The sequence below is a fragment of the Rana temporaria genome, chromosome 10 (assembly GCF_905171775.1).
Source record: "Rana temporaria chromosome 10, aRanTem1.1, whole genome shotgun sequence".
In the NCBI taxonomy this organism is placed as follows: Eukaryota; Metazoa; Chordata; class Amphibia; order Anura; family Ranidae; genus Rana; species Rana temporaria.
In genome coordinates, this window is record NC_053498.1 from 22,183,077 (window position 1) to 22,327,255 (window position 144,179).

Here is a 144,179-nt window from a genome sequence, read left to right on the forward strand (position 1 = left end):
ATGCGTACACAGTATACACACATAGTATGCATACACACACTGAAAAGGTACTGGAGAGGCGGGGCAGCTATAATCTTGGGATTTTTAGACCAAAAGGATGTCGGTAAGGCCCCTTTCACACGGGGCAGATTAGTAATGATCCGTCCCGTGAACCTCCGCTTGCTCAGTGGGGATCGCTCCGTTGATCCCCGCTGAGCCGGCGGATGACAGGGCGGTCCCCGCACACTGTGGGTCGCATGTCAGCGGGCATGTCACCGCTGACATCCACGGCTCCATAGAGGAGCACGGAGCGCCCGTTCAGGTCCGCCTAAAAAAATGGCAGGCAGACCTGAACGGCCCGCCTGTGTGAAAGAGCCCTAAGGGACATTTTAGGGACAGATGTAAAAAAACACACATTTTAACATACTGTCCCTGGTTTTACTGAGGCTGGCAACCCTGATGGGGCCCCCTAGTGCCCGAATGGTCAGTCCGCCCCTGGGTAAGGGGGTGCACTGTGATGTAAGGGAGAGTCTAATGCAAGGGGAGGGGATGCGCTGGACATCTAATCTTACAGATACAACTAGCCCCCTTGAAGGCAATCATAATGCTGATGCGGCCCACAATGAAATTGAGTTTGACACCCCTGGCTTAAAACATTATCTAAAAACCACAAGCATTGAATGTTAGCTGCTCTGTCTCTACCCTTACCAAAAATAAATTAATAAAAAAGAAAACAAGAGATTTTTGCCATGAACTATATTTATTGCATGAAACTATTAAGCTCTAATCTAAAGTCATAATTAGGTTGGTAAGCATAGAACAATGTGCACTGTAGGTAACTCGATGGAGGCTGTGTATAATAGTACGACATCAAAATCTTTCCTCTTTCCATTTTATTTTTATTTTTTTTTCAGTTATATACCCTTTGCAGTTTGTAAATACATTTTCTATATTTGTGTATTACATATTCAGGCGGTGCTTCCTACATTTTACATTTTGCTGCATCTCTGCTTAAAATAAATTGATCACTTGATATAGAAGTTGTGCAGCTAAGATAGCCATTTACACTGTTCAATACACAGATATCCACTTTAATCCAGTCCTTTCTCCAAAGGAGCTTACAATCTAATATCTCTACCACAGTCATCCAGGCTCCCTTTGTTATAGTTATAATCGTGAGAAGAATCCAAAATATCCAGTGCAGGGGTCTCAAACTGCTGTTGTGAAACGACAAGTCCCATGCATGAAGCATTGCAAGGCATAAGCCTCATACACACGGTCGGAATTCAAACAAACTTTTCCGTGGATTTTTGTTCACAGGGCGTTGGCCGTGAACTTTTTCGGTCTGTGTGTATGCCCCATCTGACTTTTTCCGTCTGAAATTCCGAAAACATGCATCCTCGGAAACAATTTGACACATGCTCGGAAGCATTGAACTTAATTTTTTCTAGGCTCGTCGTAGTGTTGTACGTCACCGCGTTTTTCGACGGTCAGAATTGTGTATGCAAGACAGCTTGAGTGGAATTCCGTCGGAAAAAACAGTCAGAGTTTATCCTGATGGAAAAAACGGTTGTGTGTACGTGGCATAAGATGTCTTTGCTCACTCTAGCATTAACAGTACCCTTCACCGGGAACACCTGAACTCAGTCATGAGAGGTCGTATACTTTTGAACAAATAGTGTAGAAGGCCATGCATTGAAAAACCTTTGGCTGGACAGTGAACGTAAGTTGGCCAGGTGTTTACCAACCTTTTAGCTATATAGCAAACCGACCGTAGTGGAAAATGAATGCAGCATTCCAGTGCTACATGGAAAATATGTGAACTGTTTGAAATCACATATACTGTATACTGTATATTCGAGTATAAGCACATTTTTCTGTGCTGAAAATGCCCCCCTCGGCTTATACTCGAGTCACCTTTTTGTGCCTGAACTCCCAAAATTTGGGGACCCAGTACCGACCGGCCGTACGTCTCCTGGATGCCAAACCTGGCACACATGTAGCCCCACCCTTCCTCTACAAGTGTGCAAAGTTTAATGTCCAGGGGACCTACGGCCGGGGAGCACCGATTTTTCAAACACGGTGACTTTGGGGACCCGGTACCGGCCAGTCGTAGATCCCCTGGACCCGGAACTTGGCACACATATAGCCTCATTTCTACTCTACAAGTGTGCAAAGTTTGTTGTCTGGTATACGGCTGGGATGGGGAGCACCGATTTTTCAAAGCTGGGCACCCCTTCCATAGACTCCCATGTTAAACGTCAGTCTAGTCATGGACACAGTGAGGCATGGGCATAGTAAGGCATGGACACAGTGAGGCATGGGCACAGTGAGGCATGAACACAGTGAGGCATGCACATGGGCACAGTGAGGCATGGACACAGTGAGGCATGGACACAGTGAGGCATGGACACAGTGAGGCATGGGCACAGTGAGGCATGGACACAGTGAGGCATGCACATGGGCACAGTGAGGCATGGACACATTATGGCATGCACATGGTCACAGTGAGGCACAGTGAGGCATGCAGATGGACACCCTAGGCTTATACTTGAGTCAATAAGTTTTCCCATTTTTTTGTGGTAAAATTAGGTGTCTAAGCTTATATTCGGGTCGCTTATACTCGAGTATATACAGTATATTTATGCCTATCAACCAGCTAATGTTACAACTGTAAGATTATTTTATCATTATATCTATGACTTAGAACTAATACACTGCCTTTACTAATATGTATGCAAATTTGCTTAGCATTTCTTGAACCAGGGCAATTCAGTTTTGTGGATATTATTCATGTATTATTAATTTGATGGTTTAGTAGTTTCAGGTTTATAGCACGTGTGTTCCAGTTGCTTAGTTATTTTCATACCAATCAGTGCGCTGTAGTCCAATTTGCAAGCTTCCTTAGAACTGCACCCTTTTCCTGAGAAGTCAACATCCTTCCCACCTATGAAAAGAAAATACTCATCAAACCTAATTTGATAAAATAAATACACACACAAACAAGGAAATCACTATAAAGATAATCAGCATGCTTCTCCCCCGGGCTGCGGACCGCCTGTTGATGATCAGGCCACACAGCAGGAGATGAGTGGCATCAAGGTCTGCACAGGGCTATCACAGAACGTGCTCGTCGCTGACCTCTTGCTGTGTGGCCATGCCCGTGTGTCCTCTCCTAGCCAACTATGTCACCCAATCAGCAGGGCATGGCTGGGAGGAGCTGCAGATCGCCCCCTGCCCTGTTGATCGAATGACATTGTCGGATGGGCGGGGTGGCCAGGAGTAGACACACAGGGCCAGATTCTCAGTCATCGGCGTATCTTTGCCCGGGCGTAACGTATCCGATTTACGCTACGCCTCCGCAACTTAGACGGGCAAGTGCTGTATTCCCAAAGCACTTGCTCCGTAAGTTGCGGCGGCGTAGCGTAAATCGTCCGGCGTAAGCCCGCCTAATTCAAATTTGGATCAGGGGGGCGTGTTTTATGTAAAACAACTGTGACCCGACGTGATTGATGTTTTTGCCGAACGGCGCATGCGCTGTCCGTGGAATTTCCCAGTGTGCATTGCTCCAAAGTACGCCGCAAAGACGTCATTGGTTTCGACGTGAACGTAAATGACGTCCAGCCCCATTCACGGACGACTTACGCAAACAACGTAACTTTTTCAAATTTCGACACGGGAACGAGGGCCATACTTAACATTGACTGCGCCTCATATAGCAGGGGCAACTATATGCCGGGAAAAGCCTAACGTAAACATCGTAACTTTACTGCGTCGGCCGTGCGTACGTTAGGGAATTTGCGTATCTAGCTAATTTGCATACTCAACGCGGAATTCGACGGAAGCGCCACCTAGCGGTCAAAAAAAAAAATGCAGTTAAGATCCGACGGCGTAAGAGACTTACGCCTGTCGGATCTAATGGATATCTATGCGTAACTTATTCTAAGAATCAGGCGCATAGATACGACGGGTCGGATTAGGACTTACGACGGCGTACATGGCGCTGCACCGTCGTAAGTCCTTTCAGAATCTGGCCCACAGACTGTTCACAGCCTGGAGTCCTGTGCAGAAGAGGCACAGGTTAGCAATGTGTGATGTTAGAGAGAAAAGAGGGGGGGGGCAGACTGCAGGGGCAGTGTCATGGAGGAAGCTGTGATTGCTAGGGGCACTGTAATATAAAGGGGGCTGCACGGTAAAGGGGCATTGTAATCATTAAAATTCCCCCTTTACAGAGCAGTCCCCTCTTTACATCACAGTGCTCCCTTTATAACACAGTGCCCCCTTTACAGTGCAGCCCCCTTCACATCACAGACCCCTTTACATTACAGTGCCCCCTTTACAGCGCAGTCCCCTTTAGATCACAGCCCCTCTTTACATCACAGCACCCCCTTTATAACACAGTGCCCCCTTTAGAGTGCAGTCCCCTTCACAACACAGTGCCCCTTTATATTACAGTGCCCCCTTAACAGTGCAGTCCCCTCTAGATCACAGACCCCCTTTATACCACAGTGTCTCATATACAGAGCAGTTCCCGTTACATTAATTTAAAGGGGCACTGTGATGTAAAGGCGACTGCACTGTAAAGGGGCACTGTATTGTAAAGGGGGCATTGTGATGTGTAGGAGAACTGAGGACCCTGATATAAAAGGGGGGACTATGCTGTAAAGGGTGGTTGTGGTGGGAAGGGGGGCTAAGGACAGACCCTGTAAATATCCCATCCCCCCTACCTGTCCCCCCCCCCCCAATCCTTGGGAAAACTAGCTGCCATGAAACCGGTCCCTGGTTTCAAAAAGGTTGGGGACTGCTGTAGTAAAGCATATGCTTTTGTTCAAAGCAGCAGGGGAAAAAATTCCTTCCTGATCCCCCGAGAGGCAATCGGTTATTCCATGGATCAACTTTACCTATAAATGTCAGTACCCAGTTATATTCTGTACATTTAGGAAAGAATCCAGACCTTTCTTAAAGCAATCTACTGAGCTGGCCAGAACCACCTCTGGAGGGAGTCCAATCCACATTTTCACAGCTCTTACTGTGAATAAACCTTTCCATAAGTGTAGCAATATGGTTACATATTAACCACTTAAGACCCGGACCTTTAGGCAGCTAAAGGACCTGGCCAATTTTTGATTCGGCACTGCGTCGCTTTAACTGACAATTGCGCGGTCGTGTGACGTGGCTCCCAAACAAAATTGACGTCCTTTTTTTCCCACAAATTGAGCTTTCTTTTGGTGGTATTTGATCACCTCTGCGGTTTTTATTTTTTGCGCTATACATAAAAATAGAGCAACAATTTTGAAAAAAAAATCAATATTTTTTACTTTTTGCTATAATAAATATCAGCCAAAAATATATATAAAAAAAATGTTTTCCTCAGTTTAGGCTGATACGTATTCTTCTACCAATTTTTGGTAAAAAATTGTGACGCGATGTATGCGACGGAAGCCTGTCAATCAAATAGGAATGCCCAGTCCCGCAGACCATACCCGGAAGCGGCGGAGAAGATCGCTCTCTAAAACGGTAAGTACTGCTTAGATTTAAAAAAAAAAACACCCAATTCCCCTTGACCAAACGAGCCTCAATCTAATGTTAAAAATGTACTTTTTGGGTGAACCTCCACTTTAACAAATAATATTGAACAAACACTTACCAGGTGGTTTAAGAGTTCCACGAAAACGTACACACTCATCATCTTCTCCTGGACAAACTGATGATTTTGTTGCATTACAGCCTTGCATGGTGTTAAACGCATAGCATGTTGGACATAACCTGCCTTTCGGTTCAGTCTGATTTTCGGTTGGCACTAAATAAAAGGAATAACATTTGTCTTTTTAAACAGATTTGGTGAACCCAGTGTCAGAAGAAAAAATATGTTGATACTGTATACCCCCTCAGTATAATTGATCTCCCCAGAAACAATAGATCCCTGTGATCAACTATAGATTCCCCAACAAAAAATAGATTCACCCCAGCAATAATAGACCCCCCCACCAGCAACACTAGATCTCCCAGTAGCCAGCATTAGACATGTGCAATACACTTAGTTCTGAATTTGTTTTTTAAACACATTTTGACAAATTAGATCATTCCGAAATTTCAAATATTTCAAATTTCCGAATTTTTGAATTTCAAATTTCCGAAATTTCGAAAATGTGGGAAAAAATGAAATTGAACATTTCAGAAATTCGAAAGTTTCAAAATTTTGAAATTTCAAAAATGAGTAAATTAGAAAATTTGTAAATTCAGAAATTAAAAAAAAAAATGTATTCGGAAATTAGAAAATTTAGAATTTCGAAAGTTTGAAAATTCTTAAATTCGAAAATCGGAAAATTAGGATTTTTCGAATTTCTGATTTTCCGAATTCTCTTATTTTCGAATTCCAAATCTCCAAATTCAGAATTTTCGAATTTCCAAAAAAATATAAAAATGAAACAAAAACAAACAAATGTTTGTCCTACTGACACCATCTACCGTTCTACTGACACCAATCTCTGTCCTACTGACAATGTCCACTGCCCTACTGATACTGCCAGTACAAAAACACACACACACACATATGTGTTGGAGCTTTGGGGTGCACACCTATGGGCATTGGAAACACAGACAAGAACAAAAAAGTGCACATATGCCATACTTACTATTATAGTTACCAGAGTTACACAGGGGTCCACTACAACAATCCGTATTAAGTCTTAGATAAACATCATTGCCTGACTGAACATGAAAAGTTGTGTTGCAAGGAAAGTTCAGTGCACATCGTTTATAGATGGATGCAGACTTTTTACCTGTCCAAAAGAAAGATTGTGCATTAGAAGATTTAAGATTGCTGCTCTAACACACAAGGAAGCTCTCCCATGGTTCAACACCCCCCCTTAACACTGCTCCAATCAACAGTGCTGCACTGGGAGCCAGAGCATTGCTGATTGGTAGACATGTGCAATTAGTTCATTCCGAAATTTCCAAACTTTCGAATTTATGGAACTTTTTCAATTTAGAATTTCCTAAATTTTCCAATTTCCGACATTTCAAATTTCCGAAGTTCAGAATTTGGGAAATTCTGAAATTTGAAAATTTAAAATTTCAAAAATTCGAAGATTTGAAATTCGAAAATTCCAAAATAAGAAAATGTGAAAATCGGAAAATCGAAAATTCCAAAATTTTTAATTTCGAAAATCGGAAATGAGAAAATTTGCAAATTCAAAATTCCAAAATTCGAAAGCGGTTAAAAGTGATTAAACGCCTCATCATAAGACATCCCACCTGTCTCAATTCCTTTAGAATGGCCTCACCCCCATTTCCTGCCCACCCTCACACACATTGACTAAGACTTAGCTCAACTAGCCTAACTACAGTCAGGTTGGGTATCCAATGGGTATTCTGCTTGTAACCTTGCAGGTGGTCATTGGGCAAAAATTCACATTGACAATAGCGCCCTAAAAAGGACATTAGTATACAATATAGTGCTGTGATGTCAACCAGGGGATAAATTAAGTCAAGTGTGTTTGTTTAGGACTCAGGTAGGTCTAAGTTTGCAGCATGTTACAATGTTACAATGAGAATGCTTGTAATCCAAAGCACTCGCATATCAAAGCGTGTTTCCCCATAGAAGTCAATGGAAACTAAAATAATTTGTTTCACATTGAGTTCTATGGCATGCTATACTGTATGTGGCCAGAGGTGGGGGGGAGCCATGTGTTTCTGAGTATTTCCGAAGGGCTCTGAACGGCGCCGCACCTCTGGCAAAATACGGTACAGCACACCGCAGAGGCTTGACTCTTAAGGCTTCATTTCCACTGACGTTTTTACAGCCACCTTTCTGAGCGTTTTTTACAGCTTAAAAACGCCTGTCCATGTTATTCTATGGCATCATGCCCACATAGGCGTTTTTGAGCTGCAAATGGCATAGGCGTTTTTGAGCTGTAAAAAAAAACGCAGGACCAGGGCGTTCTGAGGCTCCATTCACACCTAGGCGTTTTAAAGCCTGAAGCCCGACGCTATTGCAGCCTGTAATACGCTGGAGGGGTGATTTAACATTGTCGGCTATGGAGATGGTTCACATCTTCTCGCCGAACGCCGAAACGCCATACGCCTGAAGCTCAAAACAAGTCCCGGACCCCTTTTTTCAGGCGACTTTCGGCGTTTGGCATAGCCGACAATGTTAATCACCCCTCCGGCGTATGTTAGGCTTAAAAAACGACGTGTTTTGTAGCTGCAAATCGCAGGACAAAACGCTGCAATTTGTTGCGGCAAATCGCGGTACAATACGCCGCGTTCAGGTGTGAATGCAGCCTTAAGCTCCAGAGTAGAGCTGTAAAAATGCCAGACGTTAAAAAACGCGTAAAAACGCTCAAAAACGCCACTGTTGCGTTTTTGATCTCCAGCTCAAAAAAATAAAAAAATACAATTAAAATAAATAAATAAACATGGACAGGCGTTTTTAAGCTGTAAAACAGTCTAAAGAAAGTGGCTGTAAAAACGTCCATGGAAATGAAGCCTAATTGTTTTGCGAGACAACACTCGCAAACCAAGTCAGGATTTTTTTTTTAAGAATTGCTCGTATTGTGAAACGTTTGTTAACCGCGTTACTCGCAATCCAAGGTTCCACTGTATAGCTATTCTCCATTTCCATCTCCAGAGATAACAACTGTATGAACTTCAACCAGTCATTGGTGAAGGACACGGTCAGTGTGGGTAGGATGCAAAGTTTTGACGAAGTATGAGGCCTCGTACACACGACAGAGGAACTCGACGTGCCAAACACATCGAGTTCCTCGTCGAGTTCAGGGATGAAGCCGCCGAGGAGCTCGGCGGGCCGCCTTCTCCCATAGAACAACGAGAAAATAGAGAACATGTTCTCTATTTTCTCGACGAGTTCCTCGGCGGCTCCATCGGGCCAAAAGTGTACAGACGACAGAGTTTCTCGGCAGAATCCGGCTCTGACCGAGTTTCTCGCTGAATTCTGCCGAGAAACTCTGTCGTGTGTACGAGGCCTGAGAGAGAATAAATATTTCAAACTTACCAAGGCTTCCAAATTCTTCAGAGATGGTGATGCAATCACTGCCTTCTTCACATTCCTTTTCTTTTTCTTCACAGGTTTTGGAATCAACACCATGGCAGACATAGCATTTTGTCTTCTCAGCTAGAACTGCAGCATATGTATTATGGGTTAATACATTTATTTTATTATTTTATTTTATTATTTTACATGTGTATACCGTAATGTGGTTTTATTTACTGTATGTATAGTGTATTGAATTTTTAAAAGGAATATCATTTATGATGCATCTGGCTATTGCAATACAATTGGTTGGTTTGTTTTCTTTTTTTTAATTTTTTTTATATATTAGGTAATAATGCATAGCAATTGGTCCCTCTGTGTCTTATCCTCCTGAGGAAGCAGGTTATAAGCCCTGCGAAACGCTTAGAGAATTACTGATTTGTATTAATGAAGGACAACATATATTAAGCAGAACGCAGTCGCTTTATTTTCTAACAGTAGAGCTGGATCATATACGATTGATAAAAAGGAATGGTCTATGCATGTTTTAACCATTTCTGCCCCGGAAGGTTTTACCCCCTTCCTGACAAGGCTTTTTTTTTTTTGCAATACGGCACTGCGTCACTTTAAATAACACATGGAACACTGTACCTAAATAAAATGTATGTCCTTGTTTTCCCACATTTTATCACCTCTGCAGTTTTTTTGTTTTTTTTTTGCGCTATAAACAAAAAAAATTAAAAAATCGTATTTCTTCATCAATTTAGGCCAATATGTATTCTACATATTTTTGGTTAACAAAATCCCAATAAGCGTATATTGATTGGTTTGCGCAAAACTATTCTACAAACTACAAACTATTATTTTTTTATAACTAGTAATGGCGGTGATCAGTGATTTTTAGTGGGAATGCGACATTGTGGGCCAGATCCACATACATGTAGAACGGCGCAGCGTATCAGAGATACACTACGCCGCCATACCTTACCTGGCGCATTTTCGAATCCTCAGCGATTTCGCGCCGTAAGTTACGGCGGCGTAGTGTATTTCTGGCGGCGGATTTGAAATTGGGCGGGTTGGGGGCGGGTTTCATTTAAATGAAGCGCGTCCCAGCGCCGAATGAAATGCGCATGCGTCGTCAAGAAATTTCCCGCCGTGCTTTGCGCAAAATGACATCGCAACAACGTAATTTTTTGAACTTAGACGTGAGTTACGTCCATCCCTATTCATGGACGACTTACGCAAAAAAAATAATTCAAATTTCAACGCGGGAACGACGGCCATACTTAACATGGCAAGTCTATGTATACGCCGAAAAATACCAGCTTTAACTATACGCCAAAAAAAGCCGACTACAGATGACGTTAGAAAATGTGACGGCCGCGCGTATGTTCATGGATCGTCGTAAATCGCTAATTTGCATACCCGACACGGAAAACGCCACCCAGCGGACACCGAAGTATTGCATCTTAGATCCGAAGGCGTACGAAGACGTACACCTGTCGGATCTAACCCAGAAGCCGTCGTATCTTGTTTTGAGGATTCAAAACAACGATACGACGCGGGAAATTTGAAAGTACACCGGCGTATCAGTAGATACGCTGGCGTACTTCGTCTGTGGATCTGGCCCTGTGTCTACAATTTTTTTTTTTAGGGCATTTGTATTAATTTTTTTTTTTTTACTAGTAATGGTGGCGATCAGTGATTTTTAGTGGGAATGCGACATTGTGGCGGACAAATTGGACACCTAACTGACATTTTTGACACTTTTTTGGGAACCAGTGACAGTATTACAGTGATCAGTGCTAAAAATATACACTGTTACTGTACTAATAATACTGGTAGGGAAGGGGTTAACACCATGGGCGATCAAAGGGTTAAGTGTGTCCCTAGGGGGTGTTTTCTAACCGTGTGGGGAATAAACTGACTGGGAGAACACAGAGATCCGCGTTCCTGCTTAGCAGGAACATAAGATCACTGTGTTCTCCCCTGTCAGAACAGCGATCTGTCTTGTTTAAATAGACAGATTGTTGTTCTGCCTCTCTGGGGAACAATCGTCAGGTTCCGACAGACATCACATAGCTTTGCTATAGAGGATTCAGGTACATAATATACTAAAGTGTAAGGGCCATATTCTCAGTGAAGTTACGATGGAGTAAGTCAGATACTCCATCGTAACTCCCTTTTTTGGCCAGTGTATCTATGCTCCTGATTCTCAGAATCATTTTTGCATAGATACACTTAAGATCCGCCATCTGTAAGTCACTTACACTGGCGGATCTTAAATGCAATGACGCCGGCCGCCGCTAGATGGCATTTACGTGAAGGAGTCATTTGCATATGCAAATGATCCTTCTACGCCGATTCCCGAACGAGTTTGCGTCGCGTAACCGTCGCTAACGTCGTTTGCGTAAGCGGAAATTTAGTCCTGCTATATGGAGGATTAAATTTCCGCAAGTCTCGCGTAGGCCATGTTACGGATGGCGTCGGGTCCCCGTCGTGTTTTTTCGTCGGGTACGTCGTTTACGTAAGTCGTTCTTGAATACGACTTTACGTCAATGACGCACACGTCGGCGTCATTGACGTTTTCCGCCGATAACTGGAGCATGCGCACTGGGCTTTTTGCAGCCCGGCGCATGCCCAGTTCTTTCGCATCGGGGGCGCGCTTCATTTGAATAGAAGACGCCCCCTTGGAGATCCGCCAGGCTACGCCGGGACACTTACACTCCGCTGTCCCAACTTATGGAGCAAGTGTTTGGGGAATACAACACCTGCTCCAGTAAGTTGGGACAGCGGAGTGTAAGTGCCCTAAGCGCAGCAGGCGGATATTTTTTGAGAATATGGCCCTAAGTGTTTCTATTATTATTGGAGATCAATTTGGTATACATATACACTGTATTCCCAAAATTATTGGGACACTGGCCTTTACAGGAACATGAACTTTAATGGCATCCCAGTCTTAGCCCTTTGGGTTCAATATTGAGTTGGCCCACCCTTTGCAGCTATAAAAGATTCAACGAGGGGACGGGATCCCTCGTTCTGGTAAAACTAGCATTCGTTATGGAGATGGCACTGTAACAGACAGAAAAGCACAAAACGTCTTTTACTAACACAAAATCAGCTAAAGCAGCCCCAAGGGTGGCACCATTGGATTTGAACTTCCCCTTTATAATGCCGTCGTACGTGGTTTTTGTGACTGCTTTCTGACACGATAGTTTTTTTTAACCGATGGTGTGTAGGCACGACTGATCATCAGTCAGCTTCATCGGATAACTGATGAAAAATTCCATCAGTCCGTTTTCATCTCGTCATTCTCAAACGCGGTGACGTACAACACGTACGACGGCACTATAAAGGGAAAGTTCGATTCCACTGGCGCTACCCTTGGGGCTGCTTTTGCTAATCTCGTGTTACCGCGTGTTAAGTAAAAGTTTGGTGAGAGACGATTTGCGCTTTTCAGTCTGTTACAGAGTGACGAATGTGCTATCACCATTACGAGCGCTAGTTTTACCGAAGGTGCGCTCCCGTTGTGATAGACGTGAAACTAAAATGAAAATTTTATGTTATGATTAGAAATATTAAAGTGTATTTCGGTTAATATTTCTTTAGTATACTGCTTATTTTCCTTAAAGAATTTATATCAGGAATGATATATAATGATTTTTAAAAGTTACGAGTCCAGCATTGAAAGACTTTTTTTATCAAGCACAAATGTGCCCAAGCCGCCTTCTCATTTCCCTTCTATACACTTTGAGGCTTGTAACGGACATTCAAGAAGAAGCTTCCCCAGCCCCCACTGCATTTTCTGTATAGCTATCCATAGCTTCAAGAATAAACTGTGACTTTGCCTTCCCCCACATCCTGCCTGCAGCCCACCAAAGGAATTATATGTAAACTGTGTTCTATGTAAACTGGTCTGCTTTGCTGAGCTGACAAGGAACTTTCTTATGGATGAATGACACGTGTGGATTTTTTCAAGAACAGGGAATGGACTTGTGAGATTTGAAACCATCCCTTCTATGAACTGGCCAATGAGAGGCTTCATGCCAATGATGGACTCACAGGGGGTGGGTGAAATGGGTGTTTCTGTTTAATGTGAACCAATGAAAATGCATTTTGTGCTTGTGTGCTAAAAATAAAGGCAGCTGCTCATACGGCAGCCATTTTCTTGTTCGTTGAACGTTGGAAGGTGAGGATGTCAAATCATTCTGTGTCTAGATGGCATTTTTCTCACCATAGCTTTTTGAAATCATCCGGCAGTATGGGTAACCCTGAGTTTATCATCAATTAAGTAATGATTCCTCATCACCGTCTCATACTTTATTCTGAGCATGCACGGGTTTCTAAGCATACACACGAACGTGTTTCTCATCATAAAACCAGCCCGACGAGAACCGCAACGAAAAAATTGAGACTCCCGACGAGAAAAAAGAGAGCATGTTCTCTTTTTTTCTTGTCGAGATCCACAACAGTTTTCTCGACGAAAAACATACACACAACCGTTTTTCTTAGCAAAAACCATCAAGAAAAACGCTGACAGAGCTTTTTTGCCGAGAAAAACGGTTGTGTGTATGTTTTTCGTCGAGAAAACTGTCGTGGATCTCGACGAGAAAAAAAGAGAACACGCTCTCTTTTTTCTCGTCGGGAGTCTCAATATTTTCGTTGTGGTTCTCGAGGAAAACGGTCGTGTGTATCAGGCATTAGGCTTTGTTTAGTTAACAACATTTGAATTATAAAGTGATAGTGATATAAAGTGATAGTTTTGAAAATATGATATTGTTTAATAAAAAGCATTTTTTATCATAAAATGTTGGGTGGTAAGCTTTTAGGCTGATCTACTGACATCAAAGAGTCACTAACCCGACCAGGAGTTTTGATTTTTCTTGATACATTCTAGCTGTGGGTCAAAATATGAGAAGTGTTGAATCCACAGAATAAGTGATACTAAATAGATACATCTATACCAAAGTAATAATACATATATAAAATGCTCAAACTACAATATATGATTTTAAAAGAGAAAACTTACTGAGTGGGAGCAGGAATAAAGAAAGAAGGAAGACACTGAAAATTATAGACTTCATTTTTCGTTGGGTTTGAGGTGCTCGTTGGTGTTGAGCTTTGGGTGCTTCTCCAATTGTAGAAGTCCTCCTCAGCTTCTGATATTTATATCATGTTTTATGGTTTCAGGATATTGTTACAGAGCAGTACGTCATTTCAATGTGCAATATTGTATATGTACACATAAACATTTGCAATTAGTCAATTCCCTGTACAATACACTCAATGAAAAAGTTATGTTGACAATACATTTGTACGTATTTAAACAGTGATACTCCCAGATTTAGCTAACAAATATTTAGTTGAAAAATAATTGCTCATGATTTGTTTGATAAGCCTCAAGCTGTAAAGGTGTTTTTCCATAGGATAGATAGTCATGTAGCCTGTGTAAAAAAAAACAAGAATAAATCTGCGCTATCTGTGTGAAAAGCTGCCACAAACAATCTAGTGAAACAAGAAAGTGATGAAAATATACAAAAACAATTAAGTGGCGCTAGAAAATTATGATATTGAAAAATGTTATAACAAAGTGAATCGTATAACAATGTGAACAAATAAAAAATCCATATATAATAAATCAAAAAACAGTGAGTCACTGGAAAGGTGCACCGCCAATAAATAATCTCCTATGATGGACGATTGTAAACACCACGGTGAAATGGAAATGGATAATTGTGTGAAAGAGTAACCACCACCGGGAGGGGAGGCTTACCGGAAATATTGAACCCTAGAAAGCATACGCTTAAAGGGTCAATATAGACTGTATGTAAGCCTCCCCTCCCGGTGGTGGTTACTCTTTCACACAATTATCCATTTCCAAACGTGGTATTAAATTCAAATTCATGGCGGTCTGATCAGCAAAATTTTCATCCAGCAGAGGTCTAAATCGCATGTTTGTGCAATGTCTCAGATCCTTCCCATCACAGTCCCCCTCATTGTATATCACAATGTCATCCTCAGTCCACCAAACATCACAGTCCCCCACTTTACATCAGTTTCCCACGGGTAACCACGGGTCTGGATGGGACAGTGACTCAGTCTAGATCTGGACCGTGGTCCGACATTTAGTGATGCCTGTTTTAAAGATAGTCTACCATCACCACACTCTGCACTTCCCTGGAAATTGTTGTTACCACCTTTCAGAGGCAACAAAAATAAAAAATAAATTATTATGCCATTTTAACTGTAGAATGTAGTTGTGTTTCTGTTTCACAAATTGTTGCAGAAATCTTTCTGAATTTATTTAAAAAAATATTTATTTAAAATTTTTAGAAAATGGGAAATAATTTAAACACAAACATTCCCAAGAGTGTTACAAAAATTATACATAAAGAGACATCATCAGGGTTCTACAAACAAGATGGGATGGGCAAAAAACCCTATCAAACTAATAGCAGAAGAAAATGCCTTAAACCCAACCATGAATACGGAGAGGTGCAGGGGGAGAGAAGGGGGAGAGACAGCAAGAGAGGGGGAATATAACAAAAAAAAACACCATGAGTATGGCATCAAAGCCCATCCAGCTCCAAGGTAAAAGAAAAGGTATACATAACAGTATGAAGCATAAAAAGTAAAACATAACTTAACAATTCTCTGTAGTTACAACGGTAATTGTTTATACAAGTCAGAGGAATGAAAATATATCTATAAGGCCCAACATTTGTAGAATTTTGAGAAGGTGTTGTTGGTGCAACGATGCCTCCACTACTCCCCCTCCATAATATCTTGTACCCTCAATAGCCATTCCTTAAATGCAGGGGCCACCGGCGATTTCCAGTGGATTGTGATAAGATAGTTGCTATCATTGAGGAGGTGAGGCATCAAGGAGTGTTTATAGGACTCCTCCGATTTCACTGTGTGTTGGGAAATAACATTGGGAGAGGGTCGTCTGAAATCTGGTAGTTTGTCACCTTTAATAATTAGGTTACGGTCTTCAACCCAAAAAGGTCAGATAACAGGACATTCCCACCACAAATGTAAGAAGGTGCCTTTCTGTCCGTAACCCCTCAGACACTGATCAGACACTGTGAGGAAAATGCAAGACGTTTTTTTAGGTACCCTATACCACCATGACAAGAATTTATTACAACATTCTAGGGCTTTAGAGTTGACTGAAGAAGTGTGAGCTAATCATTAGATAGCCCTCTACCCATTCCTTAATGTAATAGGGGTCCTAGTGGTTAGCTTCTCTAGTAAAAGTTTATACAATTTGGAGAGTAAGTGGGTTGAGTCATCTGTATCAAGGCACATAACCTTGAACTCAGTTAGGGAATCACTGGGTCTCAGATCATCCCGTAGTGTTTAAAACATTTGTTTTAGCTGGATATGTTTCCAACCATCCCAGGACGACGTTCCCCATTCTCTACTGAGGTCTTTTAGGGATTTCAAGTTAGTACCTGCCATAAAGTGGAAGCAATGGATTTCTTGAGCTCCTCCTCAAGACTTAAAAAAGGACAAATCTTCCCCTGGGGTACACTAAGGATTAGTGTTGCTCACGAATATTCGCATTGCGAATATTCGACTCGAATATAGCATATTCGAGAAATCGCGCTATATTTCGAATTTCGCGGTGAATATTCGCAATTCCGAATATTCGCATTTTTTCAATTTGATTTTTAAAACAGATCACATCCTATCGACGTCTAAAAGCATTGCTGGTATGATTAGGGACCCTGGGCCGAGTAGCTAAGCTGAGGCGATCCTTTTATGTTGCCAAATTGAAAAAAAAAAAATTGCGATTTTTCGCTATTGCGAATGCGAAAATGATTGCGAATTTTCGATAACTGTGGTAGGAGAACTCTGATTGTCTTTGATGCAAAAGGGGGGGGCTTTGTGTATGTGTATGTTATGAATATTTGTATGTTTGATATTATTTTTTTTTGTAAGAAGGAAAAAATTGCGCATACCTTAAAAAAAGGGGAGAATACAGCAGCAACTCAAAAATGTTATACAACATAAATTAATACAAGACAGAAAATGGAGTCGCTCTACAAGAATAAAAAATATGTCTAGTGACAAGACATGTGGGCAAATTATAAAATAAGCAAGCGCAAATAACTTGTGAAATACACAGTGAAACAAATATATAAAGAAATATAGTCCCAATAATAGAAAAATAATCTTTCATAAAAATGTCTTTGATATGTGAAGTGAAAAAAAGTCCAAAGCATGCAGCATGAACGTGTTCAATCTTCAAGGTGTTTGATTGACAAACGGCTGTGACAGATGGATAGAGTAAAGAATCACCACCAATGCAAAACACTTTTTATTTTCTATTGTAAAATATCAAGAATATTCTGAGCCAATCAGAGTGCTCCTTCCGCATTTGCCGAATATTCGCAATTATTTTGTATTGTAAAATATCAAGAATATTCTGAGCCAATCAGAGTGCTCCTTCTGCATTTGCCGAATATTCGCAATTATTTTGTATTGTAAAATATCAAGAATATTCTGAGCCAATCAGAGTGCTCCTTCTGCATTTGCCGAATATTCGCAATTATTTTGTATTGTAAAATATCACGAATATTCTGAGCCAATCAGAGTGCTCCTACAGCATTTGTCGAAATTGCGCAATAAATATCGCATTCGCATGTTGCGATATTTCGATAAAATATCACGAATATTCTGAGCCAATCAGAGCGCTCCTCCAGCATTTCTCGAAATTGCGCAATAAATATCGCATTCGCATGTTGCGATATTTCGATAAAATATCACGAATATTCTGAGCCAATCAGAGTGCTCCTACCGCAGTTATCAAAAAATCGCAATTATTTTCGCATTCGCAATAGCGAAAAATCGCAATCATTTACTTTCGATAAAATATCACGAATATTCGAATTTAGCGAATATATCTCGAATATTCGAATATATATTCGAGATATATCGCGAAATCGAATATGGCATATTCTGCTCAACACTACTAAGGATAGCTTCCCAGTGGGGAAAGTGGCACTGGATTTTATTTAAACAGTGAAACATGTCCTGTGACATGTTCTGTCTCGCCAGCTTTTGCTCAGGTATTAGGAGCTTTGGGACCTACCATTCATTACCAACTTCTATGCTACTGTATGAAGAAGCATCTTACCTAGCATGGCCACAATGTCTTCATGAAGGTCTTCTGGTTTTGGTTAACTACTCCACTTTTCCTTAGCGTACCCAGTCACCTTCTAGGATTGTTTTTTATCTGTCAACACAAGTGTATGAACAGGGCACTAGGAATAGAATATAATAATTTTTGCCTGAACCTGTAACAGATTTTATTATGACACTAAGCACTGTGGACATTCTATTTTCTGCCACTATTTTGAGAGAAAAGAGGGGCTTGAAAACGATATTATTCTATGGAATTATTGCAGGTTTACAGTGTGTGGGACTGTACACATATGTATCATATCATAATCAATTAACTCATTTTATAATGAATAGCATTTATATTGGCTAAACAGTTAGGCCCCTTTCACACGGTCGGACCGTTCAGGTCCGCCTGTCCAGTTTTGTTTGTAGTTTGTAGTTTGTAGTTAAAAGTGTGCATCCACAGCATCCAAACATACTCAAATTCCAGCAAATGTCCACAATCTCTGTGTAACAAGTACCAGAACATGGAGTATCAGTGATTCGACTCCAGAGTGTGCCACAACAGGGAGGAATTGGTGGCAGCACAGAATCATGTGATATACATTCCATTATTGTCTGGAGCGTCCCTTAACCTCCTTGCGTCTGCGCTGAAGCCAAATGATGGCTACAGCGCAGAGCTACATTGCTGGGACGCCGTCATATGACATCCTCCCCTTTGCACGCTCCCTGCGCTCTGTGATCATCGAGTCAATGAGACTCGGCTGATCACAGATCAGAGTAAGGGGCTGATTCCGGCCCCTTACTACATGATCAGCTGTCAGTTAATGACAGCTGAGCACGTGACGTAAACAGAAGATCAGTAATCGTTTTTTAAAAGCCGATCACCAGCTTCTGTGAAAGCTACATCGGTCCCTACGAGGAAGAGCCACAGCCACCTCATCTGTGCCCACCAGTGCCGTCTGCTAGTGCCAACTGCCAGTGTCCACCAGTGCATATCAGTGCCACCTATAAATGCCCACCAGTGCCACCTATCAATGCCCACCAGTGGTGCAAATCAGTGCACATCAGTGCCGCCTTATCAGTGCCCATCAATGCAGCCTCATCTGAGTACATCAATGAAGGAGAAAAATTACTTGTTTGAAAATTTTTATAACAAAATATAAAACAGTTTTGTTGTTTTGGTACAGTGTTGCATGACCGCGCAATTGTCATTCAAAGTGTGACGTCGCTAAAAGCTGAAAATTGGTCTGGGGAGGAAGGGGGTGTAAGTGCCCATTAAGAAAGTGGTTAAAATTAGGGTTGTCCCGATACCACTTTTTTAAGACCGAGTACAAGTACCGATAATTTTTTTCAAGTACTCGCCGATACCATTTACCGATACTTTTTTTTAATGTCATGTGTCAGTATTTTTTTTTATTTTACAATTTTAATTCTTCACAATTTTTTTTTTATAATGCTTTCTTAGGGGGGGGGGCTGGATGGTGTCAGTGTGTTTTTTTATTTGAATATGTATTATTTTTTACAATTAATTATTTTTATTATTTATTGCTATATTTTTTTTCTTAGCCCTGTTGGGGGGCTTTGAGTTATCAGGGGGTCTTAACAGACCTCTGACATCTCCCCTTTGAGACAGAGAAAGGGACTAAGGACACAGATTTCCCAGTCCCTTTCTCAGCTGCACTGACAATGAATGGACAGGAGACAGAGGCTCTTCTCCATTCATAAACTGAAGCATTGTAAACACAGGTTACGATGTTTCAGTTATATGAATGAACAGAGTCAGTGATCACTGACTCTGTTCATTCAGAAACGGTAGGAGCTGGGTTTAGCAGCTCCTACCGCCGCTCTCCATCCTGACAGAGGTGGTGGAGGAGGACATGGAGGGTGACACCAAGCACGGAGGGGGAAAGCAGCAGCACGGAGGGGGAACACGGAGCATGGAGGGGGGAGAGCAGAATGGAGGAGGACAGCAGCGGCACGGAGGGGAAGAGCAGAACGGAGGAGGACAGCAGCGGCATGGAGGGGGAGAGCAGAATGGAGGAGGACAGCAGCGGCACGGAGGGGGAGAGCAGAACTGAGGAGGATAGCAGTGGCACGGAGGGGGGACACAGAGCATGGAGGGGGAGAGCAGAACCGAGGAGGATAGCAGCGGCACGGAGGGGGGACATGGAGCATAGAGGGGGAGATCAGAACCGAGGAGGATAGCAGCAGCATGGAGGGGGAGAGCAGAACGGAAGAGGACAGCAGCGGCACAGAGGGGGAGAGCAGAACTGAGGAGGATAGCAGCGGCATGGAGGGGGGACACGGAGGATGGAGGGGAGAGCAGAACGGAGGAGGAAAGCAGCGGCACGGAGGGGGAGAGCAGAACCGAGGAGGATAGCAGCTGCACGAAGGGGGGACACAGAGCATAGACGGGGAGAGCAGAACCGAGGAGGACAGCAGCGGCATGGAGGGGGGACACGGAGCGTGGAGGGGGAGAGCAGAACGGATGGGGGAACTGGAGGAGGATACAGGGAAAGTCAGGTATCAGGTGAAGTATCGGAGCATTTTCTCCGAGTACAAGTACTCTGGGAAATGCTTGGTATCGGTCCCGATACCGATGCTAGTATCGGTATCGGGACAACCCTAGTTAAAATCATCAAAAGACATGTGTTTTCCACTAATAGCTATAATACTGCTTTTTAAAAGCATGAATGAAAAATGAATAAAGTTTTAGAAAAGGTCATCTTATTAATGTACATACAGTATATTTGCATGTGTATTGTATTGTGCGTGTCCTTTACAATACCCTAAAAAAAAAAATGATACATTTCCAATGGCATGTTAAGAAGTCAACCTGCTGGGCTATTTGTGCATCCAGATCCTGTAGTCTTAAAAAAAATGTATACTTGGTATTTATTCAAAGCAGACTACAGCCAAAGTTCAGGAGGCAGATTGTGGTCGTTTCCTATTGTGTTCTTGTAAATATACAATGTCTTGTGGCGTAAACAGCATGGTGAGTTGCCTCTGTAGGCTAACAAGTGCGTGCAGAAAATGTTTGGTTTTCCTGGGGTTGTGTATGTATCCAACTGTTGGCTTCTCACTGCCAACAGGATAGAAGGCAGAGACATTTTAAATGTTCAAAAGCAGTAGAAATTGAATTAAGCCTAGGTTCACACTGCTGCAAATTCAAAATCGCGGTAAAATGCGCGATTTTACCGCGATTTCGCGGCCGCGATTTTGCCGCGATTTGCCGCGATTTCGGCCGCAATTTAATGTAAATCGCAGCCCGAAATCGCAAAAAGTAGTACAGGAACTAATTTTTGAAATCGCAGATGCAGCGTCGCACTGATTAGGACAGTGCCATTGCCGACAATTGCCGCCGATTTGAGATGCGATTTGACATGTCAAATCGCATCTCAAATCGTTCCAAATCGTACCCAGTGTGAACCAGGGCTAAATGAAATGTAATTAAAATTAATTGAATAGATTTGTGTGTGGCCACTATAATGCTGGTCATATGGCAAATTGAGACAATTCTGAAAGCTTTCAATCACAGCTCTCTGCCATCCTTAGTTGATATTGTTTCTAGTTTATGTACAAAGAGCCTACCAAAAAATGTTGTGTGAATTGATACAAACCAAGACTGTATCAGCTAAAAGAATTAAAAATTCTACTTCGGTATTGAGTGCTTTGTTGCTCCAAACTTATAAATGACTTGCATTGTTGTAGAATACTGAGGTTAGAAGGTGATGAGGTGATGAAAAGCTTCAAAAATTGCAACACATTTCCTAACTGTAAATTCATTATAAATTATATCCCTGCAAAATCAGTTAATTGATTCCTATGTGATACAGTCTAGCACACTGGTAACCTGCAATAATTCCATAGAATGCCTGTATTAGACTTTGCCACAGTGCTTCATGTCACATTGAAATCAGTTACAGGTCCAGTATCTACAATAATGCCTCGTACACACAACCGGTTTTCCAGACGAGAAAACTGCCATTTTTTAGATTGGCCGGGAAAACCGGTCCTGTGTAGGCTACATAGCATTTTTTCCGACGAGAAAACTGCCATTTTTTTAGATTGTTCGGGAAAACCGGTCCTGTGTAGGCTACATAGCAGTTTTTCCAACGAGAAAACTGCCATTTTTTTAGATTGGTCGGGAAAACCGGTCCTGTATGCTCCATAGCAGTTTTTCCGACGAGAAAACTTCCCGCAAAAAAATTACAACCTGCTCTATTTTTTCAGTCGTGTTTCCCGTCAGTCTTTTTCTCGTCGCAAAAACGCTTGTGTGTATGCTTTTCCAAGGGGGGAAAAAACGCGCATTCTCAGAATCAAGTATGAGACGGGAGCGCTCGTTCTTGTAAAACTAGCGTTCGTAATGGAGATAGCACATTTGTCACGCTGTAACGGACTGAAAAGCACAAGGCTGAAAAGTGCGGATCGTCTCTCACCAAACATTTACTAACACGAGGATCAGCAAAAGCAACCCAAAGGGTGGCGCCAATTGAATGGAACGTCCCCTTTATAGTGCCGCCGTACTGTGGAGGAAGAATTCCCTTGGGCTTTCTACGCAAATCCACACCGCGCCAAAATGTGCACTTCCAGCGTCTCAATGCACACAAAGCACCAAACAATTCCTTTGTGCTTAAAAGCACGTTTGTATCAAGCTTTTTGGTATAAGGAATGTGAAGTACTTCATGGCTCCAGGTAGAATCAGAAACAATGCTGCTTCAAACTGGAATCTCAAGATTCTGCCCAGAGCAGAAACAAAAGAACAAAAGAATAACAAAGCAGGAAGCCCCAACAGCCAATCACTTCCCTTAATACAAAATCACATGACAGGAAATGACATGACTGCGCATGCTCCGTTTTTAAATTCCCGCCGTGCTTTGCGCGAAGTGACATAATTTTTTTTGAACGGCGACGTGCGCAACGTACTTTCGTATTCCCGGACGTCTTACGCAAAAATTCTTTTTTTTTAATTTGACGCGGGAACGACGACCATACTTTAACATGGCTTGTCTAAAGTTAAGCCATGTAAAAACAGGCTTAACTTTGCGATGGGGAAAAATGACTAGCGACGACGTAACGAACGCGAAAACCTTCGTGGATTGCCGTAAAAGCTCATTTGCATACCCGACGCTGGAAAACGACGCGAACTCCACCCAGCGGTGGCCGAAGTATTGCAGCCTAAGATCCGAAGGCGTACGAAGCCGTAAGCCTGTCGGATCTTAGCCAAAGGCCGTCGTATCTTGTTTGTGAATCACAAATTAAGATACGACGCGGCAAATTTGAAAATACGCCAGAGTATCAGTAGATACTCCGGCGTATCTCTTCTGTGAATCTGGCCCTGAGTTTTTAATCTAAGAAAGAGAATGAGTGATTGTGCTTCATTTAGATGTGCTTTTCCTTTTCGCAAACCAAGGACTTGGTCTACAGAATAATGTATATATCCTTCACTGTATGATGGGGCACCCTTTGTGGCACCAGAATAGGTTTTGTATTCTATTTGTATGGTCTACATAGGCTACGTGACTTTCTCTCCATTCAGAAAAACACCCTTATAGCGTTAGGGCTTATCAAATAAATTTGGGGCAATTGTTTTTCAACTAAATATTTTGTTAGCTAAATCTGGAAGTATCACTGTTGAACTTAGTACAAATTTATTGTCAACATAAACTTTGCATTGAGTGTATTGTGCAAGAAACTGGCTAATACACAGAGGATTGTGTATTGCAATTATTTACTATGCTGTAACAATATCCCAAAGCCATAAAACATTGTATAAATAGCAGAAGCTAAGGGGGACATCAACAATTTGAGAAGCATCCAAAGTACAACACCACCGAGCAACTGAAACTCAACGAAAAATGAAGTCTGTCATTTTCAGCGTCTTCCTTCTTTTTTTATTCATGCTACCAATCAGTAAGTATTCTCTTTTTTTGTTCATCTATTTAGAGCATTTTATGTATTTATCATCATTGTATGTACTTAGCATAATTTGAGTTCAGTTCTTTTCATATTTTTGACCCACAGCTAGAATGTAGCAAGACAAATTAGAGCTCTGGCTCAGGGTTTCAGGACAGTGACATAGAAGCTTTGGTGTCATTGGATCAGCCTAATAGGCCAAAACCCAATTTGTATACAGTTTTATATAACCGCTTCAAGAATTTCCATTTGCAAAGGGCCGGGGGTGCAATTTTAAGCTAAAAGGGCCGGCGTTTTTATGACATTTTGGATAATTTTTTGGCTAAAAGGGCAGGGCCATTTTCGGATCATTTTTGATGAAAAAAGGGCCGGCAGGGTGATTTGGGTAATTTTGAACCATTTTTGGGGCTAAATCTGAAGCCGCGTACACACGATCAGTCCATCTGATGAGAACGGTCTGATGGACAGTTGTCATAGATTAACCGATGAAGCTGACTGATGGTCCGTCGCGCCTAAAAAAACTATTGTGTCAGAACGTGGTGACGTAAAACATAACGACGTGCTGAAAAAAACGAAGTTCAATGCTTCCAAGCATGCGTCGACTTGATTCTGAGCATGCATGGATTTTTAACCGATGGTCGTGCCTACTAACGATCGGTTTTGACCTATCGGTTAGGAATCCATCGGTTAGGAATCCATCGGTTAAATTTAAAGCAAGTTGGCTTTTTTTTAACCGATGGTTAAATAACCTAATGGGCCCACACACGATCGGTTTTGACCGATGAAAACGGTCCATCAGACCGTTGTCCTCTGTTTAACCTATCGTGTGTACGAGGCCTTAGGAGTAGATCTAAAATGAGGGGAAGCTTTGCTGACTTTATCATCCAATCTTGTGCAAGCTAAAATGCTGTTTTTTATTTTCCTTGCATGTCCCCCTCAGATCTACAGCGACTGCACTTCCAAGTGCACTTTCAGTGCAATTTCAAGTGCACTTTGCACTTGTAGTGCAACGTGGATTTGCCTTTAATAAATAACCCCCAATATCTTTTACTTTTTGCTATAATAAATATCCCCCAATTAAAAAAAGAAAAAAAACGTCATCGGTTTAGTCTGATATGTATTCTTCTACATACAAACAAAATTGATGTTCTTTTTTCCCCACAAATAGGGCTTTCTTTTGGTGGTATTTGATCACCTCTGCGGTTTATATTTTTTGCGCTATAAACAAAAATAGAGCAACAATTTTGAAAAAAAACAGTATCTTTTACTTTTTGCTATTATGTTTTTTTTCAAAAAAACTATTTATTTTCCTCAGTTTAGGCCGATATGTATTCTTCTACATATTATTGGTAAAAAAAAAAAAAAATCGCAATAAGCGTATATTGATTGGTTTGCACAAAAGTTATAGCGTCTAGAAAGTAGGGGATAGTTTTATGTTATTATTATTTTTTTTTTACTAGTAATGGCGGCGATCTGCGATTTTTATCGTGACTGCAACATTATGGCGGACACATCGGACACATTTGACACTATTTTGGGATCATTGTCATTTATACAGCAATCATTGCTATAAAAATGCACTGATTACTGTGTAAATGACACGGGCAGGAAAGAGTTAAACTCTAGGGGTGATGAAGAGGTTAGGTGTGTCCTAGGGAGTGATTCTAAGGCCCCGTACACACGTCCGAGGAACTCGACGTGCCAAACACATCAAGTTCCTCGTTGAGTTTAGTGTTGAAGCCGCCGAGGATCTCGGCGGGCCGACTTTCCTCATTGAACAACGAGGAAATAGAGAACATGTTCTCTATTTGGCCCGACGAGTTCCTCGTCGGCTTCCTCGCTGAAAAGTGTACACACGACCAAGTTTCTCGGCAGAATCCAGCTCCGATCGAGTTTCTGGCTGAATTCTGCCGTGTGTCGTGTGTATGGGGCCTAAGTGTGGGGGGGCTGGGATACAAGTGACACGACAGTGATCACTGCTCCCGATGGCAGGAAGCAGTAGATCACTGTCTTGTCACAAGGCAGAACATGGAAATGGCTTGTTTACATAGACATCTCCCCATTCTGCCTCTCCACATGGCAATCGTGGGCTGCCAGCGAACAGATATTTAGATGTTCAGTGAACAGATTCAAAGCAACATACAGGTACGTAACTTTGTCTGCCCATGCCATTCTGCCGACGAATATCGACATTAGCCGGTCGGCAAGTGGTTAAACAGACAGGCCCCTGTCTCTCAGCACCCACCTCTGTTTCTCAGCCCCCCTGTCTCTCAGCTTCCCTGTCTCTCAGCTCCCCTGTCTCTCAACCCCCCTCTCTGTCTTTCAGCTCCCTTCTCTCTCTCACCCTCCCCTCTCTCTCACTCACTCCCTCTCTCTTACACTCACCCCCATTCTCTCTCTCACCCACCCCCTCTTACCCCCTTTCCCTCAACCCCCCTCTCTCTCACTCCCACCCCTCTCTCTCTCACTCCCACCCCTATCTCTCTCACCCCCCTGTCTCGCCCTCTCATGATATACAATAATGGATATGGGGGCCTTTTGGTGGGTGTGATTTCTTTTTGGGGGGGTGGGGGGGCAGCAATTTATTTAATTAAAGTGAGGCAGTCTGGATGAAGCCCAGGAACACATTTTTGTCCCAGTCCAGCCCTGGTGGGGGATACAACCCCACAAGGGAGCTGGGCCTACACTCCCTAATCAAACCCCCAAGAGATAAAGGCTCTATCGCGCTTGTGCCATTCTGCCGACGTATATCGGCGTGTGGCGATCCTTAAGTGGTTAATTGGGCTATTAGTTTTTGTTATTTTTTTGGAGGGGGGGGTGGAGTTCAACTTCAAGGTGGTTGAAAGTAGCACATTTTTCTCTATAGGTCTAACTTATCCATGTAACAGTAGGTACCGTGTTTCCCCGAAAATAAGACCGAACGATATTTTCCAAGATAGCTGCAATATAAGACCTACCCCCGAAAATAAGACCTACCCCGAAAATAAGACCTAGCGTTATTTTCCAGGAGAGCTGCAATATAAGACCTTCCCCGAGAATTTGCCCTAGTTTAAAATGCTTGTAAAATCCTATAATCCACTCTATTACAGTAATATATAATGTACAATGTGTGTGTTTCTGTAATATAATTGCGGGGAAGAGAGCTACGGTGGGTCACAGAAACGCAGAACGATGCTATAATGAAGGTATTTGGCACAAATATATTACAGAAACACGCACATTGTACATTATATAATACTGTAAAAGAGTGGATTATAGGATTTTACAAACATTTTAATCTTGGTTCACACTGGGGATTCCTGGCAGGCCGGGAGAGTCGAGGGGAGAGAAGACAGCACATTACATGGTAAGACCTACCCTGAAAATAAGCCCTACTGTGTCTTTTGTTGGCAAAATTAATATAAGACCCGGGCTTATTTTCGGGGAAAGACAATATACATGTATATACACAATGCAAAGCAACAATATTAACCCTTTATATATTTAATGCAGTTCTAGCTGAAAAGGACATTTGCTATACTTGTGATGCCGTCAATTCTGAGACTTGTGAACACAAAGAAGAAGAATGCCCAGAAGGCAGTGAGTGCATGATCATCTCTGAAGAATTTATAAGCCTTGGTGAGTATAAAATATGGACTCTCTCTTATATTTTACCCAAACTTTGCAGACTACAAACATTGATCATATACTGCACCAATGGCATAATTCCTGTGTTAAGCCTCGTACACACGACCGAGTTTCTCGGCAAAAAACAGCAAGAAACTTGCTGGAAGATATTTTTTTGCCAAGGAAACCAGTCGTGTGTACATTTTCGTTGAGGAAACTGTCGAGAAACTCGACGAGCCAAAAAGAGAGCAAGTTCTCTATTTCCTCGATGGGAATGGAGAAACTTGCCTTGTCGAGTTCCTCGACAGCCTGAAGCCTCGTACACACGTCCCACGAACTCGACGGGTGAAACACATAATTTTCCTCGTCGAGTTCCTTGTTAGGCTTGTCGAGGAACTCGACGAGGAAAACGATATGTGTTTCGCTCGTCGAGTTCCTCGGTCGTGTGTACGAGGCTTGAGGGGCGTACGTCCTGGACAAAAATATGGCCCTAAATGTGAATACCACTCAGAACAGCATCCAACTGCTCCATGTATTTCAGCCTTTCAAAGATTTTGGCAGGTTGGTGGCAGTGGGGCTGGATGCATCACCTTTGCCTCCTTGGCACCTAAGAATGTCAAGAAATGACTCTAATGCTCTGTACACACGATTGGAATTTCCGTGTGTATGCCCATCTGAATTTTTCCATCGGATATTCTGATGGAATTCCGTCAGAATTTCCGATTAATGGGCCAAACCAAAGTATCCTGACTTGTAAAAAATATATTTTTTTAACCACTTGCCCTCCAGAAGGATTTACCCCCTTCATGACCAGGCAATTTTTTGCTATACGGCACTGCGTTGCTTTAACCACTTAAGACCCGGACCATTATGCACGTTAAGGACCTGGGCAGTTTTTGCGATTCGGCTCTGCGTCGCTTTAACTGACAATTGCGCGGTCGTGCATTGTAGCTCCCAAACAAAATTGGCGTCCTTTTTTTCCCACAAATAGAGCTTTCTTTTGGTGGTATTTGACCACCTCTGCGGTTTTAATTGTTTGCGATATAAACAAGAATAGAGCGACAATTTAAAAAAAAAAACAATATTTTTTACTTTTTGCTATAATAAATATGCCCCAAAAAAGATATACATTTTTTTCCCCTCAGTTTAGGCCGATACGTATTCTTTTACCTATTTTTGGTAAATTTTTTCGTGACTGTGACATTATGGTGGACACATCGGACAATTTTGACAAATTTTTGGGACCATTGTCATTTTCACATCGAAAAGTGCTATAAAAATGCACTGATTACTGTGAAAATGGCAATTGCAGTTTAGGAGTTAACCACTAGGGGGCTCTGTAGGGGTTAAGTGTGACCTCATGTGTGTTTCTAACTGTAGGGGGGACTGGACGTGTGACGTCATTGATTGCCTTTCCCTATATCAGGGAACAGACGATCAATGACATTGCCACAGTGAAGAACGGGGAAGCTGTGTTTACACTCACCTCTCCCCGTTCTTCAGCTCCTGTGACCGATCACGGGACACCGGCGGCGATCGGGTCCGCGGGTCCCACAGGCGCGGTCACAGAGCTTCGGACCGGGTCGCGCGCGCGACCCACGGCTGGGCTCTTAAAAGCGACGTACTTGTACGTGATTGTGCACAGCCGTGCCATTCTGCCGACGTATATCAGCGTTAGGCGGTCCTTAAGTGGTTAACTGACAATTGCGTGACAGTCTGATGCTGTACACAAATACAATTGATGTCCTTTTTTTCCCCACAAATAGAGCTTTCTATTAGTGTTATTTGATCACCTCTACAGTTTTAATTTTTTGCGCTATAAACAAAAAAAGGGCTGACAATTTTGAAAGAAATATATATATATTTCTTACTTTATGATCTAAAACATATCCAATAAAAAAATGTAAAAAACTCTGGGCCAGATTCACAGAAGAAATACGCCGGATTATCTACTGATACTCCGGCGTATTTTCAAATTTGCTGCGTCGTATCTTAATTTGTGATTCACAAACAAGATACAACGGCATTTGGCTAAGATCCGACAGGCTTACGGCTTCGTACGCCTTCGGATCTTAGGCTGCAATACTTCGGCCGCTGCTGGGTGGAGTTTGCGTCGTTTTCCAGCGTCGGGTATGCAAATTAGCATTTACGGCGATCCACAAAAGGTACTCGCGTGCGTTACGTCGTTTTTTCCCGTCGCAAAGTTAAGCCATCTTTTTCATGGCTTAACTTTACACCAGCCATGTTAAAGTATGGCCGTCGTTCCCGCGTCGAATTTTAAATTATATTTTTTTCCGGCGTAAGTACGTTATGCACGTCGCCATTCACAAACACGTTGGGGCGGCGTAATTTTGCGCAAAGCACGTCGGGAAATTTACTAGCGGAGCATGCGCAGAACCTAATTTAAATGGTACACGCCCCATTTGAATTAGGCGGGGTTGCGCCGGACGTCTTTACGTTATTCCGCCGCAAGTTTATACTCAAGTGCTTTGTGAATCAAGCACTTACGAGAAAAACTTGCGGCGATGTAACGTAAAGACGATACGTTGCGCCGCTGCATTTGTACCTGAATCTGGCCCAAAATGTTTTCATCAATTTAGGTATCCTGCTATAAAACCCCAAGAAGCATATATATTGATTGGTTTGCACAAAAGCGTCTACAAACTTTGGAATAGATTTATGATTTTTTTTTTTAACTAGTAATGGTGGCGATTGCAGCGGACAAATCAGACACTTACTCCGCGTACACACGACTGTTTACATGACGAAAAAAAAGCAATTTTTTAAATTGGTCATTAAAAACGACCGTGTGTAGGCTCCAGAGCATTTTTCTCAATGAGAAAAATGGGCATTACAAATTTAGAACCTGCTCTATTTTTTTTTTTGTCGTTTTTCACGTCGTAGTTTTTCTCGTTGTGAAAAACGGTCGTGTGTAGGCTTTAACGACGGGGAAAAAAATGTGCATGCTCAGAAGCAAGTTATGAGAAGGGAAATTTGCATAATCAGCTCAAAGGGTGGCGCCATTTGAATGGAACTTCCCCTTTATAGTGCCATTGTACGGGTTGTACGTCACCGCGCTTTGCTCAAGCATTTTTTATCACGATCGTGTGTATGCGAGGCAGAAAGTTTGGAGACCCCCGATATACAGTAATAAATAAAGATTGTTAATCTGGACATTACAATCCCAATAATTTAGGGTCATTTTTTTATTTGCCTCTCATTATTATTATTTTTTTTGGACAGGCCAAACATGCCGCTCCATTTCTAAGCGATGCGCACTGAACTTGCCTTGCAATAGAACTTTTTGGGGAAATGTAGGTCTGGATGTTTTTGTAAAAGTTTCTCAGCAATGTTGTAAAGGACCACGGTGTAACCCTGGCTTCTTTCAAGGTAAGTACACAAAAGTCTAAATATAAATAAATAAATAAATATATATATATATATATATATATATATATATATATATATATATATATATATATATATATATATATATATATACTTCTTGTCTGGTTTCTCTTGTATTATGGCTAAAATTGAACTATATATTCATCCCCCCCCATTTTTTTTTTGGCCATCTGTATCCCATTGGAGGAATCCCTTACATACAACAGATAGTGAAAAGAAACGTCTCCAAAGGGACACTGAAACATAAGTCCCTACTGTAAGATTTCCCCTCATTTCCTGTGTGAAGACAACTCTAAATTTAGGATAACCCTTTTACTTTGAGTCCCGGTGACAGTGATCAGCAAGATGAATAGAGATAACTAATCATCCTGTTGGCAACATAGTGCTGGCTCCTCCACTTATCTAGTGCCCACAATAAAAAGTTGCTTGCTATGGGGGCACCAGTGTGCGCTCACTCCTGAGCCTGCTTTATGTGTGCATACGACACATAGAGCAGTGGCTCGGCCTTACCCCTGCTCTCTCCTCATTGGCTCACTGACTGTGATTGACAAAAGTGGGAGCCAATGGATCCCGCTGCTGTGCCTCAGCCAATGAGGAGAGAGAGACCTGGGACAGCTGAGGCTTTCAAAAAGAGGCTCAGGTGAGTATAAGGGGGGCTGTGGGTTGAGCAGCACATGGACCTTTTTTTACCTTCATGCATAGAATGCCTGAAAGCAGACCTTTGTTTCTCAGAGAATAGGTGAAGGAACTCCCCCTTTACCCATACAACAAAATACCTCCCCCCAGCAACAACAGGTCTCATAGCAGACAGCAACAATAGACCTCTCCCTCAAAAGTAGATCTTTCCTAGCAACATAAGACCCCACTGCCAGCAAAAATAGACCTACCCAGCAACAATAGACCCCCACACAAAAATAGAACCCCACCAGCGAAAATGGATTCTCCAGCAACCAGCATCAATAGACCCTCCAGCACTCCTTGCCATAAAACACATTCAGTGCTGGAGGTGCCGGAACTGTGTTCTTCTATGTTCCCACTGAAAACAAGACCTGCATGAAGGTAAAAAACCTTCAACATTTACAACCACTTTAACTTGCAACTTCGGCCTCTGTGTGAATCTATCTACAAGCCACAGCCAAACCTGGGAACTATCCTAGCAATCATGGTCTGTGTAAATCTCGTTGTCAAGCCCAAGAAGGAATGAGGGCCAGCATGTGGATAACCCTCATACAGGAAAGTACACTTGGGCTGAGAAGTACGTCTACACATGAAAGTCGGTATAACTTGTAGGGTGACCTGGTAACACACGAGGCAGCCTGGGCCACGCTTCCAAATTGGTATTGCTTCAGAAACACATTGGTTGTCATTTTGTTTACTCTAAAGTAAGATGACCAGATTTTTTTAATTAAATCCGGGGACATTTTTTATTTTAATTTTGGCAAATAGTAAACTATTTTATAAGCATATTTTCCTCAAATGATATATGCAGTGTATGTGGTATGAGTTTTTGGAATGATTTGTGATATATACATTATTTCTCACATTTCGTTCGTGAGATAAAAAAAAAAAAAAAAAAAGATAGTTCTTAGAATTTTGTGGGAAATGTTAAGAAGAGAGGGAGAAAAAACGTCATAAAGTATTAGAAGGGTGAGGCGGGTATGGCGGTGGGTGGTATTTACAGGAGAGGGGTGTGGAATGTATGGCGGTGGGTGGTATGTACAGGCGAGGGATGTGTATGGTGTGGGTGGTATGTACAGGAGAGAGGTGTGGAGTGTATGGCGGTGGGTGGTATGTACAGGAGAGGGGTGTGGAGTGTATGGTGGTGGGTGGTATGTACATTAGAGGGGTGTGGAGTGTATGGCGGTGGGTGGTATGTACAGGAGAGGGGTGTGGAGTGTATGGCGAGGGTGGTATGTACAGTAGAGGGGTGTGGAGTGTATGGCGTGGGTGGTATGTACAGGAGAGGGGTGTAGCGTGTATGGCGGTGGGTGGTATGTACAGGAGAGGGGTGTAGCGTGTATGGCGGTGGGTGGTATGTACAGGAGAGGGGTGTGGAGTGTATGGCAGTGGGTGGTATGTACAGTAGAGGGGTGTGGAGTGTATGGCGGTGGGTGGTATGTACAGTAGAGGGGTGTGGAGTGTATGGGGGTGGGTGGTACGCACAGGAGAGGGGTGTGGAGTGTATGGCGGTAGGTGGTATGTACAGTAGATGGGTGTATTGCGGTGGGTGGACACTGTCCCCGGATTGCAGGGGCAAACAGGTGGCAAGCAACCCTAAGTCCGCCCCACAATCCGGGGACAGACATGCTCCGGGGACTGTCCCCGGAAACTGAGGACGTCTGGTTACCCTACTCTAAAGAAAAAATGCAATTACTGACAGCAAACAGCAACATAAATAAATAGATAATTCTGCTGTAATAAGTTCAGATTACTTTATTTTCATAACCTGCAAATCCACGTATAAGGTTCTATTACTTCATTCATTATTTTTTGACACCTTGTTCCTCATATCTGTTTATAAAGACATTGTATTCGTCTTTTTTAGTACCAGACATTCCTACTCAAGCCAAAGGCATTTTATGTCCATCTTGCTATGCGTTTAATACCACGGAGGACTGTACTGCAACAGGTTCGACCATTTGTTTAGGAAAAGACGATCAGTGTATACGGTTCAGAGGAGCTATGAAGCTACCTTGTAAGTTTTTTTATTTCTTTATTTTTTTATTTTATTATTTGTTAAATGTTAATTTTTGCTCCCTTCTGATCTGTTATATATGTTACTTGTGTTCTGTCTGTTCAATAAGTGCAAAAAATATCTGTAGACCCAGACAGAAATTCAGTGAGCTTGTTCTTAGTGTAGCAATACACCCAAGCAGGAATTTTCCACACTCTCTCTCTCAAGAGAACAGTCTAGGGGTTTTGGTTGTTGTTTTTAAGCATGAAGAACTTGGGTAGAGTGTGGGGGTACATTTGGTACCCAGAGCTTGAGGAACTGTACATTTTGAACAGCAAATGAGGACCTACTAATCTCTCTGACTACCCTAATCCAAACTATAGAGCTAAGCGGCAACAACAGTAGGAGTAATAGCGCAGCAATAGCAAAGCAACATAGTTCAAAAAACAAAAGTAAATTAAAGAGACAGTACCTGGTTGTATTTTACGGTACCTGGCTACTCTATGCTCATCCATCCAGCAACACCCACCCGTGCGTGCGCACGCACGGTCGCACACAGCCACCCCAACCCCTCCCCACCTGGTCAGTGGAGCGCACTGATCCAGGAGGACCCCCGCCCACTTTCTGCCCAGCACTTACCCCATCTAAGTGGTGGGTCAGGCAATGGGTGAATGGCAGCAAGATGTGTCCTGAGAGCAGCTCTGTTTCCTTTCAGTCGGTGGATGGGTACCAGAGCCGCTACCCAATTGGCCAGGGGGAGGATCAGTGTTGCAACAGCGAATATTCGTTCACTGTTGCAACACATCTGTTTGGGCATCCTCAGCATCCTAAGCCTACCCTATTTTGAAGCCTATTAAAAGAAAAAACCCAGCCGCTGACCCGAAAGGGGCCGGACACAGGAATAGAGGGCGGCAGTAGATAGATTCATGCTATGCAGGGTGCTATACCGTCACCACACGTCCTGCCCCAGTGTGAAAGGGGCCTTACTGGCAGATCAATTAAAAAAGAAAACAAATACAACCACCACATCTAAGGCATGATAATGGCCCATTTTGAATTATTCCTGTATTGGGTTTAGGTGCCTTTTCAAAGAGGGAGGCTTGCCCCACCCCCTTGTAAGATATTGGCCCAATGTTAAATACATGTGGCCTGATATGGTTCAGGTGGGGAGAGCGCACCCTTGCTTTTCTCTGCATGTTCTTTGTTCTCTGTATGTCTATATAGCGGTTTTACATATGTAATATCTCCTACAATAGCACAACTATATAACAGCGATCGGCCTGTATATATGAGATTAATGGTTACCATAATGAAGTGAGGTCTAACAAAAGAGTGATCCCTGAAGCAGTAGAGTGCACTTAAAGTTTTTCTATTCGTTTATAATCCTGTATGTCGACGATTTTCTTTTCACAGGTGGGGGCGAAGTTGACTTCTCGGCACAAGGTTGCAGTTCTAAGAGTTTTTGCGATTATGGCTACAGTGAGCTGATTGGTCTGCAAATAACTAAAAAACATGAAAGCAAGTGCTATGTACCTGAAGCTTCTCCTCCATCTATAAATCTTCCAAAATAATGAATTGTCACGGATCAAGAAATCCAAATCAAATTTGCATAAAAAGTAGTATAAGCATAAAAAAATAAATGTGCTTCTGAAATCGATCACATATTGGTTACGTAGCACTGGGGTGATGCAAGAACTTCCCATCAAATTTGCTATACTAGATACCAAAATGTTTAACCACTTCAGCCCCGGGAAGATTTGGCTGCTTAATGACCGGGCCATTTTTTGCGATACGGCACTTTAACTGACAATTGCGCGGTTGTGCGAACAAAATTGATGTCCTTTTCTTCCCACAAATAGAGTTTTCTTTTGGTGGTATTTGATCCCCTCTGCGGTTTTAATTTTTTGCACTATAAACAAAAAAAAGAGCGACAATTTTGAATAAAACACAATATTTTGCAATAATAAATATACCCATTTTTTTTATTTTTTTTAAAAAGCATATTTTTTTCTAAGTTTAGGACGATATGTATTCTTCTACATATTTTTGGTAATAAAAATCGCAATAAGAGTATTTTTATTGGTTTGCGCAAAAGTTCTAGCGTCTACAAAATATCGGAAAGATTTATGGCATTTTTTTTTTTTTTTTTTAGTAGTAATGGCGGTGATCTGCGATTTTTGAAAACAGAGGGACAAGGGGCCGGTCATGGACTTTGTGGGCACCATAGTAAAGTAGGGATATAGTCAAAAATTATATTATAAAAAATATATTACAAAAATTACATAAAAAAAAAAAATAATGTTATATGTAATTTTTGTAATACATTTTTTATAATATAATTTTTGACTATATCCCTACTTTACTATGGTGCCCACAAAGTCCATGACCGGCCCCTTGTCCCTCTGTTTTCAATCATATTAGAACGTGGCACACCGAATATTGTTTATTGTATCCGCAGTACCACTCTGCGTATCAATACCTTTTTTCCTCTATTCGATCTGCGATTTTTATCGCAACTGCAACATTATGGTGGAAGGATAGGACACTTTTGATACATTTTTGGGACCAGTGACAATTATACAGCTACCAGTGCTATAAAAATGCACTGATTACTGTATAAATGTCACTGGCAGGTAAGGGGTTAACACTAGGGGTCGATCAAGGGCTTAAATGTGTTCCCTAGTGTGTGTTCTAACTGTGGGGGGATGGGAGTGACTAGAGGAAAGGACAGATCGTGGTTCCTAGCTAGTAGGAACTCACAATCTCCATCACTATGGCCAACAAGACAATATCAGGAGTTTACAAAACCTTTGCCATAGTACTGTATATATATTTTGAATTTGTGTTTTACTTGTGTTTGTGTGAGATCCCTTTGGGTACGTTGGACTCCCCCAACAGTTATAATTTTAATGAAGTGTTCATAATGTGTACTTTGTCTGGATGACTGTTGTGGGAATATTAGATTGTAAGCTCCTTTGGAGAAAGGACTGATATAGATGTGGATTGAGGTAGATATCTGTGCACCAGGCAATACAATTGGCATTCTTGCTGCATAACTACTGTATTAGATTCCATGTTCTAGAAGCCAATGACAGTACTCTGTCCACCTAAAGGAAGAGACACAGCAAAATTACAATACAACAAGCTCAGCCAGAATATGAAATGTACAAATACAGAAAACATATTTACAAAAAGGCATAGAAGACAACGCTGGGAAAAAAGAAAACGACTGAAAAGAAGAATTGTGATGTCATGCTAATGTACGCATCGTCCATAGAATTACCTTTACTACATTGCACATTGTTATATGCTTGCTTTGTTGCTATCCAATGATGATAGTTGAGAAAAGAGCTTAATTACTAACATGCAATAAATATAGTTAATGGCAAAAATGTCTTGTTCTTTTTGTAAGTATGTAGACAGAACAACCAGTAATATGATTATTATGATTTTAGTGCATTGTGGTATGTTGCACTGTGACACATCTTTTGGGCCATTTTCAGGGCTGGACTGGGACAAAAATGTGGCCCTGGACTTTATCCAGACCGGCCCACGGCACAACACATCAGGGTACAGTGTACATCAGGGCACAGTACAGAGCTCAGGGCACAACACGTACAGGGCCCATCATAGCACATCAGGGCTCGGGGGCACATCAGGGCATGGGGCACATAGCACATCAGGGCACAGGACACATTATGGTGCACATTGTTTACCAGCCAGCATGCACAGTAGCACAGGAAGCATGTGTAATATGTTCGCTCTCCTGTCACGGCACTCACTCGGCTCCCCGGTGGCCCCTCCTCTCTTCTCGTCCATCCCAGATGATGTCACAAGCAAATGGGGATGGATGAGAAGAGAGGAGGGGCCACCGGGGAGCAGAGCGAGTGCCCTGACAGGAGAGAGAACATATTACACGCGCTTTCTGCGCTGCTCTGCATGCTCGCTAAATCTCGATCTAACGGTCAGGCACCAGCTGTCGGTGATTGATGGGTAGATTGCCGTGAACCTCCGACCGGCCCACTGAGCCATTGGCCCACCGGGAATCTCCTGGTAGTGCCGATAGCCAGTCTATCCCTGGCCATTTTAATGCATTGGAAACCCATTATTTTTTATTGGCTTCCTTAACTGAACAGACATTATACGGCTTCCAAAAATTGTACATGTGCCCTCTGCTCAAACATTAAATTTACATTGCATATACTAACTGGCTAGTGGCAACTGTTTATACCAGTGGTTCTCAACCGTTCTAGTGCAGTGACCCCTTGATAAAATTTCCCAAGTTGTGGGAACCCCTAAGACCCGGTTCACAATGGGGCGACTCGTCCGGCGACACAGCCGCCTGACAAGTCGCGTCCCATTGTAGTGAATGGAACCGTTCTAATAGGAGCGACGCAAGTCGCTCCGACTTAGAAAAAGGTTCCTGTACGACTTCGGGGGCGACTCGGGGCGATTTGCATTGACTTCTATACAGAAGTCATTTTGCAAATCACCTTAGAAGTCGTCTTCAGGTCGCCTGGCTGAGTCACCCCCGAAGTCGTGCCGCCCCTGTGTGAACCGGCTCTAACAGTAAAAATTTTCATAGCGTAGGTTGTCAGCACCCAAGACCAAACAAGTAATTTGCTCCCCTAACCCTTACATTTGTGAAGTATTAAAACCCCTTATGGTACATTTTAGTATGTACCACTCTTTGTTCTCCTTTCTTTCCCTTTTATCTCTCTATCCTAATTCCCACCCATCCCTCAATCTAGCAGTCTTTCTTGTTCTTTCTCTTAATATTTCTCTCCCTTTTTATTTGTTGTTCCCCCTCTTTTCCTTTCCTTTCCACGTATTCTCTATTTTTATTCCTTCTCTTACTCCTTGGGGATGTGGAGTTGGGATCAGTGGCAGTGGGGGTGGGAGAGTTGGGATGAGTGGCAGTTCTGGAAGGAGAGTTGGGATGAGTGGGACAGTTGGGATGAGTGGCAGTGCTGGTGGGAGAGTTGGGATGAGTGGCAGTGCTGGTTGGAGAGATGGGATGAGTGGCAGTGCTGGTGGGAGAGTTGGGATGAGTGATAGTGCTGGTGGGAGAGTTCTGATCAGGCAACATAGGTGCTCTTGATCAAGGTCATTTGCTGATCTGAGAACTGTAGTGGGGACTTTTAATGGGAACTATAATCACAGGTAGTGTTACTCACTATGTCTCCCACTTCACATTCCTCACCAGTCAGCTGACCTAGAGTCTCTGCCCCCCCCCCTCAGCCATGTTGTCAACTGAATGGGAGGCTGCAAAGAGGCTAAGTGGGCGGCTGTGGGCTCCAGGGACAGCCCTGTTGGGTGGCTGCAAAAGAGGTGAGGGCTTCAGGAACAGCCCAGGATTTGGTGACCCCTGGCAAATCATCATTTGACCCCCGAGGGGGTCCTGAACCCCGGGTTGAGAACCACTGGTTTATACAGTATGTAGCCCTAAAATCAGGGTGAAAAAGAATTTCAGTATATCTGTGCAATACATATACAATATCCATGTCTTCTTGCTCAAAATGTTTATTGGATTTCAGTTAAGTTAAAATAGTTGTTGGACATACACTGCCCTGAAATTTTCCACATTTTGTCATGTTACAACCAAAACGTAAATGTATTTTATTGGGATTTTATGTGATAGACCAACACAAAGTGGCACATAATTGTGAAGTGGAAGGAAAATGATAAATGGTTTTACATTTTTTATTTTTACAAATAAATATGTGAAAAGTGTGGGGTACATTTGTATGGCGCCCCCCCTGAGTCAATACTTTGTAGAACCTCCTTTCACTGCAATTACAGCTGCAAGTTTTTGGGGATGTCTCCACCAGCTTTGCATATCTAGAGAGAGACATTTTTGCCCATTCTTCTTTGCTAAATAGCTCAAGCTCTGGATGGACTGGATGGAGAGCGTCTGTGAAAAGCAAATCTTGCCACAGATTCTCAATTGGATTTATGTCTGGACTTTGACTGGGCCATTCTAACACATTCTAACACATGAATATGCTTTGATCTAAACCATTTTATTGTAGCTCTGGCTGTATGTTTAGGGTCATTGCCCTGCTGGAAGGTGAACATCCGACCCAGTCTCGAGTCTTTTGCAGGCTCTAACAGGTTTTCTTCTAAGATTGCCCTGTATTTGGCTCCATCCATCTTCCCATCAACTCTGACCATCTTCTGTCCCTGCTGAAGAAAAGCATCCCCACAACACGATGCTGCCACCACCATGTTTCACAGTAGGGATGGTGTGTTTAGGGTGATGTGCAATGTTAGTTTTCAGCCACACATACCTCTTTGCCATTAGGCCAAAAAGTTCAATTTTGGTTTCATCTGACCAGAGCACCTTCTTCCACATGTTTGCTGTGTCCCCAACATGGCTTTCTTTCAACAATGGCTTTCTTGCCACTCTTCCATAAAGGGCAGATTTGTGAAGTTCACGACTACAAGTTGTCCTGGGGACAGATTCTCCCACCTGAGCTGTGGATCTCTGCAGCTTCTCCAGAGTTACCATTAACCTCTTGGCTACTTCCCTAATGAATGCTCTCCTTGCCTGGCCAGTCAGTTTAGGTGGACAGCCATGTCTTGGTAGGTTTGCAGTTGTATGTGGTGAAGAAAAAAGTATTATAATAATACATTTTCCAAGAGAAAATGGACTTTATAGGCACATTGAAGTAATATAAAAATGGATTTAATAGTACATAAATAGTTACATTGATGCATCTATAAAACATTGTTAACAGTGTAACAGAAAAAGAACCAAACAGGTCTCCCAGAAATTCCAGACCAATAGCCCCAGAGACTTGCTGTGGAGCTGTAATATAAACACAGATCCCACGCTGGGTGGAGTAATGGTTCCTGGATAGATCCAAGTCGATTCTTAAAGCATTAAAAAGGAGCTCAACATGTGTCATGATTTTGAATATATATTGCTTCATCAGGAGCCTTTAAAGAAAGCACAAAAGCTTTAATTAAAATACAAAGTCAATCTGTACAGTAAAGCAAACAGATTATTCATATTTAACATGTAAATTCAGGGCCGGCCTTTGGGGTGTTCGAGCTGTGCGGCCACACAGGGCGCCATGGGCAACAGGGGCGCCAAGGACTGTGCACCAAGTCCCACAGGGGGGCTACACTAAAGGGGGTCTACACTGAATGGGGGGGTCTGCATTGAAGGGGTGGATACACTGAAGGGGGTCTGCACTGAAGGGGGGTCTGTGTAACATGCAGGGGGTCCAGAGCTGCAGGGTGCTGTGTAATGTAAAGGGGTCCAGAGCTGCAGGGTGCTGTGTAATGTAAAGGGGTCCAGAGGCGCAGGGTGCTGTGTAATGTAAAGGGGTGCAGGGGGCTGTGTAATGTAAAGGGGTCCAGGGTGCTGTGTAATGTAAAGGGGTCCCGAGATGCAGGGTGCAGTGTAATGTAAAGGGGTCCAGAGATGCAGGGTGCTGTGTAATGTAAAGGGGTCCAGAGATGCAGGGTGCTGTGTAATGTAAAGCGGTGCAGGGTGCTGTGTAATGTAAAGGGGTCCAGAGATGCAGGGTGCTTTGTAATGTAAAGTTAAATTAAAACAAATTATTTGTTACAAATATTTTTTTGCTCTTTGTGTATGTTTAGGTGACCAGGGGGCGAGGGGAGAAGATGGGGGGGGGGGCGCCACAAGATTAGCTTGCACAGGGTGCCTGAACATCTAAGGCCGGCCCTGTGTAAATGAACAACATCATGTATATTTGTATATGCACACTCATTATTGGTGCTTGATTTAAATTAGAGGCAATTGCCCTGGTTCATACCACTGCACATGTCTGCATATGCCCCCTCCTTAGGATGGCAAAGGGAGGGAAAAGCAATGAGAACCTCAAGGTCCTCAATACCACCAAAAAACACTGAACGCATGACACCGATGGGAGGAAAAACGGGGATGCAACTGGTAGCACTAGATAAATACATATAAAGATTCAAAGAATGAGCTTTTTTATTATTAAAAAGAACGCCAAGGTGAATAAACCATCTTAGAACACGCTTACCGTGTAGCTCTCTCAAAGGAAGAGAAGCTGTCCAGAAGCCCCTTAGAGCCAAAAATAATTCCACAAATATGGTACATCATCTGTGAAAAACGGAGGAACATTAATGTAGCATATTGGCATTTACAATGGCTTGATACCAAAAGTACCAACAAATTGGCCATTTGTTAAATCTAAAAGAACAGACAGGTATAACAATATGTACCTGTGGTAATATGGTTGGAGCGTAGAACGGTGTTGTTGGAGATTCCACACAGATAGCAGTAGAAACTCTGCCAAGGACTGTGCACCAAGTCCCACACTGCCGCAAGTCTCATCAATACATAGAAGAAATCATAATAAGCTGGAATCAAAGATGTTGTACTGAAAGAACACATCATCCAGTTACGCTGCATCTAATATAAAAGCCTACCTTCCAAAAAGTGTTCCCAATAATGCACCGTCACAGAGGGCATTTGTTAGTGTCAAGTAGGGATGAGCCGAACACCCCCCCGTTCGGTTCGCACCAGAACCTTCAAACGGACCGAACGTTCACGCAAACATTTAGAACTCCATTGACATCAATGGGACTCGAACGTTTGAATTCAAAAGTGCTAATTTTAAAGCCTAATATGCAAGTTATTGTCGGAAAACAGGTTTGAGAACCCAGGTCTTGCCCCAGGGAACATGTATCAATGGAAAAAAAAGTTTTAAAAACAGTATTTTTTTCTGGATCAGTGATTTTAATGATGCTTAAAGTGAAAAAAAATAAAAAATTCCTTTAAATATCGTACCTGCTGGGTGTCTATAGTATGCCTGTGAAGTGGCACATGTTTAGAACTGTCCCTGCACAAAATGAGATTACTATAAGAAAAAGGTAATTTAAAACTGCTTGCGGCTTTAATGTAATGTCTGGTCCCTGCAATATGGATGAAAATCATTGAGAAAAATAGCATGGGTTTCCCCCCACTGCCCCCAGGTCGTTACAAGCCCCTTTGGCCCTATATACTTTGAACAACATTATACAGGCAGTGCAAACAAGACAGGCACTGTAGGTTTGTCGTTAAAGGGGAGTTCCAGCCATTTGTATGTTTATTAAAAGTCAGCAGCAACAAAAAGTGTAGCTGCTGGCTTTTAATAAACAGGCACTTACCTGCTCCAGCGCTCCAGCGACGCGCCGGCCGGGGCTCCGCTCCTCTCCCCCCCTCCCCGGCCGGCGTCTTCATCTTCAGTGTGGGCACCCGGCCGTGACAGCTTTCGGCTTCACGGCCGGGCACCCACTGCGCATGCGCGAGCGCGAGCGGCGCGGCACTGCGCATGCGCGATCGGCGCCGCGCCGTGTAATTGGCCAGGAGATCGCCTAGGACCTGTGACGTGTCCTAGGCGATCGCCTACAGCAGCCACTTCCTGAAGGCGATTAAGCTTAGTCGCCTACAGGAAGGAGGAAGTGGGACAGGAAGTCCCACTCGTGCTGAAGCCCCCACTCCCCCCCCAAAAAAATTACATGCCAAATGTGGCATGTAAGGGGGAGAGGAGTGGCTTAAGAGGAAGTTCCAAATTTGGGTGGAACTCCTCTTTAAGTAGAATCTGTTTGTAATTTTGAACTGGTACTTTTTTAAAGTGTAGCTCCAGCCAAAAAATCAATTTTTAAGCTTTTCTGAAAACATAGAGAAGGGTTATCACCCCTGTAAACATTTGTTTTGCTGTCTGTGTGCATCTGTTCAGTAGATTGCAATTCACTTTCTGTCCCAATGACAAATTATGTTTTGAAAATTTGGGTTTTGTAGTGAAACAAGGATTGGTGATAAAGCATCAGTGGACAGGAGACACCGCTTATAGAAGAGAATTTCCCTTCCTAGGGGTAGATTTCCTCTCATTTCCTGTTGTCTCCTTCTGTTTGCAAGTAGGAGTCGTTTGTAAGTTGGATGTTTGAAAGTAGGGGCCTGAGATACGCTTGAGACATATGTTGCAAATAGCAGCGGTGCGATCTGATGCACTCATTTTAAAAAAGGCCCACACCAAAGAACTTTTGGAATAACGCTGAGAGACAACAGCGCCCTGCACATGCGTAGCTCTGCGTTGTGATGCAGTCGGTGTGCTGCCCTTAAGCTGGCCTCTGGAGGGCATCCTGCCTCTTTGGAGATGTGCCTCCTCCCCTCTCCTATCAGGCACCCACGTAGAGTCAGTGACCTCATCATCCCCTCCCTCCTCATCACTGTAGAAAACCTGTCAGTATGCTGCAGCTGGGGGAACATGACTGCCAGATTGCTGTCCTTCTTGGGCACCCGCTCTCTCTGGGCTCACGTTACTGACTTCCTCTAGCTGTGTACCATCATCGGAGCCTTCAAAATGCTGTGCATCCTCCTGCAGCATGTACCCAACACTGTGGTCAAACAGTTCGGGGGACTCCTCAGGAGGACATGGTGGGGCTAGGAAAGGAGTGACTGATGCCATTGAGCAGAGGGAAGAGGCCGCGTTGGCAGGTGCTTTGCCAGACAAAGTACCCTGAGCCTGGGTGAGAGAGGATGAGGACGGCTTGGTCATCCGCTCTACCAAGTCTTCGGCATGTTGCAGCTCAACACGGCCAGCTGCCGAAAAAAAGGACGAGCGTGTCCCACGGCCAAGTGCTGATGAGGATGCAGCGTGTCCACGACCAGCACTAGACGCAGAGCCTGCTTGCCCTCTTTTTTCGGCTCGTGACACTCCGCCTCTCCTTGTTGTCCTTCCAGACATACTAATGGCCTGCAGAGGACACAGACAGTACACCACGTGAAAGTACTTGCAGCAATATATCCTGCCTGTAGTATTAATATGAGCAGATCCCTGCTTCTAGGAGTAAATATGAGAAACACCAGCTTTATGTTAGGTGCACAATGTGCAGAGGACACAGACAGTACACACACCACGTAGCTTTAGGTGCACACTGCAGAGGACACAGACAGTACACACACCATGTAGCTTTAGATGCACACTGCAGAGGACACAGACAAGTACACCATGTGAAAGTACTTGCAGCAATATACCCTGCCTGTAGTATTAATATGAGCAGATCCCTGCTTCTAGGAGTAAATATGAGAAACACCAGCTGTATGTTAGGTGCACAATGTGCAGAGGTCAGGCACAGTACACACACCACGTAGCTTTAGGTGCACACTGCAGAGGACACAGACAGTACACCACGTGAGAATACTGCAGCTAGCACAATCACCTGCCTGCCTGTCAGTAAATTAGGAAGAGCGGATATAGCTAAACTATACAGTGTGAAAATATATATACAACACCTGGGATGCATATATATCCTCTACACACTGTAACTCTAACTGACTAGCCTGCCTACCTGCCTGCTCTATCTACCAGCAATAAATGACACTCTCTCTCTGTCTTCTCTTAACCACCACAACACACTACACAAGGCCGACCTGAAGGCGGCCTTTTATAGTGTGGTGCATGTACTAAACCCCCTGAGCCATAATTGGCCAAAGTTACCTTGGCTTTGGCCACTTATGGCTCTCCGTTTTTTGCAAGCTGTGATTGGCCAAGCATGTGGGTCATAGTGCATGCTTGGCCAATCATCAGCCAGCAATGCACTGCGATGCCGCAGTGAATTATGGGCCGTGACACGCCATTTGAATTTGGCACGAACGGCCCGTAACGTTTGTATTTTGACGAACTGTCGAACATACGATGTTCGAGTCAAACGTGAGTTTGACTCGAACGCGAAGCTTATCCTTACTGATGAGCTGGCTCCATTATATTAACAAAAGGCTTTGGAAAATGTAATATTTGCTTGGGGTTATGTATGTATTCAGGGGATGACTGCTTCACATTTCCATTAGAAATAACCAATACAATGACCTCACACTTGGCATGTTCAGCCAATATCAGCCAGTTTTTAATCACAAAAATTAATGAATCAAGACAGACAATTAAAAACACCATAGATAATTTTACTGAATGCATAGAAATTGGTGGTGGATTATATTTATCAATCTGGTTATTTTTTGTGGGAACAAGAATTTGTAAATGGTTGAGGGAGGCAGCGATTGACCACCATTCAGCAGCTTTCATTCTGTTCTCACCATACCAATTAAACCATTACCCTTTACTTACTGTATATAATATCTTGTTGTTGCTCTAGCCATTTTCCATAATTATCTCAACTTTGGGGTAGATTGTATTTATCAATTTGGTGTTTTGTGATGAAATGTTTTCATAAATGGTTGCAGTGATTGGCTGCCGTTAAAGTTTTCACCCTGTTCTCACTATACTGATTCAACCATTAACCCTCATTTATATACTGTATCTTGTTGCTAAACCAGCCATTTTCCATAATCATAACTTACTTAATAGATTCGGTAGTGATCCATGTCTCTCCTTGATCTTCATCTAGTGCGTGCCCTAGAGAATATCCCCACTCCAAAGACTGACTGTCAAAATGGAATTAATGGGCCTTACAGTGATGGTGTCCCCACTGCTAAAAACAGTTTAATCCAGTGACAAAGGCTCACAACATGGCACCCCTGAAGATGCCTGAATGGCTGGCGAAACATGTTGGGTGGGATTACATGGTGACATCATTTCGAGTCTGTTGAACATTTCCTTGTTTTACTGCATGTTTTTATCTTTAAAAAAGTGAGTGTAATGTATTAAAGAAATGTTTTTATTTTAACAAACAAACATTATTACACTATGCAAGCCCCCCTGCTGTTCCTATATATATATGGTGGATGTGGTTTGAGGAGTTGAGGCCAAGGGAATAGAGGAGATTGCTGGTGGAGTGGTGAAGAAGAGAGCCTGTGTATCATCCTGCAAAGACCCAAGAGGGTTTTTATCCACAAGCCTGGGAGACTTTGTTGCTGAAAAGAATCTGGTCAGTGACGCAGAGCAATGAAGGTAGCACTGTAAAGCAGGAATAGTAGCACAGTACTATATATTGCAGCACCTTATGAAGTCATATATTGGAGCTCTTGAAGTTCACTTACATCATCATCCTTATATATTTTTATTTATTTATTTTTATATATAATGTTTTTGGACATTACTGTGAGGCAATATTCGCATGAATGGACAAAGAACTGCATGTGAACTCACTGCAATTTATATTCCCATGGAAAATGAGATTAAAAGGCTAAAAATAAAGCCTATGTGGCTCACGGCCAAAGTTAAAAAAAGCTATCAATAATAAGAAAAGAGCTTTTAAAAAATATAAAAATGAAGGAACACTATCATCATTTAAATGCTACAAAGAATATAACAGAATATGTAAAAAGGAAATCAAGGCTGCAAAAATGCAAAACGAACGACAGATTGCAAAGGATAGTAGGACAAACCCCCCAAAAAATCTTAAATATATTAATAGTAAAAAGGTCAGCTCTGAGCATGTAGGCCCTTTACAAAATAATCTAGAGTGGGTGACTGGGGACAAAGAGAAGGCAAACGTATAAAATACTTTGTTCCACTATCAAATATCCATTGTACATCAGATGTGTCAAATTCAAATAAAACAGTGGGCTGCACAGTAACATTTTGGTAAATAAAATATGTTAACATTTTTCAAATTACATTGTTTTATCCCAGAGAAAGGGGTCTGTAATGTGCATGTCTAAGATGTATCCAGATTTGGACCAGCCTTTCTCGATCAGGGTTCCATGGAACTCTTGAATTCCTCCAAAGTTTTGTAGGTGTTCCTTGTGCAATAAGCAATTTCTGCCTCTCAGAAAAGTAACCATGACACCAATAATCTTTTTAGCTACCTGTAAGGGGGGGCATATACCCAATGACCACAAATGTAATGAGCAGACTACACTACACTACACTGACCACTGCAACACAGACTACACTACACTGACCACTGCAACACAGACCACTGCAACACAGACTACACTACACTGACCACTGCAACACACACTACACTACACAGACCACTGCAACACAGACTACACTACACTGACCACTGCAACACACACTGCACTGACCACTGGAACACACACTACACTACACAGACCACTGCAACACAGACTACACTACACTGACCACTGCAACACACACTACACTGACCACTGCAACACAGACTACACTGACCACTGCAACACACACTACACTGACCACTGCAACACACACTACACTACACAGACCACTGCAACACAGACTACACTACACTGACCACTGCAACACACACTACACTACACAGACCACTGCAACACAGACTACACTACACTGACCACTGCAACACACACTGCACTGACCACTGGAACACACACTACACTGACCACTGGAACACACACTACACTGACCACTGCAACACACACTACACTGACCACTGCAACACACACTACACTACACTGACCACTGTAACACACACTACACTACACTGACCACTGTAACACAGACTACACTACACTGACCACTGCAACACAGACTACACTACACTGACCACTGCAACACACACTACACTGACCACTGCAACACACACTACACTGACCACTGCAACACACACTACACTGACCACTGCAACACAGACTACACTACACTGACCACTGCAACACACACTACACTGACCACTGCAACACACACTACACTGACCACTGCAACACAGACTACACTACACTGACAACTGCAACACAGACTACACTACACAGAGCACTGCAACACAGACTACACTACACTGACCACTGCAACACAGACTACACTACACTGACCACTGCAACACAGAATACACTACACTGTCCACTGAAACACACACACACACACCATACTGACAACTGCAACAGACACTACACTACACTGGCCTGTGTAGTGTAGTCTGTGTTGCAGTGGTCAGTGTAGTGTAGTGTGTGTTGCATTGGTCAGTGTAGTGTAGGCTGTGTTGCAGTGGTCAGTGTAGTGTGTGTTGCAGTGGTCAGTGCAAAAAGTCCATATGTTAGGGGGGCGCAAATTTCTTCCCTTGCCCCAGGCACTGACAACCCACGCTATGCCACTGGTGCCTAGAGCTTTTACCTCTACTCCCCAAGTTCAGTCTCACTTTTCCTACTACATACAGTATTCCATATGGCAAAATAAATTAACAATATAAACGGGAAGAGTGAGATCCTCTCATAATAGTTGGGACAGGAATGACAATTTAAAAAAAAAAAATATTGCAGAGATTTACCCCAAGTCAAAGAAAAAGATACAAAAAGACATTGATAAACCATTCTTCTTCAAAGCATCTACTGTATTAAAAATGCGTTTTAGGAGGATTGCCTGTTTAAGTTGTCCTTGTGCATCTCTTTGGCACTTTTTGGTTCCCTCAGAGGATCTTCATGTGTAAATAATTGTTAGCAGTCAAATATTATGACGTCCCTCCTGAAGCAGAGAGAAAAATAACTTTAGGCGGAACAAGTGACATCCAAGGTTTACCCAAGCTTAAGATTCATCCAGTAATTTTTTCCACAGGTATCATTTGGCCAGTGGCAGCTGAAACTAACCCATGGGGACCAAAAGTCACCTTGTCTCAGGCTTCTAAATGTCACCACCCTCAGTTCCTCCTGCATAGCCAAACAGCCTCATCCCTACAATCACCAGGTCCCTCCAGAATGGCTAACAGCAATAATTATCCTGTACCAAGATAAACAACAAACACACCTGTCCTTCGGACAATAATAGCTCAAAATGCATTAAGGTGAAAAAACTATATATAGCAGGGGTAACTATACGCCAAAAAAAGCCTAACGAAAACGACGTTAAAAAATGCGCCGGACGGACGTTTCTGAATCGGCGTAACTACCTAATTTGCATATTCCTTGCGCAACTATACGGAAGCGCCACCTAGCGGCCAGCGTGATTATGCAGCCTAAGATACAACGGTGTAAGACACTTACACCAGTCGGATCTTAGGAATATCTATGCGTAACTGATTCTCTAAATCAGGCGCATAGATACGACGGCCCGCACTCAGAGATACGACGGCGTATCAGGAGATACGCCGTCGTATTTTGTATCTGAATCCGGGCCCAAATCTCAGAAAGAGGCTCGGGGCTGAAGTGGTTAATGAAGGTACGACATTTAGAAACTCACATGGTTGATGATTAAAACAGACACATCTAAGTATGCAGGGATCCGGGGTAAAGCTGCCCACATAGACCATCCCCCTGGCTCTCACAGCTGTCAGTCTGCAATCATGACCGGGAAGACCCTGCAGTAGAGCAATTGAACCCCACTCGTGGAGTGCAGTGTGGAAGGAATGACGTTGATGGCGGTGTGGAGGACGGTCTATGTGGATCGCTTTACCCTGGATCCCTGCATACTTAGATGTGTCTGTTTTAATCATCAACCATGTGAGTTTCTAAATGTTGTACCTTAATTAACTGGTTCCCGACCGGCTCACACAGATATACTGGGCAATTGCCTGCAAAAAAGCCTTCAAAGGACACTTTTTTTTGTTTGGCTCCCATAGACTTCAATGGGGTTTGCTGTTCAGGTTAGAACTTTTCCCCGCTTAGGGAGTTTTGCTGTAAACTGAACAAAGGGGGTTGTTCGGCCCATGTCTACCTCTAATAAGGTTGTTGAGTTTTCACTTTTAGCACAAGTGTTATCAGGGCCGGCCTCAGATGTTCAGGCGCCCTGTGCAAGCTAATCCTGTGGCGCCCCCATCTTCACCCCTCGCCCCCTGGTCACCTAAACATACACAAAGAGGAAAAAAATATTTGTAACAAATAATTTGTTTGAATTTAACTTTACATTACACAGCACCCTGCATCTCTGGACCCCTTTACATTACACAGCACCCTGCAACCCTTTACATTACACAGCATCCTGCACCCCTTTACATTACACAGCACCCTGCATCTCGGGACCCCTTTACATTACACAGCACCCTGCACCTCTGGACACCTTTACATTACACAGCCCCCTGCACCCCTTTACATTACACAGCACCCTGCATCTCTGGACCCCTTTACATTACATAGCACCCTGCACCCCTTTACATTACACAGCACCCTGCACCCCTTTACATTACACAGCACCCTGCATCTCGGGACCCCTTTACATTACACAGCACCCTGCACCTCTGGACCCCTTTACATTACACAGCACCCTGCGCCTCTGGACCCCTTTACATTACACAGCACCCTGCGCCTCTGGACCCCTTTACATTACACAGCACCCTGCACCTCTGGACCCCTTTTCATTACACAGCCCCCTGCACCCCTTTACATTACACAGCACCCTGCACCTCTGGACCCCTTTACATTGCACAGCACCCTGCATCACTGGACCCCTTTACATTACACAAAACCCTGCAACTCTGGACCCCCTGTATGTTACACAGACCCCCCTTAGTGCAGACCCCCCTTCAGTGTATCCACCCCTTCAATAAAGACCCCCCCCCGTTTAGTGTAGACCCCTCTTCAGTGTAGCCCCCCCTTCAGAGTAGCACCCCAGATTAAGAGTAGCCCCCCTTCAGAGTTGCCTCCCCCCATTCAGTGTAGCCCCCCTCATTCAGTGTAGCCCCCCCTCGTTCAGTGCAGCCCCCCGTTCAGTTCAGCTCCCCCTTCAGTGCATTCCCCCATAAACAGAGAGGAGGGGGAGGTGGCTTCACTTGGCTGTGCCTGTGTGACATCCGGGATCGCACAGACAGGCAGCCCGTGGCCGCAAGAGGAGGGGATGGTAGGTGCAGCGGTGTCACCCTGCACCCCCCCCACACCTCCCCTCCTCCTCGCCACTGTAGCTAGCTCGCCTCTCCCTGCCTGTGCCAGTGTGCTGCTGCCTAAACCCACAGCGCTGCCACCGCGGGTGTAATACAATCGTAGAGGGGGGTGCCGGTCTCACACCCCCCAGTGTGTGGTACCCGGGGGTGGCCCGTCCCCCTCGCCCCCCCCTTAGTACGCCTCTGGATGGCCACACTGCGCCCCTGTTGCCCATGGCGCCCTGTGCGACCGCACAGCTCGCACACCCCAAAGGCTGGCCCTGAGTGTTATCACAGCTTTCTGAATCCGGCTCAGTGGCTACAGAGGCCCATTTCACACTAGTGGTTGTAAAGAACTCACCAGTGACAGGGTTGCTGTAAAAATACACACCTGCTTGTATGTGCTGCAGCTTTGCTGACAAAGCATTATCAATACTGCAGAATGCAAGTTTTCAGCAAGCAAGCATGGGAATCAGATTTGCAAGCAATTAAGTGTTTTACTATCCTGATTTCTTCTGAAAAGGGATTTCTAGTGTTACAAGTGTCTTGCTGGTATTCTTAAAGCGGTAGTTCACCCACAATCCCATGATTTTACCATCGAGACAGGCATTGTAGCGCGAGCTACAGTATGCCTGTCCCGATTTTTTTAACCCCGTACTCACCTTGTAGTCGTCCATCGTAGATTCCGGCTCCCGCGGGGAATGGGCGTGCCTATGGAGAGGGAGGATGATTGACGGCCGGCCCTGGCACGTCACTCTCCCCGAAGACAGCCGGAGTAGGTCTCGGCTCTTCACGGCGCCTGCGCACAGGCTATGCGCACGCGTCGTGAAGACCAAGCCTATTTCGGCTATTTCCGGAGAAGCGTGACGCGCCAGAGCCGGCCGTCAATCATCCTCCGTCTCCAGAGGCACGCCCATTCCCCGGTATCTTCGATGGAAGACTACAAGGTGAGTATGGGGGGAAAAAATTCGGGACAGGCATACTGTAGCTCGCGCTACAATGCCTGATTTTAAGGTAAAAAAAAAAAAAAAAAAAATTTTCCCGTCGATAGGGTGAACCCCCGCTTTAAAAAAACAAATAAAAAACAAAAGAACTCTATAAAATCCACTTGTTTCTTAGCCATGAATCACTGTCTATTAAAGGCTATGGCCCGGATTCACATACCTGAGCACATCTTTATGCCGGCGTAGCACATCTCATATGCGCTACACCGACGTAACTCAGAGAGAAAAGCCCAGTATTCACAAAGCACTTGCTCCCAACGTTGCGCCGGCGTAACGTAAATTCCTAGGCGTAAGCCGGCCTAATTCAAAGTAGGTGGAAGTGGGCGTGATACATTTAAATGAACCGTGACCCCATGTAAATGATGGGCCGAACGAACGGCGCATGCGCCATCCCGTAGAGTAGACACTTCCCAGTGTGCATGCTCAGAATCACGTCGGAACGAACGCCTCAGATACGTCGAATCACTGAACGTAACCTACACCCAGCCCTATTCACGTAGTACTACGTAAACTACGTAAAATACGACGGCTGTTCCGTGGTCCATACCTTTGCATGGGATGCGCCTTCTATATGTGGAATAACTTTACGCCGGACGTACGCCTTACGTAAACGGCGTATATTACTGCGACGGGCGCAAGTACGTTCGTGAATCGGCGTATCTCAGTCATTTACATATTTGATGCGTAAATCAATGGGAGCGCCCCTTGCGGCCAGCGTAAATATGCGCCCAAGATACGCCGGCGTAGGAAAGTTACGTCGGTCGGAGAAAAGTTACGTCGGTTGGAGGAAGCCTATTTTCAGGCATATCTAGTTCTATGGATACGACGGCGCACATTTACACTTACGCAGCATGAGGCAGATTCAGAAAGAGATACGACGGCGTATCTCCTGATACGCCGTGGTATCTCTGAGTTCCGTCGGTCATATCTATGCGCCTGATTCATAGAATCAGGTTCCGCATAGATATCCCTAAGATCCGACAGGTGTAAGTGACTTACACCGTCGGATCTTAGGCTGCAATTCCAGGCCGGCCGCTAGGTGGTGTTTTGTTTTTTTTACGCGACAAATATGCAAATTAGGATTTACGCCGATTCAGAAACAAACGACCGCCCGGCGCATTTTTTTTACGTCGTTTGCGTTCGGCTTTTTCCGGCGTATAGTTACCCCTGCTATGTGAGGGGTATCCTATGTTAAGTATGGCCGTCGTTCCCGCGCCGAGTTTTGAAATTTTACGTTGTTTGCGTAAGTCGATTCGGAAACGAGCTGGACGTAAGTTACGCTCACGTCGAAACCAATGACGTCCTTGCGACATCATTTGGAGCAATGCACGCTGGGAAAGCTTATGGACGGCACATGCACAGTTCGTTCGGCGCGGGGACGCGCCTGATTTACATTTTAAACGCCCCCTACACGGCAAATTTGAATTCCGCTGGAGGATTTACGATACGCCGCCGCAAGTTTACAGGCAAGTGCTTTCTGAATAAAGCACTTGCCTGAAAAACTTGCGGCGGCGTAACGTAAATCAGATAGGTTACGCGGATCTAAAGATCCGCTGACCTATCTGAATCTGCCCCCATATGTGTAGATACGTCGGCGTAAGTGTTTTGTGAATGCAGGCCTATATAATCCAGCTGTGTGTACTTCATTGGGAGTTCACCCATTGCTGGATCCAGATTGTTGAGCTTGATCCAAATTCAATGCAAATATTAATTTTAAACATTTGCATTTGTTAAATACCGTTCTGCAACTGTTTATTAAACAAACGCCCTCACAAAATCAAATTATAATCTGATATAATTTTATATATATATATAACAGCATTTGAGGAGGACATAAATCACTTGAGGAGCATCGGAGATCACCAACATCCAAAACTTGAGGATCATCGGGAGATCACCAACATCCAAAACATTTACCAAGAATAAAAATGAAGACAGTTGCCGTTGTCCTGTTAATTTTCTGCTTTGGCCTTTCTACAGGTAAGTAGCCTATGGAACTTACATAATGCAAGCCTCTATTACTCTTATGCCGCATACACATGATTGAAATTTACGATGAAAAAAATCAGATTGTGTGTGGGTCCCATCGGACTTTTTTCCGTCGGTGTTTAGAAATAGAACATGTTTTATTTTTTTCCGATGAAAAAACGATAGGAAATTCCTATTGTCTGTGTGCAACTCCGACGGAGAAAAAGCCCACCCATGACGCTTGACTGGGGTATTTTAAGCCATCTCAGACCCCCCCATGGACAGTTCTTACAGACCATAATGGAGATATATATATGTATATCCTTATTGACATGATTAAACTTTGTGTAGTCTTGGATACAGTAGGGAAAGGTTAAAACCCCTATTAAGTTATTTTTTGTTGTCTGTGTCCTGCTGGGGAAAGTTGTCACCAGAACATTTGTCTCTATTGGAAGATTTCCCTTCAACGCTTGCCCTCCTGGCAACTCCATCATTTTCGATTGCCCCTCGCTTTCGATGCCAGTGAGAATGGTCACCAGGACAAGCAGAGGGGTAAAGCTCCCCAGTGGAGACACAGATAACAAAAACAATTTGGTATAGTACCTAACATTTCCCAACCCTATCCAAAGCTACAAAGAAATGTGTATGAAAACCCCAGATCAATGTTTTAATTACCGTATATAATCGAGTATAACCCGACCCGAATATAAGCCGAGGCACCTAATTTTACCACAAAAAAATGGGAAAATGTATTGACTCGAGTTTAAGCCTATGGTGTCTATGTGCATGCCTCACTGTGCCTTACTTGGCCCCACTGTATCCATGTCCATGCCTCACTGTGCCCATGCCTCACTGTGTCCATGCCTCACTGTGCCTCACTGTGTCCATGCCTCACTGTGCCCATGCCTCACTGTGTCCATGCCTCACTGTGCCTCGCTGTGTCCATGCCTCACTGTGCCCATGCCTCACTGTGTCCATGCCTCACTGTGCCATACTGTGCCCATGCCTCACTGTGTCCATGACTAGACTTACGTTTAACATGGGAGTATATAGAAGGGGTGCCCGGCTTTGAAAAATCACTGCTCCCCGGCTGTAGGTCCCCCAGACAGCAAACTTTGCACAGGTATTTAGCCAGGGGACCTACGGTCGGCCGGTACCGGGTCCCCAAAATCTGGGAGATCAGGCGGAAAAAGGTGACTCGAGTATAAGCCAAGGGGGCATTTTTAGCACACAAAAAATGTGCTGAAAAACTTGGCTTATGCCCCGTACACACCATCACTTTATGTGATGAAAAAAAATTACGTTTTTAAAAACGTCACTTTAAATGACCGTGTGTGGGGGAAAACGTTGTTTTATGTCTTGTAAAAAACGACAAAAAAAAATTGAAGCATGCTTCAATTTTATGTGTCGTTTTTCAAAACGTCATTTTTTACTTCACAGAAATTGACCGTGTGTAGCAAAAAACGTCGCTTAAAACTACGTTTTTTCACCCGCGCATGCCCAGAAGCTACTTATGAAGCAAGCTTCAATGGTAAAACGTGGTGAACGTAACCTCACTTTGCTAGAACATTGTGAGAAAAACGATGGTGTGTAGGCAACTTCGTCTTTGAAAATTTAAGTTTCAAAAACGTAATTTTTTACTTCACAGAAAATGTTGTTTTTTTTCATCACATAAAGTGATGGTGTGTGCGGGGCATTATACTCGAATATATACGGTAGTTGGACATCATGCCTTTCTGTATACACTTTTCTTGAGCAAATGCTGTTTTTGTAATTCTGTTGAAAAAGTCTTATCTGAAGATCCTGCCAGTAACAGCACTTACAGTTGTAGCCTAATACGTTGCATTATAGAAAAGGATTGGATGGGGGGATCGGGTAACAAATCCGGGGACTTTATACGGTGTCAAATTAAGAATGTAACGGAGAATGATAATATAGATAAAAATATAATTTATTAGAAAATACAAAATTTCAAAAGGTTGAAACATGACATTGTTGATCCTTGTAGTCATATAGCGGCTCGAATAAAACAAGCAACACCCAGACCTGTTAGAAATTGCCCGACATGTTTCGCTACAAGCTTCATCAGGTCTGGGCGTTGCTTGTTTTATTCGAGCCGCTATATGTCTACAAGGATCAACAATGTCATGTTTCAACCTTGTGAAATTTTGTATTTTCTAATAAATTATATTTTTATCTATATTATCATTCTCCGTTACATTCTTAATTTGACACCGTATAAAGTCCCCGGGTTTGTTACCCGATCCCCCCATCCAATCCTTTTCTATTTTGTTATGGGATGTGGTGTCCTCTGATTTGACTCCCTATGCCTCATAAATTTAATACGTTGCATTGTTAGCAGTAGCATTGTCAGCTTGCCATGGGTGATACGTCAGTCTGCCATTGGGCTGCCTGTCAAGTGTATTACATAGGCATCCCAACAGCCAAAGCACAGCAGATCCCCAATGCTGCTTCCAGTTGGGAATGGTAGCTTAGGGCTTCAGACTTTAACAGAAAGTGCCGTGCTTGACAAGATCCCATGGTAAAACAGATTCACTAAAGTTGTATGTATACAGTACAGTGAGGTACTGAATGATAGATTTAGGGTTTACATGCATTGATGTGTTACCATATAGCAGATTGCCCACTGGATGGTTTACAGCAATGGGCAGGATAACATGTAGCATCCTGTACTACAGAAAGGACAAAACTTGGGTTTAACTGATTGATTAGAACTGATTATTATTATTATTATTATACATTTTTTAATGTTTTATTTTATTTTTTTTAGTTGAAAACACAAAATGCTATGAGTGCCGTCAATCTAATGCTCAATCGTGCGAGGGTAAAGAAGTTGATTGCCCAAAAGGCAGCTCTTGTATGACTATCTCTACAAAGACTGGACTCAGTAAGTGACCATCTTCCATACTTCTGTAGATGTGTAAAAAAAAAAAATAGTTTTAAGTTGTAATGAACGTATTAAATCACCTGCAAATAACTTAAATGCGTAATAATACCATTTATCAATGTAGCCTGCTAAAAAAAAAAAAAAAAAAATGTTTTTGTAAAAATTATAACATAAACAGATGTAAAGCCAACTTCAGATACTCATTGGGGTAGATTCAGATAGATTTGCGGATCTTTAGATCCGCGTAAATCTATCTGATTTACAATCCGCCGGCGCAAATTTGAGAGGCTAGTGCAGTATTCAGAAAGCACTTACCTCCAAACTTGCGCTGGCGGATCGTAACTCCCCCGGCGGAATTCAAATTCCGCGGCTAGGGGGAGTGTACAATTTAAATCAGGCACGTCCCCGCGCTGATTTGACTGCGCATGCGCCGCTGGCGAAATTTCCCAGTGAGCATGCTCCAAATGACGTCGCTAGGACGTCATTGGTTTCGGCGTGAACGTAAATTACGGCCATCCGTATTCTCGACCGACTTACGCAAACAACGTAAAAATTCAAAACTCGGCGCCGGAACGACGTCCATACTTAACATTGGCTGCACCTCCTAATAGCAGGAGCAACGTTACGACGAAACCGACTTATGCAAACGACGTAAAAAACTACCGCCGGACGCACGTACGTTTGTGAATCGGCGTAAGTATGCAATTTGGAAACTCTACGCTGACAACTACGGGAGCGCCACCTAGCGGCCAGCGTCAGAATGCACCCTGAGATACAACGGCGTAAGAGACTTATGCCAGTCATATCTTAGGCTACAGTCGGCGTATCTAGTTTCTGAATACAGAAAGTAGATACGCCAGCGCAACTTAGCAATTACGCGGCGTATCTATGGATACGCTGGCGTAATTGCTCTCTGAATCTACCCCATTGATGTCTTTTTTTTCCTTTATTTTTGCCTGGTGATCCAGCCAGTCTTTATATATATATATATATATATATATATATATATATATATATATATATATATATACAGAACAAGCTGTCCTCCAGATGTAATGCCGCAGACACACGATCGGGTTTCTCGGCGGTGAAAACACTGCCAAAAAAACAACGGGAAAACCGAGGACCAGCTTGGTCCCTTTTCCCCCTGTGTACACACGGCCGGTTTTAGCGACATGTTCTCTCTTGGTCAAGAAAACCGGCCGTGTGTAGGCTCCACCGCAGTATGGAGAAACTGCAGAGGAAAAAAACGCTGCGTTTCACGATGAGAAAAATTAAAACATGTTCTAAATTTTCTCGTCGTGATTCTTGGCGTTTTTTTCTCGTCGGGAAAACTGCTGGAGAGCCCACACACGTGCATACAGACGGCCATTCAAAAGAACCGCCATTCTTTTGAATGGCAAGAAAGTGGTGACTGCATCGACTACGATGAGCCGACGCTCGTCACATTGGATGCCGTCGCAGCCATCTTGCTACACCCCACACTAAACTTGTATGCTACCGCGCATGCGTCAAAGTCTTACCAAGCATGTGCGGGTTTACCTGGAACAGGTAAGCATACAGACGACCAGTTTTCTCGTCAGGAAACACAATTTTCCCGTCAGGATTCATGGCTGTTTTCCTGATGGGAAAACTGCTAGGAAGCATACACACGACCGTGATTCCCGGCCAAATGCTCTCCTGGCAGTTTTCCTACCGGGAAAACCGGTCGTGGCTTTACTGGCGTTTACTGGCAGGAGAAAATAGCTTGTCAACCAAACTGGATGGGGGGAGGTCTTTCAACATGTTCAAATCAGTTTGATTTAGTCACAATCAGCAAATTAAAATAGAGCCAGACTTCCACTAACACAGATGTGATCAAAAGTTCTCTTCTGTGGGAAATATTTGGTTTATAGCTCATCAAAAGTAAAAATTTATTTTGGGATTTGGCTCCAGAATTATGTTCCCGGCCGGACTGACAGGAAGTGCACTATCTGATAGGGGACTGGGGAAGAGGAGCTTGGCCACGCTACAGCGGCAGCCTACAGGGAAGAAGGGGAGGTAAGAATAGAAAAAAAATTGTAGCGCTAACGTAGGCTTTGCATGCGGGGGGGGGGGGTGCTTGGGGGCCCCCATTTTGCTTTGGCCCCCAAATTCCTTCAAACGGCCCTGCCTATCATCATGCTCATTGTCAGTACATGACCCCATTGGTGATTTGGCTTCTTGTACTGCTTTCCCTCCATTTTTTTGAGGTCTAACAGGCCTATACCAAGTCAAACTCAGGTACTTATACTGCTTGTATTATACAAATAATACATATTTTATGATGTTTTAATGCATTGTATTTTGATTTTGAATTGTACAATGTGAGAAATATTTTTGATATTTAAAACCATTTTTGTTTGCAGATCACACCTACTACGCCATTCAGAAACGCTGCTCTATGAATATGAAATGCAATCATAGCATGTATGCCTATGCTAGTGGCGACGTTTACTTTGACCTGTCAATTGATTGCTGTGAGGGAGATCTTTGCAACAGTGGCGGTGTTATTAGTGAGTACGATTTATGCGTGTGTTTTGTGTTTGATACCTCTGCCCAAATCTGGCACAGTTGGAAACACTGAAATGCATTTTACACACATCAATGTCCAACTCATACGTGCTTCATGTTCCAAAAAATTGGACAAAAAAAATATTTATTTTATAAGGAACATCCTGAAATGTTAATTGTGGCTAACCACTTTTCACTTTATCCTAAAAATTAACAGTACACTTCCTGTGCCAAGGCACACCTTAAAATATGGACACTTACCTGTCCAGCGCACCGAAGTCGTCAGCCGAGGACGAGCAATCGATCATCCCTCGGCTGCACCCGGCGCCATCCTCGGTTAGGGATGGTTCCCTACTGCGCATGACTGAGTAGCGCGCCGTGCCGCGCCGTCACTGGTCCCCGCTCTCTCCTGGAAACAGTGTGTTTCCCAGAAGACAGCGGGGGATGCGGGTAGGGGCGTGGCTGCCGCAATACTGTATTCCCGAAAGTGGGTGCAAATACCTGTCTTAGACCGGTATCTGCACCCCCCTCCCCCATGAAAGGTGCCAAATGTGACACCAGAGGGGTGGAGGGTTCGAAAAGTGGAAGCTTTTGGGTGGAGCTCCGCTTTAAAGGGGTTGTAAAGGTTCATGTTTTTTCACCTTAATGCATCCTATGCATTAAGATGAAAAAACATCCGACAATACTGCCCCCCCCCCCCCCGAGCCCCCGTTTTACTTACCTGAGCCCTCAAAAGTTCCCCGCTCGCCCCCGTCGTCCTCCTCGTTTCTGAGCCCGGCCGTTGATTGGCTACACTGGATGGATTGAATGCAGCACAGCCATAGGCTGCTGTCATCACATCCAATGACGCGGGGCGCCGGGGGCAGGGCAGAGTGATACAGTGAATGGCAATAGCCGCCGCCTGTATCACGGGAGCGCGCCTGCAGGAACTCAACACCATGCGAGCTTGCATGAAGGTGTTGAGTTCTTGCGAGGAGGAGCCGAGACAGCCGCCGAGGTACCCCAGAAGACCAGATTCGGGGACACTCTGTGCAAAACGAGCTGCACAGTGGAGGTAAGTATAACATGTTTGTTATTTTAAAAATATATATATTTTTGGCTTTACAACCCCTTTAAATAGGTTGTAAAGGTTAAAAAATGTTTAAACAACAAACATACCATACTTACCTTCGCTGTGTAGTTTGTTTTGCACAGAGTGGCCCCGATCCTCGTCTTCTGGGGTCCCTCTGCGGCTGTCTGGGCTCCTCCCCGCAAGAGCTAACCCCCCTCTGGGAAGATTTCTCCCAAGGGGGTTAGCTTGCAGGTGCGCTCCCGTGTGATACAGTGGCGGCCATAGCCGCCAAGTGTATCACTCGCCCCCGCTCCCGGCGCGCCGCATCATTGATTTGATTGACAGCAGCGGGAGCCAATGGCTGCGCTGCTATCAATCATCCAATGACGAGGCCACAAGAGCTAGGGGAAACCAATGCAGCATTGCGCCCACAGAGATTCGGGCCTCAGGATACATTAAGGGGAAAAAAACGGTAGGTTTACAACCCCTTTAATCCCAATAGCTCTTCAGCTCTTCTAAGGCACTGCTGCCTCTGACTGCTAGTTTTATTTGTAGTGTGATTTAACTGCTTGCTTCCCACAGGACGACTATAAATGTCCTGTCTTTTAAGAGAAATATCATTGTTATGGTAGCAGCTAGCTACCATAACCCCAGTATCCCCTTCAAGAGCTGGCGATTCTCTTTCAGATAAAAGTGGTCTCTGCGGCGGATTCACCACGAGATCCCTTTTATCGGCCGCAGGCCCCCCTCCCAGCACGCTCCAGTGCCCTCTGCCGCATACCGTGGCCATTGGTTGCGGCGGAGGCGCTCCGGACCTGTCTCTAGCCTGACATGGAGACGAGTGCCCATCTCCAAGTCATTGGAGGGCTGAAGCGACGTCAAAAAGTCACTTCCGCCCATAGCTCTTAAAGCGACATTTTATTATTATTTTTTTATTTATTTTTTATTGCATTTTAGTGTAAATATGAGATCTGAGGTCTTTTGGACCCCAGAACTCATATTTAAGAGGACCTGTCATGTTTACTTCTAATACAAGGGATATTTACATTCCTTGTAATAGGAATAAAAGTGACATCTTTTTTTTAAAGAACAATGGAAAAATAAAAGGTAAAATAAGTAATAATAATAAAAAAAAAATTAAACGCACCCCGTCACGCCAAACTCGCGTGCAGAAGCGGGCGCTACGTGAGTAGCGCCCGCATATTAAACCAGTGTTCAAACCACACATGTGAGGTATCATCGCGATCGGTAGAACAAGAACAATAATTCTAGCCCTCTGTAACTTAAAGGGGTTGTAAAGGAAAACATTTTGTTTCATAATAAGCATACTTTAACATGAGTTCGACTCGAACATTGCCTGTTCGCCTGTTCGGCGAACAACGAACAATTTGGGATGTTCGCGGCAAATTCGTAAAGCCGCGGAACACCCTGTTAAAGTCTATGGGAGAAATCTAAAGTGCTAATTTTAAAGGCTAATATGCAAGTTATTGTCCTAAAAGGTGTTTGGGGACCCGGGTCCTGCCCCAGGGGACATGTATCAATGCAAAAAAAAGTTTTAAAAACGGCTGTTTTTTCGGGAGCAGTGAATTTAATAATGCTAAAAGTGAAACAATAAAAGTGTAATATTACTTTAAATTTCGTACCTAGGGGGGGTGTAAAGTTAGCATGTGAAATAGTGCATGTTTCCCGTGCTTAGAACTGTCCCTGCACAAAGTGTCATTGCTCAAAGAAAAAAAGACATTTAAAACTGACTTGCGGCTATAATGAATTGTCGGCTCTGGCAATTTAGAGCAAATTCATTCATAAAAAAAAAAATAGCGTGGGGGTCCCCCCAAATTCAATTACCAGGCCCTTTTTTTAATTAAGGGGAATCCCGCCGTCAATTTTAAAAAAATGACGTGGGGTTCCCCCAAATATCCATTCCAGACCCTTCAGGTCTGGTGTGGATTTTAAGGGGAACTCCACCCCAAATTTTAAAAAAAATGGCGTGGAGTTCCCCCAAAAATCCACACCAGACCCCTTATCCGAGCACGTTAACCTGGCCGGCCGCAGAAAAGAGGGGGGGACAGAGTGCGGTCCCCCCTCTCCTGAACCGTACCAGGCCACATGCCCTCAACATGGGGAGGATGTCTGACTGTCTTTGAAATTGCCGTAGCCCCTGTTCAAATCCAATCTGGGGACAAAACTGGGGACAGACTTGGTTCGGGGACAGTGTCTTCAAACTGGGGACTGTCCCCTGAAACCAGGGATGTCTGGTCACCCTATTCTAGAATCCTCTAGAAGACAGGGGGAAGTAACGGAGCAGCAGTCTGCGAGATTCTGAACAGCCCTAATGAATGAACTCCTGCTCTTCTGATTACAGTGGAGTCAACAAAATTTACCTAGCAGCTCATTCAACCTCTAAGTGGGGGCTACATCACTCTTCTGTAAACTACTAATCCCTTACCCACTATGTGATGGAGATAGGCAAAGCCAGAAGTGTCTGTAGTCCTGCCTAAGTGGCAATCATGGCTTCCTTCATAAATACAGTGGAGGTGTGAGTGTAGCCACCCTACAAAGAGTATGTAATTATAAGGATTACCAAGTAAAAAGGCAGGACAAAAGGAAAATGAATGCAACCTGCACATTTACAGTATGCAATATATTACTCATGCATCACAATGACATTTTTTTTTAATAATATATTTTACACCTTTATCATAGTTAAAAATACAACCTATGACTACAATGGGCCTGAATGTCCAGTTTGCTCTTCAGTCGATTCCTTGGACATTTGTGAGGCTGTTAGCACTACAGTCTGCAGAAACAAGACTGACTATTGTAACTATTTCACTGGACATCTCGAAAGACCAGGTAGGTTTTCTTCCATTTTGGGGGGGGGGGGGGGCGGTCTTTTGCTTATGATTAAAGCTATTTGCTTTAAACCCTGGGTAGGCAATCACATCCCTTGGTTCTGATATCTCAACACTTCTTTAGATTTGACAACTCAGATTACAAGCATAATATACAGAACCAATCAAAGGGGCTCCGTACCTTGTGATCACCTTGATTGCCAATCACAGCAATAACAGATGTAAACCCTAGTGTTTAGATTTCAGAGTCCTCCCCTTCCTCTTGCAATGGAGTAATGAGAGGAAGCAAAGTAAGAAGGAACACTTAAAGCATGTGTATCCTCCTCTTGCACATTTTTACCTACAGGTAAGCCTATAAAAGGTCTTACCTGTAGGTAAAATTAATATTTCCTAAACCTGTACGGTTCAGGGGATATTATCCTTGTATGCAGCCATTGACGTCAGTTGCGCATGCACACTGAAGGTTCGGCAGATGCTGCCGGAAAATCAGAGCTCATTGCTGAAATGGAGGATTCCCACGCATGCGCGGGAGTGACATCATCGAGGCAACATGTCAGCTCCCTCAGAGGTGACCGGGAGGCTGTGCGGGTGCTTCATTCTAAGGTAAGTATTTCATAATGAGCTAGTATGTGGTGCACAACAGCTCATTATGCCTTTGCCCTACAGGTTTTTTTTTGGTCAGGATACAACCGCTTTAAGAGAATAAATCATAGGAATTGCCGGTGTCCCGCGATCAGTCACAGGAGCTGAAGAACGGGGAGAGGCGAGTGTAAACAAACCTTCCCCGTTCTTCTCTGTGGCAGTGTCACTGATCGTCTGTTCCCTGATATAGAGAACGCCGATCAGTGATGTCACGCATCCAGCCACGCCTCCTAAAGTAAGAATCACTCCCTTAGGGCACACTTAACCCCTTAGTGCCCCCCTAGTGGTTAACCCCTTCATTTTCATTGTCATTTTCACAGTAATCAGTTCATTTTTATAGCCCTTTTTGCTGTGAAAATGACAATGGTCCCAAAAATGTGTCAAAAGTGTCCGATGTGTCCGCCATAATGTCGCAGTCACGAAAAAAATCACTGATCGCCGCCATTACTAGTAAAAAAAAATATTAATAAAAATGCCATAAACCTATCCCCTATTTTTTAGACGCTATAACTTTTGCGCAAAACCAATCAATAAACGCTTATTGCGATTTCTTTTACCAGAAATATGTAGGAGAATACGTTTGGGCCTAAACTGAGGACATTTTTTTTTTATATATATATATATATATATATATTTTTTTTTTTGGGGGATATTTTGTATAGCAAAAAGTAAAAAATATTGTTTTTTTTCCAAAATTGTCGCTCTATTTTTGTTTATAGCGCAAAAAATTAAAACCGCAGAGGTGATCAAATACCACCAAAAGAAAGCTCTATTTGTGGGAAAAAAGGACGCCAATTTTGTATGGGAGCCACGTCGCACGACCGCGCAATTGTCAGTTAAAACGACGCAGTACCGAATCGCAAAAGGGGGCCAGGTCCTTTACCTGCATAATGGTCCAGGTCTTCAGTGGTTAAAGTGGTTGTCAGAAGGTTTTTTTATCTTAATGTGTTCTATGCAGAAAGAAAAAAAAGTCTTCTGTGTGCAGCAGCCCCACTCTGCCCCTGTAAGGCTGCATGCACACCTCCGCGACAAGATACGCCGCGTACGCGGCGTATTTTGCCGCGAGTGTGTAACTTTTTTTTTTTTTTTAACAAAGCCTTCCCATTGCTTTGTATGGCCGAACGCCAATGCCGCCTCAAAAAAAAGGGTCCAGGACTTTTTTTCAGGTGGCAGGCGTACGGCTTCTATGAGATGTGAACCATCTCCATAGACAGCAATGGGAATTCTCCCCTCCAGCGGCACGAGCGTCCGGCGTCGGGCGTTTTGTCGCGGAGGTGTGAATGGGCTCTAATACTTAGCTGAGCCCCATCTCAATCAAGCGATGTTACATGAGAGACTCGGCTGTCCAAGACTCCTCTCCTCATTGGCTGAGACAGCAGCGAAGCGCCATTGCCTCCCACGGCTGTCAAACAGTCAGTGAGCCAATGAGGAGAGAGAGGGGGCAGGGCCGGGCAGCTGCTCCATGTTTAAATGGACACACGGAATGTGGCTTGGGTGCCCCCATAGCAAGCTCCTGGCTGTGAGGGCACTCAACAAGAGGGAGGGGCCAGGAGCAGCAAAGAGGAACCTGAGAAAAGGAGGATCTGGGCTGCTCTGTGCAAAACCACTACACAGAGCAGGTAAGTATAACATTTTTTTTATAAAAAAAAATATATAGACTTTAGTATCACTTTACCTATTTCGATACAAGTACATTGCTTATTTTCCCCAAAAAAAATAAAAACAGGGGCAAAACATGAGATCATATTGCAGTATCTATGTTCCAAGAATGGGTCATTTTGGGGTGCTTTTACTTTCCTAAAAAAAAAATTTAGTCGATATGCTTTATAACAAAAATAAGGGGGAACGTTTTTTTCTTAATATAGTAAAAATGTAACATCTAATGGCTATTTTATACCACCAAAAGGAAGCTCTATCCGTTTCAAAAAATTATATAAAATATATTTATTGTACAGTGATGTATGACAATTATAAATTTGTCTTTGGAATGAAGGGAATATATAGGTTGGTAATCAAAGTGGTTAAACTTCTGGACTGCCGCACTCCAAAAAATGTTTGCCTTTATTGGTAAATAGCTATGATTAATCACTAAGTAATGGTGTGAAACGCGTCAGTGTTTTTCCATCTGACAATTGCGCGGCCATGCGACGCAGTACCCAAACCACATTTTTATAATAGAGATTTATTTTGGTGGTATTTCATCATCCCTAGATTTATTTTTTGCGCTACAAATACAAAAGTGTGACAGGTTTGAAAAAATAAATAAACATTTTTTTTTTCTGTTACAAAACTTTGTAAATAAACAAGTTATCTCCTTCACTGATGAGCGCTGATGAGGCTGCACTGATGAAGCAGTACTGATTGGCAATGATGAGGTGGCACTGATGAGGCACTTATATGCAGCACTAATAGGCACTGATAGCTGGCACTAACATGCAGCACTGATGGGCACTGATAGGTGGCACTGAAATACAGCAAAAAAAATACTGAACATTTTAAAATAAAGACTTTTTTTTTTATTTAGTTATAAAAATGCATTCTGCTACACTTTGTTGTAAAGATACCCCAAAATAGTGTATATTATTAAGTCTATGTAAAAGTTATACATATACAATAGTCTACAAACTATGGGATATACAGTATATTTGAAAATTGTTCAGTCCTGCTGTACTGACGGACTTTCATTTCTTGAGGCCCTAAAATGCCAGGACAGTACAAATACCCACCAAATGACCCCTTTTTGGAAAGTAGACAGTCCAAGGTATTTAGTAAGAGGCATGGTGAGTTTTTTGAAGTTGTCTTTTTTTGTCAGTTTTTTGGAAAATGAAGAAATTAAATAATATTTTTATCCACAAAGTTGTCATTTTTACAATCTATTTGTATTTCTCATACTTGCAATCCCCCCCTCAAAACACATTCTGCTATGACTCCTGAGCATTGGCATAGCACAGATGGGTCTGAAATCCAAGGAGCACCTTTAGGCATTACAGGGGAAACAATTATGTCTAAATTAGGCATCTAATTTTCTGACTACCAATTAAATTTTTGGAGGCCTTGGAACACCAGAACAGAGGAAACCACACAAAACCACAAAATTACCCCATTTTGGAAAGCCAACACTCCAAAGTATTTTCTGAAAGACATAATGAGTCTTTTGAAAATATCATTTTATGTTGGCGTATCCATTGATAAGCCATGTAAATTCAAAGCTGCGCCGGCGTATCTTCTTTCTGTATTCAGAAAGCAAGATACGCCAAAATTAGGCTAAGATCCGACTGGCGTAAGTCTCTTATGCCGTCGTATCTTAGTTGAATATTTACGCTGGCCGCTAGGTGGCGCTTCCGTCGATTAACGCGAGGAATATGCTAATTAGGTAGATACGCCGATTCAGAAACGTACTTCCGTCCGGTGCATTTTTTTACGTCGTTTACGTTAGGCTTTTTCCGGCGTAAAGTTACCCCTGCTATATGAGGCGTATCCTATGTTAAGTATGGACGTCATCCCTGTGTCGAATTTTGAAAATTTTACGTCGTTTGCGTACGTCGTTCACGAATAGGGCTGTACGTAAGTTACGTTCAAGTCTAAAGCAATGACGATTTGCGGCATTATTTCGAGCATGCGCATTGGGATTCTTTCATGAACGGCGAATGCGCCATTCGTAAAAAACGTCAAATGCGCGGGGTCACATGTAATTTAAATACCCACATCATCCACATTTGAATTAGGCGGGCTTACGCCAGACCACATACGTTACGCCACCGTAACGTAGGGCGAAAGTTCTTTCTGAATATGGAACTTGCGCCCTAATTTACGGCGGCGTAACGTATCTGAGATACGTTACGCCCCGCCGATAGATACACCAATGTATCTGAATCTGGGCCAAAGTTGTCAATTAATAAGATATTTCTAACAGCATGGACATACTTAGGAATACACCCCAAAACACATTCTGCTACTTCTCCCAAGTGTGACAACACCAAATGTGGGAGACTTTTTCACAGCCTAGGCATACAGAGGGGCCCAAAATCCAAAGAGCGCCTTCAGGCTTTCTAGGATCATAAATTATGCATCTAATTTCCTTACTACCAATCAGATTTATAGAGGCTCTGTAGCACCAGAACAGTAGAAACACCCACAAAATGACCACAATTGGAAAGTAAACATCCCAAGGAAGCATACCACAAGATTTTGGTAAATGCAGAAAATGTGTGATTGGACACCACAATCACATGGTACAAGACCATGTGATAACCAGGACACAGTGGTGATGCGATCTTTTGTGGCCAGGGAACACACCAATCACCAGGCTGCTGTATGCATGCTCTATAAACATGCAGTAGCCTCTGATGTGGGAGGATGTTTAGAAACATCCACCCACATCACCGCAGTCCCATCCAGCTGTTTATGTACATGAGCTGGATGGGAAGTAGTTAATGAAGGATGGGGAGAGGAATCTGGAAATGTGAAGTCAGTAGGATCCTGGGGTTTAGCTTTAACCAGTTAACAACCGCCCTATAGACGATATACGTCTACAAGGCGGTTGCTTAACTCTGGGAGGACGTCCATGGACGTCCTCCCAAAATCGCGCTCCCGCGCCCTCTGGGGCGCGCACACGGGATCACGGATCACGGTAGATCGCCGCTGATAGCGGCGGTTTACCACGTGATCGCTCCGTCCAATGACTGCTGTGGGTTGGATCTGTGACACATGCAATCACAGATCCAGCCAGCCATCCATCCCTGCTCAGCCATCCCATACCCATACTGTGCAATACTCTGCAATACCCCACAATACTCTGCAATACCCCACACTACTCTGCAATACCCCACACTACTCTGCAATACCCCACACTACTCTGCAATACCCCACAATACTTTGCAACGTCGCCTATGGGGATTTTTAAGTAGCAAAGTCTGGCGCCATTCCACGAGTGTGTGCAATTTTGAAGGGTGACATGTTTGGTATCTATTTACTCGGCGTAACTTCATCTTTCACATTTATGCAAAAGAATGAAGAAAAAATACTACATTTGCTAAATTTTATAACAGAAACAAAGAAAAATTTTCAGTCTTTTTTCTCTTATAGCGCAAAAAATAAAAAAAAACAACGGTGATTAAATACCACCAAAAGAAAGCTCTATTTGTGTGAAAAAAAAGGACGGAAATTTCATTTGGGTACAATGTTGTATGACTGAGTAATTGTCATTCAAATTGTGAGAGCACCGAAAGCTGAAAATTGGTCTGGTTATTAAGGGGGTTTACGTGCCCAGTGATCAAGTGGTTAAAGGCCAAATGTTAATGTTTAATTAGATGTTTATCATGCTAATGCTGATTTTTTTATTCTTTCAGATGGTGTTAAAACCCAATTTACTGCACGGGGATGCATGTCGGAAACGAGTTGTTCGTACGACTTCAGCCAAATAGTTGGATTAAAAGTGTCTGACGTTAAAGCAGGCTGCAAAGGTTACAAACACAATCCTAAGCCCAATCCAGAGCCAGAAAATTGACATCAATTCACATTGAAAGAAAGGTGGAACCCCAATCAGCTAGGGGAACAATTAAAAATATATGTATATGTTGTGTTTTACCACACACTACCTTCTGCTCTTCTTCTTCTTCTTCTTCTTCATTTATTCACTTCCATGTTGACCTTGTATAAACGCCACTACAGTAGCGCACAGCTGTGATGACAGTTTGTTTTCTAATTTATTACATCCTATTATCTTACAAAATGCTGGCACCTCCTTTTTTAACCCCTTAAATCAGGCCGCTGTGCGCATTTATGTAGAAACACAACGCAGCATTTATATGGCAACACAACCACCTTCACCAATAGCATTTGGCCACTGTTTATGGACAGGAGCCGCAGATTGGCTCCCGATTAACAACAATCACAATAATCATGACTGGAAATATTGCTTCTGCCACCAGAAAGTAAGAAACTAGCCAGCTGGAAGAGTTAAAGATAATGTGTGGTAAATAATGGATTATGGAACATTATAGCCTAATTGAACCTTCAATTTAAATTAGCTGCTGGTGCACTTTAGGCCTTTGATGATTATTATTTGTTGATTATATATGTAGGAAAAGCTTTGCTATATGCTTTCAACTGCTCAAAAAGTGCACCTTCTTGTAACTGCCAAGGCTTTGTACCTGGACACTATCCAGAGCTGTAAGCTTTTGCATTAAAAATGCTTTAATCTGCAACCAAATTGTCTCAAGTGTCTCATTTCATCACAGAAAACTTCAATATATTAGGCAACACGAAAACTGCACTATGATGAATAATGTAGCACTCGTCGTTTCCGGGCAGTCAAAAATATTTCCAATGAGTCTGGCAGGTTAACATTTTAACACACAAAGGGAAGCAGGGCTGTCTTTAAGGCAGGGCAAAAGGGGAAGCTGCCCTGGGCCCTGTCATTTTTGTTGGGCCCAACGAAGCTGCCTCATACTTGCCAACTATCCCAGTTTAAATTCCCTCGTCCACTGAAGTTTTAGTCATGTGCTGTGTCCTGATATCTCAGTGTGAAGTGCTGCTACTAATGCTGCCTAACTCTGCCCTATTGTTGTGTACATATTACTCACCTGCAGAACCTGTGCATATGTAAATAACTATCACTCATATGTAAATAAGGCCTCGTACACACGACCGAACATGTCTGCTGAAACTGGTCCGCAGACCAGTTTCAGCGGACATGTTCGGTCGTCTGTACGTCCGACCGGACAATTTTCCGGCGGATCGGACAGGTTTCCAGCGGACAAATGTTTCTTAGCATGCTAAGAAACATGTCCGCTGGAAGCCTGTCCGTCGGACATGTTCGGTCGTCTGTACGACTTACCGGACATGTCCGCCCGGCCAAAAGCCCTTGCATGAGTCGAAGTAATTCGACACATGCGTGGAAGCATTGACCTTCCAGGGTCGCGCACGTCGCCGCGTCATCGTATCCTGTCCGCGGGGATTCTGATTTGATGGTGTGTACAACCATCAGACCAAAATCCAGCAGCGGACATGTCCGATGAAAACGGTCCGGCAGACCGTTTTCATCGGACAGTCCGTCCGTGTGTACGAGGCCTAACGGGAGGGAGCATTCATATGTGAATAGCAGCGGGATTCATATGTAAATAGCTGAGGCGGGCGGCATACATATGTAAATAAAGGTGGCATTCATATGCAGGGGCGGACTGACAACTCATGGGGCCCCTGGGCAATAGGACATTATGGGGCCCCCGGACAATAGGAGATTATGGGGCCCCTGGGCAATAGGAGATTATGGGGCCCTCAGGCAATAGATTATGGGGCCACACAGTATACACACACACACACACACACACACACACACACAGTATACATACATAGTGTACAGACACAGACTCACAATATACACACACAGTATACATGCACACAGAATACACATACACACGCTGAACAGGTTCTGGAGAGGTGGGGCAGCTATAATCTTGGGATTTTAAAAAAAACACAGATTTTTACATACTGTCCCTAGTTTTACTGAGGCTGACAACTCTGATGGGGCCCCCCAGTGGCATGGGGCCCTCGGGCAGTGCCCGAGTTCCCGAATGGTCAGTCCACCCCTGTTCATATGTATATGTTTCTGCAGTGAAGAGATGATGTGCTGTAACCTCTAGCAACCAATCAGTGAGACGTATTACTGTACAGTAATCTCTAGCAACCAATCAACAAGAAGAAATCATGTGCTGTAACCTCTAGCAATTAATCAGTGAGCAGTAATGTGTGCTGTAACCTCTAGCAACTAATCAACACGAAGAAATCATGTGCTGTAACCTCTGGCAACCAATCGCAATCACTGCCTGATCTCATACAGTAAACTGATTTTAAGTCTAACTGATATTTATCATATGTCTCAGAGCAGGTGGAGAGCAAAACTGCATGGGGGGGGCCAAGAAAATTTTGGCCCAGGGTCCAATCAACATTAAAGTGGGAGTTCACCCAATTCTTTTTTTTTTTCTATTTTCCCCCTAGCTTCATGCTCGTTTTGTCTAGGGGAATCGGCTATTTGTTTTAAAATATGATCCGTACTTACCCGTTTACGAGATAGTTACATAGTTAGTTACATAGTTAGTCAGGTTGAAAAAAGACACAAGTCCATCCAGTTCAACCACAAAAAACAAAATAAAAAAACACAGTAAAATCCTATACACCCAACTTCATACCCACAGTTGATCCAGAGGAAGGCAAAAAACCCCAGCGGAGCATGATCCAATTTGCTACAGCAGGGGAAAAAATTCCTTCCTGATCCCCCGAGAGGCAATCGGATTTACCCTGGATCAACTTTACCTACAAATCTTAGTACTCAGTTATATTCTGTACATTTAGGAAAGAATCCAGACCTTTCTTAAAGCAATCTACTGATCTGGCCAGAACCACCTCTGGAGGGAGTCTGTTCCACATTTTCACAGCTCTTACTGTGAAAAAACCTTTCCGTATTTGGAGGTGAAATCTCTTTTCCTCTAGACGTAAAGAGTGCCCCCTTGTCCTCTGTGATGACCGTAAAGTGAATAACTCAACACCAAGTTCACTGTATGGACCTCTTATATATTTGTACATGTTGATCATATCCCCCCTTATTCTCCTCTTCTCAAGAGTGAATAAATCTAGTTCCTCTAATCTTTCCTCATAGCTGAGCTCCTCCATGCCTCTTATCAGTTTGGTTGCTCTTCTCTGCACTTTCTCCAGTTCTCCTATATCCTTTTTGAGAACTGGTGCCCAAAACTGAACTGCATATTCCAGATGAGGTCTTACTAATGATTTGCATCTTCTCCATCGCTTCCGGGTATGGGTCTTCGGGAGCGGGCGTTCCTTCTTGATTGACAGTCTTCCGAGAGGCTTCCGACGGTCGCATCCATCGCGTCACTCGTAGCCGAAAGAAGCCGAACGTCGGTGCGGCTCTATACTGCGCCTGCGCACCGACGTTCGGCTTCTTTCGGAAAATCGTGACGCGATGGATGCGACCGTCGGAAGCCTCTCGGAAGACTGTCAATCAAGAAGGAACGCCCAGTCCCGCAGCCCATACCTGGAAGCGGCGGAGAAGATGCATCTCGAAAACGGGTAAGTACTGCTCATATTTTAAAACAAATAGCCGATTCCCCTAGACAAAACGAGCAGGAATCTAAGGGGAAAATGTGTTCGCTATGGGTGAAGAAGTGAGGCCCGGAGCAACTGGAAGTCAGTGTAGGGCCGGCCATGACAGGGTTAACAGAAACCCTAGTAGCTGTGGGGGGAGGAGCAGAGCAGGGGAGGAGAGATCACAGATATCTCTTACTCTCAGTTTCCCGGGCAGAGGCAGCGTGGGGGAGTGAAGTTGGTGGGGGAGTGAAGTTGCTGCTGTGTCTGCTCAGCCTGCAGGGATTTCGCTTGTCCCAAATTGTCACGGCGATGGCTGCGATCGAGGATTTATTCGGGAGATTGAGGGCGGAGGCGGCTATCCGGGGTGAGGACTGGCTGCAGAGGCAGTTGGGGGCGCTTTTATCGCAGGATGGAGGGGACATGGGGCGCATGGCGTCGGGGCCTAGCCGCGTCCAGACCGGACAAGCAGCATCGGGGCCGGAGCACACAGGTGTGGTGCTGGCGGAGTCGGGGCCTGAACGGTCAGTCCGGGGAGCAGTGCGGGCACACGGGGACACAATTCAGGTCGCATCGGGGCCTGATCACACAGGCATGGGAGCAGCGTCGTCGGGGCCTAGTCACACAGGCCGGGGGGCCTCGCGGACGCGCTCGTCCCGCCCCCCCCGCCGGTATTCGCCCAGTATATCCCCGGGACGGCAGAGGGGGGATAGTGGACATAGCAGGGCCCCTTCGGGCCCCCCCGCGAAGCGGGCGGCGGGTATTGTGTCGGAAGGCCCAGCCGGGGGCACCAGGAGTAGCGTGGGTGCAAGGGGGGGACGGCCAGGGGGCTCAGATGCGGCGGCCTTGCCCGCCCGGCGTGTGGATCAGGCAGTGACGGGCCCGGTGGTGGGGTCTCGGCGAGTGGGATCGCAGGCCACGGTGGCTAGCCCCCCAGCTTCCTCGGCTAGCCACTTGCAGGAGGTGGAGCGCGTCGGCAGCAACAGGGTTACGCCAAGCAGGAAAGCTTCGGCAAAATCGCCGCACGGGTCCAGGGCCCGCAGGGGGAGTGAATCCGGCCCTGGGCCTTCGGCCTCCGGGACCGAGCCGCCCGGTGGGTCATCATCGGAGGAGGAGGATCGGTCGGAGGGAGAGCGGTCGGGATCTGAGGACGAGGTCTTGCCCAGGACGATACCAGCAACGAGGGATTCGAGACGGTCGGCTGATGGGATTGCTTCCACGCAGCCCGGTAAGTCATTTTACACTGATGTTTCTAATAGGCAATGTGTTGATGTGGTTGAGAGGAATGTGGTTGTTGCACCGGCGTCCCAGGTTACGGATGCACAGGTGGGTATTGCTGGAGGTGATGTGGGTTTGCAAAGGTTTTTGTCGGGGTTAGAGGCTCTGGTCAGTCAGCTAAAAGGGGGGGACAGACCTCCCGCAAGCCCGGCGGCGGCTTGGGGGCCGGTCGGGGGAGCTACGGGGGTGGCCGCGGCGGCGGTGGCGGCTGCCACTACGCCGTTGGTGGTAGCTGGAAAGGAGGCAAGTGGGGGCGGCTTGGGGGCCGGGGCATCAGTGCAGCCGGAGGTTACCGCCGAGTCGGCGGGGGCCGCTTCAAAAAAACGGGATTTAGTACGGTTAGCGGATGAGGCTAGGGGACAGGTTTACACCTGTTACGATGCGCCGCTGGGGTCGCATCTGAAACAGGAGGTACGGGAAAAGATCTGGAAGAGCGAGTACGTGGAGATATTCGCGCTGTTACCGCTGGAAAAATTCAATTTGGACAGGGTAAAACCAGAGGATTCTAAGAAGGAAGATGAGGAGAAGAGGAGGTACAGGCTAATACCTCGCACGTTTGCAAACTGGTCGCAGGCGTATTCCATTTTGGCCAGTGTGATTGGCGAGAAGAACCCCGAGCACTGCTCGGCGCTCTTCAGTTACCAGGAGGCGATCAGTGAGGCCTACAGGTGCTATGGGGGCACAGGTTGGCTTAGATATGACGAACAGTTCAGGCAACGTCGGGCGATCAGGCCGGAAATTCGTTGGGACGCCAAGGACATTAGCCTTTGGATGCGGCTTATGACGGCTCCGAGGACGTCGGCGCCGTTTTTTCAGGGGGGGGGCCGGCGGAGCCTCTTCCCTGGGACAGTCGGCCGGAAAGAAAAAAGGGGTTTGTTGGCAGTTCAACGAGGGTAGCTGCAAGTTTGGGGGGTCGTGCCGATACAAGCATGAGTGCTCCGGGTGTGGGGGTAATCACCCCTCTTCCCGCTGCTTCAAGCAGGGCAAGGGACGTCCCGGGGATTCTTCAGGTAAGAGGGAGCACCCCGGTGATGGTGAGAAGGATGCTGCCGTTTCTCGGTAGGTATCCGGACAGAGCGGCGGCTCAGCTCCTGGAGGAAGGTTTTACTGTGGGGTTCCGTATTCCTTGTAGCTTGACGGTGGTTCCGCCGCTGTCCAAGAATTTGCGTTCGGCTCTCCAACACCCCGAAGTGGTTTCTGAGAAATTACGGAAGGAAGTGGGGCTAGGCCGCATGGGGGGCCCGTTTGAATCCCCCCCTTTGGAGGGTCTGGTGGTATCACCGTTGGGGGTGGTACCGAAGAAGGAACCAAACAAGTTCAGACTCATTCACCACCTCTCATTTCCGAAAGGGGGGTCGGTAAATGATGCGATTGATGCGGGCGATTGTTCGGTGTGCTACACATCGTTTGACGCGGCGGTGGGATGGGTCAAGAAATACGGTCGGGGGGCGTTGATGGCCAAGTCGGACATCGAGGCGGCCTTCCGGCTGTTGCCGGTGCACCCGGACAGCTTCAGACTGTTGGGGTGTCACTGGGGAGGGGAGTTCTATGTGGACAAATGTCTGCCCATGGGCTGCTCGGTATCCTGTGCGTTGTTCGAACAATTCAGTTCCTTTTTGGAATGGGTGGTGCGAGACGTGGCGGGAGTGAATTCAGTCATCCACTATCTAGATGACTTTCTCTGCATTGGACCGGGGGGGTCACGGATTTGTGCAGTTTTGTTATCTACGCTAGAACACATAGCGGAACGTTTTGGGGTGCCTTTGGCGCCCGAAAAGACGGAAGGTCCTAGGTCTGTCATTCAATTCCTGGGCATAGTCATAGACGCCGAGAAGATGGAATGTCGTTTGCCGCAGGATAAGCTAGAAGGCCTCAAGGCGGAGGTCAGGGGTATGATTGGAGTGCATAAGGTGCAGCTGCGGGCTTTGCAGTCGTTGTTGGGTAAGCTGAATTTTGCCTGCAGGATTATCCCGATGGGGAGGGTTTTTTGTCGTCGGCTGTCGGCTAGCACTGCGGGTGTTAGGTTGCCCAATCACTATGTGCGGCTCGTGAAGGAGCATAGGGAGGACCTGCGGGTATGGCACTCTTTTCTAGAGGGTTTTAACGGCAGGGCCTTGTGGATGTCCGGCCCGGTCAGCAATTTTGACCTGGAGCTGTATACAGATGCGGCCGGGGGTGCGGGCTTTGGGGCCTTCTTTCAGGGTCAGTGGAGCGCTGGCTCTTGGCCGCAGTCTTGGGTGACTGCGGGCTTTACAAAGAATTTGGTGCTGCTGGAGCTGTTTCCAGTGGTGCTGGCGGTTGAGTTATGGGGCACGTCTTTCCGGGATCGGAAGGTGCGCTTCCATGGGGATAACTTGGGGGTCGTGCAGGTGATCAATCGAGTTACCGCATCTTCTCCCCCAGTGATTCGTCTCCTGAGACACTTGGTGCTGCGCTGTATGCAGCTGAATGTGTTTGTGTATGCGGTGCACTTACCGGGTGTGGACAATGTCGTGGCTGACGCTTTGTCTCGGTTTCAGTGGGACAGGTTCCGGGAGCTGGTGCCGGAGGCAGAGGAACGGGGGGTCCCTTGTCCGGAGTGGCTGTGGCAGATTCCATTGGAACAATCTCCACCTGGATTAGGAAATCGTTGAGTGCGGGTACTTGGGCGGCCTATGAGAAGGTATGGTCGGAGTGGAGCGATTTGGTGAGGGAATCGGAGGTTCACCTTTCGGGACCGGAGGTGAGGACACTGGTTCTGTATTTTTTGTCTAGAAACATGGAAGCGGGAGTGTCGCCGCCGGCGTTGGATAAGAAATTGGCCGGGTTGGCATTTCTGTTCAAATGGCAAGGGTGGCCGGATCTTACAAAGGACTTCTGGGTGCGACAAGCTCTGAAAGGGTACAGGAAACAGGGGCGGCGACCTGACGCTCGCCGCCCGGTGTCTTTCGAAGTTTTGAGAGGAATCCTGGCTAAAGTGGGGGCGATATGTTCATCCAGGTTTGGAGTTACATTGTTCCGCGCGGCATTCGCGCTGGCATTTTTTGGGGCCTTTAGGGTGGGCGAGCTGGTGAGCCCGTCGAAATTGGTCCAGGGGGGCATGGGAGTTGCGGATGTCGGTTGGACCCCGGAGGGGGTCACGTTGTGGCTCAGAAGGTCCAAAACGGATCAGAGTGGCAAGGGAAGGGCGGTTCATGTGTTCCCAATTGAAGGGTCGGAGTTGTGCCCGGTCGGGCTGGTAAGGGACTACCTGGACATACGTCCGGGGGTGGGGGGCGCCTTTTTGGTACACGAAAATGGGTCCCCGATGTCACGATATCAGTTTGTGGCAGTGTTTAGGAAGTGTCTGGGGGCATTGGGCCTGGTGGCAAAGGAGTTCTCGGCTCATTCCTTTAGGATCGGGGCAGCTACGGAAGCGGCAAGGAATGGACTGGGTGAAGAGGCAATAAAGAGGATAGGGCGTTGGGAATCCAGGCGGTTTCAATTATATGTTAGGCCGCAGCTGGTGGCTAGTTTGGGTTGAAGGTCTGGGGAGTGGGGTTTTGAGTTACGGGGCAAAGGGGGTGACAGGGATTACTCAAAAGCGGGTTATCTCTATGTGGGTATGTTGGTGACGTGTTTTTTTTTTTGTTTACTGTTTTTCAGGTACTGGACCGCTTTTGGTCTGGATAATGGGCCACTCCTATGTGGTTCGGGGGGCCAGACGGGCGGATGATCGCCCGACCGGTCGCCAGCTGGGAATATCGAGACAGGAGGCGAGTGTAAGGTGGTTGGGGGTCCCCGGGATGTTATGGAGCAAGGTGGTGCCGGAGGTGCACAAATTTGCACAGCTGGACAGGCCACCGGAGGTTCTGGTTATTCACGCCGGGGGGAATGATCTTGGAGTGAGATCGATGATGGAGATAGCACGGGACATTAAATTTGACTTTCAGCGGATCCGGATGTCCTTTCCGGATACGATAGTGGTGTGGTCAGACATGGTGGCCAGGTCAACATGGAGGATGGCCAGGTCGGTAGAGGGGGTGAATCGGGCGCGCAGGAAGATAAACAGAAATGTGGGGCGGTTTGTGCTCAGGAACGGGGGGCTAGTGGTTCGGCACCCCGAATTGGAAGTGGACACATGGAGATACCTCAGGAGTGATGGTGTTCACCTCACGGACGTGGGGATTGATATGTGGGTGTTGCGTTTAGAGGAGGGGGTACAGCAAGCGATGAGGGTGTGGAGGTGCTCCCATAGGTAAGGGGTTACCTTTGGGTGCTGGTGGCGGGTGTTTTTGGACTTTGCAGGAGAAGATATTACCCCAAAGATGGACGCCAGTACCCAGCGGTGGGAGGGGTCCTGAAGGGGTTTCTAGTTCCCAGTCTACTAATGTAGCTGGAAGGTTGGTGAATGGGGGCACTGCGGTCAATGGTCGTCTTTGAGCCAGCTTCGGCTTGAGGCCTATGACCAGAGGTTAGGACACCGCAGTGCCAAAAAAGTGTTACATAGTTACAAAGTTTAAAGGTTAACGAGTTAAGGGTTAATGGGTCCTGCAAAGTCCAGCACCATGTTAGAGAGGTTATTATCTCAGGAAATAAGTGTTTTTTCTCTATGTGTTATTGGTTTTTGTTATTGGTTATTTATGATTATTTAAAGAGTATTTAAAATAAAGGAGGCTGCTACGGCCAGTTTTTACTCCAACACTAAGTAGTGGTCTCATTATTTATTAAAGGTTAAGTGGGGGTATTAACTGTAAAGGGGCTTTAGCGGTCAGGGTGAATTCTGGTATACCATAGTCAAGTGAGGCCCGGAGCAACTGGAAGTCAGTGTAGGGCCGGCCATGACAGGGTTAACAGAAACCCTAGTAGCTGTGGGGGGAGGAGCAGAGCAGGGGAGGAGAGATCACAGATATCTCTTACTCTCAGTTTCCCGGGCAGAGGCAGCGTGGGGGAGTGAAGTTCCCACCCACCCTCCCTTTATTCTGGGGTTTTATTGATTACGGTATTGATGGTATATGGATAAATTGGTATGTGGTTTGGTGCTGTTTTGGTGTTTTCTTTTCTTTCAGGTTTATGGATCACGTTGTCGTGGCAGTGGCGGGTGTTTTTGGACTTTGCAGGAGAAGATATTACCCCAAAGATGGACGCCAGTACCCAGCGGTGGGAGGGGTCCTGAAGGGGTTTCTAGTTCCCAGTCTACTAATGTAGCTGGAAGGTTGGTGAATGGGGGCACTGCGGTCAATGGTCGTCTTTGAGCCAGCTTCGGCTTGAGGCCTATGACCAGAGGTTAGGACACCGCAGTGCCAAAAAAGTGTTACATAGTTACAAAGTTTAAAGGTTAACGAGTTAAGGGTTAATGGGTCCTGCAAAGTCCAGCACCATGTTAGAGAGGTTATTATCTCAGGAAATAAGTGTTTTTTCTCTATGTGTTATTGGTTTTTGTTATTGGTTATTTATGATTATTTAAAGAGTATTTAAAATAAAGGAGGCTGCTACGGCCAGTTTTTACTCCAACACTAAGTAGTGGTCTCATTATTTATTAAAGGTTAAGTGGGGGTATTAACTGTAAAGGGGCTTTAGCGGTCAGGGTGAATTCTGGTATACCATAGTCATGGCCCAGAAGGGAAGCAGTGCAAAAGGGCTGATGGTGTAGTATGTTCGATTAAATGCCATAAAACTATCCCCTATTTTGTAAACGCTCTAACTCCTGCGCAAACCAATCAATGAACGCTTATTGCGATTTTTTTTTTACCAAAAATATGTTGAAGAATACGTATCGGCCTAAACTGAGGAAAACATTTTTTTTTATATATATTTTTTGTGGATATTTATTATAACAAAAAGTAAAAAATAATGACATTTTTTCAAAATTGTCGCTCTATTTTTGTTTATAGCGCAAAAAAAAAACAATCAAATACCACCAAAAGAAATCTCTATTTGTGGGGAAAAAAGGACGCCAATTTTGTTTGGGAGCCACGTTGCACAAACGCGCAATTGTCAGTTAAAGTGACGCAGTGCCGAATCGCAGAAAAGGGGCCAGGTTTTTTTACCTGCCTAATGGTCCGGGTCTTAAGCGGTTAAATGGCTAGATGAAAAAACCTAACCTGGGGACTAATCAAAGCACTAGTACAAAAAGTGTCCATCTATTTATATCAATTGGCTGTGTTCAATTTGTATATCATTTATACATCTTCAGAAAGGTCTGGCTCCATCCTGACATACTTGGAAAAAAAAAATCATCTTTAATTCATCATTCATTGGAATACGTCTTTAATTCATCAGACAGAGTAAATGCCTTCAAGACTTCTATTTTCTGTTGAGTAGACTGCATGGACTTCCCAAATAGACACAGAACATGAATTGGGACTTTAAACCGGGCTACAAACAGTTTCATAGTAAAAAAAGTATTAAAAAATGTATTGCACATTGATAATATATAACATGAACATGGGAATATACACAACAAACACAAATATTGGGAATAGAAATTAAAGGAAAAGCCCAGAACGTCCAACGTGTTTCGAAAAACAAAATGCAGATCTTCTTCAGGGACAGAGGGCTTGCGGGTTCCAGATCTGTGGCTTATATCCCAAATGTTGATGCTCCACCCATAAAGACATAGGCCCAGATTCACAAAGCACTTACGCCGACGTATAACAAGTTACGCCGACGTAAGTGCAAATGTGCGCCGTCGTATCTGTGCACCAGACCCACAAATTTATGCGCCTAAAAACAGGCTACACCCCACCGGCATAGCTTGCTTACGCCAGCGTAGGGTGGGCGCACATTTAGGCTGGGAGCATGGTGCTGCTCCCATTGATTAGCCATTTAAACATGCAAATGAGGGAAATACGGCGATTCACGAACGTGCGTGTTCCCGGCGCATGCTACGCGAGATACGTGTAAGTTGTACGTCCGGCGTAAAGTTATTCCCCATAAAGGAGGTGCAACCCAGCAACAGACATGCTTAGGTCTGCACCAGGGAGCACAAGCCAGCGTATTGTGGGTTGGACGTGTGTCTGGCTGGGCGTACTTTTTGTTCACGACGTACGCAGTGATCCGGCGTAGCTTAGGCAGTTGTGCCAGCGTGGTTATGAGCAGGCGCAGGGGGGTGTGCTGTGCATGCGTCCACGTCACGGCGCATGCGCAGTTCGTGATACGTACCAGTCTGGCGCTCGGCCCATCATTTGCATGGGGTCACACCCACTTCCACCTACGCCGGCGTACGCCTTCGAAAACCACGCCACGCTGGCGCAGCGTTGGGAGCACTGGCTTGCTGAATGCAATGTTTGCCTCTTTGCGCTGCATTGGCGTAGCATACAGTGTTTGCTCTATGGCGGAGTAATGTGCGCCTTGCTCTCTGTGAATCTGGGCCAATGAACATAATTCAAAAATAAAAAGGAAGCTATGTCCATCAGAGCAGCGCACAAGCAACAGAAAATGTGAATGATATCAGCCAGAGGTCCGTATAATGTGGAATGGTCTTATTGTGTAACTTAGAAGTATAACTCTATATAGACCATAGCTATAGAGGAGAGGTAGAATAGTACTTTCCACTCGATACAGGTTGGGTTGATAGAGAGTGTTTATCATAAATATGTAATCATCCAGAACATCATGGGTTAACTACTTCCCACACGGCCACTGCATATGTACGGCCGGGTGGGTGCTCTCTCCTTCTGAGTGGACGTTCAGGATGGTCCCTCAGAAGGAGGGGGATCACGCGCGCGTGAGCACGTGCAGCGGCGTGATCCTAATGCGCTCGTGTCACCCGGACACGCCGCATCTCAGATCGGCAGGAGGGCTCTGTGATTGGCCCTCCTGATCACATGACGACCGTGTCCAATCACAGCAGCCATGTGTTGTAAACAGAGAGCCGGTTGCTAGGCGATCTGCCCTCCTCACACATTAGTTGTCGGTGAGGAGAGCGGATCGCTGCAGCCGGCTGGTGATCAATGTGTACACTCAGATCATGATCATCGCATTACAGGACATGCACAGTGCTACAGCACTGGTGGGGTGACTGGTCCCCTCCACCAGTGTAAACAGGAGGGGGAGGCGGCTTCACTATGAGACTGATCAGAGCCGCGGCAGCCAGCTATGGGAGAAGGGGGATCATTGCGATTGCGGGTCCCCGGGTGTCACTCGGGTGCCTCGCACATCCCCCCCTGCAAAGCCACTACAGGGTAAGCTCTCCATCGCCACGTGTGTTGTGTTGCCACCGCGGTGCCGCTGCTTAAGCCTGCCCGGCGCCCGCTGTCTCTGCTTCAGTGGGGGGGGAGCGCCGGCCTGACACCCCCCCCACCACCACACTCACTGTGGATCCTCCAGTCTGAGCCGCTAAAATGTCCCGCTGCTTAAGGCCGCCTGGCGCCCACTGTCTCCGCTTCAGTGGGGGGGGGAGCGCCGGCCTGACACCCCCCAGTGTGTGACACACCCCCCCTCCACCACACTTACTGTGGATCCTCCAGCCTGAGCGGCTAAAATGTCCCGCTGCTTAAGCCCGCCTGGCGCCCGCTGCTTCAGTCGCGGGGGGGGCTGACACCCCCCCAGTGTGTGGCACCCGGGGCGGCCGCCCCACGCTTAGTAAGCCACTGGTCTCCTGCCCAGATCTGGATAAAATGACTTATCTCTTGGGCTAAGAGATCATGTGGACAGCTGATGTGGTGATCAAGAAGTCAACTGTAAGCCTGGGAATGCACTTTAATGACCTTTTGTGATATTTCCATTGGCTTGGCGGCCCAAAGACATACATGTAGCAGAATACATTTTGGCTTAAATTTATGACATGTATTCACAAAGGAGAACTATACTGCGCTAAAGATAAATTGAGTGAAAAGTGTTGGTGAAAACAAAGCTGCAACACTTATAAACATGTGATACTCAAGTATAAAGAATATGTGAAAAAAAGGGGAAAGAAGGTCGCGCTAAAATTAAACAATCTAGTGAAGCAAATTAGACATACATAATCAATTGAATAAATAATATAAAAAAAGTGAGTATGTATATAAAGAGTAATTAATTAATTAAATAAATAAAAGGAAAGTCCCAATGATGAAGATAAAAGTCCACAAAACTGTGAATATTAGGCAATCGGACGTGGAAATGATGTTGAAATAGGTGAATCCACCACCACCGGGATGATAGGAGAAAGCCGCTCCTTAAAGAGTACACTGGAACAAAGAGTAAGTATGGACACCCTTACCGGACAAGTTGGACCTCCTATTTTAGCAAGGTCATATGGGCCTGCAGAAATTACCCTCTGCGGGGTCTCAGTAGATCACAATCGTATACACCTCTCGGCTCTTATTGGCTCCTCGCGGCTGCCTTACTTCCATCCACTGTGTCCCTTAGAAAGGATCTCTCCCTCTAGAATCTGGGACCCCTGACTTAAGGCCTCCCTCCCGATCAACTTTGACCACCACCAATTGGACCTTTAACGGTCACTCTTGAAACAATATGTCTTCCTCTCCATGTGTTCACCTTAGATTATTCTATCCAATATTGGAGACTGAGATATAAACAATAAGGGTGTACAGGAGCTAGACAGAGAGATGGTAGAATTATGTCCTGATTAAGGTGAAAAGCAGAACCACTTTGGGATGGAAGTAGGCCCAAACCAAACCCAAAACCCAAAATGTAATACAGTGAGGAAAATTATTATTTGACCCCTGCAGATTTTGTAAGTTTGTACACCTACAAAGCAATAGAAGGATCTATGGGCCAGATTCACTTAGGTGAGCGGCGGCGTAACGTATCATAGATACGTTACACCGCCGCAAGTTTTCATCGCAAGTGCCTGATTCACAGAGCACTTGCGATGAAAACTACGCCGGCGGCCTCCGGCGCAAGGCGGGCCAATTCAAATGGGCGTGTGCCATTTAAATTATGCGCGCTCCCGCGCCGGACCTACTGCGCATGCTCAGTTGCGCAATTCCCGTCGTGCTTTGCGCGCCGTGACGTCATTTTTTCGAACGGCGACGCGTGTAGCGTAATTCCATATTCCCGGACGGCTTACGCAAACGGCGTTCATTTTTAAATTTCGACGCAGGAACGACGGCTATACTTTAGACAGCAATACGTTTGCTGACTAAAGTTAGGGCACCCAAATAGACGACTAACTTTGCGACGGGAAACTAGACTAGCGGCGACGTAGCGAACGCGAAAATCCGTCGTGGATCGCCGTAACTCCTAATTTGCATACCCGACGCTGGTTTACGACGCGAACTCCCCCCAGCGGTGGCAGCGGTACTGCATCCTAAGATCCGACAGTGTAAAACAATTAGACCTGTCGGATCTTATGGATATCTATGCGTAACTGATTCTATGAATCAGTCGCATAGATACTCTGAGAGATACGACCGCGTATCAGGATATACGCCGTCGTATCCCTTTTGTGAATCTGGCCCTATAATTTTTATCTTAGGTGTATTTTAAATGATAAAAAATTATTAAAAAAAAAGAACAAGGTGGGGTTAGTACCTTATCTATAAATGGCTGTCTATCTCCCCCTGCAGGTTGGAGGGAGCAGTAAGGCTAATACTTACTCCAGCAAGTAACAGCAGTTGCTCCTGACAGGAGCGAAATCGCGATCACTCACTGTCAGAGAGGAGGGGCTCCAGGACTGCACCTGACCGACCCACTGAGCTATCGGCCCAAAGGAAAACTCTTGGATGTCCCGATGGCCAGTACATGCCTGGTCACTTCCAGAATTATAATTTCACTGTTTGACAAGTGATCATTCCAGCGGGTAATTCAGGCATAGGTATTGGTATGAGCACTTTGTCGTCGATCAGTGAGACATGTCTCAGGCCTGAAGAGCTTGGAAACTGGAATCATTGAGGGAGCTAATCTAGGCAAGAGTTCAAACTGCAGCTATCTGTTCCTAGAGGTCAATCTACCTCAATAAACCACAATTTCCAGGAAAAAAATAATTTGCACTTGTGCAGATTTAACTGTAGGATCTATACAGATGAATGCATTTTCGGTGGAAATTTTCTACTATAAATAAAAGGGGAAGCCAAGTCATGGCTAAAAATAAATTTGATAATATCAAGGTTAAAGGGAAAGTATAGTATATTTTCAGTAAGTTACATTTTACACAATACATTATTTTGTAGTATCATACTATTGTGGCATGTTTTTAGTTAGTTAACCTATGAGTTGAACAAATCTAGTCCAGCTAAACCAGGATTTTTTTTTACATGGAAAGTCATCTACAAATCCTGTTTCAGGCTCCACCTTGCCAGGGGCAGCAGAAACAAACATATTCTTTGTGTATGGAAAAAAAAAACACAACTGTAGTAAAGTCCCTACAGCCTTATCTCTACAACCAACAAGTCTCTAGGGGAATACCTAAAGAAGAGAAGCTATACACCTCATCTGTCAATAAAAAATAAACAGGTGCTTCAATGTACACAATTACAAAGTTAACCTTTTTTTATATGCATGCTTGCGCACTGAGAGAAACTATATTTCAATTAATTAACCACTTAACCCCCGGACCATATTGCTGCCCAAAGACCAGAGCACTTTTTGCGATTCGGCACTACGTCGCTTTAACGGACAATTGAGCGGTCGTGCAACGTGGCTCCCAAACAAAATTGGCGTCCTTTTTTCCCCACAAATAGAGCTTTGTTTTGGTGGTATTTGATCACCTCTGCGGTTTTTATTTTTTGCGCTATAAACAAAAATAGAGCGACAATTTTGAAAAAAATGAATATTTTTTACTTTTTGCTGTAATAAATATCCATCAAAAATATATAAAAAAACATTTTTTTTCCTCAGTTTAGGCCGATTCTTCTACATATTTTTCGTTAAAAAAAAATCGCATGCTCCGTGTTAAAATTTCCCGACGTGCTTTGCGCGAAATTACGGTGCCCCGACGTTTTTTTTTTAACTGCGACGTGCGTTACAGCGTTTCGTATTCCCGGACGTCTTACGCAAAAAAAAAAAAAATTAGAAATTCGACGCTGGAACGACGGCCATACTTTAACATGGCTGTTCTAAAGATAAACCATGTTAAAGCAGGTGTAACTTTGCAACTGAAAAAACCGACTAGAGACGACGTACGAGATTGCAATGAACGCGCGGATCTTCGTGGATCACCGTAACTAGTCATTTGCATATTCTACGCCGACCGCAATGGAATCTCCACCTAGCGGTCGGCCTAGAATTGCATCCTAAGATCCGACGGTGTAAGTCAATTACACCTGTTGGATCTTAGGGCTATCTATGCATAACCTGATTCTATGAATCAGCCGCATAGTTAGGATGGGCGGATCACAGAGATACAACGGCGTATCAGGAGATACGCTGTCGTATCTCTTCTGTGAATCTGGCCCTTTGGGCCAGATTCACGTAGCGCAGCGGATCTAATAGATCCGCTCGTTCTACGTGAATTAAGATCCGCTCCCGCAAGTTTAGGAGGCAAGTGGCTAATTCACAAACCACTTACCTCCAAACTTGCGACGGCGGATCCTAAATCCCCCAGCGGAATTCAAATTCCGCGGCTAGGGGAGTGTCATATTTAAATCAGGCGCGCTCCCGCGCCGATTTAAATACGCATGCGTCGTCCGGGGAATTTCCCGGCGTGCATTGCTCCCACTGACGTCAATAGGACGTCAGTGGTTGCGACGGGAGCTAGACTTGCGACGCGCGTGTTCGTGAATCGGCGTACGCAAACGACGTAGGAAATTTCAAACTCGACGCGGGAACGACGGCTATACTTAACAATACTTACCCCTGCTTTTAGCAGGGGTAAGTATACGACGGGTACCGCGCTACGGAAACGACGTAAGAACACTGCGTCGGGTCCGCGTACGGTCGTGAATTTCGCGTATCTCGCTGATTTACATATTATTCAGTGTAAATCAGCGGGAACGCCCCCGGCGCCATTTTTAAATCAAAAAAAAGATCCGACAGTGTAACACAGTGTAACACTGTCGGATCTCAGCCCTATCTATGCGTAACTGGTTCTATGAATCAGGCGCATAGATAGGACCTGAAAAAAGCTGAGATACGATGGTGTATCTGAGATACACCGTCGTATCTGCTTCGTGAATCTGGCCCATAGAGTTTACAAAATAGGGGGTATTTTTATGGCATTTTTATTAATATTTTTTTTACTAGTAATGGCGGCAATCAGCGTTTTTTTTTCGGTACTGCGACATTATGGCGGACACTTCGGACACTTTTGACACATTTTTGGGACCATTGGCATTTTTAGAGCGATCAGTGCTATAAAAATGCATTGATTACTGTAAAAATGCCACTGGCAGTGAAGCGGTTAACACTAGGGGGCGGGGAAGGGGTTAAGCATGTCCCTGGGTGTGTTCTAACTGTAGGGGGGTTTCCTCACTAGGGGAAATTACCTATCTTCTGTTCATACATTGTATGAACAGAAGATCAGCATTTCTCCCCCTGACAGGACCGGGAGCTGTGTGTTTAACGAGCGATCGCGTGTGCCTGGTGGTGATCGTGCCCTACCGGGCACGCGCGCGGGAGTCGGGGGCGAGCGGGGGGCGCGCGCCCCCAGTGGCCTGCACGAGAGCCGACGTTATATTACGTGCTCTCGCGCAGGGGAGCCGACTTGCCGCCGTAAAACGACGGTGGGCGGTCGGCAAGCAGTTAAAGAGTATATAAACCTGGACAATGAACATTGGTCCATTTAGGCCTGTTGAAGGTACCATTAAAAGTGTTTTATTATACATGTAGCAGTACCCCCGGAGGAGCTGCTGGTTGTTTGGGTGGCACATTACCTCGTGGCCCTGCAACACATGTGACCTATCTGACCCCTACACTGACCCCCTGACACCCCTACCTGACACATGCACTGATCTACCCAATTCCTACTTCCTGCACTACTCACATTACACTGACCCACCTGAACCCTACACTGACCTACCTGACCATTACAATAACCTACACGACACATGCGCTGACACACCTCACTCCTACTTCCTGCACTACTCACATTACACTGACCCACCTGACCTACCTGACCTCTACACTGACCATTACACTGACCTACCTGACCATTACACTGACCCACCTGATCATTACACTGACCTACCTGACACCTACACTAACCTACCTGACACATACACTGACCTACCTCACTCCTACTTCCTGCACTACTCACATTACACTGACCCACCTGACCTACCTGACCTCTACACTGACCATTACACTGACCTACCTGACCATTACACTGACCTACCTGACCCACCTGATCATTACACTGACCTACCTGACACCTACACTAACCTACCTGACACATACACTGACCTATCTCACGCCTACTTCCTGCACTACTCACATTACACTGACCCACCTGACCTACCTGACACCTACGCTGACCCACCTGATCATTACACTGACCCACCTGATCATTACACTGGCCTACCTGACGGATACACTGACCCCCCCTTCCTGACACCTACCTGAGACATACACTGACCCACCTACCTGACACATAGACAGACCCACCTGACTCCTACTTCCTGCACTACTCACACACACCCCAGCCCCCCTTCCACACAGCTCGGTGCAGATCCGTCCTCCTCCTTACCTCTTCTCTTTGCGGCTTCATCGACCATCATGAAGACTCTCCTCAGCACTGGGTGTGCAGAATTGAGTCCTTGCCAGCGCCATCCACCTGCTCCATTGTGTCTCGGCCAGGTCCAGGCCAGCACCATCCACCCACTCCATGTTATCCCCACTGGGGCCAGGCCAGCGCCATCCACCCTCTCCATGGTGTCCCCGCCGGGCGGGAGATCAGCTAACAGAAACTGCACCTCCAATGCTCCCATCTCCACTGAGCCCCGCCCCTCCCCTCCGCTGCACACACAGACACACAGCGCTGCACCAGAGGGACAAGCTGGAGCAAAGGAGTCTCGGTGCGGTGCTGTGAGATATTACTGTCTGAGATGTGACAGCGCAGTGGGGCGCTCAGCGGGACACATGGGGGATTGGTGATGGCACACAACGGATGTGTTCCCGACACTGAATGGGGCAAGCGTTTAGGAGAGCCAGCTCAAGCTCACACACGCCTGGAGCTTCCCCAGGACAGAGGTTGTGCCCTAGGTGGAAGTGCGCCCTAGGCGGCTTCCTACTTTGCCTAGTGGTAGCGCTGGCCCTGCGCTTCAATCTGATTTACTTTCAAAAGCAGGCACATTCTTCACATTAAAATTAAATATATATGTACAAATAAATAAGTTCTTCACCACAAAAATTGTTAAATCTTTTCAGGTGTGCCGTGACATTTTTTAGATCTTTTTGGTGCTGCTCTAAACCAAAAAGTTTGAGAAACACTGGCCACTCTACCATACAGGCCTAAATGGTGAAGTGCTGAAGAGATGGTTGTTCTTCTGGAAGGTCCTCCTCTCTCCACAGAGAAATGCTGGAGCTCTGTCAGAGTGACCATCTGGTTCTGGGTCAACTCTCAGTGCTCATAGGGACCTTCAATGCAGCAGAACATTTTCTGTACCCTTCCCCAGATCTGTGCCTCCATACAATCTTGTCTCGGAGGACTATAGACAATTCCTTGGACTTCATGGCTTCAGTTGTGCTCTAAAATGCACTATTATGCCCCTTTCACACGGGGCGGATCAGTAATAATCCACCCCGTGAACCTCCACTTGCTCAGCGGGATTGCTCCGTTGAGTGCAGGGACCGCCCTGTCTTTTCTCCGCTCTCCCCTATGGGGGGATCGCATGAACATGGACCGTCTGTCCGTGTTCATCCGATCCGATCCGCAGACGGAAGGAAAAATAGGGTTTTCCTCCGTCTGCAGAATCGGAGGAATGCGGAGGCGGGCGAGATCGGGTGTCAGCGGATGTTCATCAAAACAAATACCTGTTGATCCTGCTAGAAAGCTAGTGCTGCCCTGTCCTAGGGTGAAAACCCTCTTGCACCATACTGTATCTATAGAGGGACAGCATTGTCAACCTAGGGCATGGCTAGAGAACCCTCCTCCTCCTCCTCTTCTTCATAAAATAGAGGAGAGGACTTTTGTTCTTTTGTCCTGGTGAGTTGACAGTAGAGATGAACACAAGTTCGACTCGAACATCGGATGTTCGCTTGTTCGCTGAATAGCGAACAATTTTGGGTGTTTGTGGCAAATTCGAAAGCCGCGGAACCCCCTTTAAAAGGGAAATTAAAAGTGCTAATTTTAAAGGTTAATATGCAAGTTATTATCCTAAAAAGTGTTTGGGGACCCGGGTCCTGCCCCAGGGGACATGTATCAATGCAAAAAAAGGAGCAGTGATTTTAATAATGCTTAAAGTGAAACAATAAAAGTGAAATATTCCTTTACATTTTGTACCTGGGGGGTGTCTATAGTATGCATGTAAAGTGGCACATGTTTCCTGTGCTTAGAACAGTCCCTGCACAAAATGACATTTCCAAAGGAAAAAAGGTAATTCAAAACTTGCAGGCTATAATGAATTGTCGGGTCCTGGCAATATAGATAAAAGTCATTTAAAAAAACGGCATGGGTTCCCCCCCAGGCCATTACCAGGCCCTTTGGGTCTGGTAGAAATATTAAGGGGAACCCTGCACCCAATTTTTAAAAAAAAATGGCTTAGGGGTCCCCCTCAAAATCCATACCAGACCCTTCAGGTCTGGTATGGATTTTAAGGGGAACCCTGTGCCCAAATTAAAAAAATGGCGTGGTGGTCCCCCCAAAAATCCATACCAAACCCTTATCCGAGCACGCCACCTGGCAGGCCGCAGGAAAAGAGGGGGGATGACAGAGCGCCCCCCTCCTAAACCGTACCAGGCCACATGCCCTCAACATGGGGAGGATGTCACCATGTTGATGGGACAAGGGCCTCATCTCCACAACCCTTGCCCGGTGGTTGTGGGGGTATGCGGGTGGGGGGGCTTTTTCGGAATCTGAAAATCCCCTTTAACAGATCCCTGGCCCCCCATATGTGAATTGGTAACGGGGTACATTGTACCCCTACCATTTAAAAAAACACGGCTTCCCCGTGCTTCACTGTGGCGGCTGCATCGATCGAGTGATCCCTTTTATAGGGAGACTCGATCGATGACGTCAGTCCTACAGCCACACACCCCTACAGTTGTAAACACACACTAGGTGAACCCTAACTCCTACAGCACCCCCTGTGGTTAACTCCCAAACTGCAACTGTCATTTTGACAATAAACAATGCAATTTAAATGCATTTTTTGATGTGAAAATGACAATGGTCCCAAAAATATGTCAAAATTGTCCGAAGTGTCCGCCATAATGTCGCAGTCACGAAAAAAAATCGCTGATCACCGCCATTAGTAGTAAAAAAAAAAAAAAAAAAAAATGCAATAAAACTATCCCCTATTTTGTAAACGCTATAAATTTTGCGCAAACCAATCGATAAACGCTTATTGCGATTTTTTTTACCAAAAATAGGTAGAATACGTATCGGCCTAAACTGAGGGGAAAAAAATGTTTTATATATGTTTTTGGGGGATATTTATTATAGCAAAAAGTAAAAAATATTGAATTTTTTTCAAAATTGTCACTCTATTTTTGTTTATAGCGCAAAAAATAAAAACCGTAGAGGTGATCAAATACCACCAAAATAAATCTCTATTTGTGGGAAAAAAAGGACGCCAATTTTGTTTGGGAGCCATGTCGCACAACCGCGCAATTGTCTGTTAAAGCAACGCAGTGCCGAATCGCAAAACCTGGCCTGGGCATTTAGCAACAAAATGGTCCGGGGCTTAAGTAGTTAATAAGTACAGCAGAAAGGGAAAATGCTGAAGAAAGGGAAGAGAACACATATAAATACAACGGAGGAATGGAAGAGATGGCATAAACTACATTTGTGCTGCAAGCCCCACAACATTTCAATATTGATGCTTTTGAGTGCCCAAGGTATTTTAAGACTCTAGCAACACCCCCCCTGTAAACAGCATGGATGGAGACTCCAGGGTATGTGAGATGTGGGTGTCTACTATTATGCAAGAGAAAACAATCATTGGAGAAATAAATAAAAAAGTAAGGCAAATAAAATACAAGCAGGAACGCAAACAACCTGTGTCTTGGGGAGAACCTGGACACCCTGAAGCAGAGCCCGGACCTGTGTGGTCTATTTATACAACAAAAATTGCACTTCTGCTTTCCACTTCGCTGCTTCTGCCAAGACCATGCAGTCCTATCTTAGTAGGCAAAATAAGAAAGCAGCAAAAACATACTGTATACTGTATAGTAATGCACCCAAAACCCCAACCTCCGTGTAACCCATCTTCCAAAAAACAAGCTGGAGTCTTTGGAAGCCCACTAATCACAAGCCCTTGGCCGCTGAGCTTTCCCTCTTTTTGGCACTATGGCCCCGTACACATGACCAGTTTCCTCGGCAGAATTCAGCTTCCGACCGAGTTTCTCGCTGAATTCTGCCGAGGAAACTGGTCGTGTGTACACTTTCGGCCGAGGAAGCCGACGAGGAGCTCGGCGAGGAAATAGAGAACATGTTCTCTATTTCCTCGTTGTTCTATGGGAGCTCTCGTCTGCCGAGCTCCTCGGCGGCTTCAGTGCTGAACTGGCCGAGGAACTCGATGTGTTTGGCACGTCGAGTTCCTCGGCCGTGTGTACGAGGCCTGAGTCTTTTCATAATTTCTTCTCGGTGTCAGAGGCCGGCCATTGTGGAGCAGTGGCGGCCCGTGAAATGTGCGATGCTCCCCTACTATCCTATGGACACTTGGACTCCTATGGTGGGGGTGGGACTGAAGGGGGTGTTTTATTTTAAGCACCTGTGGACGGCCTTCCCAGAGGAGTTGAAGCTGTTATAGCTGCAAAGGGCGGGGCCAACTCAATATTGAACCCTACGGACTAAAACTGGGATGCCATTAAAGTTCATGTGTAAAGGCAGGTGTCCCAATACTTTTGGCAATATAGTGTATAAGACCCCTTTCACACTGAGGGCGTATTGCAGGTGCTATAGCGTTAAAAATAGTGCCTGCAATCAGCACTCAAACAGCTGCTCCATTGTCTTCAGTGTGAAAGCCCGAGGACTTTCACACTGGAGCGTTGCGCTAGCAGGAGGGTAAAAAAAGTCCTGCTAGCCGCATCTTTGGAGCGGTGAAGGAGCGGTGTGTTTACCGCTCCTCCACCGCTGCTGCCAATTGAAATAAATGGGACAGCGCAGCTATACCGCCTACAATGCGCTGCTTCAGCAGCGCATTGCGGGCAGTTTTAACCCTTTCTCAGCCGCTAACGAGGGTTAAAAGCGCCCCGCTAGCGACCGAAATGCGCCGCAAATTCGTCCATATCGTCGGTGGTAAAAATAGCGGCGTTTTACCGCCGACGCTATGGGCGGCTCAGTGTGAAAGGGGTCTAAGTGTTATCATAGCTTCCTGAATGAGGCCCAGTGCCTACTTGAGGCTCATGTCACACTAGTGGCTGGCAAGAACTCACCAGTGACAGGTTGGCAGTAAAAACACACCCCTGCTTTTATGAGCCTCTGCCTTGCTGACAAAGTGTTGCTTGCTCACTGACCAAATGTTGCGCAATGTACGTTTTCAGCAAGCAAGTGTGGAAATCAGACTTACAAGCAACTCGGTGTTTCACTATCCCAGTGTGTCTTGCATAGGAGTGCTAGTTTAACAAGTGCCTTACTACTATTCTTAAAAAAAAAAGAGTCTAAAAAGAGTCTAAAAAACTAAAATTCTATTAAATTTCCTAATGCCGCGTACACACGACCGTTTTTAATGTCATGGAAAAAACAACGCTTTTCTCGACGTGATTCTTGTCAAGCCTGCCTTGCATACACACGATCGTGAAAAAAAAAATGCTCTAGCAAAGCGCGGTGACATACAACACGTACAACGCCACTATTAAGGGGAAGTTCCATTCGGATGGCGCCACCCTTTGGGCTGATTTTGCTAATTTTGTGTTAGTAAAAGTGTGGTGAGAGACGATTTGCGCTTTTCAGTCTGTTACAGCGTGACAAATGTGCTATCTCCATTACAAACGCTTGTTTTACCAGAACTTGCTTCTGAGCATGCACGTTAAAGCCTACACACAATAGTTTTTCACGACATGAAAAACTACGAGAAAAATTAGAGCATGTACTAAATTTTTAATGCCCATTTTTCACGACGAGAAAAATGCTCTGGAGCCCACACACGATCGTTTTTTAACCACTTAAGGACCCCTTCACGCCGATATACGTCGGCAGAATGGCATGGCTGGGCACATCCACGTACATGTACGTGGCTCTTTAAGCCCAGCCGTGGGGTCGCGTGCACACGCCGCCGGCACGTGCACGCGACCCGGTCCGAAGCTCCGTGACCACGGCCGCGGGACTCGCGGACCCCATCGCCGCTGGAGTCCCGCGATCGGTCCCCGGAGCTGAAGAATGGGGAGAGCTGTGTGTAAACACAACTTCCCCATTCTTCACTGTGGCGCTGTCATCGATTGTGTGTTCCCTTTTATAGGGAAACACAATCGATGACGTCACAACTACAGTCACACCCCCCTACAGTTAGAAACACAAATGAGGTCACACATAACCCCTTGTGGTTAACTCCCAAACTGCAATTGTAATTTTCACAATAAACAATGCATTTTTAATGCATTTTTTGCTGCGAAAATTACAATGGTCCCAAAAATGTGTCAAAATTGTCCGAAGTGTCCGCCATAATGTCGCAGTCACGAAAAAAATCGCTGATCGCCGCCATTAGTAGTAAAAAAATTTTTTTTTATAAAAATGCAATAAAACTATCCCCTTTTTTTACTAAAAATAGGTAGAAGCATATGTATCGGCCTAAACTGAGGGAAAAAAAAGTTTTATATATTTTTGGGGGATATTTATTATGGTAAAATGTAAAAAATATTCATTTTTTTTTCAAAATTGTCGCTCTACTTTTGTTTATAGCGCAAAAACTAAAAACCGCAGAGGTGATCAAATACCACCAAAATAAAGCTCTATTTGTGGGGAAAAAAAGGACGCCAATTTTTTTGGGAGCCACGTCACACGACCGCGCAATTGTCAGTTAAAGCGACGCAGTGCCGAATCGCAAAAAGTGCTCTGGTCTTTGACCAGCAATATGGTCTGGGGGTTAAGTGGTTAATGACCAATGTAAAAAATGGCATTTTTCTCGTCATGAAAAACGGTCGTGTGTACGCGGCATTATTTTCTTATAATGCAGATGGAACACACAAAAAAGTTTTATTTATTTTTTTCAGCAAAGCAAACACATCATGTATAAAAATTGACATCACTGGGAGTTCATCCATTGCAGGAGCCAGATTGCTAAACTTGATCCAAATTCAATGCAAACATTATTTCCAAACATTTACATTTATTAAATACTGTTCGGTATTAGCTTATCAAACAAACGCCTCCACAAAATGAAATAACGATCTCATAATAAATCTGCCTCATCGACCATTAGCATCCAATATATACCAGCATTTGAAAAGGATTGAAATCTCTTGAGCAGCATCGGAAGATCACCAACATCCAAGACATTCAAAAACAATAAAAATGAAGACAGTTGCCGTTGTTCTGTTACTTTTCTCCTTTGGTCTATTTACAGGTAAGTAACCTTCTGTATGTTTTCGTCCGAATGCATTTTCGTCCAAATTTCTGGGATTTCCGCGTTCGTTTTAACAAACGAAAACGAACGCGCAGAATCCGAAATCTGAAAGATCCGACATAAAAAATGCATTATTTTAATTTCGTTGCGACAACAGTTCAATATAGATAGAAGATTCGACATGAAGGTGACAATAGCGATCTGTGTCTATCAAACCTGCAGTTGAATGTGCCTAACCTAATGCCCTGTACACACGATCGGTTCGTCTGATAAAAACGAACCGATGGATTTTTTTCATCAGATATCCGATGAAGCTGACTTTCATCAGTCGTGCCTACACACCATTGGTTAAAAATCCGATCGTGTCCAACGCGCTGACATAAAACACGACGACGTGCTGAGAAAAATTAAGTTCAATGCACCGTTTTCATCGGTTAACCGATGAAGCTGACTGATGCCGCGTACACACGATCGGTCAAACCGATGAGAACGGTCTGATGGACCGTTTTCATCGGACCAAACCGATCATGTGTGGGCCCCATCGGTTAATTATCCATAGGTTAAAAAAAAGCAATCTTGTTTTAAATTTAACTAATGGATACCTAACCGATAGAAAAAAAAAGATCGTTTGTAGGCACGTCCATCGGTTAAAAATCCATGCATGCTCAGAATCAAGTCGACGCATGCTTGGAAGCATTGAACCTCGTTTTTTTTCAGCACGTCGTTGTGTTTTACGTCACCGCGTTCTGACACAATCGTTTTTTTAAACCGATGGTGTGTAGGCATGACTGACCATCAGTCAGCTTCATCGGTTAACCGATGAAAATGGTCCATCAGACCATTTCCATTGGATGGACCCATCGTGTTTACAGGGCTTTATGGTCAGTCGTGCCTACACACCATAGGTTAAAATACCGATCGTGTCAGAACGCGGTGACGTAAAACACAACGACGTGCTGAAAAAAACAAAGTTCAATGCTTCCAAGCATGCGCCGACTTGATTCTGAGCATGCGTGGATTTTTGACCGATGGATTTCCCCACAGACGATCGTTTTTTTCTATCGTTTTTTTAACCATACGAAAATTTTTAAACAGGTTCTATTTTTTTCACCGATAGGGGAAAAAATGGGGCCCACACACGATCCGTTCTTCCGATGAAAACGATCCATCGGTCCGTTTTCACCAGACGAACCGATCGTGTGTACAGGGCATTAGACCAGGGGTGCCCAAGCTTTTGAAGAGCAAGGGCCACTTAAGCAACATGGTAACCAGTTGAGGGCCACAATGAGCTGAGCGGGCAGATGACAGGTCACGGCTACGCTATGGCCCTCCGATCCACCCAGACGAAAGGGTACCGGCGCTGTAGAGGAAGCATCGGCTTATGGGACTCTGCTCTGCAGCCGCTTTCTTCCTCTACCACCAGCTTCATTCACAACACTGATGCTGTGGTATGGCGGGTCGGCAACCTGCGATCTGGGCTTGCCAACCCACCATTACAGAGCAGGAGGTTGTGGGCCCCCGGGCCACTGGTTGGCCACCCCTGCATTAGACTAAAACTGAATCGAAATTTGCTGCCAGAAATAACACTGGTTTGTTTTTTTCTAGCTGAAACGCTCAGATGTAATGCGTGCCACAGTCGTAATGCTGACCTTTGCAATGATACAATCACTGAATGCCCGGATGGCAGCTCTTGTATGACCGTCTATGAAAAGTTTGGATTCAGTAAGTGACCATCTTCCATCTCTCTATGTCTGTAGAGAATTGGGTTTTAGAAGAATGTTGTTACATTTTGTTAGTTTTATACTTATGGCAAGGTTTCCATATTTTTAAATTGATCGTTTTTATTTAGTCCCTGTTTTTCATTGTTTTTAAAATTATTTATCTCAGGCAGCCAATCAGGTATAGTTTTTTTTTCCTTAATTTCTAATGTGACCATTTTGGCTGCCGAGATAAAGAATATCAATGAGTGTTTGAGTTTAATTTTACATCTGTTTGTGTTATATATTTTTTTTCCGAATAATTTCTACATAAGTTCTAAATCGTATTATTGTGTACTGAAGTTATTTGCAGGTGTTTTAATACGTCGTTCTTTACATCCTGAAAAGAAATGTATTATTTCATTATGACTATTTAAAAATGTTGTGATTGCCAATTAACCTGTAACTAATCCTATTTAACCCCTTCAATAAAGGGCTTTTATACACACCTCAATACCCGGGGCTATTCTGGCACTTCTCTCCTACATGTACAAATCATCATTCTTTTGCAAAAAAAATACTGTATTTATTGATGTATAACACTTACTTTTTTACCCTGAAAATAGGGGGTAAACTGTGCCTGCGTGTTATACGCAGGGGGCTGTGGAAAGTTTTTTTCCTGAAACTTCCCTCTTAAAGTTAGGGTGCGTGTTATATGCCTGTGCGTGTTATACGCCGATAAATACGGTACTCAGAACCCCCAAACAATATATATGTTTTTTTTTAGCAGACACACTAGGGAATAAAATGACGGTCATTGCAACTTTTGATCTTGCGCGGTATTTGCTCAATCATTTTTCAAATGCCTTTTTTGGGGGGAATTATTTTTTTCATGATTTAAAAAATAACAAAACAGTAATGTTAGCCCAATTTTTTAGTAAAATATGAAAGATGATGTTACGCTGAGTAAATAGATACCTAACATGTCACGCTTTAAAATTGCGCACACTGATGGAATGGCGCCAAACTTCGGTACTTAAAAATCTCCATAGTCGACGCTTTGACATTTTTTACAGGTTACCAGTTTAGAGTTACAGAGGAGGTCTAGGGCAACTTATGTCAAGCATGTAGTAAATAAGAATAGTGAAGGTAACTAATAGTTGCATACAAGAGGCAATTATAGCTCAGCTAATTTGAGAGTGTATGTTCCTTTAAGATGACTTAACAGATAATCCCAAGCAGTATGTTAGTACTTAGTAAGTCAGAGTTAAATACAGCAGTTGATTAGAAGCAATATACAGTATGTAGAAGGTAATTCTAAAGCACTACAAGTGAAGCAATTGCTACTTATCCATTTGCAGAGGCTGAGTCTTGTTGTATGTTAGCAGCAATAGGATTCCGTAGTGTAGGGTGGCAGGGAGGATAATATCTTCTGGATTAGGGATGAGCCGAACACGCCCTGTTCGGTTCGCACCAGAACCTGCAAACACACCAAATGTTCGTGTGAACTTTAGAACCCCATTAAAGTCTATGGGACTCGAATGTTTGAAATCTAAAGTGCTAATTTTATTAGATATGTGCATTCCCGTTCGTACGAATGTTATTTTCGTACGAAAATGTTCATTTTCGTACCCGCAGAATAATGTGTACATACGAAAAAATGTAAGCACCAAAATACGAAAACGACGGGATTACGAATGAGTCGCATAACGAACAACCGCAAATACGAACGAACGATCCGACGAAAATACGACAAAACGAAAACAGCAAAAGAACGAATATGACATCTATAACAAAAGACTTGCATTCTGTATTTTGTTTGAATCCTTGTTCTGTTCGTATTTTGATTTTCAGTCGTATGTTCATATGACATCTAACAAAAGATTTTCATTCTGTATGTTGTTTGAATCCTTTTTCTGTTTGTATGTTCATATGACATCTTATAACAAAAGATTTTCATTCTGTATGTTGTTTGAATCCTTTTTCTGTTTGTATGTTCATATGACATCTTATAACAAAAGATTTTCATTCTGTATTCTGAATTCCTTTTTTCTGTTCGTAATTTGGTTTCAAAATACAGAATGCAAATCTTTTGTTATAAGATGTCATTTTCGTTTTTTTGAATGGACAGTGAGTGTAGTTAGTGAAGCAGCTTCTCTTTTGTGCTGAGTACAGTAGTACAGTAAAGCCAAATAAACTTTTCTGTGGATTTTCGTCTGAAGGGAGATCAGTTGGCCAGACTTTTGAACCTGGAACCCAAAAATGGTTTTCTGATGGAGTTTAAAAACGAACGAACGTTCGATAAAACGATCGTTTTTATGTTTGTTGTTAAAAAAGTCTGACCAAGTGTATGGGGCTTAACAATAGTTAATATGGATGAGCCGCGTGTTGAAAGTGCCGCGAATCCCGCAATATATTTCCGAAAGTACAAAATGACGAAAATTCACGAAAATTATTGTCTAACAAGTAACGAACATGAATTAAACAGAATAACGAACCATCCCGCATGTACGAAAATAAAACGGTAACCAAAATACGAATCGATCGGAATACGAAAAAATTGCGTCGTACGAGAAACGAACGGGAACGAACAGGAAAACGGGCGTCTTACGAAAAACGAACGGGAACGAACCTACGGAACGATACGAAACAGAACAAAAAAAAAACGAAAAAAATTTCTGTGCACATGTCTAAAGGCTAATATGTTATTGTCCTAAAAAGTGTTTGGGGACCTGGGTCCTGCCCCAAGGGACATGTATCAATGCAAAAAAAGTTTTAAAAATTGATGTTTTTTCGGGAGCAGTGAATTTAATAATGCTTAAAGTGAAACAATAAAAGTGAAATATTCCTTTAAATTTCGTACCTAGGGGGGGTGTAAAGTATGCATGTGAAATAGCGCATGTTTCCCGTACTCGCGGCTATAATGACTTGTCGGCTCCCGACAATTTAGAGAGAATTCATTCATAAAAAAAACAAAACAAAAGCGTGGGGGTCCCCCAAAAATTCAATTACCAGGCCCTTCAGGTCTGGTATGGATTTTAAGGGGAACCCCGCCATCAATTAATTTTTTTTTTTTTAGAAAGGATGAGAGTGGATTTACATCCACTTTAATAATATTGTACATCTTTTACAACATGTACATTTCAATCATTTTCTAAATGTTACTAATGTCAATGTTATTTTCCTTATTTGGTAATTTTTCATATACCCATACAGTACAGATTTAAATATATAAAACAAAAAATGTTTAATCAATCAGCTCTGTGCATATGTTTGGACCATCCTTAATCTGCAAATATTTTTCTGGTCTCTGATTCCAGAAGATAACAGTATCAATATCTCTGTACAGAATTCTGAAATAATTGTCTGGGCTGAGAGATATGGAGCATATACATATATGTACAAAATTGTTTTGTTTTGTTTCAATTCGTTATTATTATTTTTATTTATTATTAATTTGTTTAGTTAAATTTGTTTTAATTTGTTTAATTCGTTTTCAGAATTTGTTTTGTTTATTCGTTTTCAAAACGATTCGAAAAGTTTTCAAATTAGCTTCGAATAGTTTTTGAATTCAAAACATTTTCGAATTTGAATAGTTTTCCAATTTCCAAAAATAATAAAATAGAATAGAAAATAAAGGAATAGAATAGAAAAAAATATATATATTTTTATTTTTCTATTCTATTGCTTTATTTTGTATACTATTTTATTCTCTTTGGAAATTGGAAAACTATTTGAATTCGGAAAGATTTCGAATTTGAAAACTATTTAAATTCGAAAAGTTTTTGAATTAGAAAAATACTCCCTCTCTACTTTTTAATTTTTGGGCAGTCCCACCATAGATGAGCCATCATTCCCAATACCTTGCATCCTCGCCAGCACTCTGCGGATTTTCCCAGTTTTTACCTACTGATTTTGTTGGGCGTTGCGTACCACCTTGTTAGACATTTATAATTAATTTAGACAGTTCTGGTGTCTACTGCTGAACTGTGGGTTAAATTTAGGATTTTTCTAATAGTGGCTTTGGGCCAGATCCACATACAATTGCACTTGCGGCGCGTATCAGAGATATGCTACGCCGATGTACCTTACCATGCGGAATTTCGAATCCTCAGCGATTTTGCGCCGTAAGTTACGGCGGCGTAGTGTATTTCTGGCGGCGAAATTCAAATCGGCGATCAGGGGGCGGGTTTCATTTAAATGAAGCGCGTCCCCACGCCGAATGAACTGTGCATGCAACGTCCAGAAATTTCCCGCTGTGCTTTGCGCGAAATGATGTCGCAACAACGTAATTTTTTGAACTTAGACGTGAGTTACGTCCATCCCTATTCACGGACGACTTAAGCAAAAGAAAAAAGGATTTCGACGCGGGAACGACTGCCATACTTAACATGGCAAGTCTATCTATACGCCGCAAAATACCTGCTTTAACTATACGCCGGAAAAAGCCGACTACAGACGGCCGTGCGTACGTTCGTGGATCGTCGTAAATCGCTAATTTTCATACCCGACGCGGAAAACGACACGAACTCTACCAAGCGGGCGCCGAAGTATTGCACCTACGATCCGAAGGTGTACGAAGCCGTACGCCTGTCGGATCGAACCCAGAAGCCGTTGTATCTTGGTTTGAGGATTCAAACTAAAGATACGACGTGGGTAATTTGAAAGTACGCCGGCGTATCAGTAGATACGCCGGAGTACTCCTTATGTGGATCTGGCCCTTTGTCTATATGTGACCCCAGTTCCCTTTCCCATTGAATTATGAATGGCGGGGTCTCCGGCTGTTCCACCGACAGCAGTATTTTATAAATTCGAGATATATTACCTCATTAAATCCGTCTCAGATCTTATTAGGCTGGGGTAATTGCTCGACGAAGTGCCTCAGCTGGAGACACTGCCATTTGTTTATCAATCTAAATTCCGGTTTGTGTTTCAACATATTCTACTATTCTAATTCGGAAATTCGGATACAATCCGAATTTCCGAATAACAAAAAATGTGTCTGAATTTTAATTCTGAACGAAATGAACCGCACATGTCTAAAATTAAAACAGATCCAGATTTCCATTAACAATATTGTAACCGAAAGTTGTTCTTCTATAATGGAAATAATTAACTCATAAATCATCAAGAATACAAATTTTATTTTTGACTTTGTCCCCTAGATTTTGGTTTAGCACTAGATCTTTGTTTCTGGCACAAAGCATTTTTTAAGTTTAAAGCTAAAAAACGAAAAACTTTTTACATCTCAAAGGTAAAAGTTTAAAGGTAAATAAAGTAAACAAAAAGCCAAGGAATACATAGTTACATGAGCTTCATGAGGGTGGCCTGTGCCCACTGCTCGACACTGTGGAGATCGATTAGTCAAAGACACAAATCCATCTAGTTCAACCATAAAAATAAGTAAATAAATAAAAAAAATAAAATCATACAATCCCATATACCCAATCCTATAACCACATTAGATCAAGAGGAAGGCAAAAAAAAAAACAGCAAAGCATGATGATCCAATTTGCCACAGCAGGGGGAAAAAATTCCTTCCTGATCCCTGAGAGGCAATCGGATTTTCCCCGGATCAACTTAACCTATATCCAGTTATATTGTGTACATTTAGGAAAGAATACAGACTTTTCTTAACCCCTTAAGGAATGCTGCACGACTATTTACATCGGCAGAATGGCACGGCTGGGCATAATGTCGCAGCCACGAAAAAAAAAACGCTGATCGCCGCCATTACAAGTAAAAAACTAAATTATTAATAAAAATGCCATAAAACTATACCCTATTTTGTAAACGCTATAATTTTTTTGCGCAAACCAATCAATAAACGCTTATTGCGATTTTTTTTACCAAAAATATGAACAAGAATACGTATCGGCCTAAATTGAGGAAAAACTTTTTTTATATATATTTTTTTGGGTTATTTATTATTGTAAAAAATATTGCATTTTTTTTTTAATTGTCACTCTATTTTTGTTTATAGCACAAACAAAAAAAAACCGCATAGGTGATCAAATACCACCAAAAGAAAGCTCTATTTGTGGGAAAAAAAGGACGTCAATTTTGTTTGGGAGCCACGTCGCACGACTGTGCAATTGTCAGTTAAAGCGACGCAGTGCCGAATCGCAAAAAGGGGCCTGGTCCTTTACCTGCATAATGGTCCGGGGCTGAAGTGGTTAAAGCAATCTACTGAGCTGGTCAGAACCACCTCTGTAGGGAATCTATTCCACATTTTCACAGCTCTTACTGTGAAGAAACCTTTCTGTATTTGGAGATTACATTTATTTTCCTCTAGACGTAAAGAGTGTCCCCTTGTCCTCTGTGTTGACCGTAAAGTGAATAACTCAACCCCAAGTTCACTATATGGACACCTTATATATTTGTACATGTTGATCATATCCCCCCTTATTCTCCTCTTCTCAAGAGAGAACAAATTCAGTTCCTCTAATCTTTCCTCATAGCTGAGTTCCTCCATGCCTCTTATCAGTTTGGTTGCCCTTCTCTGCACTTTCTGAACTGCATATTCCAGATGAGGTCAAAATTATATCTCTCTCTCTGGAGTCCATACCTCTCTTAATACAAGAAAATATTTAGCTTGCTTTGGAAATCGCAGCTTGGCATTGCATGTTATTGAAAAGATAAAAAAGAACCCAGTGCTATGAGTATAATTATAAAAACAATGAAAACTAAGAAAAGCTGATCCCCTCTAAGTGTTGGTAGCTGACTTTGTGAGATGTGGGGTGTATGTTAGAGGGGGCGCTAGAGCAATAATTATGTTCCATAGACTAAATTGTACAGCATAAACAAATAAAGTGCGGGGTGTGCAAAGATAAATTCATAAGTGAACAATACAGTGCCTAAAAATAATTCATTAGTAGACAAAGTGCATCAAAAAACAGCCAACGAGATGATTGAGGTTTAAAATGTTTTTGGAATGTCCATAAATCCTTGTGAAGCTGCCAATGACTTGGTATTCCACTGCCTGGGTATTCAGAAACCAGAAGTGGCCGGAAGTACCAATGTGACGGAAATGTGCCTCGACGTACGTTTCGTCGTTGTGACATCGTCAGAAAGTGAAGAAAAAATTACAACTTAAAAAATCTCACCATGTCTTTTACTAAATGCATCGGAATGTCCAAAAAGGAATGTCCAAAAAGGGGTCATTTGGGGGATATGTGTACTGTTCTGGTGCTTTAGGGCCTAAAAAAATGAGGCTGTCAATACATCAGGACTGATCTATTTTCACATATATACAGTATATACCATAGTTTGTATATGCTATAATTTTTTTTCTTACTAAAGATATGTAGCAGAATACATTTTGGCCTAAATTTGTGAAGAAATTAGATTTTATTGGATATATTTTATAACAGAAAGTAGAAAATATTGTTTGTTTTTCCAACATTTTTCCAACATTGTTTCTTTTGTTTTTCATTTATATAATAAAAAAGAAAAACTCAGCGGTGATCAAATACCATCAAAAGCTCTATTTGTGTGAAAAAAAATACAGTATATAAATTTCATTTGGGTACAGTTTTACATGATCTCGCAATTACCAGTTGAAGTAGCGCAGTGCTAAATAGCAAAAAGATGGCCTGGTCATATAGGGGGTAAAACCTTTCTAGAGCTCAAGTGGTTAAGGAATACACAACTGCATTATTTTCTGTGTTTTTTAATCTTCCTGGAGTTTGTCTTTGAATTGTATAGTGTTAGAAATATTTTGATATTTAAAATAATTTTTGTTTTTCAGATCACACCTATCACTCCCTTGAGAAGCGCTGCGCTTTAAATCTGAAATGCAATCGTAGCATGTATGCCTATGTTAATAAAGATGTGTACTATGACCTGTCATATGATTGCTGTGAAACGGATCTTTGCAACAATGGGCCTTTTGTGGGTGAGTATAATGTAATGTGTGTGTGTGCAGGGCCGCCATCAGGGGGTACAGGCAGTACACCTGTAAGGGGCTTGGAGTTCCCCATGGGTCCGGATGGAAAGCCCTTTTTTTCTTTTTTTTTGTAAGGGCCCGGAGGTCCCCAGGGCCCCAGATGGCAACCCCCCCCCCTTTTATTTATAAAAATATATATATTTTTATTATATATATTTTCTATTTCTTTTTATTAAAGAGCCCAAAGAGCCCAAAGGGTCGGGAGGGTCGGGAGGGGGCCCGGAGTTCCCCAGATGGCAACCCCCCTTCTTTTTTTTTCTTCAATAATTTTTTTATATATATATATATATATATATATATATATATATATACACACACATGTATGTATATATATATATATATATATATTTTTATATTATTTTTGTTTTTAGTAAAGGGCCCAGAGGTCCCCAGGGCCCCGGATGGCAACCCCCCCTTTTTTTTTTATAAAAATGTATTTATTTATTTTTTATATATATTTTTTTATTTGTATTTTTCCTGCACATTTACGTCGGCAGAATGGCACGTCTGGGCACAGGCACGTACCTGTACATTGCCTTTAAGAGCCCAGCCGTGGGTCGTGCGCGAGACCCGGTCCGAAGCTCCGTGACCGTGCCCGCGGACCCGATCGCCGCCGGTGTCCCCCGATCGGTCACAGGAGCTGAAGAATGGGGAGAGGTGAGTGTAAACACACCTTCCCCATTCTTCTCGGTGGCAGTGACACTGATCGTCTGTTCCCTGATATAGGGAACGACGATCAGTGACGTCACACCTACAGCCACACCCCCCTACAGTAAGAATCACTCCCTTAGGGCACACCTAACCCACCTAGTGGTCAACCTCTTCACTGCCATTGTCATTTTCACAGTAATCAGTGCATTTTATAGCACTTTTCGCTGTGAAAATGACAAAAAACAAAAATGTGTCAAAAGTGTCCAATGTGTCCGCCATAATGATGGTGGGTGGGTGGAGGACACAGGGGGACACTGATGGTGGGTGGGTGGAGGACACAGGGGGACACTGATGGCGGGTGGTTGGAGGACACAGGGGGACACTGATGGTGGCTGAGTTGGGTGGGTAGAGGACACAGGGGGACACTGATGGTGGCTGAGTGGAGGACACAGGGGGACACTGATGGCGGGTGGGCACAAGGGGATACTGATGGTGGGTGGGTGAGGGGCACTATGGGGGTGAAAGGCACAGGGGGACACTGATGGTGGGTGGGTGGAGGACACAGGGGGACACTGATGGTGGGTGGGTGGAGGACACAGGGGGGCACTGATGGTGTGTGGGTGGAGGACACTGATCGTGTGTGGGTGGAGGACACTGATGGTGGGTGGGGGACACAGGGGGACACTGAAAGTGGGTGGAGGACACAGGGGGGACACTGATGGTGGGTGGGTGGAAGACACTGATGGTGGGTGGAGGACACAGGGGAACACTGATGGTGGGTGGAGGACACAGGGGGACACTGATGGCGGGTGGGTGGAGGACACAGGGGGACACTGATGGTGGGTGGGTGAGGGGCACTGTGGGGGTGGAAGGCACACTGGAAGGGACACTGTGGGTGGGTAGAGGACACAGGGGGACACTGATGGTGGCTGGGTGGAGGACACAGGGGGACACTGATGGTAGGTGGAGGACACAGGGGGACACTGATGGTGGGTGAAGGACACAGGGGGACACTGATGGTGGGTAGGTGGAGGACAATGATGGGGTGAACCGGAGGACACTGTGAGGGGAAGAGGATCGGGAGAATATCACGGGGCTTCGTGCTGTCCTATTGGGGCCGGGCCCCCTACACCACCTGGCCTGTAACTGTCTTCCGCGCCATGCTGCCCACTCCCGCTCCCACCCCCGAACCCGTGATGGCGGCCATGGCATCTCCAGCAAAAAAAAAACAGCACCTCGCGGCCACCCGATGCCTGTAGCCTGAATACCTCTCACAGTGCACTGCTCACCGCCAACCCCTCTTTTCTTCTCGTCCGTCCCAGGTGATGTCATGTACAAGCACCTGGGGTGGACGGGAGGGAAGGAGGAGCCGGCAGTGAGCAGCGCGCTGTGAGAGGTATCACAGACACATCCTGAAACCCTTCTCTCTCCTGCGGATGCAGAGGCTCTCGTCCGTGACCGAGTGACCGATGGGTCAGTCCGCCCCTGGTTGTAGGGGAGCTGCAACCAGATTTTTTTTACTTTAATGCATAGAATCTGCCTTTAGAACCACTTTAAATCACAAATGAGATATGTATTTTCACCCTTATAGCATCTGGCTGTCTAAGGCCAGAATAAAATATGGCAGTTGATTCAGAAAACTGATATTCCTTGGCTGTGGTGACTGCATTCATTAGGGTAGATTCACGTACGGGCGCGCATAGTTACGGCGGCGCAGCGTTTTCCTATTTACGCTACGCCACTGTAACTTACAGGAGCAAGTGCTGTATTCACAAAGCACTTGCTCCGTAAGACGCGGCAGGGTAGCGTAAAAGGGGCCGGCGTAAGCGCGCATAATTCAAATGTGGAAGGGGGGGCGTGTTTTATTTAAATTTATGATGACCTGACGTGATTGACGTTTTGTACGCATGCGCCGTCCGTGTACATATCCCAGTGTGCATTGCTTCCAAGTACCGCGCAACGACGTATTGGTTTTAACGTGAACGTAAATTACGTCCAGCCTTATTTGCGAACGACTTACGCAAACGATGTAAAAAATTCAAATTTCGAAGCGGGAACGACGTCCATACTTAACATTGGCTGCGCCTCCTAATAGCAGGAGCAATGTTACGCCGAAAAAGCCTTAACGCAAACAACGTAAAAAACGAACGCCGGGCGCACGTACGTTTGTGAATCGGCGTATCTAGGAAATTAGCATATTATACGCCGACAACAACGGAAGCGCCCCTAGCGGCCAAAGTTATATTGCACACAATTCTACACCCTGCCACAATCAAGTTACGTCGGTGGAGGAAGCCTATTTTTTCAGCGTAACTGCCTTTGAGAATCGGCATAACGCTACGCGGGCGCGGAATTCAAATTACGGCGGCGTATCTGGAGATACGCCGCCGCAAAAGGTATGTGAATCTACCCCATTGTCTTTTTCAGACTAAGAAAGTTTTCAGCAAGTGCAGAATACACCTTTTGATTTTGACAGAAATACTGTACAGTGTCCTTGTCATCGAAGCAATAATGGTCTAATTTTTCTGTAAACTACTAATCTCCACACCACCTACGTCATGGGTGTTCAACCTGTGGCCTTCCAGCTGTTGCAGAACTACAAGTCCCATCATGCCTCTGCCTTTGGGAGTTATGCTTATAACTGGCAGCCTTGCAATGCCTCTTGGAACTTGTAGTTTTGCAACACCTGGGAGAATGTTCTTCTCCGAATTTCCAGATAAAAAGAATAAAGACAAAAAAAAAAGAAAATGAATGGAACCTCCACTTCTAAACACTGCAAAGTATTACATTTTCATTTATGGGTTTAGATAAACTTTAATAACTACAGTATCTTCTTTATCATAATTCAATTTCTATATATATATATTTTTACACCATTACCATACAGATAAAAATATAACCTACTCCTATGATGGCCCTGAATGTCCATCTTGCTTCTCGTATGAAACCATGGAAGTGTGTAAGCCTGTCACAAATACAATCTGCAGAAGTAAGGATGACCACTGTGCCATATTAGTTGGATTGATGCAAAAACCAGGTAGGTTTTTTTTACTTTATGGGGTGCTGGCTTTTGCATATTATTCAAGATATTTGTTTGCTTAATTAGCTTAAAAGACATTAGAAGGAGAATGAAACTAAGATCTGGGCAGGATATCACACCCCCTTGGTTCTGATGCAATTAAAGGGGTTGTAAATGTATTTTTTTTCCCCTAAATAGCTTCCTTTACCTTAGTGCAGTCCTCCTTCACTTACCTCATCCTTCCATTTTGCTTTTAAATGTCCTTATTTCTTCTGAGAAATCCTCACTTCCTGTTCTTCTGTCTGTAACTCCACACAGTAATGCAAGGCTTTCTCCCTGGTGTGGAGTGTCGTGCCCCTCCCTTGGACTACTGGAGAGTCAGGACGCTCTCTACGTGGCAGATAGAGAAAGGAGCTGTGTGTTAGTGGGCGTCCTGACTCTCCGTAAACGACGTAAAATACGACGGCTGTGTTCCCTGGTCCATACCTTAGCATGAGTTGCACCTCATATATGGGGAATAACTTTACGCCGGACGTACGACTTATGCAAACTGCGTATATTATGCGCCGGGCGCAACTACGTTCGTGAATCGGCGTATCTCCCTCATTTGCATATGTGCATAGAAAATCAATGGGAGCGGCAAATGCGCCCAGCGTAAATATGCGCCCACGCTACAACGGCGTAGGCAAGTTACGTTGGTCGTAGGAAGCCTATTTTTAGGCGTATCTCAGACTGTGGGCACGGCGCACAGATACGACGGCGCATTGTTACACTTACGCGGCGTATCTCGAGATACGTCGCCGTAAGTGCTTTGTGAATCCCGGCCATAGTGAATCAGATTTCCATGCTTTCGCAATGGTCTGCTTTGCTGCTGTGGTTACAAAGAGCATTAGTTTAAATTGACGATGCAATAGGGTGTGGGGTTTACTATTCAGGAGTGCCATAGATGGATCAGGTAGTAGAATAGTGTTAAATTCTCTGCATATTCTCATAAAAAAAAAAGTAATTGTCAGTCAAACAATCTCTCAGTGCTAAAAAATGAAAAATAGCCTGGTAAAGATGAGGTATTTCAGATGGGTACTCGTGGTCAAATATAGTAATTCTTTTTTTACGTACTCAGAAATCTATACTGGAGTCATAGGACTGGAGGCTACTCTAGCTTCCAGTTTCCCCACCAGTCTTGTAACTTTTCTTATTTTTTCAGTGAGCGGTGGCAGAACTATGTTGTTGATCTCTGTAGTGCGGGGGGGAGCTGGGCACCTCAGACGCCCTGTCTCATATTTGAGTTGTAGGCCACGTAACTCCTAAACTGTCCCAATCACCATGACCTCACACCATGACTGACCGACCAGGAGACTCATGGTCTATCGTGCCAACAATGTACTGAACTATCCCCAGGCTCGGATTTCCCACAAGGCCACTGAGGCCAGGCCTTGGGGCAGCAGGGCGCCAAGAGGCGGCAGTGACATGGAGTCCCCCCAACGCCCGGAACATACAGTTAAGGGCGGTAAGTTATGGGGGAATACGCTCGCTCGTTAACAAGCTCTGTCTTCGGGACTCCGTCCTCCCCCCGGCCACCGAGTCTGTATCCTGTCCCTGCTGCCGATGTACACAGAGAGAGGGGAGAGCTGTGCTCCTCCCATCTCAGCTGTGACAGGAGTTCTAGCACAGTGCTAGGCAGTGGCGTTGCTAGGGGGGTGCGGGGGGTGCGGGCCGCACCGGGTGACACCCACTAGAGGGGTGACACCATCCCGATTTAAAAAAAAAAAAAAAATGTTTTTTTTTTTTTTTTTTTTTTTTTTAGCTGACATGACCAGAGGTGCAGGTGGCTGTGTAATGTAAAAGGGGTGCAGTGATGCAGGGTGTTGTGTAATGTAAAAGGGTCCAGAGGTGCAGGGGGCTATGAGATGTAAAGGGGGCCAGTGATGCAGGGTGCTGTGTAATGTAAAGGGGTCCAGAGGTGCAGGGTGCTGTGTAATGTAAAGGGGTGCAGAGGGCTGTGTAGTGTAAAAGGGTCCAGAGGTGCAGGGGGCTATGTGATGTAAAGGGGTGCAGAGGTGCAGGCGGCTGTGTAATGTAAAAGGGGTGCAGTGATGCAGGGTGCTGTGTAATGTAAAGGGGTCCAGTGATGCAGGGTGCTGTGTAATGTAAAAGGGGTGCAGTGATGCAGGGTGCTGTGTAATGTAAAGGGGTCCAGAGGTGCAGGGGGCTATGTGATGTAAAGGGGTGCAGAGGTGCAGGCGGCTGTGTAATGTAAAAGGGGTGCAGTGATGCAGGGTGCTGTGTAATGTAAAATGGTCCAGAGGTGCAGGGTGCTGTGTAATGTAAAGGGGTGCAGAGGGCTGTGTAGTGTAAAAGGGTCCAAAGGTGCAGGGGGCTATGTGATGTAAAGGGGTGCAGAGGTGCAGGCGGCTGTGTAATGTAAAGGGGTCCAGTGGTGCAGGGGGCTGTGTAATGTAAAAGGGTCCAGAGGTGAAGGGGGCTGTGAGATGTAAAGGGGTCCAGTGATACAGGGTGCTGTGTAATTTTAAAAGGGTCCAGTGATGCAGGGTACTGTGTAATTTTAAAGGGATCCAGTGATGCAGGGGGCTGTGTAATGTAAAGGGGTGCAGGGTACTGTGCAATGTAAAGTGGTCCAGAGGTGCAGTTGTGGAGAGGGGTACACAGTAGTAACAAAAAGATATTGAAGGATGCAGAGGTACGCCCCTGGCCTATAGGCTCCTGAGAATTCTGAATTCCGGTTCTGGAGAAAGAGAGGTGGGGGGAGGGGACAAAGAAAAATGGAGAGAAAGAAGAAGGGATAGAACGAACAAGAAAGATGGATAGGGAGAGAGAGAAAAGGGGAAGAAAGGAGAACAGAGAGAAAACAGTAGGGTAAAAAATATTTGAATTTTTTTATTGGGGGGGTGACACCATATTTTACCGCACCAGGTGACACCAACCCTAGTGACGCCACTGGTGCTAGGACTCCTGTTTTGGAGGTGACAGGGTCAATAAAGAGAACATGTCACCTCCAATTGCTATCACACAGGGAATTGTTTTCTCCTGTGTGATAGCAAAAAAGTTAAGTGAAAAAAAAAAATGATAAAAAATAAATAAATAATTAGAAATAATAATTAAATTAATAACATAAAAATGTAAAGAATAAGAAAAATAATAGGGAAAATAATAAGAAAATTATGCAAAAATTTAAAAAAAGTAAGCGACAAGCTACTAATAATAAACAAAAAAAAAAAGTGGTAAAAAAACGAAACAAACATTTTTTTAACTGACCGTGTCGCTCATTCTCCGTTGATTTGGGGGGGGGGGCGACGGTTGGCAGGGAGGGGGTGCATTGCGGAACCTGGCCTTGGGGCGGTAGGGAGAGCAAATCCGGCCCTGACTATCCCTTTGCGAAATGAGAAATGTAGTGCTCTTTCCCTGTGTGGATGTGACGGGTGGCAACAGTGAAAGTCCTCTACCTAGCGCCAAGCGGGACAGAACATTTTCTGAAGAAGAATATGACATCATTGGGCTCGATCTTCTTTTACAAAAAAAAAATATAGGCCTTTTTCTTATTAATTTGACGGTGGTTTAATGGGAAGAAGGATCTGACAATGTGAAGTTAGCAGGATCCTGAATTTCAGCTTTAAAGGCCAAATGTTAACGTTTGCTTAGATCAGGGTTTGACAAACTTGCTTGGAATCTAGGAGCCAGCTAAAAAAGTTAGGAGCCAGAAAACACACCCCGTCCCGACGAGCTTGCGCTCGGAAGCGAACACATATGTAAACGGTGTTCAAACCACACATGTGAGGTATCGCCGCGATTGGTAGAGCAAGAGCAATAATTCTAGCCCTAGACCTCCTCTGTAACTCAAAACATGCAACCTGTAGATTTTTTTAAACGTCGCCTATGAAGATTTTAAAGGGTAAAAGTTTGTCGGCATTCCACGAGCGGACGCAATTTTGAAGCGTGACATGTTGGGTATCAATTTACATTATCTTTCATAATATTAAAAAAAATGGGGATAACTTTACTGTTGTCTTATTTTTTAATTAAAAAAAGTGTAATTTTTTCCCAAAAAAGTGCGCTTGTAAGACCACTGCGCAAATACGGCGTGACAGAAAGTATTGCAACGATCGCCATTTTATTCTCTAGGGTGTTAGGATAAAAAATATATATAATGTTTGGGGGTTCTAATTAGAGGGAAGAAGATGGTAGTGAAAAATAGTGAAAAATGACATTAGAATTGCTGTTTAACTTGTAATGCTTAACTTGTAATACCAACAGCCACCACCAGGTGGCGACCTGGCAACCGGGATTTGTCGAGCCCTGGCTTAGATGTTTGTCATGCTAATGCTGATTATTTTATTCTTTCAGATGGTGTTTTTACCAACTTTTCAGCACAGGGATGCATGTCGAATCTGAGTTGTAACTATGAATACAGCCAAGCCATTGGATATGAAATGAAGACGATTAAAATACAAAAATGCTGGTTACCAGATCTGAAGCATCAACCCGATCAAGAAAAAAAGGAGGAATGACGGCATATGCTACAGGAAGTTGACATCATTTCAGATAAAATAAAGGCAGAACCCTAACTAATCAGCTAAGGGATGAGTTAAAAATCAATCTATATGAGTTACTTTACCAGACACCGCTTTTCTGAAACCTTCTACTCTTTGGCTTCTTTTGTTAACTTCCATGCTGACCGTCTAAAATCTTAATTACAGTAGTAAAGGTCTTTCTTGCACTAAGCTCACCTAAAAACATTAGACATGTACAATACCGAAAATGTGTTTAGTTTCATATGTTGTGATCTGCATTCGTTACTTCCGATCATTCATAACTTTGTTTTAAATAATTTTTATTACATTTTTACAAGTAAAAAATATTCTTACATACTTTGCAAAACAGTTTGCAAGTCATGACTGCTGAGAAGCTTAGGCTTAACTTAACTTCCCCTTAATTCAAACATAACAAAAAAAAAAAATTGCCCCCCCAATAATTACACACAGACCATTTAAAGTTGGAAGTGGGCAAGGCCACAGCTTTATTGAAACATATTGTTATAACAAACTTCAAATCCCAACAATCCAAAAACCATGCCAGTCACGGTTACACCGTGAGCATCTCTAAACAAACTGTCTAGTCCAAGAGGCCTGTCTCCGCCATCAGTGCGAGACAGGCATTAAACTGACCCTGTAATTCAACGTGAGGGCTTAGCCCAAAAAGTAATGCCAATTGCTGGCCAGGTAAAACCGCCAAAAAGCTGTGACGAAACAACAACACCATGGGTGGGAGGGTGGTCAACTCTTGTGACGTCAATTCTTCGGAATTAGTTGGACGTGCCCCAGCTATTTCTAGAGTTCTGGCTCCACCCCCTCACCTCGTTTCATCGTAGCCAATCCCAGCGGAGTCACTCTGACTCCCTCCTCATGTTGACGCCCCACCTGGTTGCCAAGCATCCAGCAGTCAAGGCTCCCTTTCCTTAGTGCAGGGCGGGTCAAGGGGCCTTCATTCAAGAAAATACAAGAATTCTCAAAATACACATAAATACATAAAAAAAATACATATAGGTACACAAATGGATCTATCTTCTAAAGCCCTGTACACACAATCAGATATCTGATAGAATCAAATCCGATGGATTTTTTCATCAGATATCCAATGAAGCTGACTTTCATCAGTCTTGCCTACACACCATCGGTTAAAAATCCCATTGTGTCCAAACGCGGTGACGTAAAACATTAAAACGTGCTGAAAAAAATTAAGTTCAATGCTTCCGAGCATGCGTCGACTTGATTCTGAGCAAGGCGTGGATTTTTGACCGATGGACTTCCCCACAGACGATCGTTTTTTTCTATAGTTTTTTTATCCATAGGAAAAATTTAAAACAGGTTCTATTTTTTTTCACCGATGGATAAAAAACCAATGGGGCCAACACACGATCGGTTCGTCCGATGAAAACGGTCCATCGGATCGTTTTCATCGGACGAACCGATCGCGTGTACAAGGTTTAACATGCACTTAAATACAGAAATGGATCTATACCGCAGAATATACTGTTCTTTAATTCTCCTGGACCATCTACTTACTGTAAATAACAAACAAGAAAAAGGAGAAAATGAGAAGCATTGGGGGTGGACCCGTTCCCCTATTCCCACCCCCCACCCCCCTATAAAATAATAAAAGTAAAATGTATGGGGTAGATTCAGAGAGAAGATACGACAGCGTATCTCCAGATACACCGTCGTATCTCTAAGTGTGCGGGGTCGTATCTATGCGCCTGATTCATAGAATCAGTTACGCATTGATTTCCTTAAGATCTGACCGGCGTAAGTGTCTTAGGCTGCATATTTACGCTGGCCGCTAGGTGGCGCTTCTGTATATTTATGCGAGGAATATGCAAATGAGCTAGATACGCTGATTCAGAAATGTACGTCCGGCCGGCGCATTTTTTTACATCGTTTACGTTAGGCTTTATTAGGCGTATAGTTACCCCTGCTATATGAGGCGTATCCTATGTTAAGTATTCCCGTCGAGTTTTGAAAATTTTACGTCGTTTCCGTAAGTCGTTCGCGAATAGGGCTGGACGTAATTTACATTCACGTCGAAAGCAATGACGATTTGCGCCGTAAAAAACATCAAATACGCGGGGTCACAGTTAATATACATAAAACACGCCCACATCATCCACATTTGAATTAGGTGGGCTTACGCCGACACAGATACATTACGCCGCCGTAACTAAGGGCGCAAGTTGTTTCTGAATACAGAACTTGCGCCCTAAATTACGGCGGCGTAACGTATCTGAGATACGTTACGCGGGGCGGATTGATAGACCATTCTATCTGAATCCAGCCCTATATCTTTATGTAAGCAACATTGCCCCAATATATACAAGTCTATACCCCCTCTTACCCGTGTCTATTTATCTTTGCTTTCGAGGGGGGGGGGGGAGAGATTCTCATCTCTCTATCCCTATTGCTATCCTCCTTCGTGTTGTGCAAAGAAAAAAAAGGGGGGGGGGGTTATGGAGGGGGAATGTCACGACAAGCCCCTAGGTACTCCCTCTATTCCCCATAATTCCCAGCCAGATCGGGGACTGAATTCTAACCATTTCTTCCAAGTACTCTATAATCTTGTTTCTACTTCCTTTTGGAAACATCATTTATAACTTTGGATGCATACGTATTGGTTCCGTTCCATCCGTTTAGATGAAGCATTCGTTACTTCGGATAATTCGTAACTTGGGATGCATTTGTATTCATATAAGGCATTGTGTGCAGCAGCCAACACTGTCACCAACAGCTCCCGGTCACTGTTTATGAACCAGAGCCAGGGATAGGCTCCCTATCACTTGATCACTATCGTAGCCAATCCCTGTAATCGCAAGATCAGGAAGCCCTCCCCACCAACCAGTATTAAAAATGTTGCTGGATGGAAGGTGTAAAGATGATTTCTGGTATATAAATACATATGGAAAATGAAAGCCACATTGAAATTAGCTTTTGGTATGCATTAAAGCCTTTGATTTGTCGATCATTCATGCAGGAAAATCTTTGCTATATGTTTTGCAACCGCTAGACAAATGCACCTTTTTGTAACCGCCAAGATAGTGTACCTGGACCCTGTCCTGAGCTATAAGCTTCAATAAAACAATATTTTACTCTGCAACCAAATTGTCTCCAGTGTCTCATTTCATTAGAGAAAATGTCAATTTATTAGGTCAAACAAGAAAACTGCACTATGAATAAAACTAGTGTAGCACTTCTCATCCCTAGGCAGTTAAAAATGATTCTATGAATCTTGGAAGGCTAGTATTTTAACATATCAGAGTGGGTATTTTATTATTGTAGAGTATTATTATTATTAATAATAATATTATTAGGGAAAACAAACTTTTGTTGTAAGGCCCCTTTCACACTGGGGCAGGAGGTGCGTTGGCGGTAAAGCGGCGCTATTCGGCCACTAGCGGTGCGGTTTTACCCCCGTTAGTGGCTGAAAAAAGGGTTAATACCGCCGGTAATGTGCCTCTGCAGAGGCGCATTGCCGGTGGTATAGCCATGGTTTCCCATTGATGTCAATGAGAAGGTGTAGTGGAGCCATTGCCGGCGGTATAGCCATGGTTTTCCATTGATGTCAATGAGAAGGCGTAGTGGAGCCATTGCCGGTGGTATAGCCATGGTTTCCCATTGATGTCAATGAGAAGGCGTAGTGGAGCCATTGCCGGCGGTATAGCCATGGTTTCCCATTGATGTCAATGAGAAGGCGTAGTGGAGCCATTGCCGGCGGTATAGCCATGGTTTCCCATTGATGTCAATGAGAAGGAGTAGTGGAGCCATTGCCGGTGGTATAGCCATGGTTTCCCATTGATGTCAATGAGAAGGCGTAGTGGAGCCATTGTCGGTGGTATAGCCATGGTTTCCCATTGATGTCAATGAGAAGGCGTAGTGGAGCCATTGCCGGCGGTATAGCCATGGTTTCCCATCAATGTCAATGAGAAGGAGTAGTGGAGGAGCGGTAAACACACCGCTCCTTCACTGCTCCAAAGATGCGGCTAGCAGGACTTTTGGAGTGGTCCTGCTAGCGCACCGCTCCAGTGTGAAAGCCCCCTGGAGAAACAGCAGCCGCAGTTCAGGTCAGTTTGCAGGGGCTATTTTTAGCGCAATAGTGCCTGCAAACCGCCCCCAGTGTGAAAAGGATATAAAGAGTATTTCCACCTTTGCAGTTACCTTTTAGATGTTTCCAATGAGAATGTGTCATGGCTGATTTTAAGAAATTCTGGACAGTCTCACAGTCTCAAAACAGAGTAAGCTATCCCTCATTAACCACCGACTGGCTCACGCACATATACGTCGTCAAAGTGGTTTGTTCCCACGAAACACCGTAGAAAAAAGAAATGTTCCTGGATTGCCGTACTCTGATAGGCGATTTATTGAAACAAAATGAACAAAGGATAAAATCCAAAGCTGTATAACATCCAAAAATTCATGCAACACTGCAATCAATGTAAACATCTATTGTAATAGAAAAAAGCATGACAGGTCCTCTTAAATATGAGATCTGGGGTCAAAATAACCTCAGATCTCATATTTAGGCATAAAATGTGAAAAGAATAGTCCCTTTAGGAGCATTGGGCGGAAGTGACGTTTTGACGTCGCTTCCGCCCTGCAGTGATATGGAGATGGGTGGGGGCCATCTTCCCTTCAATCACCTCCATATCCAGCAGGGGGACAGATCCGATTGCCTCCGCTGTTGTCGACGGCTCTGGTAAGAGGCGGAGGGCACCGGAGAGCGGTACCCCTCTCCCATCGCCGATAAAAGTGATCTTGCGGCGTATCTGCCACACAGACCACTTTTATCTTGTAGCGGACCACTCGCTGAAGAAGAGGGTACCGGGCTTATGGTAGCTATCTTCTACCATAACAACGGTATTCCTCTTCAAAATGTCGACGTATTCCTGCGTGGGCGGTTGATAAGTGGTTAAATCACAAATAAACAAGGTAAACAGTATTGGCCTAAAGACAAAACCCTGAGGCACACCACTCACAAGTATAGTCCATTTGGAGAATAAGTAATTTGTAACTTCTTTCTGGACCTGTTCATGTAACCAGTTTCCTATCCATGCACCGCCATTTTTTGTGGTATATTGAATGCAGTAGCAAAATCCAGATACACGACATCCACTGGCCTTCCCCTATCTAAATTCCTATTCACTTATAACCAGGACTTCTTTTTTAGAGACGGTCACTCTCTAGGTGTGACTTGTCTCCATCCCTGAAACTGCACCCCTAGAACCACCCCCTTTAGAAAACAGGGAACCAAGTATAATTTGAGGGGCTATACAAGCAATTTGTATGCAATGTGTTGATACAAATCTATGCAGTAAAATGGGCAATTTTATTTTAATATCCAGCACTTGTCAAAGTAAGCTCAGAGGAACTTCCAGAGGAGACAAACGAGGCATGTTACACAGATTCAGCAAAGAGACATGCCCCATATATTCAACAAAGAGACATGCCCCATATATTCAGCAAAGAGACATGCCCAATATATTCAACAAAGAGACATGCCCCATATATTCACCAAAGAGACATGCCCCATATATTCAACAAAGAGACATGCCCCATATATTCAGCAAAGAGACATGCCCAATATATTCAACAAAGAGACATGCCCCATATATTCACCAAAGAGACATGCCCCATATATTCAACAAAGAGACATGCCCCATATATTCAGCAAAGAGACATGCCCCATATATTCAGCAAAGAGACATGCCCCATATATTCAGCAAAGAGACATGCCCCATATATTCAGCAAAGAGACATGCCCCATATATTTAACAAAGAGACATGCCCCATATACTCAGCAAAGAGACAGGCCCCATATATTCCTGACTTAAATAATAATAATAATAATAATAATAATAATAATAATAATAATAATAAAATGTTTTTGTTATTATTAATTTGTTACATTTCATTTGTTATTTCGGATAATTTGTAACTTCGGATAAATTCATATTCGTTACGTTTACTACAGTACCTGCCGCCGATATTGTGTCAATCTCGCCTCTGCTAGCGGCAGAGGCATGCCTCATATATTCAACAAAGAGACATGCCCAATATATTCAACAAAGAGACATGCCCCATATATTCAGCAAAGAGACTTGCCCAATATATTCAACAAAGAGACATGCCCCATATATTCAGCAAAGTGACATGCCCAATATATTCAGCAAAGAGACGTGCCCAATATATTCAGCAAAGAGACATGCCCCATATATTCAGCAAAGAGACATGCCTAATATATTCAGCAAAGAGACATGCCCCATATATTCAGCAAAGAGACATGCCTCATATATTTAACAAAGAGACATGCCCCATATATTCAGCAAAGAGACATGCCCCATATATTCAACAAAGAGACATGCCTCATATATTTAACAAAGAGACATGCCCCATATATTCAGCAAAGAGACATGCCCCATATATTCAACAAAGTGACATGCCCCATATATTCAGCAAAGAGACATGCCCCATATATTCAACAAAGTGACATGCCCCATATACTCAGCAAAGAGACATGCCCCATATATTCAGCAAAGAGACATGCCCATGTATTCAGCAAAGAGAAATGCCCCATATATTCAGCAAAGAGACATGCCCCATATATTTAGCAAAGAGACATGCCCCATATATTCAGCAAAGCGACATGCCCCATATATTCAGCAAAGAGACATGCCCCATATATTCAACAAAGAGACATGCTCCATATATTCAACAAAGAGACTTGCCCAATATATTCAACAAAGAGACATGCCCCATATATTCAGCAAAGAGACATGCCCCATATATTCAGCAAAGGGACATGCCCCATATACTCAGCAAAGAGACATGCCCCATATATTCAGAAAAGAGACATGCCCATATACTCAGCAAAGAGACATGCCCCATATATTTAGCAAAGAGACATGCCCCATATATTTAGCAAAGAGACATGCACCATATATTCAGCAAAGAGACATGCCCCATATATTTAGCAAAGAGACATGCCCCATATATTCAGCAAAGCGACATGCCCCATATATTCAGCAAAGAGACATGCCTAATATATTCAACAAAGAGACATGCCCCATATATTCAGCAAAGAGACATGCCCCATATATTCAGGAAATAGACATGCCCCATATATTCCTGACTTAAATAATAATAATAATAATAATAAAATGTTTTTTGTTATTATTAATTTGTTACATTTAATTCGTTATTTCGGATAATTTGTAACTTCGGATAAATTCGTATTTGTTACGTTTACTACAGTACCTGCCGCCGATATTGTGTCAATCTCGCCTTTGCTAGCGGCAGAGACATGCCTCATATATTCAGCAAAGACACATGCCTAATATATTCAACAAAGAGACATGCCCCATATATTCAACAAAGAGACATGCCCCATATATTCAGCAAAGAGACTTGCCCAATATATTCAGCAAAGAGACTTGCCCAATATATTCAGAAAAGAGACATGCCCCATATATTCAGCAAAGAGACATGCCCAATATATTTAGCAAAGAGACATGCCCCATATATTCAGCAAAGAGACATGCCTAATATATTCAGCAAAGAGACGTGCCCAATATATTCAGCAAAGAGACATGCCCCATATATTCAGCAAAGAGACATGCCCATATATTCAGCAAAGAGACATGCCTAATATATTCAGCAAAGAGACATGCCCAATATATTCAGAAAAGAGACATGCCCCATATATTCAGCAAAGAGACATGCCCAATATATTTAGCAAAGAGACATGCCCCATATATTCAGCAAAGAGACATGCCTAATATATTCAGAAAAGAGACATGCCCCATATATTCAGCAAAGAGACATGCCCCATATATTCAGCAAAGAGACATGCCCAATATATTCAGCAAAGAGACATGCCTAATATATTCAGAAAAGAGACATGCCCCATATATTCAGCAAAGAGACATGCCCCATATATTCAGCAAAGAGACATGCCCCATATATTCAGCAAAGAGACATGCCCCATATATTCAGCAAAGAGACATGCCCCATATATTCAGCAAAGAGACATGCCTAATATATTCAGCAAAGAGACATGCCCCATATATTCAGCAAAGAGACATGCCTAATATATCCAGCAAAGAGACATGCCCAATATATTCAGCAAAGAGACATGCCCCATATATTCAGCAAAGAGACATGCCTAATATATCCAGCAAAGAGACATGCCCCATATATTCAGCAAAGAGACATGCCTAATATATTCAACAACGAGACATGCCCCATATATTCAACAAAGAGACATGCCCCATATATTCAGCAAAGAGACATGCCCCATATATTCAGCAAAGAGACATGCCCCATATATTCAGCAAAGAGACATGCCCCATATATTCAGCAAAGAGACATGCCCCACATATTCAACAAAGAGACATGCCCCATATATTCAGCAAAGAGACATGCCCCATATATTCAGCAAAGAGACATGCCTAATATATTCAGCAAAGAGACATGCCCCATATATTCAGCAAAGAGACATGCCTAATATATCCAGCAAAGAGACATGCCCAATATATTCAGCAAAGAGACATGCCTAATATATTCAGCAAAGAGACATGCCTAATATATTCAACAACGAGACATGCCCCATATATTCAACAAAGAGACATGCCCCATATATTCAGCAAAGAGACATGCCCCATATATTCAGCAAAGAGACATGCCCCATATATTCAGCAAAGAGACATGCCCCACATATTCAACAAAGAGACATGCCCCATATATTCAGCAAAGAGACATGCCCCATATATTCAGCAAAGAGACATGCCCCATATATTCAGGAAAAGGACATGCCCCATATATTCCTGACTTTAATAATAATAATAATAATAATAATAATAATAAAAAGTTTTTTGTTATTATTAATTTGTTACATTTCATTCGTTATTTTGGATAATTTGTAACTTTGGATAAATTCGTATTCGTTACGTTTACTACAGTAACAGCAAAATTTAAAAGGAAATTCCAATACCTATAATTTAATAGTTAATTATTATTATTTCGGATTTTCGTTCATATTTTCAAAATATCAAATTTTCAAATTACCAAAATGTTTAATTTCTGAATTTTTGGAATATCTGAATTTTCGAGTTTTGTATTTTCTAATGTCAGATTTATCTAAATACCGCATATGAACGAATGGAACATAACTAATTCTAATTTTTACGAATTTCTGAATTTATTCGAAATAAGGAATTTCGATCATAAAAATGACCCCAAAAAACAAACAAAAAGGAATTGAACCAAAATGAACACAGTTTTCGTCAGTGCACATGTCTAATAATCACCAAGGGCCAGATTCACAGCAGTAATATGCTGGCGTATCTACTGATACGCCGGCGTATTTTCAAATTTGCCGCGGCGTATCTTGATTTGGAATCCTCAAACCAAGATACGACGGCTTTTGGCATAGATCCGACAGGCGTACGCCTTTGGATCGTAGGTGTAATTTTCCGGTGGAGTTTGCGTCGTTTTCCAGCGTCGGGTATGCAAATTAGTTGTTTACGGCGATCCACGAAGGTATACGCGTTCGTCGCATTCTCTTACGTCGTCGCTAGTTGTTTTTTCCCGTCACAAACATAAGCCTGCTTTTTCATGGCTTACATTTAGACCAGCCATGTTAAAGTATGGCCGTCGTTCCCGCGTCGAATTTCAATTTTTTTTTTTTTGCGTAAGACGTCCGGGAATACGAAACTATGTAACGCACGTCGCCGTTCAAAAAATACGTCTGGGCACCGTAATTTCGCGCAAAGCACGGCGGGAATTTTACACACGGAGCATGCGCAGAACGTTCGACGCGGGAGCGAGCTTAATTTAAATGACACACGCCCCATTTGAATTAGGCGGGCTTGAGCCGGACAGATTTACGTTACGCCGCCGCAAGTTAACACGTAAGTGCTTTGTGAATCAAGCACTTACGACGAATACTTGCGGCGGAGTAACGTAAAGGGGATACGTTACGCCGCCCGAATTTTTCATGAATCTGGCCCACAGTCCCCAAACAGTAGTTGAAACCAACAATATTACAATTATTAGTTATTAAGCAATGCTGTGCTTGCAGGGGAAGCGTTCATCGTGGGCTTGCGGGTAGGCCTGATTCATCAGAAAAAGGTCACATAAAAAACAAAAAATAACAGAAAACAATCTATGAATTCAAGTGCATAACAAAACAACTAAAAGTAAACATGCACCAGGAGCATGATGAGTTCACGCAAACCTGGAAGGGAACGGGGCGAATGCCCAACAGAGCCTCCTTCTGGTGGCAGATGGGGAAGCAAAGGTTCTGATGTATGGGAAATTGCAAGTACTGCAAGGAGATATCCCCTTCGGTTCTTTAGATTTGACAGCTCAGATCACAGGCAAAATATACAGAACTGATTAGACTGGCTCCTTGAAGTGTCTACTTTCCAACAGGGAACTTTCTTACTATTCTGGTATTTTTAATTTACCAGAAATTAGTATGTAGAAAGTAAAGGGAACTGATTTTTTTTCACACATTTTGATCTTTGTTCCTTTTTATATTCAAAAATAAAATCCCAACAGTTATTAAATAGCACAAAAAGAAAGCTGTATCTGTCTCAAAAAATAATACAAAACTCAATTGAATACAGTGTTGCATAAAAGAGAAATTGGAGAATGATAAGTAGGAACTCTTCTGCTAGAAGGGTCCTCCAGGTGCTATATCTTGCTCCTCCAGACCCTTGGGGCCAGATCCTCAAAAGGGATACGCCGGCGTAACTGCTGTTACTCCGTCGTATCCCTGGTCCTAACTATGGAACTGATCCACAGAATCAGTTTTCCATAGTTAGGGAGAAGATCCGGCATGTATAAGGGACTTACACAGCCGGATCTTAGGATGCAGTACCGCATCCGCCGCTGGGGGCATTTCGTGTTGAAATGCCGCCTCGGGTATGCAAATTAGCACTTACGGAGATCCACAAAGCTTTTCAGCTTCGTTTTTTCTCCGTAAGTTTTAGTTTGCAAACGCAAAATTAGGGCTGCTTTTGCAAAGTGTAAACTGTTTACACCTTGTAAAAACAGACCCTTCTGTCCAGCGACGCGATTTTTTTTTTGTTTTGAATTCTTTTTTTCGCGCCATATCTTTTTTTTGACCTGTCGCAATCCAAAAAGCTCGGCGTAACGTAATTTCGCGCTATGCACGTCTGGAAAATGACGTCACGAGCATGCGCAGTACGGCCGGCGCGCGAGAGCGTGCCTAATTTAAATGGGAATCGCCCCCATGAAAATAGGAACGCCTTGCGCCGGCGGAATTTAAGTTACACAGCCAAAAATTTCTAGGTAAGTGCTTTGTGGATCGGGCACTTAGGTAGAAATTTTAAGGCAGTGTAACTTAAATGGAAAAAATTAAGTTACGCCGGACCTTTGTGGATTACCCCCATACACCCAAAAAACAGACAAAAATCTAAACACACAAGCAGACAGCTACTATGAATTCTAAATAAAACACGAACAAAAAACAAACAAAATACAAGCACAAAAAAAAAATCAGCAAAAACAATAACAAACAAATTAACAAAATACACTTATCAAAAACAAACACCAACTAGACTCTCCAACTCCTCAAACACTTTTCTCACAAACACAACTTAACAACACACCAACAAACGTTAAGAGCAGAAGCAAATTGCTCATGGAAGGGAAACACTGGGATATACTTTTGCAAGGGAAGTGTGTTTGACTGGGGCTTTTTATACACAGGGCGATCCTCAAACTAAGTACGCTTGGCCTTTTACCTATCTCACTGATTGCGCCAAGCAAAGTTCTGTACATGCGCAGTGAGCAGCAGATTCGTGCGCGCATGCGCAGTACGGCCGGCCCTTCATTTGCATGGGGTCACGGCTCATTACAATGAAGCACGCCCACTTCCTTCCCACTTGCAATAACCCCGCCTTACGCCTCGGAATTTAAGTTACGCTGGCGCAATATTGTGCGCAAATGCGCTGTGGATACGGCACTTACGACACCAACTTAGGGCGCCGTAACTTAAATGACATAAGTTTTGAGTAACTTAATTTGCGCCGCTGGCTGTGAATTTGGCCCTAAGGGCCCTTTCACATGTACGGACAAACGGTCCGTTTATTACAAGTCCGTTTACGGACTTGTAATGTATCCCTATGGGATTGCAGACGGATGATGCATCCGCTAACGTCCGCAACCATCCGCGTCCGCAAAGATCCGCTTTTGCGGATGGAAGAAAACCCATATTTTTCCTCCGTCCGGCGGAACGGATCGGATGAATACAGACACACGGCCCGTATTCATCCGATTCCCCATAGGGGAGAGCGGAGGAGAGACAGGGCGGTCTCTGCACTGTGTGCGGGGACCGCCCTGTCCGCTGACAGCTCAGCGGGGATTTATGGAGGAATCCCAGCTGAGCCAAACGGGCTAACGGAGCGGATCAATACGGATCCGCTCCGTGTGAAAGAGCCCTAAGTCTCAGCATCAGCAGGCAGCCACCACTCCATTCGCATCGTAGTTACGATACGCCGCCGCAACTTAGAGAGGCAAGTGCTGTATTCACAAAGCACTTGCGTCTAAAGTTACGGCGGCGTAGCGTAATTTTGCAGGCGTAAGTGTGCCTAAATCAAATGAGGAACAGGGGGGCGTGTTTTATGTAAACTAATCACGACCCCACGTAAATGAAGTTTTTTTCGAACGACGCATGTGCGCGCATGCTCAGTATCACGTCGAATTTTCAAATTAAATTACGCCCGCTCAATGCCTAGTCGACGTGAACGTAACTTACGTCCAGCCCCATTCACGGACGACTTACGCAAACAACGTAAAACACGGCGCTGTTCCTGCTTTATGAGGGGTAACTTTACGCCGGTATATGTCTTACGTAAACAACGTATCTTGCTACGCCAGGCGCACGTATGCTCGTGAATCGGCGTATCTAGCTCATTAGCATATTCAATGCGGAAATCTACGGAAGCGCCAATAGCGTAAATATGCACCCTAAGATATGACGGTGTAAGAGACTTACGCCGCTCGTATCTTAGCCAAATGTATGCGTAACTGATTCTAAGAATCAGCCGCATAGATACGACGGCTCTCATTCGGACTTACGACGGCGTACATGGCGATACGCCGTCTCAAGTCCTTTGAGAATCTGGGCCAGTATTTTCTCCACTAGTTTGAATATTTTTATGGATTCTTATTTTGGTGTCAATATCACATTTGATATTGATTTGATGACATCTTTTATATTATTGGATGTTTGGAAATACTTGTTCTATATGGCCCAGATTCACTAAAGAGATACGACGGCGTATCTCCTGATACGCCGTCGTATCTCTGAGATACGATTGTCGTATCTATGCGTCTGATTCATAGAATCAGTTACGCATAGATAGCCCTAAGATCCGACAGGTGTAACTGTGTTACACCATCGGATATTAGGCTGCAATTCTAGGCCGGCCGCTAGGTGGCGATTCCATTGCGGTCGGCGTAGAATATGCAAATGACTAGTTACGCCAATTCACGAACGTCCGCTTTGCCCGTCGATCTAAATTTACGTTGTTTCCGTACAGATGCGTCGCATAAAACTAAGCATGCCCTCTAGGTGGTGTAACCAATGTTAAGTATGGCCGTCGTTCCTGCGTCGAAATTTTAAATTTCACATCGTTTGCGTAAGTCGTCCGTGAATGGCGCTGGACGCCATTTACGTTAACGTCGAAACCAATGACGTCCTTGCGACGTCATTTAGCGCAATGCACGTCGGGTAATTTTACGGACGGAGCATGCGCAGTACGTTCGGCGCGGGAACGGGCCTAATTTAAATGGTGCCCGCCCCATTTGAATTAGGCGGGCTTGCGCCGAGCGGATTTACGCTACGCCACCACAAGTTTACAGGTAAGTGCTTTGTGAATCAGGCCGCCGCAGCGTAACGTATTTGTATGTGAATCAGGCCCTATGTATTTAGGTCAATTTTAACACATATTTTTTTTTTTTTTAGTTAACCAAAATTTTAGAAGCGCTGCAGTGAATATACTAGTATGATTCATTGTCTATTGGTGACTGTATAACACAAATGAAATGCACACAAATATTCATTTTCATCCTTAGGGCTAAGCAAATACATATGTTCATTTTTGCTGAATTCAGATGGCTGAGCTTGGTCCAAAGTCAATGTAAATATTATTTTGAAACATTTACATTCCTGAATTGCTGTTCTACAATGATCATTATCTTTTTTTTTTAATTTTATTTATTATTAAACAAACTGCACCACAGAAATAAATGATGATCTAATTAATCCAGCCCATTGACCAATAAAATCAAATATATTGCAGCATTTGAGGAGGAATTAAATCACTTGAGAAGCATTAGAAGATCTCCAACATCCAAGACATTTTGAAGCAAAAAAAAAAAATGAAAACCATTGGCGTTGTCCTGTTACTTCTCTTTTTTGGTCTTTCTACAGGTAAGAAAACTATGCAATTCTAAAATACAAGCCTTCATTAGTTTTTTTTTTTAAGGTTTTTATTGTTTTTAGAGAAATTACAACAAAGGTAAATACAACCATTGATTTTACACCAATGCATACAGTGGCTTACATAGTAGTCATGGCATTAATAGGTGTCAAGGAGCTGGTGAAAGAGAAAACATTTTTTTTTTAATAAATGTTTATTAAGATAATGTTGCAGAACATGGAGGAACGTTACACGTACATAACGACCAAATTAACAATGTCGGTTATATTAAAGGTTCTTACTGATCATCTCAAGGATTTTAACGCTTCATCACTTTGTAGAGTAGTAAGAGTAAAGAGCAGGAAGGGGAAAAAGGAAAGAAAGGAGATGGAGATGGAGATAGTTAGCGAGTTGGGGGGCGGGGGGTGCCGTTCAGTTCCTTCAAGGTTCCCATGCATCTAAGGGTAAACAATTAAGTGTTCTGGTACCAGATCAATAGCGATATTATTGTACGTACATATATATATATATATACAGTATATGATACATACATACATAGTGCCTGCAGCAGCATGCTGTAAAATTAAATGCATCAATACAAACTCTTTTCCGAGGACATAATCTCCACATCAACAGGTATATATGAAAGCCAACCAGCATGCCCATATTTTTGTGAAAGAGGATTGTGCATTACGGCTGTCAAAGGTGGGGTATTCCATTGAGTAGATATGGTCTATGGTTTGGAACCATCATTTTATTGAGGGAATTGAGGAGGATCAAGGTGGGTGAATGATAGATTGGTTGTAAGTTTTGATCGGTACTTGAGAACAATGAAAACGTGTGACCCAGGGAGTCCTCAGATATTGGAACACCAGAGATTAGATGGATAAAAGATCTCACATTTTCCCAAAAGGGTTGTTAGATAGGGCATGACCACCAAACATGCGCAAGAGTGTGATGAAGTTGTTGTTCCCATGTTGAAGAGAATGAACATTTACATACAATAACTATGGAGTATGTGTAGGGAGCTGCAAAAACCAAAGACAGCTGATTATTGAGATCTCTAGTGACATAGGGCCAGATCCACAAAAGGGATACGCAGGCGTATCTGCTGATACGCCTGCGTATCCCTGTTTCTATCTATGCGACTGATCCACAGAATCAGTTACGCATAGATATTCCTAAGATCCGGCAGGTGTAATAGTTTTACACTGTCGGATCTTAGGATGCAGTACCTCGGCCGCCGCTGGGGGCATTTCTCGTCGAAATGCCGCTTCGGGTATGCAAATTAGCACTTACGGAGATCCACAAAGCGGTTTCCCTTCGTGAAGTCTCCGTAAGTTGTTAGTTTGCAAACGCAAAATTAGGGCTGCTTTACAAAGTGTAAAGTTAGTACACCTTGTAAAAGTATACCCTTCTTTCCCGCGACGCTGTCAAATTTTTTTTTACATTTTTTTTTTTCCCGCCGCATCTCTTTTTTTTCCCGACGCAACTTTTTTTTACCCGGCGCGATTCACAAAACTCGGCGCAACGTAATTTCACGCAAAGCACGTCTGGAAAATCGTGTCGGGAGCATGAGCAGTACGTCCGGCGTGGGAGCGCGCCTAATTTAAATGGGACTTGCCCCATTAGATTGGGCACGCCTTGCGCCGGACAGATTTAAGTTACACAGCTGAAAATTTCTAGGTAAGTGCTTTGTGGATCGGGCACTTAGGTAGAAATTTTGCGGCGGTGTAACTTAAATAGGAAGATTTAAGTTAAGCCCGCTGGCTGTGGATCTGGCCCAGAGTCTTCATGACAATCTGATGTGTTGATAGTTTCTGGGACCTTTCTCCAGTTAGATCAAATGTTCTAAAAAAAATTGTGACAACTAGATTTAAAAATAAATCTATATATAAGTATCATATGATTAACCAGTCCTTTATATTCATTGTTAGTGGAGATGGGGGGCTTAGGTTAGGCTTAGTTTTTTTTTTATAGAGTAGGAAAGGGTTAAAACCCCTATTAAGTTGTTTTTTTCTGTATTGGTTTTTTTTTTTTTGCTTTCTATATCTTGCTGAGACAGTTGTCATCAGAACACTTATCCCCACTAATACCAAATATGAATTGTTTACTCCTACTGATACCAGCCCATGTTCTACTCCCAATGGCCACTGTCTGACCCCCCTAAAGTCTGAAGTAAACTGGCCCTGTTTTTAGAAAACCTGGTGACCCCTGAATTAGGGTTTACATACATTTATGCGTAAATATATAGCAGATTGACTGTTGGATGTTTTACAGCTATTGGCAGAATAATAAATAACATTTTGCAATATAGGTAGGACAGCACGTTGATACAACTGGCTGATGAGAACAGATTATTATTAATATTGGTAGTATTAGTATTATTATTATTGTTATTTCTTCTAGCTAAAAATCTCAAATGTTATGAGGGCCATTGTCGCAATTCTGAGTTTTGTAAAGGTGAAGTAACTGAATGCCCAGAAGGCAGCGCTTGTATGACCATCTCTGAAAAATCTGCATTCAGTAAGTAACTGTCTTCAATCTCTCTATAGGTGTAGATCAGGGATCCTCAAACTACAGCCCAGCAGCTGTTGTAGAACTACACAGCCCATGAGGCATTGTAACACACAGACATGACTAGGCATGATGGGAATTGTAGTTCCTGAACAACTGGAGGGACGTAGTTTGAAGACCCCTGGTGTAGATAAATGCATTTTTGTTAAACGATGCAAATAACTTCTATAAGCAATAATAACATTTATAATCAATGTAGTCTTCTAAAAAAAATAATTTGTAAAAGTGATAACACAAACAGATTACCAGTAAAGTTAAACTCAAATATTTCAATCTATTGGTCCTCTTTATTTTGGAAGTGAAACTACCAAAATAATGAAAAACAACCCACTACTAATACAACATTTCTGTATATCTAAAAATTTACCTGAATTGGCTAACTTTTAAAGTATTAAAAACAAAGATTAATGAAAAACAACCAACTTAAAAAAATACTTTTTAATAACAAAATATGCTAAATAAATAAATATTAATTGAAATACATAAATCAAATAAAACCTGATAAAATATCATGACTATTTCAAGAATATAATGATTGATGATAAGACCAGAAGGAATCCTTAAATGCTTTTGTTACTAGGCTCATGCTACTTCTCATTTCTTACCTTTTACACCTATTTCTTCCTTAAAGGAGTTGTAAAGGAAAAAAAAAATTTGATACGCCGGAGCAAACTAGCAGTTACGCGGCGTATCAATAGAGCGTAACTGCTTCGTGGATCTAGCCCTATATGTTTTTTGTAAATTCAAAAGAAAATTGTACAGGAACATTTTATAATGTATGACCAGCCTTAGTCACAATCAGCATATTAAAACAGTACCAGAATTCCATTAACAATATCGTAACTGTAACGGAATGACCCGGGACAAACAGAGACTTTGTGAGGATGGAGGATACTCCTGTGTCAGCGTCACTGATAACTCTTGGGTCTGAGTCCACTCTGTGCCCTTTGGGCATGGAGTGGCAAGTGAATCGTAATTCATGGATTACATGAGATTTGACATCACGGACAGTTAATATTGCAGGATCTTGAGAGACTACAAGATGTTGGTTAATTGTGACCCCAACCAGTCAATAATCTATGACTCATTTCTATGATTAGTCTAGTGACATGCTAATTGCATCAGGGCTTGGAGGACATTCCATTGTCCTTGTGTAAAGGTGTTGTAACGGACAGGTGTTAATCCCAGGTCTGCTCCCAGAACTCTAATTATGCATACTAAAGACTGCTTATGTGTGATAACCCTGTCTACAATCTATTGATGCTCAGAGGTGTCAAGCGGTATGCAGAGACGGAGTGGGTGAAGGCTTTTGTTGTTAGTAATTGAGGAATGTTTAGTAATTAGCCTTAGTGTGTGATTGGGGGGGGGGGGCAGTTTGATTGTTCCTGTAAATTCTGTGACCTGTTGTACTATATAAAAAGACTGAGAGAAATCATTAAAGTATCTTTACATTTGGAACAAGTACAGAGCTGCGTGTCTCGTCTTGATTCTGGGCAAATGAAATGGGATCGGGTCCTGTTGATTGGAGTGTCGATAAGCTGTAGTGGATGTGATGGAAGGTCGTAAACGGTGGTGACCGTTACAGTGGTGGCACAGCAGTGGGATAATTCCATCGCTTAAAGGACGGCGACAAGGACACAGGACGATGGAGACGCTGTATGAACGGCTGAAGCTCTCTTCCCTCAAGGACTTACTGGAGAGCCGGGGCAGATCGGCCTGCAACCGTAAGAGAAGGGACATTATCGCACAACTTGTCGAAATGGATAGAGCTGAGAGGCCCAGCGTAACAGACAGGACACCCGATGAAGAGTTTTGGGACCGGGCTGTTAGACGTGGACTGGCACAGTATGGACCTAATCCTCCACCGGAGATCATAGACCGGGTTATAGCGGCTGTGGATGCCACTTGGCTAGAGCAAAGAGGTGCTGCAGCAGCAGAAGTCACAGCAGCACCAACTGAAGAGAGGGGAGAGGTACAGATGCCAGTCACCATGGAAGTGGAGTTCCAGGGAGCCGGGGCAATTGGCCCCTCTCCCCAGCAACAAGCTGTGGTGGTAAAGCATTTACTCCCAGCTGAATCTCTGGCGGCAGGGCAGGATGCTACTGGCTGCGGCACACAACTGCAGCTTGAGCTGACATCGGGGGATGGGACTGTGGTCTCCCCCCAAAGCGACCCAGCAGAAGAGCTGGCAACAGAGCAGAGCGCCACAAGCCTCTGCTCTCACCTAGCAGGAGAGGGAGTTCCTGTGGGAGTGGATGGGACTGTGGTCTCCACTCCAAGCGACCCAGCAGAAGAGCTGGCAACAGAGCAGAGTGCCACAAGCCTCTGCTCTCTACTAATGGAAGAGGGAGTTCCTGGGGCAGTGGATGGGACTTCAGTCTCCACTGGTATACCCCAGGGATGGGGGGCAGTTGGCCCAGATCCCCAGCAGCATGAGGAACTGAGCCCAGTCACCCTGTCTTCTCTCCAGCGGCTGAAAGGACTCCAGGGAGAAGGGCCAGTCCAGGCCTCTCCCCAGCGGCAGGCAGATTCTCTGAGAGAGACAGAGGTTGGTTGGGTGAGTAATGCTCTGTTTGGAGCCATTTATTTGGGGTACGGTATGGATACCAGCATTGGAGGACTGGATCTACTGACTGACTTCGGAGTCAACCCGTTCGGGGTCTCCTCCTGTGTCAGTCTCCCACCGAAAGGGGAGAGATGTAACGGAATGACCCGGGACAAACAGAGACTTTGTGAGGATGGAGGATACTCCTGTGTCAGCGTCACTGATAACTCTTGGGTCTGAGTCCACTCTGTGGCCTTTGGGCATGGAGTGGCAAGTGAATCGTAATTCATGGATTACATGAGATTTGACATCACGGACAGTTCATATTGCAGGATCTTGAGAGACTACAAGATGTTGGTTAATTGTGACCCCAACCAGTCAATAATCTATGACTCATTTCTATGATTAGTCTAGTGACATGCTAATTGCATCAGGGCTTGGAGGACATTCCATTGTCCTTGTGTAAAGGTGTTGTAACGGACAGGTGTTAATCCCAGGTCTGCTCCCAGAACTCTAATTATGCATACTAAAGACTGCTTATGTGTGATAACCCTGTCTACAATCTATTGATGCTCAGAGGTGTCAAGCGGTATGCAGAGACGGAGTGGGTGAAGGCTTTTGTTGTTAGTAATTGAGGAATGTTTAGTAATTAGCCTTAGTGTGTGATGGGGGGGCAGTTTGATTGTTCCTGTAAATTCTGTGACCTGTTGTACTATATAAAAAGACTGAGAGAAATCATTAAAGTATCTTTACATTTGGAACAAGTACAGAGCTGCGTGTCTCGTCTTGATTCTGGGCAAAGAAATGGGATCGGGTCCTGTTGATTGGAGTGTCGATAAGCTGTCGTGGATGTGATGGAAGGTCGTAAACGGTGGTGACCGTTACAGTAACCAACCAAAAAATATTATCTGCGCTTGGTGTAAAAAGTTTGTAAATAAAAAACTGTATACCGACAAACATTCTAACCAAACCTTGGGCCAGATTCATAGAGAACTGCGTCGGCGTAACGTATCGTCTTTAAGTTACACCGCCGCAAGTTTTCCCCGTAAGTGCTTGATTCACAAAGCACTTGAGTATAAACTTGCGGCGGAGTAACGAAAAAGACGTCCGGCGCTAGCCCACCTAATTCAAATGGGGCGTGTACCATTTAAATTAGGCGCGTTCCCGCGCCAAACGTTCTAAACATGCTCCGTTAGAAAATTTCCCGACGTGCATTGCGTGAAATTACGGCGCCCCGACGTGGTTTTTTGAATGGCGATGTGCGTAACGTACTTTCGTATTCCCGGACGTCTTACGCAAAAAAAAAAAAATTGAAATTCGACCCGGGAACGACGGCCATACTTTAACATGGCTGGTCTAAATCTAAGCCATGAAATAGCAGGCTTAAGATTGCGACTGGAAAAACCGCCTAGCGTCGACGTAAGAGAATGCGACGAACGCGCGTACCGTCGTGGATCGCCGTAAAAGCTAATTTGCATACCCGACGCTGGAAAATGACGCGAACTCCACCCAGTGGCGGCAGGAGTATTGCATCCTAAGATCCGACGGTGTAAGTCAATTACACCTGTCGGATCTTAGGGCTATCCATGCGTAACTAATTCTATGAATCAGCCGCATAGATACTCTCATAGATACGACGGCGTATCTCTTTTGTGAATCTGGCCCCTTGTTCTTCTATCTGGCTAATACATAGCTTATTTCTCATCAAAGTACCAATTTTACTTTGTGCTTTCTCTTTAATATAAAGGCTTTAGAATGATGTTTCTGGTACAATTATTTATTGTTTATCTCAATGCTACAAAACAAACATAGGCATCTTTAAAAAGTGTAAAATAAAAAGTGGGGTTAATAAAAACTAATAAGGGGTAACTAAAAATAATTCGTATTAAATTATGTTTTAATATTTTTCTTCCTCATATCTGCCTATAGTTTGGCTTTGAGCTGTATGATGTTAGAAAATAATTTTTGTTTGCAGATCATACTTACTACTCCATGAAGAAGCGCTGCTCTATGAATCTGGAATGCAATTCTTCCATGTATGCCTATGTTAATGGAGACGTTAACTATGAACTTGCATATAATTGCTGTTATGAAGATCTATGCAACAATGGGACTAATATAAGTGAGTAAAATGTTTGTGTGGATGTGTGTGTGCGTGTGTGTGTGTGTGTGTATGTTTCTGTTTGATTTGCGTTTTCAAATTTGTCAAAATCAAAATTATTGAAATGCATAACTAGAGACAAGTGAATGAGTTTGCAGACCACATAAATTGGTGAATTCTGAATTTGTCTAAATGTATGCATTCTTAGTCAGCAAAGATTAATTTAATTCCTAACTCTTAATTGCTTGAATTTTCTAAAATGGACAAAGACAAAAAAAAAAATATTGGGCCAGATTCACAGAATAAGTACGCCAGAGTATCTGCTGATACTCCGGCGTACTTTCAAATTTGCCGCGTCGTATCTTTATTTGTAATTCACAAACAAAGATACGACGGCATTTGGCTAAGATCCGACAGGCGTACGGCTTCGTACGCCTTCGGATCTTAGGATGCAATACTTCGGCCGCCGCTGGGTGGAGATCGCGACGTTTTCCGTGTCGGGTATGCTAATTAGCTGTTTACGGCGATCCACGGAGGTACACGCGTTCGTCGCATTCTCTTACGTCGTCGCTAGTCGGCTTTTCGCGTCGGAAAGTTACGGCTGCTATTTAGGTGGTGTAACCAATAGACAGCCCATGTTAAAGTATGGCCGTCGTTCCCGCGTCGAATTTAAAAACATTTTTTTGCGTAAGTCGTCCGGGAATACGAAAGAACGTTACGCACGTCGCCATTCAAAACATTACGTCGGGGGGGCCGTCATTTCGCGCAAAGCACGGCGGGAAATTTCAAAAGGGAGCATGCGCAGTACGTTCGGCGCGGGAACGCGCCTAATTTAAATGGTCCCCGCCCCATTTGAATTAGGCGGGCTTGCGCCGAACGGCTTTACGCTACGCCGCCGCAAGTTTACACGCAAGTGCTTTGTGAATCAAGCACTTACGCTGAAAACTTGCGGCGGAGTAACGTAAAGGACATACGTTACGCCGCCGCAAAGGTATGTGAATCTGGCCCATTATAGTGAACATCTAGAAATGTCTAACCACAATTAATTTTTCAATTTTAAAGTTTAAGTCCACCATTCAATTAAAATCTCTGCATCTACAGACATCAACATTCTAACACGATCTGGCTTTGCCCTGCCAAATCACATCGTAATTCCATCGGAAAAATATAGAACATGTTTTATATCTAAACTCCGATGGAATTCATCAGAAATTCAGATGAAAAAACTCAGATGGGGCTACACACGATTGGAAAATCCAATGGAAAAAGTCCATCTGACTTTTTCCATCGGATATTCCGATCATGTGTACGGGGCATAAGACTAACCTATCTAGCCCTGTAAAGAAGAAATCGTTATATGTACCCTTTCTGGAGCTGATCTAACCCAATCTCCAGAGGCGGAAGCTCAACATTTCGGCCGACAACGGTTGTGAAATGTATTGAAAGTGATGTCACACATAGACTTACTATGGGGCTTTCGTTGTCAGACGTGTACTCTGCACCCGCTTCTACAGAGAAGCCGCGGCTGACAGCTCAGCGTGGCATTGGGCCAGATCAGCTTCAGAAAAGGTCTGTATACTGATTTCTTATTTACAGGGCTAGATAGGTTAGTGTTAGATTGTGGATATCTGTAGATGCAGGTATTTTAGTTTTAGTATAGACTTCTACTTTACTTCATCCTAAAAGAATAACAGTATACTTTCTGTACTAGGTGAACCTGTACCTCATAGCTATACATCTCCAGTGTAATATTTAAGGTATTACTGCCTCTGACCTCTAGTTTTAGGACATTGAAGTGTGATTTAATAATGTTACTGTTATTAAAGTACATTGTACTACAAATCAAGGTGACTGTGGAGTTCCTCTGGGGTGTGCCCGGGAACCAAATCACTTACATCAATATGAGTATTTTAAGATAACGGTACCATTGAGCTAACTCCAAGGGTTCAGTGTTCTTCTTGCTGGAGTTGAAGCTGTACCTGAGGACCCACAGTGAAAATATTTACCTGCTTCTGCTTCATTATTTCTGTAGATAGGGGCCCAATGGACCATTTGGTTCATCAACGCTCTCTTTTTACTTTTATTCTCTTTCTTTCGCTTTTCTTTTTTCTCCTCTCTTCCTCTCCCCCCTCTTCTCTTCTCTTTTTCTTCTTTTGCCTTTTTCTCCACCCTTCCTATCCCTGAAAAAAATTGGCTCATGTTTCGAGGCATGACGTTGCCATCATCCCTTTATCAGTGAAAGAATTGAATACCTCTGAGTAGGTGGGATTTTCGGGGCAACAACAATTGTAAGTGACAACTAAGGTCATAAAAAATACTAAATTTATTACAAAATGGTTGACATACTAAATATCACAATATCAAAATACAATGTAAAAACATCGTTCTAGAAAAGTACTGTAGGTCACCACATGCCCCAGGTAGTATGTCAACCGTTTTGTAATAAATTTCGTATTTTTTATGACCTTAGTTGTCACTTACAATTGTTGTTGCCCCGAAAATCCCACCTACTCAGAGGTATTCAATTCTCCCTTCCTATCCCTTACCTTTTTTTAATGAATACGTTTTGTGACTTCATGTTGTACCAGGCTGCGCCTTCCTTGTCCATCATATGGGTCCAGATGCTGGAAGTCCTTGTGGCCTTATTATATATGTATTTGATATTTCCATCACATGATGCCTATAAATTCTATTAATTTATGGTCCTCCTTATGCCACACAACCTTCAGCTCAGAATTTTTGTACTTAATATTTCACGTTTTGGTCGAAAGTCATTACTGTTGACTTATGGATATTTTATAGTTGTAATTTCTTCTGTATAAAATGTAAAACAATAAAAACATTGGGCCAGATTCACAGAAGAAATACGCCAGAGTATCTACTGATACTCCGGCGTATTTTCAAATTTGCCGCGTCGTATCTTAATTTGTGATTCACAAACAAGATACGACGGCTTTTGGCTAAGATCCGACAGGCTTACGGCTTCGTACGCCTTCGGATCTTAGGCTGCAATACTTCGGCCGCCGCTGGGTGGAGTTTGCGTCGTTTTCCAGCGTCGGGTATGCAAATGAGCTTTTACGGCGATCCACAAAGGTTTTCGCGTTCGTTACGTCGTCGCTAGTCGTTTTTTCCCGTCGCAAAGTTACGGCTGCTTTAACATGGCTTAAATTTAGACGAGCCATGTTACAGTATGGCCGTCGTTCCCGCGTCGAATTTCAATTTTTTTTTGTTTTTGCGTAAGACGTCCGGTAATACGAAAGTACGTTACGCACGTCGGCGTTCAAAAAAATGACGTCACTTTGCGCAAAGCACGGCGGGAATTTCAAAATGGAGCATGCGCAGTTCGTCCGGCGTGGGAGCGCGCCTAATTTAAATGGTACGCGCCCCATTTGAATTAGGCGGGCTTGCGCCAGACACCTTTACGTTACACCGCCGTAAGTTTACACGCAAGTGCTTGGTGAATCAGGTACTTGCGCTGAAAACTTGCGGCGGTGTAACGTATAGACGATACGTTACGCCGCCGCAGTTATATGTGAATCTGGCCCATTGTCACCTCTAATTCTGTAGATAGGTACTTTGTAACCCTCTCCTGCCACTCGTTGAGTTTTAAGATCACTGGTCATTAGGGGAGTGGAGGAGGGGGAGCCTTTGACATGAGGAAGCTAAAAAAAAAGAAAACAAATGCAACCTCCGCATCTAAAGACTGCAGTATATTACAAGTTTTTTAAGGGGTTTTGATACGCTTTCATAATTTTTTGTTTTGTTATATAGTGACAAATATATCCTATGAATTCAATGGGCCTGAATGTCCAGCTTGTGCTTCATATGACACCCTAGAGCTATGCAAGCCTGTTACAAATACGGTCTGCAGAAGCAAGACTGACTTTTGCTCCTATTTAGTTGGATGGCTCGAAAAACCAGGTAAGTTGTGTTTCTTTATGGGGTATGGCTTTTGTTTCCTTCATTAGTTCTACGTAAAAGTATATGAACCCTTTCGCCTCCCTTATTCTGCAAATTAATCCCCTCATCTCCACCTTCCAACTTTATGTGGCATTGCTGGTGGTGAAAATTGTGTCAAGTTAAAATATTGTTCTGCAGTGAAATAACTGTTTAGCCACTTCTATTTTCTTCCATTCTACTTACTTTCCAAAAAAATGGGTCAAAAAAATTAGATTGACTTGTAGGGCCAGATTCACATAGAGATACGACGGTGTATCTCCTGATACACCGTCGTATCTCTGATTTCCGTCGGTCGTATCTATGCGACTGATTCATAGAATCTGTTACGCATAGATATGCCTAAGATCCGACAGGTGTAAGTGACTTACACCATCGGATCTTAGGCTGCAATTCCAGGCCGGCCGCTAGGTGGTGCTTCCGTGTCTTTTACGCGTCGAATATGCTAATGAGCATATACGCCGATTCTGAAACGAACGACCGTCGTTTTTTTTTTTTTTACGTCGTTTGCGTTCGGCTTTTTCCGGCGTATAGTTACCCCTGGGTCTATGAGGCGCAGCCAATGTTAAGTATGGCCGTCGTTCCCGCGACAAAATTTGAATTTTTTACGTCGTTTGCGTAAGTCGTTCGCGAATACGGATGGACGTATTTTGCGTAAACGTCGAAACCAATGACATCCTTGCGACGTCATTTGGAGCAATGCACGCTGGGAAAATTTCTGGACAGCGCATGTGCTGTTCGATCGGCGCGGGGACGCGCCTGATTTGAATAGTACACTCCCCCTAGCCATGGAATTCGAATTCCGCCGGGGGATTTATGATACGCCGCCGCAAGTTTTGAGGTACGTGCTTTGTGAATTAACCACTTGCCTCAAAAACTTGCAGCGGCGGATCTTAAATTAGATAGGTTACGTGGATCTAAAGATCCGCTAACCTATGTGAATCTGGCCCGTAGTGTCTACTTTCCATAAAGGGACATTTTAGGGGTTTTTGTAATCATTCCTTTTTTTTTTTTTTTAGATACACCCCTCACATTTTTGTAAATATTTTATTATATATTTTCATGTGACAACACTGAAGAAATGACACTTTCCTACAATGTAAAGTAGTGAGTGTACATCTTGTGTAACAGTGTAAATATGCTGTCCCCTCAAAATACCTCAACACACAGGCATTAATGTCTAAACCGCTAACAACAAAAGTGAGGTTTGGTGTTATCGCTCTCACTCTTTCATACTGGTCACTGGAAGTTCAACATGGCTGAAGTTCAAAAGTAACTCTCAGAGGATCTGAAAAAAAGATGTGTCGCTCTACATAAAGATGACTTATGCCGCGTACACACAGTCATTTTTTGTGATGAAAAAAAAACGTAATTTTTAAAAACATCATTTAAAATGACCGTGTGTGGGGGAAAACGTTGTTTTATGTCTTCTGAAAAACGAGCAAAAAAAAATTCGAGCATGCTTCAATTTTTTATGTCGTTTTTCAAAACGTCGCTTTTGTGTCATAAAAAATCACCGTGTGTAGCTAAAACGAAGTTTAAAACAACGTTTTTAAACTCGTGCATGCTCAGAAGCAAGTTATGAAGGGAGCTTGAATGGAACAGAGTGCCGCTGTATGTGCTGAACGTAACCGCGCTTTGCTAGAGCATTTTTAAAAAACGATGGTGTGTAGGCAACGTCGTTTTTTAACCACTTCCAGACCCTGCACTGTATATATACGTCCAAATTTTAAAGATGGATATCTCGGTAACGGCAGCAGCTGCTGCCACAACCGAGGTATCCATCTTTAGTGCTAAGGGTCCTGTACACGATAGCGGCGGTCTTCGCAGCGGATTCGCCGCGAGATCGCCGTTATCGGTGGCGGGAGAGTGCCCCTCCCGCCGCTCTGCCGCGCCCTCCGACACTTACCGGAGCCGTCGGTAGCGGCGGAGGCGATCGGGACTGTTCGGCAGATGACTGGGGGTGCGAGTGAGGGAAAAATGTCCTTCACCCGTCCCAATAGCTCTGCTGGGCGGAAGTGACGTCAAAACGTCAGTCCCGCCCAGCGTCTTAAAGAAACATTTTTTTTTTTTTGTCATTTGAAAAAATGACAGTTTTAATATTTTTTTCTTGCATTTTAGTCTAAATATTAGATCTGAGGTCTTTTTGACCCCAGATCTCATATTTAAGAGGACCTGTCATGCTTTTTTCTATTACAAGGGATGTTTACATTCCTTATAATAGGAATAAAAGTGATCAAATTTTTTTTTCAGTGTAAAAAGTAATAAAATAAATAAAAATAAATAAGAAAACCCCCAAAAAAAAATTTAAAGCGCCCGTCCCGACGAGCTTGCGCGCAGAAGCGAACGCATCCGCGAGTAGCGCCTGCATATGAAATCGGTGTTCAAATCACACATTACTAGTTATGGCGGCGATCAGTGATTTGTATCGTGACTGTGACATTATAGCGGACACATCGGACACCTTTGACACCATTTTGGGACCATTGTCATTTTTACAGCGATCAGTGCTATAAAAATGCACTGATTACTGTAAAAATGACACTGGCAGTAAAGGGGTTATCCACTAGGTGGCGCTGCAGGGGTTAAGTGTTTCCTAGGGAGTGATTCTTACTGTGAGAGGGCGTGGCTACACATGACATGTCACTGATGACCGTTCCCGATCACGGGGAACGGTCATCAGTGACAGTGTCACTAGGCAGAATAGGGGAATGCCTTGTTTACAAAGGCATTCCCCTGTTCTGCTCTTGCACACCGCAATGGCAGGACTCCCGGGAACATCTAGTTCCTGGGACCCGCGGCAGCACCAGCGACCTAACTGTGTGTGTATATATATATATATATATATATATATATATAATATATGTATATAATATAATTTTTTTAGTTTATTTTTTCTTTCAATATATCAATTTGTCCGTGATTTCATGAAGAATGAGGAGAGGATCTGAAAATGGGGAGTTCAGCTTTACCTACTTTCCGCCCATGGATGTCCTCGGGTTTCAGTAGTTATACCGGAATGATGCCTGCACCTACACATGCATCATCCTGGTATGGATCTTTTTAGCCAGTGATTCCTTGCAATGCAGAAGTGGCTAATTACCCTATTGATCACTTCTGCAGGTGGCGGAAAGGGGTTCCACGCCCCTCCCACGGCCGCCGGTACCATTCCTGGGCTCTACCGTCCTATTGCAGAGCCCGGGATCATTGCAGCAGGCGTTGATGGTTGCCCTGAACAGAGAGAGAGAGAGAGGAGCTGACATTATTCCTCTCTCTCTCTCTCTCTGTAACCCTGGAAACTGAGAGCGACAAATAGTTGTTCATCACTTCTGGTTCTGCCTTTTTGTTGACCTGGCCGTTAGCGGCCAGGAAAGCAGCCGATCAGACCGATCTGTGTCTGATCAGCTGCATGGGAGGACAGAGGAGAGACCTGGGGTCCTACAGACCCCTGATCTCTCCATAAAGAGGACCTGTCAAGGACCTGCTGTCACAAGGGATAACAATAAAGAGAAATAAAGAGAAAAAGTGAATTTTAAGCACCATAGTTTGCAGCCATTGCATGGGCAGACTCAATTTTAAATGTTAGGTATCTTTTTGCTTGGTATAATATCATCTTTTACATTATACAAAAAACTGGGCTAACTTTAGTGTGTTTTTTTGTTTTTTTTTAAATCATGAAAGTTTTTTCCCCCCAAAAAATTGCATTTGAAAGATCGTTGTGACATAAAAAATTGCAACAACCACCATTTTATTTTAAAGGGCCCCTGCTAAACAAATCTATATTGTTTGAGGGTTCTGAGTAATTTTCTAGGGGGGAAAAGTTGATTTTTACATGTATGAGCTAAGTGCCAGAATTGGCCAGGATGGGAAGTGGTTAAAGGCCAAATGTTAATGTTTGACTGGACATTCATCCTGTTAATGCTGATTATTTTGTCCTTTCAGATGGAGTTAAAACCAAATTTTCAGTGCAGGGATGCATGTCGAATCGGAGTTGTAACAATGACCACAGCCAAGTGGTTGGATACAGAATGGTGGCGATTGAAAAGTATAAGTGCTGGTTACCAAAACCAAAGTAACTGCCTAATGCCGCGTACACGCGGTCGTTTTTCGTCATTAAAAAAAATGTAATTTTTTCATGAAAAAAACGACGTTTTTCCAAGTTCATTGTTAAAAACGACATTGCCCACACACCATCATTTTGGAAAAATGATGAACAAAGCGCGGTGACGTACAACACGTACGACGGAACTATAAAGGGGAAGTTTTATTGGCCTTTGGGCTGCTTTTAGCTGATTCCTTGTTAGCAAAAGACGATTCGCGCTTTTTTGTCTGTTACAGCGTGATGAATGTGCTTACTCCATTATGAATGGTAGTTTTACCTGAACAAGCGCTCCCATCTCATAACTTGCTTCTGGGCATGCACGGGTTTAAAACATTGTTTTTGCCCACACGCGA

At 43.8% G+C, this 144,179-nt stretch overlaps 6 protein-coding genes across 6 annotated transcripts; 5 read left to right on the forward strand and 1 right to left on the reverse strand.

Annotated features, from left to right (window-relative positions):
• Positions 1 to 2,550: 2,550 nt before the first annotated feature.
• On the reverse strand, positions 2,551 to 14,125 carry LOC120916423 (phospholipase A2 inhibitor and Ly6/PLAUR domain-containing protein-like). The gene is made up of 5 exons (XM_040327387.1): positions 14,004 to 14,125; positions 8,996 to 9,121; positions 6,615 to 6,761; positions 5,627 to 5,779; positions 2,551 to 2,926 (listed from the first exon to the last, which is right to left on the reverse strand). Exons 1-5 carry the CDS (start codon positions 14,056 to 14,058, stop codon positions 2,781 to 2,783), a joined length of 627 nt encoding a protein of 208 aa, XP_040183321.1. The 5' UTR covers positions 14,059 to 14,125; the 3' UTR covers positions 2,551 to 2,780.
• A 9,770-nt stretch (positions 14,126 to 23,895) lies between these two features.
• On the forward strand, positions 23,896 to 35,505 carry LOC120916424 (phospholipase A2 inhibitor and Ly6/PLAUR domain-containing protein-like). Its single transcript, XM_040327388.1, has 5 exons — positions 23,896 to 24,022; positions 27,518 to 27,643; positions 30,875 to 31,021; positions 33,585 to 33,734; positions 35,127 to 35,505. Exons 1-5 carry the CDS (start codon positions 23,968 to 23,970, stop codon positions 35,282 to 35,284), a joined length of 636 nt encoding a protein of 211 aa, XP_040183322.1. The 5' UTR covers positions 23,896 to 23,967; the 3' UTR covers positions 35,285 to 35,505.
• Positions 35,506 to 54,202: 18,697 nt separating this feature from the next.
• Positions 54,203 to 70,545, forward strand: LOC120916425 (phospholipase A2 inhibitor and Ly6/PLAUR domain-containing protein-like). Its single transcript, XM_040327389.1, has 5 exons — positions 54,203 to 54,361; positions 57,141 to 57,257; positions 59,645 to 59,791; positions 63,544 to 63,693; positions 69,683 to 70,545. Exons 1-5 carry the CDS (start codon positions 54,310 to 54,312, stop codon positions 69,838 to 69,840), a joined length of 624 nt encoding a protein of 207 aa, XP_040183323.1. The 5' UTR covers positions 54,203 to 54,309; the 3' UTR covers positions 69,841 to 70,545.
• Positions 70,546 to 73,547: 3,002 nt separating this feature from the next.
• On the forward strand, positions 73,548 to 78,954 carry LOC120916426. The gene is made up of 2 exons (XM_040327390.1): positions 73,548 to 74,661; positions 78,336 to 78,954. The coding sequence occupies exons 1-2, from the start codon at positions 73,554 to 73,556 to the stop codon at positions 78,929 to 78,931; spliced, it is 1,704 nt and encodes a 567-aa protein (XP_040183324.1). The 5' UTR covers positions 73,548 to 73,553; the 3' UTR covers positions 78,932 to 78,954.
• A 17,099-nt stretch (positions 78,955 to 96,053) lies between these two features.
• Positions 96,054 to 114,112, forward strand: LOC120916427 (protein RoBo-1-like). The gene is made up of 5 exons (XM_040327391.1): positions 96,054 to 96,217; positions 97,823 to 97,939; positions 105,665 to 105,811; positions 109,401 to 109,550; positions 113,892 to 114,112. Exons 1-5 carry the CDS (start codon positions 96,166 to 96,168, stop codon positions 114,053 to 114,055), a joined length of 630 nt encoding a protein of 209 aa, XP_040183325.1. The 5' UTR covers positions 96,054 to 96,165; the 3' UTR covers positions 114,056 to 114,112.
• Positions 114,113 to 128,386: 14,274 nt separating this feature from the next.
• LOC120916428 (lymphocyte antigen 6 complex locus protein G6d-like) lies at positions 128,387 to 143,867 on the forward strand. Its single transcript, XM_040327392.1, has 5 exons — positions 128,387 to 128,555; positions 130,954 to 131,070; positions 135,642 to 135,788; positions 139,539 to 139,688; positions 143,667 to 143,867. Exons 1-5 carry the CDS (start codon positions 128,504 to 128,506, stop codon positions 143,798 to 143,800), a joined length of 600 nt encoding a protein of 199 aa, XP_040183326.1. The 5' UTR covers positions 128,387 to 128,503; the 3' UTR covers positions 143,801 to 143,867.
• Positions 143,868 to 144,179: the final 312 nt, after the last annotated feature.

Coding starts and splice junctions, on each gene's coding strand:
- LOC120916426 (XM_040327390.1), top strand. CDS start 73,554: ATGACAGGGTTAACAGAAACCCTAGTAGCTGTGGGGGGAGGAGCAGAG. Junction 74,662..78,335: donor GATTGCTTCCACGCAGCCCG/GTAAGTCATTTT, acceptor ACTGTTTTTCAG/GTACTGGACCGCTTTTGGTC.
- LOC120916425 (XM_040327389.1), top strand. CDS start 54,310: ATGAAGACAGTTGCCGTTGTCCTGTTAATTTTCTGCTTTGGCCTTTCT. Junction 57,258..59,644: donor CTCTACAAAGACTGGACTCA/GTAAGTGACCAT, acceptor TTTTGTTTGCAG/ATCACACCTACTACGCCATT. Junction 63,694..69,682: donor TGGACATCTCGAAAGACCAG/GTAGGTTTTCTT, acceptor TTATTCTTTCAG/ATGGTGTTAAAACCCAATTT.
- LOC120916424 (XM_040327388.1), top strand. CDS start 23,968: ATGAAGTCTGTCATTTTCAGCGTCTTCCTTCTTTTTTTATTCATGCTA. Junction 24,023..27,517: donor TTTATTCATGCTACCAATCA/GTAAGTATTCTC, acceptor TATTTAATGCAG/TTCTAGCTGAAAAGGACATT. Junction 27,644..30,874: donor TGAAGAATTTATAAGCCTTG/GTGAGTATAAAA, acceptor TTTTTTGGACAG/GCCAAACATGCCGCTCCATT.
- LOC120916427 (XM_040327391.1), top strand. CDS start 96,166: ATGAAGACAGTTGCCGTTGTTCTGTTACTTTTCTCCTTTGGTCTATTT. Junction 96,218..97,822: donor CTCCTTTGGTCTATTTACAG/GTAAGTAACCTT, acceptor GTTTTTTTCTAG/CTGAAACGCTCAGATGTAAT. Junction 109,551..113,891: donor TGGATTGATGCAAAAACCAG/GTAGGTTTTTTT, acceptor TTATTCTTTCAG/ATGGTGTTTTTACCAACTTT.
- LOC120916428 (XM_040327392.1), top strand. CDS start 128,504: ATGAAAACCATTGGCGTTGTCCTGTTACTTCTCTTTTTTGGTCTTTCT. Junction 128,556..130,953: donor CTTTTTTGGTCTTTCTACAG/GTAAGAAAACTA, acceptor TATTTCTTCTAG/CTAAAAATCTCAAATGTTAT. Junction 139,689..143,666: donor TGGATGGCTCGAAAAACCAG/GTAAGTTGTGTT, acceptor TTGTCCTTTCAG/ATGGAGTTAAAACCAAATTT.
- LOC120916423 (XM_040327387.1), bottom strand. CDS start 14,058: ATGAAGTCTATAATTTTCAGTGTCTTCCTTCTTTCTTTATTCCTGCTC. Junction 9,122..14,003: donor TTTATTCCTGCTCCCACTCA/GTAAGTTTTCTC, acceptor CATATGCTGCAG/TTCTAGCTGAGAAGACAAAA. Junction 5,780..6,614: donor TAACTCTGGTAACTATAATA/GTAAGTATGGCA, acceptor CCTTTTATTTAG/TGCCAACCGAAAATCAGACT.